The 138816-nt window shown below is 49.3% G+C and overlaps 8 protein-coding genes across 17 annotated transcripts; 5 read left to right on the top strand and 3 right to left on the bottom strand.

Annotated features, from left to right (window-relative positions):
• The first annotated feature begins 17661 nt into the window (after positions 1-17661).
• Positions 17662-21985, top strand: Bst2 (bone marrow stromal cell antigen 2). The gene is made up of 5 exons (XM_038327265.1): positions 17662-18315; positions 19283-19358; positions 19921-19960; positions 21494-21611; positions 21727-21985. The coding sequence occupies exons 1-4, from the start codon at positions 18016-18018 to the stop codon at positions 21591-21593; spliced, it is 516 nt and encodes a 171-aa protein (XP_038183193.1). The 5' UTR covers positions 17662-18015; the 3' UTR covers positions 21594-21611; positions 21727-21985.
• A 5489-nt stretch (positions 21986-27474) lies between these two features.
• On the top strand, positions 27475-31567 carry Ccdc194 (coiled-coil domain containing 194). Of its 2 annotated transcripts, XM_038328541.1 has the most exons (4): positions 27475-27801; positions 29223-29319; positions 30098-30230; positions 30733-31567. In XM_038328541.1, exons 1-4 carry the CDS (start codon positions 27475-27477, stop codon positions 30878-30880), a joined length of 705 nt encoding a protein of 234 aa, XP_038184469.1. In that variant the 3' UTR covers positions 30881-31567. The 2 variants fall into 2 exon arrangements, 1 of the variants encoding a protein (XP_038184469.1); XR_005285167.1 differs by lacking the exons at positions 27475-27801; positions 29223-29319; positions 30098-30230 and adding an exon at positions 30379-30420.
• A 16778-nt stretch (positions 31568-48345) lies between these two features.
• On the top strand, positions 48346-60114 carry LOC119812458 (plasmalemma vesicle associated protein). Its single transcript, XM_038327148.1, has 6 exons — positions 48346-48745; positions 52542-52638; positions 52741-53450; positions 53975-54032; positions 54121-54202; positions 59531-60114. The coding sequence occupies exons 1-6, from the start codon at positions 48380-48382 to the stop codon at positions 59535-59537; spliced, it is 1320 nt and encodes a 439-aa protein (XP_038183076.1). The 5' UTR covers positions 48346-48379; the 3' UTR covers positions 59538-60114.
• A 6159-nt stretch (positions 60115-66273) lies between these two features.
• Positions 66274-70716, bottom strand: Gtpbp3 (GTP binding protein 3, mitochondrial). 5 transcript variants are annotated; one of them, XM_038326306.1, is made up of 9 exons: positions 70127-70688; positions 69741-69988; positions 69549-69635; positions 68559-68761; positions 68327-68399; positions 68091-68234; positions 67824-67989; positions 67131-67415; positions 66274-66964 (listed from the first exon to the last, which is right to left on the bottom strand). In XM_038326306.1, the coding sequence occupies exons 1-9, from the start codon at positions 70177-70179 to the stop codon at positions 66739-66741; spliced, it is 1485 nt and encodes a 494-aa protein (XP_038182234.1). In that variant the 5' UTR covers positions 70180-70688; the 3' UTR covers positions 66274-66738. The 5 variants fall into 5 exon arrangements, 4 of the variants coding, with proteins under 4 accessions (XP_038182234.1, XP_038182233.1, XP_038182232.1 ...); XM_038326305.1 differs by having other exon boundaries at positions 69549-69988; positions 70127-70691; XM_038326304.1 differs by having other exon boundaries at positions 69741-70691.
• Positions 70717-71893: 1177 nt separating this feature from the next.
• Positions 71894-82994, top strand: Ano8 (anoctamin 8). Of its 3 annotated transcripts, XM_038326301.1 has the most exons (17): positions 71894-73260; positions 73920-74030; positions 74127-74259; positions 74413-74551; positions 74622-74718; positions 75437-75553; positions 75634-75761; positions 75859-76020; positions 76281-76433; positions 76532-76658; positions 76754-76809; positions 76912-76986; positions 77692-78489; positions 80456-80647; positions 80726-80857; positions 80943-81053; positions 82458-82994. In XM_038326301.1, exons 1-17 carry the CDS (start codon positions 73155-73157, stop codon positions 82992-82994), a joined length of 3174 nt encoding a protein of 1057 aa, XP_038182229.1. In that variant the 5' UTR covers positions 71894-73154. The 3 variants fall into 3 exon arrangements, 2 of the variants coding, with proteins under 2 accessions (XP_038182229.1, XP_038182230.1); XR_005285036.1 differs by having other exon boundaries at positions 76912-77322; positions 80726-81053; positions 82458-82517; XM_038326302.1 differs by lacking the exon at positions 82458-82994 and having other exon boundaries at positions 76912-77322; positions 80943-82446.
• A 269-nt stretch (positions 82995-83263) lies between these two features.
• On the bottom strand, positions 83264-90410 carry Dda1 (DET1 and DDB1 associated 1). 3 transcript variants are annotated; one of them, XM_038328804.2, is made up of 5 exons: positions 90185-90410; positions 87056-87132; positions 86858-86979; positions 85530-85591; positions 83264-84908 (listed from the first exon to the last, which is right to left on the bottom strand). In XM_038328804.2, exons 1-5 carry the CDS (start codon positions 90366-90368, stop codon positions 84742-84744), a joined length of 612 nt encoding a protein of 203 aa, XP_038184732.1. In that variant the 5' UTR covers positions 90369-90410; the 3' UTR covers positions 83264-84741. The 3 variants fall into 3 exon arrangements, with proteins under 3 accessions (XP_038184732.1, XP_038184734.1, XP_041910954.1); XM_038328806.2 differs by having other exon boundaries at positions 84286-84908; positions 86928-86979; XM_042055020.1 differs by having other exon boundaries at positions 84286-84908; positions 87056-87136; positions 90185-90322.
• Positions 90411-94116: 3706 nt separating this feature from the next.
• Mrpl34 (mitochondrial ribosomal protein L34) lies at positions 94117-94952 on the bottom strand. The gene is made up of 2 exons (XM_038328035.2): positions 94798-94952; positions 94117-94625 (listed from the first exon to the last, which is right to left on the bottom strand). The coding sequence occupies exons 1-2, from the start codon at positions 94860-94862 to the stop codon at positions 94421-94423; spliced, it is 270 nt and encodes an 89-aa protein (XP_038183963.1). The 5' UTR covers positions 94863-94952; the 3' UTR covers positions 94117-94420.
• A 1261-nt stretch (positions 94953-96213) lies between these two features.
• Abhd8 (abhydrolase domain containing 8) lies at positions 96214-103567 on the top strand. The gene is made up of 5 exons (XM_038326992.1): positions 96214-96400; positions 97897-98626; positions 101577-101747; positions 101854-102070; positions 102925-103567. Exons 2-5 carry the CDS (start codon positions 97905-97907, stop codon positions 103105-103107), a joined length of 1293 nt encoding a protein of 430 aa, XP_038182920.1. The 5' UTR covers positions 96214-96400; positions 97897-97904; the 3' UTR covers positions 103108-103567.
• Positions 103568-138816: the final 35249 nt, after the last annotated feature.

The raw sequence follows: 138816 nt of genomic DNA on the forward strand, positions 1-138816 counted from the left end.
TGTTTTTTTTTTATTTATTGTGTATACAGTGTTCTGTATGCCTGCAGGCTGGAAGAGGGCACCAGATCTCATCTTGGATGGTTGTGAGCCACCATGTGGTTGCTGGGAATTGAACTCAGGACCTTTGGAAGAGCAGCCAGCGCTCTTAACCTGTGAGCCATCTCTCCAGCCCTGTGATTGGTTTTATGTTGAGGTCTTTGATTCATTTAGATTTGAGTTTTGTGCATGGGGATAGATATGGGTCTGTTTGCATTCTTCTATGTTTTGACGTCCAGTTATACCAGCACCATTTGTTGAAGGTGCTTTCTTTTTTTCCATTTTATATTTTTAGCCTTTTTTGTCAAAAATCATGTGTTCATAGGTGTGTGAGTTAATATCAAGATCTTTGATTTGATTCATTGGTCTACCTGTCTGTATTTATGCCAATACCAAACTGTTTTCATTACTGTAGCTCTGTAATAGAGCTTGATGTCAGGGATGGTGATGCCTCCAGACGTTACTTTATTGTACAGAATTGTGCTGGGGTTGTGATGGGGATCGCATTGGATCTGTAGATTGCTTTTGGTAAGGTTGTTATTTTATTATGTTATTTCTACCTATCCAGGATCATGGCAGATCTTTCCATTTTCTGTTATCTTTTTTAATTTCATTCTTCAGAGATTTAAAGTTCTTGTCATACAAGTCTTTCACTTGTTTGGTTAGAATTACTCCAAGATATTTTATGTTGTTTGTGGCTATGGTGAAGGGTGATATTTTTCTGAGTTCTTTCTCAGCCATTTATCATTTATATATAGGAGGGCTACTGATTTTTTGAGTTGGGTTGTATCCTGCCACAATACTAAAGGTGTTTATCAGCTGTAGGGGTTCCCTGGAAGTTTTGGGGTCACTTGTGTATACTATCTTATCACCGGCAAGTCATGAAAGTTTCATGTGGACAGAGACTGTGCTTTGTTTCCCAGCCTCCCAGACCCAAGCAATCACACAGAAGCCACACTGATGACGGTGCTGTTTGGCAGACAGTTCAGGTGTTCCGAGATGGCTCTTATATCTTAAATTAACCCATTTCTATTCATCTGTGTATTGCCACGAGGCTGTGACCTACCGGGTAAGCTTTTGGCATCTTTCTCCTTTGGCAGCTCCATGGCTTCTGCCTGACTCCACCTTCTTTCCTCCTCTGTCTCTGCTTGGATTTCCTGCCTAGCTCTATCCCACCTTTTGGTCATAGGCCAAAGCCCCTGATTTATTAACCAATGGTAATAAAAACATATTCACAGCACTCAGAGGGGAATCCCACACCAGTTTGACTTCTTCCTTCCCAACTCGTATCCTCTTGCTCTCCTGCTCTAGCTAGGACTTTGAGTCCTATGTTGAATAGATGCAGAGAGTGGACAGCCTCGTCTTGTTCTTTATTTTCAGTGGAATCACTTTGAGTTTTTCTTCATTTAGTTTAATGTTAGCTGTTGGCTTTCTGTATAGTCTTTACTATGTTTAGGAATGTTCCTTTCAGACAATTGCTCTTTTAAAAAGATGTATTATGTATACAGTGTTCTGCCAGCATGTACACCTCCGCACCAGAAGAGGGCGCCAGATCTCATTGTAGATGGTTGTGAGCCACCATGTGGGTACTGGGAATTGAATTTAGGACCCCTAGAAGAGCAGCCAGTGCTCTTAACCTCTGAGCCATCTCTCCAGCCCATGACATTCTTCCTCTGGTTACTTTAGTTTTATGTTTTAGCTGGCATAAACATTATTTTGGTTAATATATTTGGACTGTGCTCAGGGTCACGGACAGCCCACAAAGTGTTGCCAAGGCAGGTGTGGTTGTGATTGGGTGACGGGCACAAATGGAGTCAGAACAAGATAGTGTAAGTCACATCCGTGTCCGTGAGTCTGAGGTCCTGGGATAAATGGGATACCACTTTAAATTAGAAATAAACAAAGAATACTTTAAAATACTGATGAGAAAAATTAACCAAAAAAGGAAAAAATAGAGGAGAAAGGAGAAGTTGAAGCACTTTCAGTTCTAGGACATTTGAGAAATGAACTCATTGTGGCCATGCAGCTGTTGACTTAAATAAGGAACAAGATGGACCTGTAGGCCTGTTCACAGGCAAAGTAAGTTTTTTCTTTTCTTGTGGTAGTGGTTGTTTTTTTATTTGTTTGTTTTGTTTTGAGGCAGAGTCTCTTTTGGGAGCCCTGGATGTCCTAGAATTTGCTCTGTAGACCAGGTTGGCATCAAACTCATAGAGATCCACTTGCCTCTGTCTCCTAAATGCTGAGACTAAAGGCATGCACCACCACTGCCCAGCTAAATTGTATGGTTCTTATAGAGCAAGGGATCCTTTCTGTGGTGCTACAGATGGAATGTAGAGCCTCAAGCATAACGGGCAACCATTCTGCCTCAAGCTCACCCAGAACCATTTGTTACCTTTGAAAGAGTTTATTTTGGGGGATGGAGAGGTGGCTCAGTGGCTAGGAGCACTGGCTGCTCTTGCAGAAGATCCAGGTACTGTTCCCAGTACCCACAGGGAGAATCACAATCATCTGTAATCCCCAGTTCTCCCGGGGACCCAATACCCTCTTTTGGCCTCCCACAAGCACTAGGTATGCATGTAGTACACAGACAAACTTATAGGCAAGATACTCATAGGTATGAAATAAAATAAATCTAAAATATTAAAGTATGTTTTGTGTGTGCATTGTTGTAGTCAGGAGAACACTTTGGGGGTCACTTCTCTCCCTCCACCTTGTAGGTTCTGGGCACGGAACCCAGGTTGTCTGATTTAGTGGCTGTGGGGTGTCCACCAGAGAAGACTGCTCAGACATGGGTTCACACCAACGCCAACAGACATTTTATTAGTCAGCCCATAACTGTCCTGGGTTTTCGGGATCCTAGTATAGCCCGGAGCCTTTCTCAGGGGAGCTTTTAAAACCAGAAACAGAGCGAGCTGAGCATTGGCTCAGCCTGTTAAGCTGCGAATCTCGAGGTCCTGAGTTTGATTCCCGAGTCCGATCACAGAGCGGTGTGGGCCTCCTGTCCCGAGTGTCTTCGCCCACGCCTCCTCGTGGCGTGGAAACAAAAAACCAGAAACAGAACTACAGAAGCCAAAAAGCATGTTAGTCATTTAGACCTCTTCAATGTGATGGCTACAGCGTAGATGGAAAGGTATCTGGCAGTCGGGAGCCAAGGAATATCACAAAGTCACATCACACAACAAGATTTATTGGGAAAGAAAACCCAGGAGGGCAGCTGTCTGTGCTCCTGAAATGCAGCAGAGACTGAGCAGAAGGCAGGGTTTGTAACAGGGGGTAGGGTGGGGCAGCAGAACGTCCCAGCATGGGGACTGGTGGGATTTCAAGTTAAGAACTTGGGTGGTTATTCTGGGACGGGGTGTGTTCTGTGTGTGGAGCCTAAATGTTGCAGGTCCTCAGGGAGGGGCTCCTAGCCATTTCTGCACAGAGGGGCTTACATCCCCCCCGCCTTGTGTTTATTATTGATAAACAATCAGGTTACTGCAGGAAAGGGGGTGATGCTATCTTTAGACTACTTCTGGTTGTGTGGTGACATTGAAGTCCTTGGGGCAAGCTTGACCTTCACTGGGAAGGTACATCTGGTGAGTCAGTAACCCTGTAAATGTCTGCTTAGGGTCTTTAGGATCTGTTGTTGAGGAAATCTAGACAAGAAGCTTATAATATAAGACAGGGTACAATTAGTAGGATTAGGAAAAGGAGGAGAAGGGGGTTAAGAAGGAAGCAATCCAGTTCCAAACCAGGCTGGCAGTGAGCCACCAGTCAGAGGCATTGAGATGTTCCTTATGGAGGTCTGTCTAGAGCTGTCCAATCTTGTCTTTAGTATATCTGACTGGTTGACACAGAAGCACCATTCCTCCCCGAGGAAGAGGCATAGCCCTCCTCTCTCTGCTGTTAGTAACTCTCATCCTTGCTGGCTTTGTAACCTGTGGTAGCCAGCGAGTCTATTTGGCCCTGGAGCATAAGGATGGTCTGTGCAACCCATCGGAGATCCTGGATGAACTGGGAAGAAAATGGATGGGAAATAGCTAGGGAAATAGTCAGTCCCACCGCTCCACTCGTGACAGCAGTGGTTGTACCCAGGATGCTAGAGAGAGTACCGTGTGGCTATAAACCCTGAGATGGAAAACAGCAAGCATTTTCCACCAGATACCACCCGGAGCTTTGGAAAAAGGAACACCAGGGCACAAGTCCCAGACCACCCAGCAGGAAGGCAGAGATAAATTTCAGTGTCATAGAGAAACAGGCGCTGTGGATGTTTGGGCACGGGGGCTGGGAATCCAGGGTGCCTGCAGAGTGTGTTCCTGGGGGGTTAAAGCAGTCTGGTACTGAGAGAGATGTGGGAGAGAAGAGGGGTGGTAGTGATATTTGGCTTAGAGCAATTAACAAAAGATAAAGAGTCTGATAAGACAATGGCAAGGCCACAGATGTCCCCCACTCCACACACAACCGCATTCTCCAAAGCAAGTATTCTCAAAGAGCATTGTTCAATAGCTGATACGCAGAGGTTAAGGTCCGAAACATGAGATGGTGTGACAGGGAGGTGGGATCAGTGTCATCAAAAAGGGGTGCTACTTGGGGCATGAGGACTGATGAGGAGCTTGGACACTTCTCCTACCTGTCTAAACCTAGGGCCTGAGAGGGTGTGGTGCAAACCCATGTACTGTGATCGTGCCAGATAGCGGCTGTGATAAACACTGGAGTAAAGTTTACCAGTGACCCCCATTTCCCATCTGGGGTGCCATGGGTCATTACTTAGAATATAAGATTGGTCATTTTGCATGCAAGGTAGAACTTCCTTACTCTACATCACATCTCCCTAAGTCTCTGCCCAGTGTGGACAGTAATCTCTGGTTTGATCACCTGCAGAGGAGACAGGTGTTTTAGAAGCCGGTTTAGCTGTAATAGGGACAAACATCTCCCTTGAGCAGCCTGCTGGTGAGCAGTTTTCAGGCCACTGTAGAGAGCCAAAGTCCTTGTGCACACAGCGAAGCCCTGGAGAAGCCTGGAGCAGCTGCTCTTCCGGGAGGGCTAGGAATGAGGTTTCACAGCCTGGCGATCCTTTGCTGTCTGATGAGACAGACTGTTTTATCTCCCAGAATTTGTTTTTACTGATCCAAGACCTTTAACCCTAAATCTTGAGCAATGCTTTAGGGCCATAAAAGCCATTCTTTGGAAAACACACTCTTTATGTGCTTTCCAACAACTTAAGTGACTTCTGTTATCTTAGAGCCAGGATAATCCTGACACCCAAGGTTTACCAGAGTCAAGCTCCCTGGACCCTAATAAATCTTGGGTACCATCCCTGAGACAACAGTTCCTAAGCTTGTGAAGGTAGCCAGCTGTACTTTGTAAAGAATCTCATTATAAACATGTCTTAAATCGTTGCCCACCTGGGATTAAGTTAATTGTTACTGAATACTTTTTTCAAAATTATGCTATGCTTAAATACGGCTCTAGAGGTTCTGGACCAGCAACATTGCAGTGAAATTGGGCTGAGCCAGGTTTTATTCTTGTCTCTTCATGGGCCATTTTTCCTGCTTGCTGTAAAGCCTGGAGGGAAATCACCACACCCCACCACAGGAGTGGTCTCTGTTGGGTCCCAAGGGCACACAAATAATAGGGTACAGAGCACTAAAGTCTAGGAACTAGAAGCAAACTTTATTTCTGTCACTGAAGGGAAAAAGAAAGAAAGGAAGGAAGGAACGAAGGAAGGAACGAAGAAAAAAAGAAAGAAAGAAAGAAAGAAAGAAAGAAAGAAAGAAAGAAAGAAAGAAAAAGGAAAGAAGACAAAGACAAACACACTCCAGCTTAGGGGCCACAGTAAGAGTTTGCAACAGTAGGAGCTGGTCTTGAGTCTCTTCTTAAAATAAAATCAAGCACCAGGTGTTGCTCAAAGATATTTTACACTCTTGAGGTCAGGCTTAAAGTCAAATTACATTTTGAGATTTACAACTTTTGATTATAGGATAATAACTTAAGATGTTTGTCTTTTGCTGTCCCTGAGAGAAAGCAAGGCAGGGAGTAGTGCCCCATAGGAGGACAGTTAGAAGTTAAAGGAATGCAAAGAAGGGAGTACCAAAGAAGCAACAGTTAGATGCTAACCTCTGCCCACCATAACTGAATAGCTGGAAGGCAGGGAAAAGTTGTTAAACATGCTCTTAATGCAGAAAGTAATTGTTTTTTTAATGTCAATCTTTTTTATACTTTTTAATCGATATTTATTGAGCTCTACATTTTTCTCTGCTCCCCTCCCTGCCTCCCCCCTCCCCCCTTCAACCCTCCCCCAAGGTCCCCATTCTCCTAATTTATTCAGGAGATCTTGTCTTTTTCTACTTTCTACTTCCCATGTAGATTAGCTCTATGTAAGTCTCTTTTAGTGTCCTCATTGTTGTCTAAGGTCTCTGGGATTGTGGTTTGTAGGCTGGCTTTGTAACAGCTGCTTGTCATCCCTGCATCCAGCTAGCTTACACTCAATAATCACACAGAAACTGTATTCATTTAAACACTGCCTGGTCCATTAGCTATAACTTCTTATTGGCTAATTCTTACATCTTAATTTAACCCATTTCTGTGAATCTGTGTATTCCCACGTGACTGTGGCTTACCAGCAAGATTCTAACCAGTGTCTGTCTCAGGCAGGAGATTTATGGCTTCTCTCCATCTGCCCTTCTTCCCAGCATTTAGTTCTGTCTTTTCCATGCCTACATACGTTCTGCCCTATCAAAAGGCCAAGGCAATTTCTTTATTCAACCAATGAAACACATAAACAGAAGGACCTCCTACACTATGGGTTTCTTTGCTTTATGTTTAAAAACCACCTATGAGTGAGTACATGTGATAATTGTCTTTCTGGGTCTGGGTTACCTCACTCAAAATAATGTTTTCTAGCTCCATCCATTTTCATGCAAAATTCAAGCCATCGTTATTTTTTTCTGTTGTGTAGTACTCCATTGTGTAAATGTACATTTTCCTTATCCATTCTTTGATCGAGGGGCATTTAGGTTGTTTCCAGGTTCTGCCTGTGACAAACAAAGCTGCTACGAACACGGTTGAGCACACGTCCTTGTGGCACCATTGAGCACCCTTTGGACATATACTCAAAAGTGGTATTACTGGGTCTTGAGGAAGGTTGTTTCCTAGTTTTCTGAGAAATCGCCACACTGACATCCAAAGGGGTTGTACCAGCTTGCATTCCCACCAGCAATGCAGAAGTGTTCCCCTTTCCCCACAATCTCTCCAGCATAAGTTGTCATCAGTGTTTCTGATCTTGGCTATTCTTTCAGGTGTAAGATGGAATCTCAGAGTTGTTTTGATTTGCATTTCTCTGATGACTAAGGATGTTGAACATTTCCTTAAGTGTCTTTCAGCCATTTTAGATTCCTCTGTTGAGAGTTCTCTGTTTAGGTCTGTACTCCATTTTTTTTTTATTGGATTATGTGTTCTTTTGGTGTTCAATTTCTTGAGTTCTTTGTATAAATTGGAGATGAGACCTCTGTCTGATGTGGGGTTAATGAAGATCTTTTCCCATTCTGTAGGCTGTTGTTTTGTCTTGTTGTCTGTGTCCTTTGCTTTACAGAAGCTTTTCAGTTTCAGGCGGTCCCATTTATTAATTGTTTCTCTCAGTGTCTGTGCTACTGGGGTTATATTTAGGAAGTGGTTCCCTGTGCCAATGTGTTCAAGGGTACTTCCCACTTTCTCTTCTATAAGGTTCAGTGTGGCTGGCTTTATGTTGAGGTCTTTGATCCATTTGGACTTGAGTTTTTGCATGGTGATAGATATGGGTAGGATTGTGTTTAGAGGAAAGATGGTGGGTACCATTCAGTTCATAGGCAGCAAAGAGCCAGAGAGGGGCCCGGAGTGCTCCTGTACCCTGCCACCTCAGCACTCAGGAGGACAGGAGTTCAAGGTCAGCCTCAGCTATGTGGTGAGTTCAAGTCAAATCACCAAGTGTTCCTCTTTTGGGAGTCTATTTAAATACTCTGTGGGAGTGGTCCTCACCCCCCCCACCCCACCCCCACCCCCCCCACCCCCCTCACCCCCCCCCACCCCCCACCCCCCCCCCACCCCACCCCCCACCCCGGTCAGGACCTGGCCTGCTGGGATTTTGAGTCCAGACCAATACAACTCTCAGGCCTGGGGGCTGGGATAAATGCGAGGGGCTGGGGTTTATGACCCTCAGTGCAACTGTGCTGGGTTTTCACCAATAGCCTCTCCTGGATCCCTTTAGGAATTTCAGTCCTGCCACACAGTGCTCTTAAGCCCGCTACTGGGAATCCCTAATGAAAGCACGGTGCCAGGCCTATTTTCCGACTTAAACGCAAGAGGGTCTTTGTTAGCTTAAGCTCAAACCACAAACCTCCAGCACAGCTATGCAGCGGACAAGAAGAGAATGCGGCCCGAGTTCTGACTACGACACGCTTTTAAAGCAGAAACGTCTCCAGTGAAGGGTATGCGTCTTGGCGTCTTGGGATTGGCTTAAGGAGGGTACAGACCCTGAAACCATTGGTCAGGTTTTGGGCATGAAACCATAAATTACTGACCAGGTATCTGCGAGGGTGGATGTCTTCAGAGACATCTGGACCTTGTTAACTTTTACCGTCTCACACCTTAACTGGCTGGCCAGTTGGCAGTCAGTTTCTTTATCACAGCTTGTTCCTGGAATTGAGGTCAATCCTAGGTTGTCCTGAAAGAAGCCCCACCTTTTAAGGTGGAGTCTGTGAAGTTGCATGTCAGTTAAATCTCAGGGTCTCACAGGGCCAAGGTGCTTTCCATGACCCCTTCGTGTCTTTTAAGCTAATACCACCTAAGGGACTCTTATCTTACACAGTTCGGCTGCCAGTGTGAGGTGCTCTCCTGTCTGAGTGCTGTGGAGGGGCACTCAGAAATTCCATCATAAACCCTGTTTCTGTGATTTTTGTCTTCAGCATAGTGGTACAATAGAGAAGATAGGCACGGGGTTCCCCAGTGAGGCGAGTGGACAGGGGAGTTATGGGGACTGGACTGCCTTTGGCAGCCTGAGAAGGAGCAATTTCCCAGACCCACTAGGACAGGCTGTTGGCTAGAGGTGGGGGTCTCCATGAATAAGAGTTACGGGGTATAGTTAGGAGGAACGGAGGAGGAGAGAGCAAGTTTAGAGATAAAAATTTTCCAGGCTTTTTGTGCAGAGGCAGAAGTTGCCACCATTGAAAGTCAAGCATGCCAGTTCAGCCATCCAGATGTACTGAGGATGGTTTTTTTTTTTTTTTTTTTTTGGTTTTTTGAGACAGGGTTTCTCTGTAGCTTTGGAGCCTGTCCTGGAACTAGCTCTATAGACCAGGCTGGCCTCGAACTCACAGAGATCCACCTGCCTCTGCCTCCCAAGTGCTGGGATTAAAGGCGTGCGCCACCACCGCCCAGCCTCAAATCTGTTCTCATGAGTGAGATCACCTGTGCTTTTCAACAGCCCACATGGGTTCTGTTTTCTTCGGGCCAGACCAACCCTGAAACCCACAGGCATTGTGTTGACCTAAGTCTTTGTCCCTAGAACTTCGTTTTGAGCATTGTTTCTAAGTAAACAAGAACCCATCCTACTATGTAATATAAACACGTCTTAAACTTTGTTGTATTTGTGGGGCTGAGTTCATTGCTATCTAGATACTTCCCCCCCACCCCCGAATCGGGCTCTGATTAAGTATGGCTAAACTACAATGATCTGGTCCAGACTCTAGAAGTCCTGGACCAGTAAAACCGGGTGGAGCCGAGTTTCATTCTTGCCTCACCCTGATTGGGTTTTCCCTGCCTGCTGTGGACACTGTCTTTGGCAGGGTCACAGGCTGTCTGTCAGACTGAAAGATGGTCACCCCAATAGATAAGCTCTGGTGGTTTCAGGGCCACAGCCCCTCCTTGCAGGGCACCCACATTCTCTTGGGGTGAGCAGCACTTCTCACTTCTCACTTCTTGGAGGCTGTGCAGCCATAAAGGGGCCTTCCAGGTAGAGGGGAGTGGGTCGCTGCCTCAGGTACCCCGTAGGCCTTATTGAAGATCCAGGGCCCCAACCTTGGCTCTATAAGGTAGTAAATATTTGGAAATGAGCCATCGAGTCAAATTTGTGTTGTAATCAGGGTGCGACTGGGAAATGTACACCCCCTTCAGAAACTGTCAGAGGGGTGCCTGCCACCAGGCATGTTCTTCCTCCCTGAGTCAGACAGACAGGAAGTCCCTTCCAACTCTCAACAAAAGGGCCTTTCTTCTGGTGTCTCCTTTTGGGTTTGGATTTGGATTTGGAGGTGTGGGAGGAGGCAGAGGATATGTCTAAGGCAGAGATTCATGCAGCCCCAGCTAGACTTGAACTCACCACATAGCTGAGGCTGACCTTGATCTCCTGTCCTCCTGAGTGCTGAGGTGGCAGTGTACAGGAGCACTCCGGGCCCCTCTCTGGCTCTTTGCTGCCTATGAACTGAATGGTACCCACCATCTTTCCTCTAAACACAATCCTACCCATATCTATCACCATGCAAAAACTCAAGTCCAAATGGATCAAAGACCTCAACATAAAGCCAGCCACACTGAACCTTATAGAAGAGAAAGTGGGAAGTACCCTTGAACACATTGGCACAGGGAACCACTTCCTAAATATAAGCCCAGCAGCACAGACACTGAGAGAAACAAATAGTGGGGCCTCCTGAAACTGAAAAGCTTCTGTAAAGCAAAGGACACAGACAACAAGACAAAACGACAGCCTACAGAATGGGAAAAGATCTTCATTAACCCCACATCAGACAGAGGTCTCATCTCCAATTTATACAAAGAACTCAAGAAATTGAACACCAAAAGAACACATAATCCAATAAAAAAATGGAGTACAGACCTAAACAGAGAACTCTCAACAGAGGAATCTAAAATGGCTGAAAGACACTTAAGGAAATGTTCAACATCCTTAGTCATCAGAGAAATGCAAATCAAAACAACTCTGAGATTCCATCTTACACCTGAAAGAATAGCCAAGATCAGAAACACTGATGACAACTCATGCTGGAGAGGTTGTGTGGTAAAAGGAACACTTCTGCATTGCTGGTGTGAATACAAGCTGGTACAACCCCTTTGGATGTCAGTGTGGCGATTTCTCAGAAAACTAGGAAACAACCTTCCTCAAGGCCCAGTAATACCACTTTTGAGTATATGTCCAAAGGATGCTCAATGGTGCCACAAGGACGTGTGCTCAACCGTGTTCGTAGCAGCTTTGTTTGTCACAGGCAGAACCTGGAAACAACCTAAATGCCCCTCGATCAAAGAATGGATAAGGAAAATGTACATTTACACAATGGAGTACTACACAACAGAAAAAAATAACGATGGCTTGAATTTTGCATGAAAATGGATGGAGCTAGAAAACATTATTTTGAGTGAGGTAACCCAGACCCAGAAAGACAATTATCACATGTACTCACTCAAGTGGTGTTTAAACATAAAGCAAAGAAAGCCAGCCTATAAACCACAATCCCAGAGAATTTAGACAACAATGAGGACACTAAGAGAGACTCACATAGAGCTAATCTACATGGGAAGTAGAAAAAACAAGATCTCCTGAGTAAATTAGGAGCATGGGGACCTTGGGGGAGGATTGAAGGGGGAGGGGAGAGGCAGGGAGGGGAGCAGAGAAAAATGTAGAGTTCAATAAATATTAATAAAACAAACAAAAACAACCAAAAAAAGAAAAAAATATTGTTGTAGAAAATCAAGCATTGTATCTCTGGGTATTGAATCAATATTAAAACACACACACACACACACACACACACATCCTAGGTCCCCATATCCTGGCCTTGTTTTATGGTAATCTGCAAGTCCACCTTCCCCCACCAGCCTCTGCAAGGCCCCCACTGAGTGCCTACCGCTATAGAAACACTTCTGTTTCCTTAGGTGATGGAGGCGGGTCTTCTATCAATCTGTTGATTTCATTGGTTAATTAATAAAGAAAACTGCTTGGCCTAATAGGTTAGAACATAGGTAGGTGGAGTAGACAGAACAGCAAGAAGAAAGTGAGGTAGATGGCTTAGTCAGATGCCACACCTCTCCTAAGTTAGTCAGATGCCACGCCTCTCCTAAGTGAGGCAGACTGCCTTGCCTCTCCTCAGAGAGAGACACAATGAAGCCAGCCACCAGGTCAGACATGCTGAATCTTTCCCGGTAAGACACCATTCGTGGTGTTACACAGATTATTAGATATGGGTTAGTCAAGATGTGAGTAAGAGGCTGAAACTAATGGGTCAGGCAGTGTTTAAAAGAATACAGTTTCCGTGTAATTATTTCGGGGGCATAAGCTAGCCGGTGGCCGGGAGCCAGGTGGCAGAGAGGAGGTAGCCAGGTGGCTGGAAGCCGGCCCACAGCTCCTCGCTACAGAATGGCATTCAACATGGATAACTGAATCCACAGAAAGCTTGAGAAAGCTTGGGAAAGAATAGAGTAAAGCATGGCTTATTGGTAGCAGCAATTTCTTGGGTCTGAACATGTGTTTTTCGGTTTTCAGCCATAGCAGGAAAAAAGCTGTGCCATTTTAAAATGCCAGATTTCTGGGCCATCCTGCCAGGGCAAACTCTGACTCTTTCAAGCAGGCGGTCCTGACTATGGAGCTTTTGATTGTTGTTTGACACTGTTGCAGCTTGCTTGCTGGCAGGGACCTTAAACCGCCACAGAGTTGTGGTGATAAACATGGCTACAGCCTGTACCTCAGCCACAAGGGTGGAATCGCAGAAAGCTGAGGAATGGGCTGGATCTAGCTGACAAAGCCACGGCTTTAATCCTACTTATATTGCTTGGTAAATTAAAGACTCGTGTGGTCAGAAAAAGAGAGAGATACACTAAAGAGAGTTTAAAAAACAAAGAAAACCTCTAAATGATTTACACTGTGTTAAAAATATATGCATGCAGCCGGGCGGTGGTGGCGCACGCCTTTAATCCCAGCACTCGGGAGGCAGAGGCAGGCGGATCTCTGTAAGTTCGAGACCAGCCTGGTCTACAAGAGCTAGTTCCAGGACAGGCTCCAAAGCCGCAGAGAAACCCTGTCTCGAAAAAACCAAAAAAAAAAAAATATATGCATGCTAAAGGTTAAAGTTCCTAGGGTAAAAAAGGAAGAAAGAAAGCAGTTGGGTGTGGTAGTACACACCTTTAATCCCAACACTTGGGAGGCAGAGGTAGATTGACCTCCGTGACTTCAAGGTGTGGCAGGACACACCTTTAATCCGGATGCCTGGGAGGCAGAGACAGACAGATCTCTGTGAGTTCAAGGTGTTGTAGAGCACACCTTTAATCCCAGCACTGGAGAGGCAGATGGATCTCTGTGAGTTCAAGGACAGCCTGGTCTAAAGAGTTATTTCAAGACAAAGATATATAGAGAACCTGTCTCAAAAAGTAAAAATAAAAATAAAAAAAAACAGAGGTTAAAATAAAGCCATGTAAAGATGGAAAATACACAGAGAATCTTGATACTGTATACTATTATGCTCTCTTTGAATTGTTTGAATGCTGAGGAAGTAGCAACAGCTACTAAAAGATATTTGTTTATAAATGCTGCTGAACTAATCCAACATAGATATTTTGAAAATACCTTGACTTCAGAATTTGGATCTAAGGATATGATACTTTGGAAAAGAGATTCTTCTTTTGTTTTTACAGAAAATGAAACCCTGTGGATTGCTTTTATCCCAATATGGTATGACAGACCACGCCCTCCTGAAAGGTTGCTGTGAACACCTTCAGAAAATTACTTCACCCAACTGATGACTGAGATGAACCTGGCACACAGGTTACACCATGAAAGATCTGATTAACAGCACCCCCATTCAGCAGAAAGCAGTTTGGAGAGAAATAACTGCGCCCATATTCCCAAATATTGTTTATAAATGTTCTTTTACATTTAAAGGGGGATAGGATATGGAGATGAATAATTTGCATTGATATGGATTTTGCTTTAGTGATTTAAATTTAAGGTAAATTTTGTTATATGTATGTATATTTCTGATACTGATTAATGTATTGTGATTGTGTAGTTCATTTAAAAATGTAATGTATATAGGTTGTTAATGGATAGTCAACAATAATAGTAAAATTTGTAGTCATGTTAGTTAGATTTTCTAAATATATAGAGATATATTTCAGTTAGATAGGCACTCTTCATATCTTCCAAAGACTACAGAATATGGCATTTTAAATGTTTTAATAACTTAGAGTTTTTCATGACAATGAGACATGTCTGCTCCTGGCAGCACCAATCTACTTCAAGAAGAAGATGGGCATCGAAGAGGATCCTTATGGAGTTTGATAGCCATTTGGGCAAGAAACTGCTCTTGTCTGGACTATTGCATAAACTGGACACAGAGAACCCTCAGAGAGAGGACTGCTGAACTTGCCTAAAGGTGAGATGATCTTTCGGGGTTCCTGATTTATAAAAGAGTCTGTGAGACATTCTGTAGGACACAGCAGAAAGTGATTGAACTATCTTTGAAATTTCCTGCTTCATGGAAAAGTCTGCTGGATAGTGTGGGCCTGAAGGCTGAAGATGGATGCACCAATGGTACAGAGGAACTTTGGGTGACTGTCCAGGCAGCAAGATGTCTCTGTGATTTCTAGAGTTTTGTAAGTTGCTTACTTCTCATTTACTTAGGTAATATTATATCCTTCTGGAGTCTTTGATGGAGTTGAAGAATAAATAGATAGTTATAGTTTTCCTTAGTTATGATAAAAGATAAAGTAGATATAAATATTGTAACTGTAATTCTTGCTTGATAACTGTTTTTGTTTTATGTAATTTTACTATGTTAAAGTTAAAGCCTTTCCTTTTTGTTTAAACAGAAAAAGGGGAAATGATGGAGGCGGGTCTTCTATCAATCTGTTGATTTCATTGGTTAATTAATAAAGAAAACTGCTTGGCCTAATAGGTTAGAACATAGGTGGGTGGAGTAGACAGAACAGCAAGAAGGAAGTGAGGTAGATGGCTCAGTTAGATGCCACTCCTCTCCTAAGTTAGACTGCCTTGCCTCTCCTCAGAGAGAGACACAATGAAGCCAGCCACCAGGTCAGACATGCTGAATCTTTCCCGGTAAGACACCATTCGTGGTGTTACACAGATTATTAGATATGGGTCAGTCAAGGCTGAAACTAATGGGTCAGGCAGTGTTTAAAAGAATACAGTTTCCGTGTAATTATTTCGGGGGCATAAGCTAGCCGGTGGCCGGGAGCCAGGTGGCCGAGAGCAGGTAGCCAGGTGGCTGGAAGCCGGCCCACAGCTCCACACTACACTTAGGGTCCCTCTAGAAAATATAGTCCTTCCCATTCCCATTTGAAGTACAATTAATACAAACTCAGAGATATTGGGATTCAACTTGAAGAAGAAAAGGTAAGCAACCAGCCACTGGCTTTTACCTTGACCTCAGTCCGAAAATGGTGGTTCTGTCTCCAGGAAACTTCAAAATGAGACTGAGAGCTGACTCCTCCCATTTTGTAATCCTCTCTAGTGCTGGGATTAAGGGCATGCACCTGGTTTCCATGGCAAGATAGTGTAGTTCCTGGGATTAAAGGTGTGTGTCATTGCTGCCTGGTCTGCAAGGCTGGCCGGTGTGGCTGCTTTACTTTTCTGATTTTCAGGCAAGCTTTATTTATTAAAATACAAATGAAACACCACTAAATCCATCCACAGAGCGCTTGCTGTCACCTGGGTGGCAGGTGTCCCTGGTGTCAGGACAATAGCCTGCCTTTTGACCAGGGCCAAATGAGGAGGTGCAGTATGGGCCTCCCCTGCCTGGACCATTTAAGTTTCTTTTGTTATATCCAGATCTGTGAAGTCCCCCAAAAACCAACAAGGAGACAAGAGTCCTGTATGTAAAAGCAAAGAGCCTTTATTCTACATAAGTTTGCAAATTCAGACTCTTCATGTGTCCAAGGTATTGGAATAATCAGAGAGCCCTCGAGTTCAGTCAGAGTTGGGTTTTTATAGTAGCAAAGGTGGGGGTGAGGGACTTCTAAGGTCCAGGATCCCTTATTGGCATTTATCTAGGGTGTTCTGGCGAGAGTGTGATAGCAGGTGATACTAGCTACAATGGTTAGAACACTAGGCATTTCCTTTGGTTGGTCTGTGTAAGACCCTCCTCCCTTTGTCTCTTTTTTTTCTCCCTTATTCTCAAAGGGACGAGAAGGAATTTCCTAGTAGAATGTTTTATTTTTTTTATTTATTTCTTTATTATGCATACAATATTCTGTCTGTGTGTATGTCTGCAGGCCTCATTACAGATGGTTGTGAGCCACCATGTGGTTGCCGGGAATTGAACTCAGGACCTTTGGAAGAGCAGGCAATGCTCTTAACCACTGAGCCATCTCTCCAGCCCCCTAGTAGAATGTTTTTTTTTTTGTTTTTTTTTTTTGTTTTTCGAGACAGGGTTTCCCTATAGTTTCTAGAGCCTGTCCTGGAACTAGCTCTTGTAGACCAGGCTGGCCTTGAACTCGGAGATCCGCCTGCCTCTGCCTCCCGAGTGCTGGGATTAAAGGCGTGCGCCACCACCGCCCGGCCGTAGAATGTTTTAAAATCAGAAACCCCAGACTAGCTTCTTGTTTTGAGAAAGATAGTGGCTTCCCGCGCCCCCACTGGGAAATTCCAAAGCACAAGGATGCTGATAAAGATGGCCTGACTCAGGGGCAGGGTGGCCTTGTTGCACCCGTGCCAAACCCCCCTGACTGCCCAGAAGGGCTGCTTGTGATTTTTGCCTTTAAAAAAGCTAACCCTACAGAGGGATTCGAGCTCCTCCCTGCCTCACTGTGTGGAGTGTGGAGAGGAGTCCTGAGCTAGCCTGTATTAAGCTAACAATAAACCTTGCTTATTGCAGTCTGGGCTTCTCTGGTTTCTGGTGGTCTCTCTGGGGGTCGTAATCTGGGCACAACAGTCTTCTTAGGTGGTGCTCAGGTAATCTTAGTTTATGGTCCTTCCTGTGAAAGACCCCTGGAGTTGGGAGACTCTCATTCAAGTCTCAGGATAACACGACCCACTAAGAACCCACTAAGAACTCACGAGAGACCATCCTTGCTGCAATCACAGGAGGTTTATTGACAGGAACCAGCGCACTGTGCCGAGACTCATATCCCATGCAGGGGTAGAGGATTTCGACCCCGAGTAGCTGGGAGAAGGGGTATTTAAAGGAAGAAACCACAACTCAAAGGGAGTAGGGAGGGCATCATTTGAAGATTCTGAAAATACCAGTGATAATAACTACCCGTTTCTCAAGATTATTCTCAAGATTATAATCTAACTTTGTGGTCAGCCAGTTCCTGGAACAGTGTCACTGAACCTGGCTAACCTAGATTTTTGGCTCTACTCTTCCTGCTAGGGGGTCTGGATTTATCCTGGTCTTTCTTCTGCAACCAGGTATTGTCTCAGGGTAAACTACTGAGACTCAGGAATCCATTAAGCTTATCATGGCTGGGCACTACACTGCCAGGCATCCTCGATCTCAGACTTCAAAGATCCATGGTCCTTCTGTGGATCAAGGGTTTACAAAGAACACCAGGGAGACCGCTGACCACAAACCCTGACCTTTGCCCTTCAGTTCACAACTCAACCTTGCCGCTTCAGTTTCCCTACCAGAAGACCAAACCAACAGCTACTCTGGTGAACCATGGTTCAGATGAGTGCCAAGCCCACAAGCGCCAGGTACCGTGCAACCGGACACCGAGGGCCAAGAATATGAGTTGAATTCCAGAAGTTTCTTTTTCTTCCAGGGGGATTCCGCAGCAAGCCTTCACTCACAAGGCCAAGAGGCATGCCTCCCTTTCCAGGAAAAAGAAACCGAAAGGCTGCCTTTCCCAGGACACTAGCAGGCAGTGCTCCAGCTGCTCTGGGACTGCCCCTAAGGACGCTGGAAATTGCTATTGGCCAGAAGCGGGACCTATGCTAAGGGAGGGGCGTGGCCCGGAGCGGGTTCCAGCGCCCCGCGAAGCTCCGAGCTAGAGGAACAAAACCACATGGCACCGACTTTCTACCACTATCCTTCGGTGCCCATGGAGAAGACGTGGGAGGAGCAGGGACCGGGCATCCGCCGGCGGTGGCTGGTGGCCGCGGTCCTGATGTTCCTGATCGATGTGGTCTTGGTCACCCTGCTCATCTACTTCGCCGTCAGGGCAAACAGCGAGGCCTGCAGGGACGGGCTGCGGGCTCAGGATGAGTGCCGCAACACCACGCACCTTCTGCAGCGCCAGCTCACCCGTGCCCAGGATAACCTGCTGCAGGCAGAGACGCAGGCAAACTCCTGCAACCGGACCCTGGTAAGACTGGAAACCGTCCCCTCCAAAGCCCCGAGTGACTGGGGAGGCGACTTTGAAACTAAGTCCCACTCCCACGCCGGCACGCCAGCGACTGAGGACCTTGAAATCCAGGGAGACCTTAAAACTTCCCACAGCTCCGAAATCAGGGGCCTCAGTGTCCTCCCTTCCAGGACTCGGAGGGGGTCTCCAAATTTTGTGGAGGGTGCTGAAGTTGAAAAGCTTGAAACTGACTTAGAGGACCAGCACAGGAGCTTCTCCTGGACTCCACTCAGCCCTGATGATTGAAACTTATTTATTTTTTGAGATGGAGTCTCACTGCATAGCTCAGGCTGTCCTGGAAGTCACCCTGCAGACCAGGCTGCCCTTGAATGCAAGAGATCCACTGCATCTGCCTTCCAAGTGCTGGGACTAAAGGTGTGCGCCACCACCAGCAAATTTTTGAAAATTTGAATGTGTCTTTCAGAGACCTTGGCTGGGAAGCTCCGTTGTTGTGTTTGGGAAGGATTTGCTAAATCAGTGGGAGCCGCAGAAAATCTGGAACTTTCTAGTAGGGTTTAGTCATGAAGAGCTTCCAAATTCCCGTGGCTGGGGTGGGGGTTGGGCTTAAAACTGCTATTTTGGAGTCAGGAGTTGATGGAGCATGCCTTTAATCCCAGCACTCCGGAGGCAGAGGCAAGCCTCTGTGAGTTCGAGGCCAGCCTGGTCTACAGGATGAGTTCCAGTACAGCTAGGGCTACACAGAGAAACCCTGTCCAGAAGGGAAAAAAAAACCAACAACAAAATACCCTGCCATTTTGGAGATGGCACGTTTATTGTTAGGACTGGGGGGGGCTATCGAGGGGGCTGGAGAGGAACCTGAAAGGGCCTTTGATTGGGTAAAAGGACCTATGAAGACTTGGCCTGTAAAGTTTCTAGGGACCAGGACAACAGACAGCCAATCTGTGTTTCTACTGCTTTTCTGACTCAGGTAACCCTTCAGGATTCCCTGAAGAAGAAGGAGTCCCAGGTCCTGGAGCAGCAGACTCACATCCAGGAGCTTGAGAGTGAGAAGGGGTGGGGTGGGGGAGTGCTGGAGACCGGGAGAAGGGATAGGGTGGGGAGTGCAGGGGAAGGGGTGGGGTGGGGGAGTGCAGGGGAAGGGGTGGGGTCAGGGAGTACAGGGGAAGGGGTGGGGGTATGGGTGTGCAGGAGACCAGGAAAAGGGGTGGGGGGTTAGAGGGGACTAAGAGGGAACAGGGCAGGCCTCCAGGGCAGGATTTGGGGGTGGTGGTGGCCCAGAGTGAGGGAACCTCAGGGCCATGTGCTCAGGAATCTGGTTTTTCCCAGGGCTTCAGGAGTGGAAATGGGTGCTTATGGGAGCAGAGGGCAGGTTAGCAGTGCCCTGTTAGGAGGGTGGGGGCTGCAGAGCTGGGGATGATCTAAAGGTCTCATTGGTCCCTCTACAGCTGTAGAAGGACCTCAGGCTGGCCCTTCATCTGGTCTCCCTCTCCCTTCACGCCCCCCCCCCAGGCCCTATTGTTGGCCTTGGTGTTAGATGCCTTCCAGGTGTTACTTTGGGGTGTTCTCCGATGTGGCCGATGCTGATTGGGCCCTCTATCATTGCAGGCAAGATCATGAAGTTGAACCAGGAGCTGGCGACACTGAGGTTAGAAACAGCTCTCCCTGCCCTCCCCCATCTCCTCCCCTGCCACTCTCTACTTCCTTCCTCAAGACTGGGACCCACTTGGCTCACACAATCCACAGCTCAAAGCTGAGCAGTGAAGAAGAATAGTGAGGAGAGCTTGGGACACACTAGCTCAAGGCCCTGAGTTCAAATCCCCAGCACCCGCTTAGAAACTGGCTGTAGTATAGTATGTCCGTAACTCTGGTACTGGGGAGCGGAATGTCCTCGAGCTCACTGGCCAGCCCATTTAGCCCAGACAGTAAGCTTCCTGTCCAGGGAGAGACCCTGTCTCAAAAATTAAGGAAGAGTGTATGCAGACATAATTGTAGCCTTTCCTATTGCAAAATAAAGTCCCGAAGTTCACTGTCAAAGTAGTAATGCCAATAACAATACAATTTATAAAAATAAGATGGAGCCAGGCACATGGCGCACGCCTTTAATTCTGTACTCCACAGGCAGAAGCTGGTGGAGCTCCGTGAGTTCTAGGCCAGCCAGGACTACATAGAGAAACCCTGTCTGGGAAAACAAAACAAAAGCCTCAGAAGGAAAACATATCCCAAGAGCCACAGCCATAGGTGACCAATCCCGGCCTGTTCCCTCAGCGATGTGGTGTGTGGGGCTGCCTAGAAGCCCGAGATCCCCTAGGAGAGGAGGAAAGAGGAGCCTGAGTCCAGCTCAACCTGAGCAACTGCGGGGTCTCCCGGACAGAGTCTCAGTGCTGAGGCACTGGCTTTCCTTGAAGAGGACCTGGTGCTGGTCCCAGCATCCAGGGCATTCTGTAGCTCACAACTGTTCATAGCGCCAGCTCCACAAGCTTTGTGCCTCTGGACTCTGAGGGCACTACACTCACACACACACACATACACACACACACACACACACACACACGCACACACACACACGCACGCACGCGCGGACACAACCTGAGTTTGAATACATGCCTCTGACTCCACGTGCACCACTGTTTATGAGTACTCATTCATACACATCATAATGCATATGTACACACACTAAATAAACTATAATACAATTTAAAAAAATAAAAACAAAATCTAAGGAAAGAAAATGTGAATTCGAAATACTAAGAACAGGGCTGAGAACCCGCTGGAGCCCTGAGAAGACTCCCCCAGTGAGGGGCTGGGGGCGTGGCTCGGGTGGAGCCCCTGCCTAGAATCCCCCAGTGAGGGGTTGGGGGTGTGGCTCGGGTGTAGCCCCTGCCTAGAATCCCCACCCCCCAGTTCCATGCCAGGACAGAAATATTTAAAAAGAAAGCCGATCGCTGAGTGGTGCCCTACGCCTTTAATCCCAGCACTCAGGAGGCAGAGGCTGATGGATCTCTATGAGGTTGAGCTCAGCCTGCTCTACAAAGTGAGTTCCAGGACAGCAGGACTGTTTGACAGAGAAGCCCTGTCTTGAAAAAAAATTGAAAGAAAGAAAGGAAGGAAAGAAAGAAAGAAAGAAGGAAGGAAGCAGATCATGAGATGACCTCTGCCTGAGTCATCCCTCTCCAAGCAGGACCAAGGAAGAAGCTTCTAGCACATCACAGAACTCTGCCAGCTCCTTGGTGGTCTCCAGCCTTTTGACGTTCATAGTGCCAGTGTTCCTGCTTTTCTGAGGACCCAATAGCTGGCAGGTGAGAGGACTGGGTCCAGGGGAGGTTGTGAGGAGCCCGCTCAGGGAGGAGGGCATGGTTCTGTGGTGGAAGGGGCGGAGTGTCCATTAACAGCTGAGTCTTTCCCTTTCTTTAGGCCACAGCCGGTTTTGATGAAGATGCGGTTGCACCTGTTTGAGGTCGTTGGGAGTCCAGGTGGCTCTGGAGGTCATGGCAGCCCCAAGGATGTAGAAGCCACTGAGTGGAGCTTAGATTGCACCTCCCTCCCTCCTTCCTTACAACTGGGGAGAGTGGAAAGGGCACCTCCATTTTTGTTTTTTTGGTTATATGGGCAGGGGTTCACTTATTTCTGATGTCTTTAAGCTTTGAAAAATAAAGTAATTTGGAAAGAAAAAGTTTGCTTCTAAGTTGCTAGTGTCCCTACGTCCGCTGTTTCTCCATCCTGACCATGGCCTTTGTCAGTGGGTGCAGAGGGTGGCCGGCTCTCAGTGGGGAAGAGGCTGAGGCCAGAATGGCTCCACTGTGCTCGTCTGTCTCCACGGTTATGGGCAGGGGTTTATGCTAGCCTTCTTCACAGCAGCAGGACTTACAGAGCGGAGAGAGATAGGCAGGCAGGCAGGCAAGTAGGTAGGTAGGTGGATGGGGCTCACAGTGGTCCAGCAAGTCCAACAATGGCTGTCTACTAGCAGGAGCCTTTCTTTCATTTGTTTGAGAATTTTTCTGCTTATACAAATGGAACAGAAGTTCAGTAGGCTTCTTGCCTATTCATGCCTGGAGCACCTCGTAGCCAGTACTAAAGGTCCATACGAGTCGTCTGTGCTGCCATTGCGGGTCTGGACATGATGGACGAGGCTTTGTCTATGCTGCCTTTGTGATAACGACAGTCACCCTGAAGTCACCTGGCCTCTGCTACCTCAGGGCCCAGTTAAACCAGCGGTGTCTCCAGCCCTGTGTCAGTTTACACAGAGAAGCCTGGAGCCACCAACCAGCACCAGCATTTCCCTTATTTTCTATAAATTGTCAAAAGTTTTGTTTTATAAGTTTTCGAGACAGGGTTTCTCTGTGTAGCCCTGGCTGTCCTGGAATTCCCTCTACAGACCAGGCTGGTCTCGAACTCACAGAGATCCACCAGCCTTTGCCTCCCCAGTGCTGGGATTAAAGGAGGGCACCACCATTGCCCAAGTCAGTTAAGCCTCCTCCCCCCCTCCTCTCCTCCCCCTCCTTCCCCCTCCCCTCCTCCTCCCCCTACTTCCCCTCCTCCCCCTTCCCTCCCCCTCCTTCCCCTCCCCCCTCCCCCTTCCCTCCCCCTCCTCCTCTTCCTCGTCCTTGTTTTGTTTTACTTGTGTTTTGTTTTTCAAGATGAGGTTTCTCAGTAGCTATGGAGTCAGTTACTAGAACTCTGCTCTGTAAGCCAGGCTGGCCTTGAACTCACAGGGATCTGCCTGCCTCTGCCTCCCGAGTACAGGGGTTAAAGGTGTGCACCCCCACTGCCTGGCCACTTAAGAGCCCATTTTCCACCTCCCAGATTCCTCTCAATCCCACAGTGCCTAGCTCTGCTGCCCACTCTGGTGCTCACTCCCTCTCCAGGATCTCACTGCTTCCCTCTGTTAACTTCCTTCCTCCACATCCTCCTGGAGCCGACTGATTGTTCTTCCCATTTCCTGCCTGTGACACTAAGGTTCACAGTCTTGTTCCCTTGACCCCACAGTACCCACTGGAGACAGTGTTTCCCTGGGGACCCCAGATGCCCCCTTACAGCACCCATAAATCCCTTTGTAGGCTTGATTCTTGTTAACCTCACATCAATGTCTTGGTACAAAACTGTTTCCAAGCCAAGCTGCTTCCGGCGTCGGGTGTTGGACCCTAGAGTCCAAACACCAAGGATGAGTCACCCCGCAGAGACCATCCCTTACAGCTGATGTAAAAGTATGAGGATTTTATTAATTCTGTCATGACAGGGTCCCTCAGCATTCGGGAAGCTGAGAGACCTTGAATAGCTGGTAGAGGCTACTTTTAAAGGAGAAGGCCACAGAAGCAAGGGGTGTGTCTGGGGGTTGTTCTTTGACTATTAAGATTGGCTTATTTGAAAGGGCTATTACCAATAATTGGCTGGAGAGCTGTTGCCAGATCAGAGGAGGTAAGAGGTCATTTTGACCCCGTTTCCCAGGGGACTGAATCAAAACATACGTGTATGGGTAATTGTTCAGGAACTGAGTATGTGCATGTGTAGCTGTTAGGTCCTTGGTTCCCAGAGGAGGAGGGGAAGCATTAAGGCACGGAGGCTGAGAGGGTTCAGAATTGTCAGAAATGCCTTCAGAATTGTCTTAAAGTTTTACACGGGCATATTGTGAAGACTCTTCTAAACCCTCAGGCCTGAGTTCTCATTCAATCCTGCTGCTGCTGTGTGTGTGTGTGTGTGTGCGCGCGCGCATGTGCGCGCGCTATGGGAAGTAAACCCAAGACCTGATCCCAGGCCATGCCCCAGCCCCTCACTGGAGGACCCTAAGCCGTGCTCTACCCCTGGGCTGGCCACTGGTCCCTCACTGAGAGTATTTCTCTGGTGGTCTTGGATAGAGGCCTGTCCTCCAATGGATGGCCCCACATGGCTTCATGGGTTCCGCTGTCCCTGTTTGCAAAGTACAATCCCAGCCGGCTTGTCTGCTGGTGACTTTGTCTTTAAGAGTAGGGGTGGAAAGGGCCATTATCTTTACTGGATGGGTCACCCCCACCTTACACCATAGATTTCTTGGGTGGATTTTGGAATGGTAGAAGTGGGAGATCAGGCTTCACAGGGTGAAGGTTCAGGCTGGACTGGCTTTCCTCACTGGCTGACACAGGGTGAAGGTTCAGGCGGGACTGGCTGTCCTCACTGGCTGACACAGGGTGAAGGTTCAGGCGGGACTGGCTGTCCTCACTGGCTGACACATGGTGGAGGTTCAGGTGGGACTGGCTGTCCTCACTGGCTGACACATGGTGGAGGTTCAGGTGGGACTGGCTGTCCTCACTGGCAGACACAGGGTGGAGGTTGGGGGGGGGGGCGACTGTCCTCACTGGCTGACACAGCGTGAAGGTTCAGGCAGAACCGACTGTCCTCACTGGTTGACACTCACAGGGTGGAGGTTCGGGTGGGGGGGGGACTAACTGTCCTCACTGGCTGACACTCAAAGGGTGGAGGTTCAGGCAGAACCGACTGTCCTCACTGGCTGACATTTGCCAGGGTCCCTGCTTTGTACCTAACACGTGGATGCAGCCTGCTGTCTTCTTCCTGGGTGTTTGCTGTGAAAATTTCTTTTCATGGCTTCGGCGGCTGATGAAGGCTGCTCACCAGTCTACACAGGACACACCCTATATGATATTTTATTTGTATTTTGATAAATAAAGCTTGTCTGAAGAACAGAATGCAAAACAGCCACACTGGTCATCCATACAGGCCAGGCAGTGGTGGTGCACGCCTTCAATCCCAGCAGCAGAGAGGACTGTAAAACAGGAGGAGACAGGAGGTTTGGCGAGCACTGAGGTCTGCTGAGGACAGGATCACCCCTTTGTCTGAGCCTTGGTAGTAGTTTGGCTGCTTTGCTTTTCTGATCTTCAGCTTGAACCCCAATATCTGTCTCTGGGCTTTTATTAATTGTGATACAAAACCCTGTCATTTTTTGCCTTTTACCCTGAGTCTGGGCCTTAAGGATGCGCACACTCAGCAGTCAGGGCTAGAGGTGGGGAATCGAGCTGTGTGCTGTGTTTCTGGCTTGTGGCGCAGCCTCTCTGAGTCTGACTTAGTTTTCTTCTCTTCTTTCTTTTCCTTCAGTTTTTTTCATTCTTTTCTGTTTCTTCCCATTTCCATCCTCCCTTGTTCCCTCTTTATTTAATCTTCCTCGCCTCTCTTTCTCTTTGACTCTCAAAGTTGTTGCTGTGATGTGAAGATTTGTTCAACCCAGGCAGAGGAGACCGAGGCCAAGACTCTCAGTCTGTCACTGATTGGACTGGAGAGCTCTGGCTTCCCCGTGGAGGCCACGAAGCAAAGGCAGTCACGTCCACGTGCTTGGTAAGCTGTGGAGTGATGGCCTTCCTCATTGCTCCGTCTGCAGGTGTCTTGCATTTGCTGCCGCTGTATTTAGAGAGTTCAGCACTTCCCACTTCTTTTTTTTAAAGATTTATTTATTTATTATGTATACAACATTCTGCCTCGATGTATGCCCACACGCCAGAGGAGGGCGCCAGATCTCAGTACAGATGGTTGTGAGCCACCATGTGGTTGCTGGGAATTGAACTCAGGACCTCCGGAAGAACAGCCAGTGCTCTTAACCTCTGAGCCATCTCTCCAGCCCCAGCACTTCCCACTTCTTGAGAATCCTGCGGTGCCCTGACCTGCCTAACCATCCAGGTGAAGCTGCTGGGGCTACCTGATGAGAAGCGATTTGAGTTGGGTCTGGGGCAGAGTCTTCTGGTTTAATTTCATTTCTATATAATTTAATAGATTTTTTGTCCTTTTTTTTGGAGGCAGGGTTTCTCTGTGTAACAGTCCTGGCTGTCCTGGAACTAGCTCTTGTATATCAGGTTGGCCTTGAACTCACAGAGATCAGCGTGCCTCTGCTTCCCCAGTGCTGGGATTAAAGGCGTGCACCACCACCACCAGGCTGTAATTTAATATCCTTTCTTCTTCGTACTGCGTGAGGAGGGGAGGAGGAGGAGGAGGCGGAGGAGGAGGAGGAGGAGGAGGCGGAGGACGGAAGAGAAGAAGAAGATAAGAAGGAGAAAAGGAACACCGAAACGAAACAAAGGAAGAAGCAGAAGAAGAAGAGAGAAAGAAGAGTTACAGTAGGAATGAAGAATTAGTAACAAGAAGAAAGAACTCCTCCTCCTCCTCCTCCTCCTCCTCCTCCTCCTCCTTCTTCTTCTTCTTCTTCTTCTTCTTCTTCTTCTTCTTCTTCTTCTTCTTCTTCTCAGACCAGGCTAGTCTCAAACTCATAGTGATCCACCTGCCTCTGCCTCTGAGTGCTGAGTGCTGGTGCCACCAACCCTGGTTTACAGCCTTTGAATTCAGTTTATTTTAAATGTATTCTATTTATATTCTATTATATTCTAATTAGGGTTAAACCCTCGGGTCTCACCCGTAGCCCAGGCTAGCCTTTCACTCCACCCACCTCTACTCTCTTTGGGCTGAGGGTGTGTGCAACTGTAAACAGCTTTCATTTCATGCACTGACTGAGGGGCACACACACCAAGAGTGGTCCTCAGCTCGTCCTGCGTGTGTACCTACTGTGTGCCCAGCCTGTGTGATCACAAAACGGGAGGCTTTGCTTGTTAGAGGCTCAGCTGGAATGTGGGAGGCAGTCAGGGACGGAGACTCCTGTAAAATGCAGGCAGGAACCTGGGTGTCTGACGACCTTTGGGTCCCGGACCTACACGCCGGGGAGACATGCTCTCCTGTGACCTGGAGAGACCCTACGTTCCTCCCGCGCACACACAAAATAAATAAAATGTAATAAAAAAATCAAGGAAAAACTTTTTATAAGGATCTTGAATCCCAGTCTCATGGAAAGATTGCTCACACGGGTCTGACTGAGCACAGCCAGTGTGGAGACCTTGCAGGACCCACTCGCGTCTACCCTCCCACCTTCTAGCCTCAGTTTCCCCATCAACAGAAAGGGCTCTCCAGTCACTGAGTTCAGGGGGAAACTGAGGCTCAGAAGGGTCTGGTGAAAGTGCCCCCAGTTTCTTCCTAGAGCGCTCAGAGCTTACTGGCCCCAGAGGAATTCCTGTGCACCCCTCCCCATCCCTCGGGAAGCCACTGCCAGGTGGGGTGGAGCGGGACCGTGGGTGTCCCCGGAATCCCAGGGTGCCAATTAAATGCTAGTGGCCCGTCTGGGGTCAGAGCCACGGCGGGATGGCAGAGCCGGGCCCGGAGCCGGGGCGCGCTTGGCGGCTGCTGGCCCTGTGCGGGGCTGCGGTATTTCTGGCGGCTGCCGCGGCCGGAGGGGCGCTGGTGGCTTGGAACCTGGCGGCCTCGACAGCCCGGGGTACCCGCTGCCCTGAGCCCGAGCAGGTGAACGCAACGGCGTGGCCCCCAGAGTCAGCGCCTGAGATCGAAGAACTTAGGCGGCGACTGGCCGAGGCTGAGCAGCGCCAGGAGAGCCTGGCCGGGTGGCTGCAGCGCGCCGAGGGCGACAGGCGGGAGCTGGAGGTGGCGCTCAAGGCCTGCAAGGACCGCCAGGTAGGGGCAGGGGAAAGCCAAAATGTTCTGCAAAGAGATCTTGCTTGCCTATCTCTAGGGCCTGGGTGTTCCCCAACTTTCCAAAGGGTGGAGAGAAAGTGCAGGACTATCGCAGTTTCTCCTGTTTTCTAAAACGCCAGTCTTCTTGGAGCCTAATTCTGATCCGTGATGCCACCTGTTCCTGCTGTTGGACACAAGGAAAAAGCCCGGACCCCGGAGCTTTGAGAGCCTGCGTCGACCCTCTGCGCCGCTCATTGCTACTCCAGGTTCCAGTAGTCCTATTTTAAGTGAGGGACATTATATCACCTGTAATTAGGAGACTAAAGTTGGCCTCTTGGGGAGGCACCAGCGGGACCTCCCTTTTCCGGGGACCGCCCTCTCAGAATCTCAACCCTCTTGACCCCACAGCCTCACAAAATGGAGTGCTCAAAACCCAGTCACTGACTGTATGGTGTCATACACTTGTCATCAAAGCAGAGAGGATCAGGAATTCAAATTCTTCCTTAGGAGCCTGGAGAGGTGAGGGCAGCCTGCGCGGCAGGAGACCCTATCACAAAAGGAAACACTCTCAGACCTAGCGTTTAAATGTATTAAACAATGGCTGTGAATTTTTCTGTGCCTGACCCAGCACAGTTTGTATATCTAGTTTTGGTGGACAATGAACTGTGTGGGAAACACAAGACTTAACGATTGCTAGGCTGGGGGGCTCCACCCCTGAGCCACGCCCCCAAACCCTCACTGGGAATCCTAGGTAGGCGCTCCACCATGAGCCATGCCCCCAGCCCCTCACGAGGGATCCTAGGCAGGGGCTCCACTCCGAGCCACGCCCCCAGCCCCTCACTGGGGATCCTAGGCAGAGGCTCCACCCCTGAGCCACGCCCCAGCCCCTCACGGGGGATCCTAGGCAGGGGCTTCTGTGCAACTCCCCAATCATCTTTTTACTTTTGATTTTGAGACAGGCTCTGCCCGAGATGCCCAGTATGTCCTGGAACTCAGGCTGTGGCTATGCCTGGCTGGACCTCCTGATCCTTCTGTCGCCATCTCCCAAGTGCTGGGATGACAGGAGTATCCTGCCAGGTACAGCTTCGAGACCAGCTTTAGGTGCAAAATATGAGGGCTCTAATCACGATACAGGAAAGTCAGAATGGCTCCTGCGCGCTCTCTGCCTTCCCAGATAGATGATCTATCTGAGGCAGGGAGGTCAAGACTGCCTGTCCCCACGTGTGAGCTAGGACTCTGCCCGACTTACTTAGCCAGTCTGTTCTGCAGTGGGGACTTGTCACCCATCAAATCTGCCTGAGCTGGTGGCAAGTCCTGGGCAGAGTTCACAGAACCAAGTATTTTCTACTACGTGGAGTTTAGGTGGGGTTCACCGAGTTCCTATTTTGTCCCTTTCTTCCGCCCCACACTGCTGTCTGCAGAGCCGGCTTCAGACCCAGCTGAAGACCCTGAGGATCGAGATGGATGAAGCCAAAGCCCAAGGCACGCAGATGGGGCTACAGAATGGACAACTGACAGGTGGGCTGGGGGAGGGGAGGCTGGAGGATGGAAAGGAGGGGGAGGGCCTGGAGGGGAAGGCAGGTCCCTAGAAATGACAGTGCACGGACCTGCAATCGCTGCAGAAAACCAGAAACGAGTCTGCCAAAGATGGGAAATAACACAGACCAGGCTGTGGCTGGGCAAGGCAGTTTGCCTAGCATGCTGGGCTCCACCCCCAGCACGCATGAACCAGGCCTGGGGGGTGCAACCCTAGTAGTGACCCCAGGACCCGGGAGGCTGACACAAGATGTTATCTGTGAATGAGTTTGAGGTCACCCCAGGGACACAGTAAGATGCGGTTTTAAGAGAAACAAACAACACAACAACAACAACAACAAAAGGTTGTGTGAGCCAGGTGTGATGGGACGCTTGTTATCCCAGCACTCGGGAGGTAGGAATTGGGAAGTTCAGAATCTGTCTCTAGTTTTGGTTTATATAGTAAATCTGAGGCTAGCCTGGGCTACATGAGACCTTGTCTCCAAAAGCAGTAATATTAAAGCGACAACGATGATGAAGATAGAAAGTCATACACATTTTATGTTTGTTTTGTTTTTTATTTTTCGAGACAGACAGCTCTGGCTGTCCTAGAACTCACTCTGTAGCCCAGGCTGGCTTTGAACTCACAGAGATCCTCCTGCCTTTGCCTCCCGAGTTCTGGGATTACAGGCGTGCGCCACCACCGCCCAGTGTAGTCAGGCACATTTCAATTCAAGCATGCACACGGCACGCAGACTCAAGTCCCTCTGTCCCCCCGTAGAAACCTTGGCGCGTTGGGAGGCAGCAGCCATTGAGTCCAAGCGACAGCTGGAGGCGGCCTTACAGCGCGCAGGCACAGCAGAGGCAGAAGGCGAAGCTTGCGTTGGCCGGGAGGTGGCGCTGAGGGAGCACGTGTGAGTTAAAGGGCCAGCCACGAGTGGGAAAGACGGACAGAGCCGCGGGCCAATGACTATGTAGAGTATAGTTCTTTAGGCCAATCTGTATCTAGGGGCGTGGCTTAGATAGTCTGGCTTCTGTAGGTAGGTAGGGAAGGGTAGCCGGGTGGACCCGACTTGGAGGTGTAGTCGGATTTAGCTCCACATGGTGAGGGGGGTAGGTTGTCTGGGGGTGGGAAATCGCAGGTTGAAGATGTCACTCGGGGAATCAGTGTGGGCTCCAGGGAGGAGCAGGGAGAAAATACAAGCTTGTAGGAAAAAGGAGTAGGTAATGAGAAGAGGAAGGGATTTGGAGAGGATCTTGCTGGGGAGAGCCCCGAGTCCCTGGGAAGGAGAGTCTAATATGTCAGAGTGTGGAAGGGAATCGGGACCTTGCAGGGTAGGGAGCCTTGAAGGCTGAGCTCCCCACACGGACACGGTGTCGGAGTGTCAGGCGCTCATAGTCCCCTCCCCTCTGCAGTTTCGCCCTGGAAGCCGAGTTAGCTGACCTGCGAAGACTATCGCGCCCCCGTCCCCGCTCAGGACCCAGGTCCAAACCCAGCACCCGCTCCCGCCCGAGGTCTGGATCCACTAAGAGCTGCCGTAGGCCACCTCGTGACCCCCAGTAGGACGGACGGGAGCCTTGGGCCAGGACTGACAGCGTGGGTGAGAGACGTGACCCACAGTGTCCACACGCAGCTTTCCACCCACGACTGCCTAGGTGGCAGCGCACAGAAAGACTCAGTCCTCCTCTCTAGGAGCACACAATGCTAGATCATCACCACATAGGGAACCTGAGGCTCATTTAATCAGGCCGCGATGGCCCTGGTAACCACGCTGCCACCTTCATCCCATGGTGAAGAGGCTCGCTCTGTAGGAACGCACAGAACTCCCGTGAGATTTCAACAGAGAACCGAGGCATACTTCAGTAAGGTTTACAAATTCTAAGAAGTCATAAGGATCAGGGCCAAGGTGAGGATGCCTGGGGCCTGGACAGTGACCCTGTTCTGGAGGAGATGCCTACATGACAAGAAAAGACAGTGCAGGAAGTGAGAAGGGGCGCTGTCTGGGTCACATGGAGGGAAGGGGCTCTCTCTGGGTCTCAAAAAAAATCATTGAAAGATCGGTAGTTCCCCTCCCACCTCCCTTCCTGATTCTCCCTCCCCTCCTTCCTCCCTTCTTTCTCTTTCCCTTTCAACTGGGTCTCATGTAGCCCAGGCTGACCTCAGACTAACTGTATAGCCTTGCTGCCCTGGACCTCCTGACACCGCCCCCCTCCCCGGGCTGGGATTAAAGGCCTGCATCACCATACTCTACTCAACAATCTCATGTGTGCTTAGTTTCGCGATATGATTCTTACAATTTATGTTTAACATATTTTTCTGAGACATCTTCCTATGTAGGTTGGCCTGAAACACACTGTACGGCCCCCGCTGTGAGTGTTAGCTCTATGGGGGCACTTTACCACACCTGGCTCGGTTTTCCTTTGAAACTGCTCGTCCACATTTGATGTGATTAATAGTGACGATTTCTGGATGTCTTCCATCCAGATTCCTTTCTTTGTCCTTGGTCTGTTTCCTTTTGTTCCATGGCGCTGGTGATCGCCCCAGTGTGGCACACACCTGTCAACATCTCCAGTCTCAAGTCTCAGATCTGTGGGTCCTGAGGCTTTGTTTGGGAGCTGGAGAGGAGGCTCAGCTCTTGTTGCCCTTGCAAAGGCTCTGGGTTGCTTCCTCAGCACCCAGGGGGTCATCTCACAAACACCCAGAACTCAGTCCCAGGGGATCCGGCGCCCTCCTCTGGCCGATTTGGGTACTGCACACATAGATGTGCGTGTTCATGCAGGGAAAGAGCAAAATAAATAAAAATAAACCATTTATTTATTTATTCACTTATCTATTTATTTGAGACAGGAGTTCTCTAAGTAGCCCTGGCTCTCCTAGAACTCATTCTGTAGACCAGGCTGGCCTCAGACTCACAGAGATCTGCCTGCCTGCCCCAGCCTCCCAAGTGCTGGGATTCAAGTCATGAACCACCAGGCCTGGCAAAACAAAACAAAACACCCACAAACACAGTGCACAGCATGGAAAGGGACCTATCAACTCTGTACTGGGAACAAGGACACTGAGATCCAGGTCCACTGTCTATCTCTTTAGTGAGGCTGAGTCTCAGACAAAAACAAAACAAGCCGGGCAGTAGTGGCGCATGCCTTTAATCCCAGCACTCAGGAGACAGAGGCAGGTGGAGCTCTGTGAGGCCAGCCTGGTCTATGAGAGCTAGGTCCAGGACAGCTAGGACTGCTACATGGAGAAACCCTGTCTTGAAAACCAAAAAAAAAAAAAAAAAAAAAAAACAAAACCCAAAAAACGAAACCCACAGTGTTTATAAATACATTATGTTAACTCTGCCATGCAGTTAAAACATGCCAGTTAAAAACCAACTGGCTACCATTCTGGAAGTCAGTGTGATGGTTTCTCAGAAAATTGGGAATCAACCTACCTCAAGACCCAGCGATATCACTCTGGGGCATATGTCCAAAGGAAGCACAATCATACCACAAGGACATGTGCTCAACTATATTCATAGCAGCATTATTTATCATAGCCAGTGATAGAGGAGGGTCTTCTATCAATCTGTTGATTTCATTGGTTAATTAATAAAGAAAATTGCTTGGCCTTATAGGTCAGAACATAGGTGGGTGGAGTAGACAGAACAGAATGCTGGGAAGAAGGGAAGTGAGTCAGATGCAATGAAGCTCCGACCCAAGATGGACGTAGGCTAGAATCTTCCTGGTAAGCCTCCCCTCATGGTGCTACACACATTACTAAGTATGGGTTAATCAAAATGTGAGAGTTAGCCAGTAAGAGGCTGAAGCTAATGGGCCAAGCAGTGTTTAAAAGAATACAATTTGTGTGTTGTTATTTCAGGGCATAAGCTAGCCAGGTGGCCGGGACCTGGGCAGCAGGAATACAGCCCGCTGCTCATCACTACAAGCCAGAACCTGGGAACAACCTAGATGCCCGTCAACTGAAGAAAAAAAGAAAAAAAGAAAGTGTGGCCCATTTACACAATGGAGTACTACTCAGCTGTTAGAAAACAATGACATCATGAAATTTGCAGATGAATAAATAGAACTAAAAAAACCATCTTGAGTGAAGTAACTCAGACCCAGAGAAAAAAACACGGTATGTACTCACTCATAAGCAGATAGAAGATGTAAAGCAAGGGATAACCAGACTACAATCCACAGCTCCCGAGAATTGGGAGGGTGGGGGTAGGAGGGACGGTGGAAAGGGAGAAGGGTGGGAGGAAGGAGAGGGGGGAAATGTATAGCTCAATAAAAACAATTTTTAAAAAGTTAAAGTAAGCCGGGCGGCGGTGGCGCACGCCTTTAATCCCAGCACTCGGGAGGCAGAGGCAGGCGGATCTCTGTGAGTTCGAGACTAGCCTGGTCTACAAGAGCTAGTTCCAGGACAGGCTCCAAAGCTACAGAGAAACCCTGTCTCGAAAAACCAAAAAAAAAAAAAAAAAAAAAAAAAAGTTAAAGTAAAAACAATACTGGCTGCTCATGCAGAGGACCCAAATTTGGTCCCGAGCACCCAAATTTGGTCCCGAGCACCCACAAATCCACAAATCCCTGGGCTCACAACCGCCAGTAGCTCCAGTTTTAGGGAGTACGACGCCCCCTTCTGGCTGCTGCTCTCGCAGCACTCGCTTGCTCATAACCACACACAGATACATAAAGTGTTGTGCCTGAGTCCTAGGACCCCCAAAGAAGACCACCACGGAGCCACACTTCCGAATGCAAAAGCAAGGTTTCATTTATTATAAGAACGGGCTGTGAAGAGGACCCGTGCTAGTCCTCTTAATAAACTTAATAAACTTAATAAACGAGACCTTGCTTTTGCATTCGGAAGTGTGGCTCCGTGGTGGTCTTCTTGGGGGGTCCTAGGTCTCAGGCACAACATTTGGGGACTCGTCCCAGATGACCCAAAATCCCCGGACCCCCACCCTGAAGGTTTCTGGTTCTGGACCACAGGTGAGTGACGTTGTCTGTCAGATGTTTGTAGCTGTGATTTGTGATTTCTGTCTGACCTCTGGTCCGTGTAAATCCGGTAGCCTGCTAGCAGGCAGTTCCTTTTCTCTCTAGCAAGAGGTTTCCCTTTGTTTGTGGGCTGATAATTTTCACACCGGTGTCAGTAGCGGCATGCAGTGTCTGAGCCTGTGAAGTGGTCCGATAAGGATCCATGTCTGGGACAGCTGACAGACGTGTCTGTAGGGCCGGGATCATGCGCATCCAAGATGACGTTCTGGAGCCCACTGGGGAATCAGGACCCCGTCTGAAGGAAACTGGGTCCTCTCGTAGTTCAGAGCCCTCTCAAGGAGCCTGGAGTCTGTGCAGAGTGGGGAAGCAGGTTCTGACCAGCTTCCTCCTTTGGAGGGCTTGCAGCCCCACCTGGAGGATATTAAGTCCTCAGTAATCTGGAGCCTCTACTGGGAGCCAGGGTCTCGTAGGATCTTGTACGGTTTTTGGAATCGTGGATGCACCCCCAAGCCAAAGGAGGTAGCCACAGTTTCAGACCCCTGACTGAGTTTGTGAGGCCTCACTCTTTCCTCCTGTGGCTTTCATCTGTTGTCTGATGGCTGTCTCTTTGTCGTGTTTGAGACTGGACCGAGGAGGACTGGGAAAGTGGGCCTTCTACCCGCTTGGAGCTCCGACTGGCACACGGGACGAGGTTAAGGCAACAGCTCACAACAGCAGTGCTGAGGTTAAAAAGGGAAGCTTAACATCTTTCGCGGCTCTGGATGGCCATCCTTCAATGTTGGACAGCCTGCGGAAGGATCCTTTGATACCAGCCTCGTAAATGCTGTGGAAAGCAGCGTGTTCCATTCTGGGAAGGGACATCCAGATCAGACACCATACATTGTCACCTGGCGGGGGCAGATAGAAAACCCCCCCATCTTGGCTAAAACATTTCTTGCCTCCACAGGTTAAGGTGCTAGTGGCCCAAACGCAGCCCCCTCGGAGGCCCCCCTCAGCTCCAATACTCCAGAGGGTTCACAAGAGGAAGATATTTTCCCCCACCCTACACTCCTCCTGAGCCCCAAGAGTTGCAGCTAGGGCTGCTGCAGGAGACCCAGTCCGGGAGGGGGAAATGGGCCCCACCCGAGCAACCGGCCCCAGGCAAGGGAACACTCCCCAACCATAGGTTATCGAGCCTCTGAGGCCCACTGGGCCACCAGATGGAGATGGGCACCAACCACACCATCACTGGCCTTTTCCCCACAAACGCCCCCTTCTCTGGCACTATAATTCAGCTCGAGATAAGGAGAGGCTCAAAGTCTATTGCCAGACCTTTTTGGCAGGTCCCAAAGCAGCTGCCAAATGGCCCACTAACATGTTAGACAGGAACCAGAGGAAAGCCCAGCAGCTTATCTTGAATGGTTGCAGGAGGCTTTCAGATGTTACACTCCGTATGATCCAGAAGCACCAAAGACAGAGGAAACTCTGATTTTTTTTGAGACAGGGTTTCCCTGTAGTTTCTAGAGCCTGTCCTGGATCTAGCTTTTGTAGACTAGGTTGGCCTTGAACTCAGAGATCTGCCTGCCTCTGCCTCCTGAGTGCTGGGATTATAATTTTTGTATCTGTAAACCAGGCAGCTTGTGATATTAGGAATAAACGTCTAAAGATAGATAGGCTAGGGGAAAGAAGTATTAGAGATTTAATGATGGTGGCTGAGAGGGTTTTCTATACAAGGAAGAGTGCAGAGGAGAAAGAGATTAAAAAGCAAAGACGACGGAGAAAAGCCTCGCTCCGGTGCTGGAGACTCAACAGGAGAGTCACTGCCAGAAATTGGCCAAATTCCTGGTTGCAGCAAACAGAAACCAGACTGCTCAGACGGGATAATGAAATGGACCACTGCCAGGTCCAAAGGTGGATAAAAACCAATGTGCCTTCTGTAGGGAGGGGGACATTGGGCCAGAGAATGCCCTAAAAAGCAACGGCAGGGCCGGGCGGTGGTGGCGCACGCCTTTAATCCCAGGCAGAGGCAGGCGGATCTCTGTGAGTTCGAGGCCAGCCTGGTCTACAAGAGCTAGTTCCAGGACAGGCTCTAAAAAAGCTGCAGAGAAACCCTGTCTCGAAAAACAAAAACAAAAACAAAAACAAAAAAAACAAAACAAAACAAAAAAAAGCAACGGCAGGCTACAGTACTGAAAACAGCCTGGTACTGGCATAAGAACAGACAGGAGGACCAATGGAACTGAATAGAAGATCCGGATATCTGGGGGTTGGAGAGATGGCTCAGAGGTTAACCTTAAGAGCACTCCCTGGCTGTTCTTCCAGAGGTCCTGAGTTCAATTCCCAGCAACCACATGGTGGCTCACAACCATCTGTAGTGATATCTGGCGCCCTCTTCTGGCATGAGGGCATACATGGAGGCAGAATGTTATATACATAATAAATAAATCTTTAAAAAAAGCTTCTGTAAAACAAAGAACACAGTCAACAAGACAAAATGACAGCCTACAGAATGGGAAAAGATCTTCACTAACCCCAGATCAGAGAGGTCTGATCTCCAAAATATACAAAGAACTTAAGAAATTGGACACCAAAAGAACACATAATCCAATAAAAACAATGGAGTACAGACCTAAACAGAGAACTCTCAACAGAGGAATCTAAAATGCCTGGAAGACACATAAGGAAATGTTCAACATCCTTAGTCATCAGAGAAATGTAAATCAAAACAACTCTGAGATTCCATTTTACACCTGTAAGAATAAGATCAAAAACACTGATGACAACTTATGCTGAGAGGTTGTGGGGAAAAGGGAACACTTCTGCATTGCTGATGGGAATGCAGGCTGGTATAACCCCTTTGGATGTCAGTATGGTGATTTCTCAGAAAATTAGGAAACAACCTCCCTCAAGACCCAGTAATACCACTTTTGGGTATATATCCAAAGGGTGCTCAATCGTGCCACAAGGACATGTGCTCAACTATGTTCATAGCAGCATTGTTTGTCATAGCCAGAACCTGGAAACAACCTAAATGCCCCTTGACCAAGGAGTGGATAAGGAAAATGTGGTACATTTACACAGTGGAGTACTACACAGCAGAAAAAAATAACAACAGCTTGAATTTTGCAGGAAAACCGATGGATCTAGAAAACATTATTTTGAGTGAGGTAACCCAGACCCAGAAAGACAATTATCACATGTACTCACTCATAGGTGGTTTTTAAACATAAAGTAAAGAAAGCCAGCCTACAAACCACAATCCCAGAGAACCTAGACAACAATGAGGACACTTACAGAGATCTAATCTACATGGGAAGTAGGAATCATAAAAAGACAAGATCTCCTGAGTAAATTGGGAGCATGGGGACCTTGGGCGAGGATTGAAGGGGGAGGGGAGAGGCAGGGAGGGGAGCAGAGAAAAATGTAGAGCTCAATAAATATCAATAAGAATGTATTTAAAAAGCAATGGCAACGTGCCTACTGTAAAGAAGGCCACTCGATCAGAGAATGCACTAGAAAAATTAAAAACCAGCCGGGCAGGCCAAGGTTCTGCAACTGGATGTGGACAGTGATTAGGAGGTCAGGGTTCGGCTCCCCTCCCCGCACCAGGGTAACCCTAGGACTGGAGGGGAAAGATCAACTTCATGGTTGACACTGGAGCAGAAAAGTCTGTTTTACTAAAGCCTGAAGGACCTTTGTCTGGTAAACAAACCTCGGTACAAGAGGTCATTGGGACTAAGCCATTTCCATGGACTGCCCAAGGAACAGTAGATTTGGGAATGGGACAGGTAACCCATTCATTTCTGGTGATACCAGCATGTCTCTATCCCCTCCTGGGCCGAGATGTACTCACAAAAATGAAACTTCAAATCCATTTCTCAGACAAGGGGGCTAAGCTGCATCAATAAGATAGGAAACCAGTCCAGATTTTTGTTACAAATGTCTTAACTGAGGAATACAGTCTCCACCAGGAACTGCCAGTAAAGGAACCACACACAAGTGATTACTGGCCAACACAGGACTTGAGAGAGGTAAACAGAAGGTGGTAGACATGTACCCCACAGTACCTAATTTTTACACCTTGCTTAGCACACTGCCCTTATATCGGCAATGGTATCCAGTCCTGGATCTAAAAGATGCATTTTTCAGTCTGCCTCTAGTTCCCCAAAACCACATGTATTTTGCCTCCCAATGGCAAGACCCAGAGACTGGGGTCAGAGGTCAACTGACTTGGACTTGGCTGACACAAGGCTTCAAAAACTCTTCTAAGGGCCGGGCGGTGGTGGCGCACGCCTTTAATCCCAGCACCTGGGAGGCAGGGGCAGGTGGATCTTTGTGAGGTCTACAAGAACTAGTTCCAGGACAGGCTCCAAAGCTACAGAGAAATCCTGTCTCGAAAAAACCAAAAAAAAAAAAAAAAAAAAAAAAAAACCTCTCCTACAATCTTTGATGAGACTCTACAGAACCCAAAATCCAGATGTAAGTCTGTTGCAGCAGTGGCTGGTCTGCTGGTAGCAGCTGCTGATAAGGAGGCTTGCCTGAGGGGGACAGAAAACCTGCTGTAACCCTTGGAAGCCTGGGTGACAGAGCTCCAGCAAAGAAGGCCCAGATCTGCCAACCAGTGGCTCTCAGACACCCGCTAGGAAACTGTGCTAAAGATCTCCTCCCGACTGGGGCACTGCTGGGTTCTGCTGCCTCTGGACTCCTGGGTTTGCTAAAATAGCTAAGCCCCTATATGATGAGGGATTCTCCTCTGTATGCTGTGAATACTATTGGTTAACAAAGAAACTCCTTTTTTTTTCGAGACAGGGTTCCCTGTGTAACAGTCCTAGCTGTCCTGGAACTAGCTCTTGTAGACCAGGCTGGCCTTGAACTCACAGGGATTCACCTGCCTCTGCCTCCCGGGTGCTGGGATTAAAGGTGTGTGCCACCTTTAAAAGAAACTGCTTTTAGCCTATAGCAGAGCAGGTCAGAAGAGAACTAGGCAGGGAAAACTCAACTGATTGCTGGGAGAAAGAAGGTGGAGTCAGGGAGAAGCCATGGAGCCACTGCCTGAGACAGATGCAAGCCACCAGCTGGAACCTTGCTGGTAGGCCATGATCCTCATGGTAAAATATAAAATAATGAAAATTGGTTAATTCTAGATGTAAGAGCTAGCTAGCAATATGATTAAGTGATTGGCCAAGAAGTGGTTTAAATAATATAGTTTCTGTGTGGTTATTTTGGGGCTGAACAGCCGGGAACAAACAAGCGGCCTTCATACAACAAATTGGCACCAATGTGGTCGACTAAAATCCTCTTAAAACCTGAGCGAGTTTGGGAAGGAATTCTAGGTGAAACAAACAAAAAACAACAAAAAATGGCTTTAATGCCACGGCTCCTTTAAGAGAGGTTTTCTCGATTCAGGGGCAGCAGAAAAGAAGCCGCATGGTTTTGAACCGGCAGCTTTCTGGGCCATGCTGCCAGCGCAAACTCTGGCTTTTTCAGGAGGCCGAGCATTTAAATGGGGTTTGTGGGCAGTGTGCTGCAAGTTACTTGGTGGCAGCATGGGCCAGCTGGTTACCAGAGTTGAGGTGGTAAGGAAATGAAGCAGCCTTCCTACAACACCTGTACAAGGCAACCAAAGACAAACTGGACTTTTTCTGGACAGAGGATAGGCAGGGGGCATTTGACATTCTAAAGCAGAGACTCTTGGAGGCCCCAGCACTTGGGCTGCTGGTGTGAGTAAGCCTTTTTACCTGTTCGTAGATGAGCTCAAGGGAATATCCAAAGGTGTGCTCACCCAGACTGTGGGGCCACGGAAGAGACCAGTGGCCTATATGTCCAAAAAGCTGGACCCGGAGGCTGCAGGATGGCCCCCTTGCCTCTGCTGGTTACAGATGCTGATAAACTGACTTTGGGACAAAAATCTGACTATCGCCACCCCACACGCACTGGACCGATGGCAGCCCTGCTCCTTAACCCCGCTAGAACAATGTTCCAGGTCCCGACAGCTCCGAAAGCAGCCATGTTGCTGCCAGACTCTGACCTTGAAGCGCTGCTCCAGACTGCTCTGGAATCTCGGCCCAAGCACACAGCACTCAGCCCAAAGGACACTCGGTTGCTAGATGCAGAAGCGACTTGGTTTAAGGATAAAAGCAGTTTCGTACAGAACAGACTAAGGTATGAGAGAGCCGCAGCGACCACAACAGATAAAGTAGCCTGGGCAGAGCCATTGCCAGCGGGAACCTCTACCCAGAGACCTGAGCTAACAGCACTAACCAAGGCTTTAAAGCTGGGACACGAAATCAAATTAACAATTATACAGGCACCGCTATGCCTTTGCAACAGCCCACACACATGAGGCTATATATAAAGAAAGGGGCCTCCAGACTGCAAAAGGAAAGACTATTAAAAATAAGACTGAGGAACTGGAGAGATGGCTCAGTGGTTAAGAGCATTGCCTGCTCTTCCAAAGGTCCTGAGTTCAATTCCCAGCAACCATATGGTGGCTGACAACCATCTGAAATGAGGACTGGTGCCCTCCTCTGGCCAGCAGGCATACACACAGATGGAATATTGTATACATAATAAATAAATAAATAAATAAATAAATAAGGAAGACTGAGATCTTGGACCTTCTAAGGGCCCTATGGGGGCCCCAAAAGATAGCTATTATACACTGCCCTGGCCATCCAACAGGAGATGGACTGATACAAAAAAGGAAACAATTTGGCTGACAGGGTGCCTAAAGAGGTGGTAATGACTCCCATCCTGACGCCAGTCCTGGAAGACCCCAGGCCACCAGCCTTGTCAAAGGAGCCAATGTACATGCAGTCTTCCTAAGGCACAACAGAAGTGAATTGTTTTGAAGTGTGATGCAGGAGTGGGACATGGTGGCTTATACCTTCAATCTGGAAGCAGAAGCAGGTGTAGCTCTGAGTTCGAGGTCAGCCTGGTCTACAGAGCGAGATACAGGACAGCTAGGGCTACACAGAGAAACCCTGTCTCCAGAGAAAAAAGAAAGACAGAAGGAAGGAAGGGAGGGAGGGAGGGAGGGAGGAGAGAGAGAGAGAGAGAGAGAGAGAGAGAGAGAGAGAGAGAGAGAGAGAGAGAGAGAAGGAAATGAGGGAGGAAGAGAGAGAGAGAGAGAGAGAGAGAGAGAGAGAGAGAGAGAGAGAGGAAAGACGTGTGGTATGGGGAGAGCCTGGGGTTGTGGGTATGGATCCCTAGACACAGTATCTTTAAAAAAAGAGTAAAGAAAAATAAAATGAAAGAAAAATGACATTTTTGGCTTCCTTTGGTAAGTTGGAAATCAGATTGGAGGGGTTTCTAGTTGCCATCCCGCTTCTTGCCAACAGGGGTCGCCGCAGCCTGCAGAACGACGAGGGTGGGTCTGAGCCCGGGTAAGGCAGCCCTGAGAGCAGGGAAACGCCTATTATGATGGGGCAGGTACTGGACGGGGTTAGGAGCTCAGGGTCAACCTTGAAAGCGTGAGACTAGCCTGAGCTACAGAGACTGCCACAAACAAATGTCATCTCAAGCAGTTGCTCCCACCTGTAATCTCAGCACTCTGGAGGCTGAGGCAGGATGATTATCAGGCTGGCTAACAGTAAGACAGACTGCGGTTGGGGGGGGGGGGTGCAGGGGGTTACAATCAGAAAATATCGTGTCTACACGTGGAGGGCAATAGGGAGCCAAGCGAGACTGTGGGAGAGGGCGCGAGGAGCCACAGGAATTCAAGGTGACTTGAAGTGAGGGCACACCCAGAGCTGAGTCATGTGACCTGCCTGCCCCTCCGCAGGCAGTGCCAAGCCTGCTTTTTTTTTTTTTGCCTCTGATTTTTTTTTAAAAATTTATTTATTATGTATATAGTGTTCTGGACACCAGATCTCATTATAGATGGGTGTGAGCCATCATGTGGTTGATGGGAATTAAACTCAGGACCTCCGGAACAACAGTCACTTCTTTTGACCTCCGAGCCATCTCTCCAGCCCCTACCTCTGATTGTTTTGAGACAGGGCTTCATTTAGCCCAGGCTGGCCTCCAATATGCTATATAGCTGAAGATAACCCAAATCCTGATCCTCCTGCCTCCATCTCCCCTGTGTTGGGGACAGGCAGGTACAGGGGACAGAGCCCAGGTCTTAACACATACTGGACTAAGCTATCTACAGCTCATGAGTCATCTTTGTTTGTTTGTTTGTTTACAGGGCTGAGGATAGAACCGCTGGCATAGCCAAGTGCACACACAGCAATCACTCCATCCTGAGTCAAGAGTCTCAAAACATTATTATATTTTTTATTATTGTACGATGCTGCTCATTCCGAGGTCAGAAGACCTTGCAAGGAGTGGGTTGTGGGAATCGAACAAGGGTCCTCAGGCTTGATGGGGGAACGCCTGTCATCTCTAGCCTTCTCTTCCACTAGTCTCTTACCTGTGTGTCTACTTCTGTCCCCAGCTCATGCCCCTGGACTACTGTCCCTACTGTCTGGTCTATGCCCACCCTGAGATCCCTCCTGAGAATACAGGAGTCGGGGTGGGGCTGGGAGCAGCAGCCCCAGAGTGACAATGACAGGCCTCCCTAAAACTCTTGCTCCAGAGTCCACACCCCAAGGGACGCCGAGTCCCAAGGAGCTGCCCCCAATCTCAACACAGTTCTGCTTCACTTTCTCCTAAAAGCAGAAAACATGGTTATGGAAAACTGAGAGGGAGGGTGTGTCCAACTGGAAGGAAAACCAGGTTTGGTGGCACACACCGTCAGTCACAGCACTTAGGATGCAGAGGCAGGAGGATCTCTGTAAATCAGAGGCCAGTCTAGTCTACATCAAGAGTTACAAGGCTAGCCAGGGCTATCTTTAAAAAATAAAATAAAAATGTAAGTAAAAAGCCATTTCTTCCTTTATAACCTCTCGGGTGGCACACTTCTGTCACCCAGCACGCTGGAAACTGAGGCAGGAGGATTGCTGTGAATTCGAGGCTAGTCTTCAAGTAGCCTCAGGCTACCTGGAGTACATAGTAACACCCTGTCTCAGAACAATAAAACAAAAAACAAACAGTAATTTTTTTTCTAACCAAGACAAAATGTTTTCAAACCTCCTGTCTCCACGAAGACTGAGCTGTTTAGCTGTGGCAAGTGCCGACTTCCTTCAGAAGGTTCCCACCTAAGCAAACAACTCAGGCTGAACTGATTGTTTTCCATTTCGAGAGGGGGGGTGGGGAGCGTCCGTCCGTGAGGATCCTGAGCCGGGCTGCCGAGGGACGAGGGATGAGGACACAGCATAAGCGAAGTTTCCTGTGACCATGACAGATTGTTCTCCGGAAAATCACAGAGCGGTCAGTCCCCCCGGGAATGAGGCTGACCTGGCAGGGTCTCTTCCCTCCTTGAGGGACAACCTGGCCAGGACCTCAGGCAGAAGGGCTGCATGTATACAGCTCTGCTGGGATCACCAGAGACACTGTGGCAGCTGTGGCAGTGAGAGACAGGAGGGTTGACTGGACAGATTGGTTTGTAGGTCTTTCCCCACTGAAAGAAAGTAAAGGAGGTGCTGCCAAGAGCCATGACTGCCACAAGGCTGAGAACCCACACAGAAAGGCAAAAGGTTCCGTGGACCTGGGAGGCAGGCCGAGCAGCTGAGTGGCAGTGGAGTCTGGGCTTCCATCCCCAGCCTCTGGATGACTTGAGTTCAGGCCTCAGGAGCCACGTGGTGGAAGCAGAGACTCAGTTCCTGAAAGTTGTCCTCTGAGCTCCATGCACTAAGTAAGGAAATGGAAGCATTGGGGTTTTTAAAACAGACAAGAAAGAAAAAAGAATCTTAAAGACATAAAACTAAGCAAAAATATTTAAAATTAATAAATTTAATATTTAATATCATTAATAAATTTAAATATTTATTTTTTTCCTACCTAAAGAAATAAATCTTGCAAGGCAGTGCTGGCGCACACCTTTAATCCCAGCACTGTGGAGACAGAAGCAGGTGGATCTCAGAGAGTTCAAGGCCAGCTGGTCTGCAGAGCTAGTTCCTGGACAGCCAGGGCTACACAGAAAAACCCTGTCTTGAAAAACCAATCAATCAATCAAACAAACAAACAAATCTAAGGAGGGGCTGGAGAGGTGGCTCAGCAATTAAGAGAACTGGCTGTTCCCACAGAGGACCCAGGGTATAGTCCCCAGCAATGTACCTTCCAGCCTCTGAGAGCATTGGACACGCATACACACACACACACACACACACACACACACACACGCACCTGTTACTGCAGTAGTCTCTTTTGAGAGGGCCAGGGAGCAGGACGAGAGCCATGACAGGTTTCTAACGCCCCCCCCCGCCAGGGACCAGGGGCAACCAATCTGAGGGTGCCCCACAGGTGGTGGCCAACAAACAATCAATCCTATAACAACCCCTAAACTGTCTAAAGCCATCAGTTCATCAGCCCCCAGACTAATCTCTCCTCCCTGGAATTCCCCTAGCCCAGTTTAAAAGGGGTTTAAAGGAGACTGGGTTTCTCTCAGGCCACCATGCGCCACGGCAATGTTGGAACTAATAAAAAGTTCTTGTTATTGCACACGTGACTGTTGGTCTTTTCTTGGGGGCTTCTCTCGAACCCTAACACCTATAGTAGCCTGTGATACATGAAGACTTGCTTCAAAAATGAATCAAAACTGTGAGATTGGATTATCAATGTGGAAGGAAAATAACATTTTGATCTTGATAGAAATGACGTTAGGAGCTTGGCGGTGGTGGCACATGCCTTTAATCTCAGCACTCGGGAGGCAGAGGCAGGCGAATCTCTGTGAGTTTGAGGCCAGCCTGGTCTACAAGAGCTAGTGCCAGGATAGGCTCCAAAGCTACAGAGAAACCCTGTCTCGAAAAAAACAAAAACAAACAAACAAACAAACAAAAAACAAAAAAGAAAAGAAACGAAGTTAGTATGTGTGTTTAAAATGTACCAATTGCCCAACGTGCCAACACATGGCCACCATCGGGGTCAAGGGTGGTTTTCTGATTTTCTGAGCATTTACAGTTTCCTTGCCTGACTTTATTTATTTTATTATTTTATGTGGATGGGTGTTTTGTCAGTATATGTATATCATCTCTGTATCACATGTGTTCAGAGCCTGTGGAAGCTAGAAGGTATTGGATCCCTTGGAACTGGAGTTACAGAAGGTTTTGAGCTGCCATCTGGGTGCTCGGTATCAAACCCAGGTCCTCTGCGAGAGCCAGGGCTCGTAACCAGGAGTCAGTTCTCCAGCCCTCAGCTCCATGTTTGTGGTGCTATCGCTGTTGCTTGTTTTTTTGAGACAAGGTTTCTCGGTGTAGTCCTGGCTGTCCTGGAACTCACTCTGTAGACCAGGCTGGCCTTGAACTCAGAGATCCACCTGCCTCTGCCTCCCGAGTGCTGGGATCAAAGGTGTGCACCACCACCATGAGGCACAACTCTATTTAACACATTTTATGTGTTTATTTGTGTATGGTGAGCGCTCACACACGCCACAGCACCCGTCTGGAGGCAGAGGACCACATGGTCCCGGGAGTAAAACTCATACTGTCAGGCTGGGCAGCAGGCACCTTTGCCACGGAGCCACCTCACTGGCCCTCAGCTGACTTTATCATAGTAAACGCACACACAGCAGCTCCCACACATCACACGACACTGGGAACTCTTCCAGAACCGAGCCTAGGCTGCCTGCTGCCTGAGCACTCGCAGGATCCTTGTTACACACATCCCACCCATCGTTGTCGCTGTCCTCTGTGCTTAGGGACAGTGCTTGCCATTGCCTCTCAGCCTGGCATCATGTGACAGCCAGAAGCCATATCATGAGCGTTTCACTCTCAGAGCCTACAAAAGTTCCACCACTTAGTGATTCTGAAATTCTTATCATTTGATTTCATGTGTCTGGGTATTTTGCCTGCATGTGTGATTGTGTACACATGTGTGCATGGTACCCTCAGAGGTCAGAGATAGACATCAGATCCCTGGGGACAAGAGGTTCGGATGGCGATGAGCCGTTGTGTGGGTGCTGGGATTCGAACCCAGGTCCTCTGAACTGATGCGGCACCCTCCAGCTGTCTCCCAGTTTATTAAGGCTGAATGTGCATCTGGCCCTGTAGGAAAGCCTTGGAAACTAGTTATGTCGGGTGCTGGGAAGATGGCTTTGTGGATGAAGAACCTGCAAGAAGGTGGAAGCAGAGAACTGACCGCACAGATTTGTCCTCAGTATTCACGCTGACTGGGGCACCCAAGACACATCATAGACAATAGCGATTAAAAAGAGACTAGATGTGCGGGGATCAGTTGGGAGTGTGCTCGGTTGGCGTGGGCAAGGCCCTGAGATCTATGTGCACCACCCATATATCAGGGGTGGTGCACACCCATCCTCCCAGCACCTGGGAGCTGGAGGCAGAAGGGTCAGGAGTTTCAGGCCATCCTGAGCTACAAAGCTGCTTGGAGGTCAGCCTAGGCTACATGAGACCCCTCTTAAAGGGAGCAAAAAACTGACCTCTGTAAACAGGATAAAAGCAGAATTTCAGGGGAGGAAGTAAGTTTTTTTGGGTCACATGACAGCCAGGTGGCAAGCCAGACTCCAACTTGACACCAAACTGTGGCCCCTGTCTGCCTGGCCAACCTGGAGCCATGACTGGTTGGGCCCCAGCTGCAGCCCCCAGTACCACTGGCCCCACCCCCATGGCTGGTCAGGAAGAATCAGGAATTACCGGGTGGCTGCAAAGGCCAAAGGTCACATAGGGTTTCCTGTCTACCCCTGGGAACTTCCTCCTTCCCAACCCCACACCCGCCTGCCAAGCTCCTTCCCTATCCCACCCCTTCCCAGGCTTCAGGACCCAGGCAACCTTCCCCCTGTTGGACCCCACAGCTACCACCTAGCCAGCTCCTTGTCCCTTGCCCCAACAGGTTAGGGCTGCCCTGAGGCAGGGACAGCAGGCAGTGGGGTAAGCAGGTAAAGATTTCAGAAAAGTCTCCCAGAGCTTTGAGGGGCACCCTCAAAGTCCTTTTCTCTGTGACCCTGAATTCTCATGTCTTTGTCTGGGAGTTGTCCCACAGAGACCCTAGACCCTCCTCATGGAACCCCATCTACCAACAAGGCTCCCCGCCACCTCCTGGGACCCTGAAATCACAGCAGGCCAGAAACATAAGAATACTCTAGTCAAAGAGGGGGAAACTGAGGCACAGATTGGAGCAACCCTTGTCAGAGTTCACAGAGGTCTCTCTCCCCGTTCCCCACTCCAAGATCCTGCTCTCCTACTTCGGATCCCACAGATATTTTTGGAGTGTTGGGGGGAGTCTAGGCAGGGCCTCCACCCCTGAGCCACGCCCCAGCCCCTCCATGTGGAAGTCTAGGCAGGAGTTCTAATGCTGGACCAAGTCCTATCCCTAGAGCACTCCGGGGACACCTATGTGTGCGTGCTGGCGGATGGCTGAGTATTTGTGGGAGGTGGTACCACTGTCCACCAAGAATCAGGCCTCTGTGAGGCTCCTCTGTGGAATAATTGAGCACCTACTGTTGCCCATAATGGAAACCGTCCCCGGGGCTCCTGGGTGGGAACTCACCCTTTGCCTTGGGTCCCAAACTCCTGGTGTGGGGGTGCCTGAGAGCTGCCCCATGGTTGACTGTTGTGATTCGTGGGACTTGACCCGGAGCACCTTGGTGACCAGGGCATGTTTGAACCCAGCCTGCCACAGATTAACGACTGGGCCACCGGGCCAGTCTCTTGTCACAGCTGTGCCTCAGCTTCCTCTTCCACGTAATGGGCCTAAGCACGGGCTATGACTGAGAAATAGTCCCAAGTGCAGAGTCCATCACCTGGCCGACCTAATTCGGGGTGTCGGTGGTGGAAACTGAGGCCGGGCCAGGCGGAGGAAGCCAGTCCAGCCACCCAGCAGGAGCCGCACCCCTCCATTTATCACCTCTGCCTAGACTATCAGTCCTCAACAGCCAGGGTGGGAGTGTTGTGATAACCCACAGCCCCCATTTCCTCCTGGCCAGGAAGGAGCCTGGCAGAGGAAGTATTAAGAGAAGTAATATAAACACTCCCCCTGCTTGGCGCAGCCCAGATCTGGCCAGGCAGGCGAGGGACAGGGAGCCCGCCCGACTGACGCTGCGCAAATGGGGCTCGCCATGGATCGCAGCCCATACTCCCGCACGGGGGACACGGCTCGCGGCTGCTGGTACTACCTGCGCTATTTCTTCCTCTTTGTGTCACTCATCCAGTTCCTCATCATCCTGGGCCTGGTCCTCTTCATGATCTACGGCAACGTGCACGCCACCACGGAGGCCAGCCTGAAGGCCACCGAGATGCGCGCTGACAGTCTGTACAGCCAGGTGGTGGAGCTGTCGGCCATGAAGGCTAACCTGACCAAACAGCTGAACATCAGTTTTCACGCCAAGGAAGCGGTCATGCAGATGCTGCTGAATGCCAGGCGTGAGCTGGAGCGCCTCAACGCCAGCTTCCGCCAGTGCCAAGGCGACCTGGTAAGAGGCGGCCTGTGTGCCCTGGGCCGCAGCACCGGGTGCCCCCAAATTCTAAATTGCACCCGAGAAAACTTAGATGGTCCTCCCCGTCCTTTGTTTCCAACATAGTCTTCTGTAGTTCAGGCTGTTCTAGAACTCGCTGTGCAACAAAGGATGTCCTTGAGCTCCCGACCCTCCTGCCTTTGGGATTACAGGCCAGTGTCGCCACGCCTGGTTCATGTGGTACACGCTACACCATAGAGCGACAGCCTTAATCTCTCCCTAACCCCAGCCCCAGATAGGGCCTCACTTTAGAGCCCCCCCCCAGGCTTGTTTAGATCCCATGGCAATTCTTCTGCCTCAGTCTCCTGAGTGCTGGAGTGACAGGGGTGCCTCACGGGCTGGTGAGGTTCTTTAACAGTGTGATTTTCACGATGGCAGACATCGCCTGCCAGAAAGGGTCTGCTGCAGGCAGCATGATTTGTAAAGTTAGGTTTATTTATTCCACATGTATGTTTGCCCACCCGCCATGTCCGTGTGTGGAGGTCAGAAAACGCTGTTCCACCGTGTGTGCCCCAGAGATTCTGCTCAGGTTGTCAGCTGAGCCGCCTTTACTGCTGAGCCACATTGAAGGCCTGGCTGCTCTATAACTCATTGTATAGAGCAGGCTTGCCTTGAGCTCACAGAGAACAGCCTGCCTCTGTCTCCTGAGTGCTGGGATTAAGGCCACCATACCCTACTCTCTGGTTGTTCAATTAATAATAAGACCTCTCCTGGGATAAACCAGAATTCATAATTTCATGGCTAGGCCCGTCCACTCCAGAGGCAGAATACCCTCTCAGGAAACTTTCTGGGTGAAAGTTGGGTGGGAGCAGGTGCAGACCCCAGCATTGTCGACCTGCAGTTGGGGTTTAGCTGGGGTCCTGCTCTTGCCAGTGTCTGCCCTGTGTCTGCTCATGACAGCTTCACAGAGCTGGGTAAATGGATTCTTCCTCAGTGTGACCTGGACGAACTGAGCCCAGGCGTGGCTCAGAGCTCAGCTCTTGCCCAGCATGCGTGAGGCCATTTTCCATCCCCAGCACCTAGCACACAACCAAAAGGAATGCCATCCTTGGGCGTGGTGGCACACACTTGTCACCCTAATGCATGGGAGCTGGAGCAGCAGGAGCTCCAGACAGCCTAGACTGCATAAGATACACACACGGGGTGGGGGCACTGAGAGGCAGAGAGGGAGAGAGGGAAAAAGAGGGGGGGAGAGAAACACTGAGAGACAGGGAGAGGGAGGGAGGGAGAAAGAGGGGGGAGAGAGAAACACTGAGGGAGAGAGACAAACACTGAGACAGAGGGAGAATATAATTCCATATTTTGAGAATAATATGTATAAGGATGTGTACTCACCTAATTATCTTCCCTCTACTCCTCTTAAACTCTTCCTTTCTCATTGGTGAAGCAACTCTGTTCTCTGAAAAGAGTTTTCAGGGAACTTCAGACCTGTGGACTGATTTAAATGCCAGCATCAGGATTCCTTTCTCACGTGTTTGCCCCCCAACACATACTCAGTTTTCCACCCCAAAATGAATGATCTCTTAACCAAGTAGAGTATGTCTAACCTCATTACAGCAGGGAAAGGCTTAACAAAAGGATTTTTTCTTTCTTTCTTTCTTTCTTTCTTTCTTTCTTTCTTTCTTTCTTTCTTTCTTTTTTAACCTTGATTCTTACCTCTCGATCTCCTTCTTCTCTGAGGTGTGGACACTGGGATGTGTTGCATGTCGATTCTAACAGGTTCCTGTGTGAAAGGCTTAGCTGCCTGCTGTTGGGCCTCTGAGAGGTGACCGGATCATAGGGGAGTGGGCTACTCAGGAGGTCCTGGTGGGATCTTGCGTCCCAGCACTCCCTAGGACCCCATCTTACCCTGTCTGCTTGCTGGCTGCCTTGGGGCAAGACTTCTCTACCATTTTTGCTGTAACATAAGCAGACAGAGACGGAGCCAACCTACCTCTGAAACTCCTAATCTCAACAGATACGTCATGCCTTAGCTGACTTTTGAAAGTAGTATAACAGGTTGTAACAATGAAATTGCCACTGAGCAAACCTGGTAAGGAAGCCTCGGTGATGTCCTCATTTGGATTAGGTCGGTGTGACACCTTAAAGCAAGTCAGAGCAAAAACAGTTCACTTGGCTTCCAGATTAGGCACACTCGGTCACTGAGGGAAGTCAGGACACTAGGTAGAGTGGAGACCATGCGGGAATGCTGCTTACTGACTTGGTCCCAGACTCACATCCAACTATCTTCCTTCTACCGCTCGGGCCTACCTGCCCAGGAATGACAACACGTATGTACATTAATGGCCTCCTACATTAATTAGTAATCAATAAAATACCCTCACAGAGACACCGAGTCTCACACTGAGAAACATAGAGGGGGAGGAGAGAGAGGGAGAGGGAGGAGAATGAGAGAGAAGAAAGAGAGAGAGAAAAGAGAGAGGGTGTTTTAGGCCTTTTCTCAGGTGGGGCTGAAGTCATTGCCTCCTGTGCCTGTCAGAGACCTGAGATCCTGGAGACAGAAGTTCCCACACAGACCCCAGAGTGTCAGACACAGCTGACCATGTTCACCCAACACCTCCCCACACCACAGTAAGACCAGGACGCTGCAGCCTAGGGAAGCTTCTGGTCCAATAACAGGGGTGCTGGCAGCCACCAAATTAGGAGTAAAGCAAAAGTTCCCCTGGAGAGGACAGGGTCCTATGGTGGCCCTGGATAGTGGTGGTCTCCTCTGAGACCAGTCTGACAGGGTGCACAGTGCCCTGACCACTTGGGTTTTCCAAGGCAGCTGCCACCCTGGGTCAGGATCATTGCCAACACCCACCTGGCACCCCACACTTCCTCACTGGAGAACACAGGGTCCAGGCTTCTGGGTTTTACTTTTCCCAGAGGCTCCTATTGCTAAGTGAGCACTCTGTCACCTTGTCATACCCCAGCCCTGATTCTACATTTTTAGGCTTTCCAGCCTGGGCTACATGACCTCCTGACTCAGGACACTGCGGTTCCTTGGCAAGCTGCCTTCCCTATGGTGGACAGGAGCCCAGTGGCCACCTGAAATACACCCTAGTGGTGTCTGTCTTGTCTCCCTTCCACAAAGTACAAAAAAGTGTGAATTTTCTGCCATGCGTCCTCTTCCTCTGCCTCCACCCCCTTTTGTGCCTTATCTCTGTCTTTGTTTTCAGATAAACTCTTACTACACAGCCCAAGATGACCTTGAATTCACGGTTTCCTCCTGTGTGGAATGACAGGCAAAAGCCACATCTTGCTTATGTGGTAGTGGGCACAAACCCCAGGGTTTTGTGTTTGCTACGCAGACACTGAGCCCCAATCTCAGCCTCTGTGTTTTAACCCTAGCACTTAGGAGGCACAGGCTGGAGGACCTCTGTGAGTGGAAGGCCAGCCTGGTTAATATAGGGAGTTCCAGGGCAGCCAAGACTCCAGACCCCATCTCAAACAAACAACGACGAACAAGACAGCCTTTCTCTGTGATCCAGGCTGGCCTCTAACTCCTGGGGGTTGTCCTACTTCATCCTCCCCAGTGCTGAGGTTACAGGTAAGAGCTGTCACACCTGGGGCTTGAACTCGGGGCTTTGTGCAAGTCCCTCACCAACTGAACGGGCTCCAAGCACTCAACCAATGAAGGCACTCCAGCCCAGCGCTAGTCAAACTTCTGGAGGTCACTCAGACCTACAACTCTCTAAGGGTGTGGAGGGGGCCACTGTGTGTGTGGCCCTGGAGATGGGTGCTCAGCCGTGTTGTGTGCCCACACCTGCAGCTCACCTACATAAACTACCAGCGGTTCATGGTCGCCATCATCCTGAGTGAGAAGCAGTGCTGGGAACAGGTGAAGGAGAACAACAAGACCTGCGAAGGTAAATGCGGGTCCTGGCGGGTGGGTGGGGAGTGGGGGTCGACGACGACCTCAAAGTTTAGGGGTCAGCCTGGGCTCACCTCTTCTCGCTCCCGCCCCGCAGCCTTGCTCTTCAAGCTGGGCGAGAAGACTAAGACGTTGGAGATGGAGGTAGTCAAGGAGAAGGCGGTGTGCGCCAAGGACAAGGACAGCATGTTGGCTGAAAAGCAGCGTGCGGAGGAGCAGCTGTCGGCCTGTGGCAAAGCGCGGGAGCGGCAGCAGCAGGAGCAGCAGGTGACCGAGGAGCAGCTGCGCAAGGTGCAGTCCCTGTGTCTCCCGCTGGATCAAGACAAGCTCCATGCGGATGCGCTGAGTATTTGGCGGGACTCGTTGATCCCGCGATCCCTGGATGGTCTGGCCTACCACTACTCTCCGTTGGTGCCCGACATCGCGTCCCTCCGCCGGATGTGCGAGCAACTGCCCACTATCTTGAGCAACAAGGTGGATGAGATGGCGCGCGGGCTGCGCAGGAGCATCGAGCGCGTGACCAGCGAGAACGCGGAGCTGCGGCGGCAGAAGCTGGAGGTGGAGCGCGGGGCTCAGAGCACGCAGGAGGCGCGGGCGCGGGGCGAGGCGGAGGCGAAGGCACGCGAGAGCCAGCTGCGGGCGGAGTGCGCGCGCCAGACGCAGCTGGCACTGGAGGAGAAAGCGTCGCTGCGCTCGCAGAAGGAAGGCCTGGAGCGTGAGCTGGAGGCGCGCAAGCGCGAGCTGGAGCAGCTGCGCACCGAAGTGGACGTGCGCATCAGCGCGCTGGACACCTGTGTCAAGGCCAAGGTAGGCCTGGTCTGCTGGGTGGAGACGGGAGCCCTGGGCGCAGTGGAGTCCCGGAAGGGTCAACCTGGGAGTGGGTGGGAGCTGAGGACGGAGAATGCCACTGAAGGAAGGAAGCTGGGTCAGGGTTAGGACCAGGTGAACTTAGCTCTGGCCAGATGGCGGGAACCAGCTTTGGAGTGGAGTTGAGCCCAATTGAAGGATCAGGGGTACGCTGGGGGTTGCAGGTGATGTCGGCCTTGTGGTGTCCTCGATTTCCCGCCTAAGTTAAGCTCCTCCCTGATGCCTCAGGATGGTCTGGGTTAAGATCTATGTTCCTTGAGCTGAGCATGGTCTCTAATCCCAGCACTCAGCATTCACAGGCAGAAGGACCTCTGTGAGTTCGAGGCTAGCCTGTTCTAAATAGTGAGTTCAAGGACAGCCACGCAAACCATCACCAACAAAAAAACCCACCCAACTAGGTTGCTTAGGCATTTGCAGGGCACAGAGGGCACCAACTCCTCCAACCTCTCCTTCTCTTTCTCCAGTCGCAGCCAGCCACCCCGCCAAGACTCTTCGGCCCACCCCCAAACCCTCCGCCCATAGGTGAGTGACAGCCAGAAGGGCCAGGAATCAGCCCCACCCCAGCTCTCCTCTCTGAGGCTGCTCACACGAACCCTCATTTTTCCTACAGATTCTGCTAGCCTGGAGGACTTCAAGAAAAAGATTCTGGAGTCCCAGCGTCTCCCGATGGTCAACCCTGCAGTCCCACCCAGGTGAGATACCCACCCGCTGAGATCCATCCCAGAATCATGGATAAAGAGGGAGGCAGAATTCACACTTGCTGCCTCTGTAATGGAGGGATGGCAGGTATACCAAGGCATAATGGAGTTCCTGCTGTATACTAGGGCATGGCAGGTATACCAAGGCATAATGGAGTGCCTGCTGTATACTAGGGCATGGCAGGTATACCAAGGCATAATGGAGTTCCTGCTGTATACTAGGGCATGGCAGGTATACCAAGGCATAATGGAGTGCCTGCTGTATACTAGGGCATGGCAGGTATACCAAGGCATAATGGAGTGCCTGCTGTATACTAGGGCATGGCAGGTATACCAAGGCATAATGGAGTACCTGCTGTATACTAGGGCATGGCAGGTATATCAAGGCATAATGGAGTGCCTGCTGTATACTAGGGCATGGCAGGTATGCCAAGGCAGGACTTTGGACTGTGAGCGGGAGGAAGGAAAGCAAAGGGCCTGGTGTCCTGGGCAGCTGGGCTGGGCGGAGAAGGTCTGAGGATAGACCGTGAGGCGTGCTCTGAGTGCCTTCCGTGTACTCTGTACCCTGTGTACCCTATGCGTGTCTGAACGCGCAAGCTGGAGCCCAACCCTGGCTACCGTTTCTCATCATCTTCCCTGTTCATTTATCTGTGTGTGGGCGAGCGCGCACCACGTGGATTGTGGGGATGGACTTCACTGGTCCACCATCTTGCCGGCATGGTTTTTGTCTTTCTCTTGAGACAGGGCCTCTATATTAGGCAGACTGGCCTGGAACCCACAGATCTGGTCCGCAGTGATGAGATTAAAGTCATGTGCCACCGTACCTAGCCACCAGGGTTTCTGGCCCAGGGTTTCTGACTGGCCTGGCTGACCTGGCGGACTCCACCCCCCAGTCCTGTACAAGTGTGCCCACCCACCACATGTGGTAGCCTTTTCTTTTTCTTCCTCCCTCTCTCTCTCTCTCTCTCTCTCTCTCTCTCTTTCTCTCTTTTTCTTTCGTTTGTTTGTTTTTGAGACAGGGTTTCTCTGTGTATCTCTGGCTATCCTGGAACTCACTCTGTAGATCAGGCTGACCACAAACTCACAGAGATCCGCCTGCCTCTGCCTCTCCAGTGCTGGGATTAAAAGCGTGCACCACCACTGCCCGGCCCACACACAGCTTTTTAACCTGTGTTCCAGGATTGAATTCAGGTCCTTCTGCCCCACAGCAAGGTTTCATGAAGCTCTCTCCCTGCCCCAGCGCCTCGCAGAGTGGAAGCTAGGTTGGTGACAGGTCAGTGGGTAGAGGAGCTTGCTGCTAAGCCTGGCAGCCCAAGTTCCATCCCCAGGACCACACATCAGGAGGAGAGAGTGGACTCCAGCCGTGGCATAGGCGCACCCCACGCATGAGAGCCTGTGTGGCGGCACACTGGGAAGCCTGGGGTCACAGCAGAAGGCAAGGTGAAGATTGTCAAATGGGAACTGTAAAGTGACGTCCACAGTCAGAGACAGGGGCCAGGGCTGTCCCTGGAGCATGCCTAGGGTATCTGGCCCAACACCCACACCACCTTAATGTGTCAGCAGCCCAGGGTTTCTCTGGGTAGCTCTGGCTATCCTGGAACTTACTCTGTAGCCCAGGCTGGCCTCAAACTCACAGATATCCACCTGCCTCTGCCTCCTGAGGGCTGGGATTAAAGGTGTGTGACACATCACCCTGCCCCAATGTGTAGCCCAGGCTGGCCTCAAACTCAACCTTCTACCTCCACATCTCTAGCATATCCTGCTGGCGCACACCACCACATCAGCCTTTTAATCTCTTCTTTGTGTGTGAGGGCCCTGGTGTCTGGTCCTCTGAAGGAGCAGAAGCCTTACTGCTGAGCTGTGATGTGTTTTGGAGGTGGTGTCTGATGTATGTAGCTTGGGTTGGCCTCCGGCTCTAGGTAAGGACAGGAAGAGTCAGCTTTCATGGCACAGGCTGTGAACCCAGAGCTTGGAAGGCTGAGGCAGGGGGATTGCAAGTTCAAGACTACATAATGAATACTTTTTTAAAAGAAGGAAAGTGGGAAGAGTAAAGAAAATATTGAACACGATGAAAAGAGACAAAGGAGTAGACCCCTCCCCGTCCAGGACACCATCCCACCCCGTCCTTCTTGGCTGGGAAATCTCTATCCTAATGTCCACTTTTCAGAGGAGGGGGCTGAGGACTCATCAGGGTCACGCACAGGCTGGGCTGCCCGCCCAAGACTGTCCTGTCTCAGCTGAGAACCGGGGGAAGTTTTTGACATTGTTTACCTTGAATGACGTCTGTGCTGAGGGACAATGCTCACTTAGGCCTGTATTGTCCCCACCAGCCCCCCCACTTCAGGATGCTAGGCCTTCCCCAGGGACTGGGGCTGTGCCTTCAAGGGGCTTCTTCCTCAGCGTCCAGAACCATCCTTCCCTCCCTCCCTGCTCTCACACTTGTGAGGCAGATGCACACTCCCTAACTGATTGTTTTATTTTGAGACACCATCTGGCTATACAGCCTTGCTGATCCCCAAACTCAGACCTTCCTTCACCAGCCTTGCAAGTCCAGGTGCCAGGTGGTGGTGGCACATGCCTTAAACCCCAGCACTCAGGAGGCAGAGGCAGGTGGGTCTTCCTGAATTTCAGGTCAACCTGGTCTACAGAGCCAGTTCCAGAACAGCCGGGGCTGCACAGAGAGACCCTGTCCTAAAAAGGAAAGAAAAGAAAAGAAAAAATAAGTGAGTCTGGGGTTGATGCCTGTCTCCACAGCCATGTAATTATTTAGTTTCGTTATTTTGAGACAGGATCTCATGGAGATCAGGAGACCAGGCCGGCCTCCAGCTTGTAGAGATTCCCCTGAGTGCTGGGACTAATGGGGTGCACCACCACCCCAGGTACCACACATTCCCGTTTTGTTCCTTAGTATTTATTTATCTGTTTATTTTTATTTTATGCATACGAATACAAGTGGTTGTGAGCTGCCATGTGGGTGCTGAGAACCAAAGCTGTGTCCTCTGCAAGAGCAGCCAGTGCTCTTGCCCACTGAACTCCAGCCTCCAGAACTAAGTTTTAAAAGAAAACACTTCAACATCCAAATGTCCTTGTGTATGGTGCATGACCTTTGTAGACCCCTGTGGAAACCAGAGGAAGACAATGGTGCCTTCTGCCTTTGTCCAGCAAATGCCCTTGAAACCAGGACTCTCACTGACCTTGGGGCTACTCGGGCCCCAGCCCCAGCCTCCTGTGACCCAGGCATTTGGGTCACAGCTGCTGGTGCAGAGACACCCAGATTTTTGTTGTCAGTTTTATTTATTTCTTTTTGTTTCTTTGAGACAAGGTCTCATTGTGTAGCCCAGGCTGACCTCAAACTTAGAGAGATCCTCCTGCTTCTGCCTTCAAGGCCTGGGGTTAAAGGTGTGAACCACTACACCTAGCCAGCACCTGGCTTTTTAATTGGAGCAAGTAAGGTTTCTTCCCCACTGAGCTGTCTCCTCCTGCTCTGTTTACACTGCAGACAGGAGTTGGGGGCAGGGAGGGGAACCCAAACATGGTTGCAAATATCAAACAATTGTTCCTCCTTTTGTTTAAAAATTACCATCGGATTTATTTGTCTGAGACTGTGAGAGCCACAGCATGCCAGCATCCTGTAGGGATCAGTTGTCTCCTTTACCCTGTGGGTCTCTGGGATTGAACTGATTGAACTCAGTTCATGGGGCAGGGCTCAGTGGCAGACGTCTGAACTGGTTCATTGACCTACTGTGCTTCTGGTCTGTTTACCGAGCCAATTCTTTTCAGTGCCTGAAGGTTCCATTTCTAAAGTTTGGTTTGGGATTATTTTGTTTGTTTGTTTTCTTTGAGGGGGAGTGTTGAGAAAAGGTCTCATGTAGCCCAGGCTTGCCTCAAACTCCCCACGTAGCTGAGGCTGGCCATGAACTCCTTATCTTCCTGCTTTTCTCTGCCGGTGTGAGTCCTGATACTCAGGTCTCACAGGCTGGAGGAGCTCAGAGTCAGGAGGGGACCATGTGAGGTCAGCTGAGGCAGGCTGCAGGAGTAGGCTGGGGGCCCCACATGGCCCATGCTCCTGCCTCCACCCCCCCCCCCCCAGTTGTCCTGCTGAGACATTCACTCTGGAACAGCCCATACCTGGAGACTTATTTGGACAAGTGTGATGACCTGTGTCTGTTTTCTTGGTACCTGGATCACAGAGGCAGGGGGATCTCTGGGTGTTTGAGGCCAGCCTGATCTACCCAGTGAGTCCCTGTCTCAAAAACAAAGGAAGACAGACCTGAATGTGCTAGCCAAGTATTCGGCGTGCGGAAACAGATGTATCTTGTGAGGTTTCTCACAGTTTCTCACTGATGGTGCATGTGCACATGTCAGAACATGTGTGGATGCCGGACCGCTTGTAGCAGCTGCTCTCTCCTTCCACCCTGTGGCTCCAGGGGACCGAATTCAGACTGTCAGGCTGGGCTGCAAGCACCTCCGCCTGCTGAGCCCTCTTGCTGGCCTATGATTTTATTATTTCTCCTTAACTTCTGACATTGTGGGAGACACAAACTCTACTGGAATCTTTCACAGGGGCAGCTAATTGAGGAAGGGACTTTAACCAGGGACCTAGACAAGGGAGGAGCCTGTGGGGATTCTGGGTAGCGTGTCTGGGAAGGAGTGACCAAGGGAAGAACAGTCCTTCTCATGGCTGTGGCAAGGAGTGGGGGGGGGGGGCAGAGTCTATGCGCAGTGCCTGGGCTTGGCCTACGTGGAGGGAGACTCACTGGTTCACTCTGGTTGATTTGGGGGAAGTGACCGGGACAAGAACAGAGGTCACCAGGCAGTCCTAGATGGGATCACAGCTGGAGCCAGGGAGGGGACCCAGAGCCAGCCAACACGTGAGACCTAGGGGCCCCAGGGAAGAATTGGGAAGGAAGGGAGGGGGAGAGGAAGTCAGACTTAGCTGCAGACTCCCCCTCCCCACCAGGAAATGCCTCAGCTTCACCTCTGACCCCACCGAGCTCCTCTACTAGGCAGGGTGGGGGAGAGGGGCATTCTAGACTGAGAGATGGTGGGGGGACGGAAGCCTCTCGGAATTGTTGGCACTTGGGTGGGGCTGGTGTCCCAGGCTGGAGGGATGGGGCCTTGGTGTCAACTTCTGAAGCTGTGGACTCTGCTAGTCCTGAGGGACATGGAGGGTGCGTGTGGGGGGCAGGCTCACTCAGACTGCCTCGGAATGACTAAAGAAAGGAAAGAAGGCACTGAGGCAGGAGGGCTGTGAGTCTGAAGCCAGCCACTGGCTCCTCGGCCTCTGTTGATTGCTGTGCTTTCTGCCTCTTCCTTCCCCAGTGGCTGAGGGAGCAGCTGTCGCGGGACCCTGGGCATGCGACTTGCCCACCTGTGGATGGGACCAGCCAGATGCCCACAGCATTGGACACCAGCTGTACCCCCATGGCCAGCAAACTCCATCCCCATGCCGCCCCTGCCCCCCCTCACTGCCCCCTGCTCTGCACCATCCCCGGACACTGGGTTTAAGGCATATACAGCTGTGGGGTGACCAGAATGGCACCCACTCGCCCACAAAGTACCAGTACCCACAGCTCAGCTGCCACTCTGGGCACCTCCTTCGGCTTCCTTATGACTCGCCTGACCCAGGAGGTGAGAACAGGAGGCCTGGCCTCAGCTCCCTTGGGACTTTCCAAGCTCCCCTTACAGGCCCTGGCTGTTTCCAGCCTCCCCTGGAGGGCTTCAACGCCCCAAGAAACACAAAACTTCATTAGATTTTAAACCCTTTTCCAGGCTCCTCTCCTCCCGACAGGCGAGGGTCCCCGTGGATCTCCCAGAGCCTGGAGGGATACTTCCCCACACTCTGCCCTTCTTGTATCCCTTACAGTTATTTGTGGCACACAATAAATATCACAGAGTTCTTTGAAGGCTGTCTCTATTCTTTTTCTTCTCTGTAGACTGGGTCTCACTGTATTCCTCTACCTTGGCCTCCTGAGGGGTGACTGGTGAGTGCCAATTGGAATTGGGGGCTACAGAGATGGCTCAGCAGTTTAGGACACTGCCTGTTCTCGGAGAGGACCCAAAGTTGGCTCCCGCACCCACATGGCGGTTCACACCTTCCTGCATCCAGGGGATCAGCTCCATCTCCTGGCCTCCCAGGGCCGCAGAGAAGCATATAGAGTAGAACAGTACATCTTTAAATCCATGGCCAGCCGTGGAGGCACCCTCCAGCCCGGTCCTGCGCCGCTGGGGTGGAGGAGGCACCCTTCAGCCCGGTCCTGCACGGCACGAGTGGCACCCCGGGCCCCATCTCCACAAGAACTGGGCGTGGTGGTGCACGTTTGCTGTGCCGGCACCGAGGAGGCTGAAGCAGGAGGATCAGGATTTCAAGGCCAGCCTGGGCTACAAAAGACTCTTCCAATTATCAAAAATAAATTAAAATGAAAGCTATCCTACCTACTGATGGTGCAGAGTTTGTAAGGAGCCAGACAAAGCAGAGCGTGGCCCATGTGGAAACCAGCCCGGCGAGAGGTAATAGAATTCAGCCGAGGACATGGAGCAGGCATGTCAGCACGAGTGGGGGTGCGGGGCTGAGGCAGGGGACTGAAGTGTGACAGCAGCCCCCCTAACCCTGAAGCTTGTTCCTAAGAATCGGGCCGCAAGCAGGAGCCATCGATGGAAAGCAGGCAAAACGTGCCCAGGAGAAAGAAGGCTGCTCCCCCAGCACTAGCCTGGGAGGGAGCCGGGGATGAATCACGCGGCCGGCAATGCCACACTCTGCCACTGCTCCTTGGGGACAAAGCTGCGATATTTCCTGGATCCGGAAACACGGGCGAGAGCCTGTCACTGCAGGAAACACTCGGCTGGGTCCTGGCCAACCGGGCCACCAGGGTCAGCCTGGGAGGCCGCCGGGACAGCCGGGCTGGAGGCCCCAAGGAACTGGGGATGTCCCTGGCCCTGAGCCTGAGCCCTGTGATGAAGCCGACATGGTGACCACAGCCTGATTAAGAGCTGATAGCCACAGTCCTGGGTGCGAATCTCACTCCAACTCGGCCTCTGTTTCCTCTACCCAAATCTGTAACCTCAGCTGCTCGGGAGACCGAGGCAGAAGGGAGATTGAGCCCAGGAGTTCCGGGCCAGCCCGGGCCACACAGAAACCCCACCTCCACCGACCACAGCAACAGTTCTGGAGTAGAAAGCGCTCAGGCACACAGTCCATTGCTGACCTGACACCCTACTAAAGAAAAGAAAAGACCTGTCGCCAGCCACTGCCTCAGTAGGGCCCTTTTTCCATCATGGAAAAGTCTGTTTCTGTCACACCCCCCCATGGCTCCCCATTACCCTACAAACAAGGTCTAGTTTCTTAGCCTCTTTGTCAGCTCAGACCTGGTGCAGCCCTAGCTGCTCTCTGAATTTCTGATTAGGCTCACTGGTTTATGTTTGAGACTAGAGTCTCACTATGTAGTCCAGGCTGGCCTCCAACTCAGAGATCCTCCTGCCTCTGCCTCACCAAGTGTTGGGGTGGAAGACATGTACCACCACACCTGGCTAGCCCCATTTTTTAAAAAAAGACTGTCCCAACATCTGTGGAGCTGACCTTTCGTAGCAAGCCTTCTGCCTCAGCCTCCACAATGTTGGTGCTGCGGGCCACTAACATGCTGGGCATTGCTTTTCCTTGCCTGAGAAACTTCTCTGTTCAAGACATGCCAGGGTGATGTCTCCACGGGTGAGAGTACTTGTTGCTCAAACTGGAGGAACTTAGACTCAGTTCCAGAACCCACATAAGCCGGGCGGTGGTGGCGCACGCCTTTAATCCCAGCACTCGGGAGGCAGAGGCAGGCGGATCTCTGTGAGTTCGAGACCAGCCTGGTCTACAAGAGCTAGTTCCAGGACAGGCTCCAAAGCCACAGAGAAACCCTGTCTCAAAAAACAAAAAAAAAAAAAAAAAAAACCAAAAACAACAACAAAAAAAACAGAACCCACATAAAGGCTAGGGTGACCGTATACCTTAAACCCAGCGCGCTGTGGGGAGAGACGGGAGGATGCTGAGCACCTAGACCTGACCTGTAAGGTCTCCCCATGTGCCCTCGTCTGGCCTGTATGTCCGCTTGGATCCGCACGCCCACAAGTGTGGACAGCGCCACACACACCAGCGAACAAGGGTCAGGGGCTTGGCTCAACTTTGTTTGACCCCTCCTCCAAGCAGCCTTCCTTGATTACAGAGGTATGGTCCTTGTCCCTTGGGGCCCCAGTCTCATCTGGCTCCCAGGCCCCATGCAGTGCTCCCTGTCGGAAAGGGGCCCAGTGCCCGGTCATAACCGCCTCCGCTGGGTGAGGCCCTGACTCTTTGGGGATTTCCTGCGTCCACTATAAATAACCCCCCCGCCGCTTCCCACAAACTCCTCACCCTTCTTGGAAAAAAGGGACAGCGGCCAAGGCCTCCACGCAGCTGTGTGCCAGCCCCAAGGCAGGCGGCCCGCAGTGGGCGAGCTGCCCAGAGGTCCGGCCCCACCCAGGGCGAGGCGCCACGGGACCCTTCCCCTGTTCAAGGCAGGATCTGGCTATACTTAGATATAAGTATATCTAAGTATACTTATATATACTGGGACAAACGCTGGAAGGACAGGCATCCTCATTGATGAGGATGCGGCTGGGAGTTAGGCGAAGGACGCTCGCCCTCTGCTGGCCGATTACCGCTACACCAGGCGACCCAGCCTCCCTGACGCCCCCTGGCGGCCTCAGCAGATACAGCACAGACGCCTCCTCTTTAGGGCCATGAAACTCAAGTGCTGTCCCTAGCACCTACAATGTTGCCTGTTACAGAGGCAGTGACAAAGTTCAATGTGTGGTGTAATTGACTGCTCAAACCATTTCCCTGAGCCTCCGTTTTCTGAACGGTAATTGGGAACATTTGTGCCAGGTCGGTGGTGCACTGGTGAGGATCCTGGTGACCGAGGTCAGCGCCATCTTCAAAGACTCAACCTCAGAAACTAAAATTAGGGGCTGGAGAGATAGCTCAGTGGTTAGGAGCTGACAGCTCACAACCGCCTGTAACTCCAAGATCTGACATCCTCACAGACATACATGCAGTCCAATGCACATAAAATAAAAATAATTTTTTAAAAAACTAAAAATAAATACAAATTGCGGTGTGGTGGTGGCACATGCCTTTAATCTCAGTCCTGATCTACAGGGTAAGTTCCAGGACCTGTCTCAAAAAAACAAACCAAGCAAACAAAAAATAGTTGAGAAGGGACTGGTGAGATGGCTCTGCAGATAAAGCATTTGCAGCTGAAGAGGATTTTATTTTTTGGTTTTTCAAGACAGGGTTTTACTGTGTAGCTTTGGAACCTGTCCTGGAACTTGCTCTGTAGCCCAGGCTGGCCTCAAACTTCCGAGTGCTGGGATTAAGGGTGTGCACCACTGCTCGGCAAATAATTTATTTTTATTTTATACTCATTGGTATTTTACCTGCATGCATGTCTGAGTAGGGGTATTGTGTCCCCTAGAGCTGAAGTTAGACAGTTGTGACCTGACATGTAGTTGCTAAGAACTGAACTCGGGTCCTCTGGAAGAACCAGTTAGTGATCTTAACCACTGAGCCGTCTCTCCAGCCCAAGGATTTTGCTTTCCAAGACAGGGTTCTCAGTAACTATGAAGCAAGTCCTGGAACTCACTCTGTACCAGGCTGGTTCAAACTTGAAGAGATCTGCCTGCCTCCGCCTCCCCAGTGCTGGGATTAAAGGTGTGTGCCACCACTGCCCAGCTCAAGAGGACTGGAGTTTGGTCCCCAGCAACCATGGTCTTCCAAGCTCGTGTCTCCAGGTCACAAACCCACACATCCCCCTCACCACACACACACACACACACACACACACACACACACACACAGGATTAAAAGTTGCTATCAGCCCTTGGGCCAGAGAGATGGCTTAGCGGTTAAGAGCAGCACTGGCTGCTCTTCCAGGGGTCCTGAGTTTAAGTCCCAGCAAACCATAAGGTGGCTCACAACCATTCATAATGATATCTAGTGCCCTCTTCTGGCGCGCAGGTAGACTTGCAGGCAAAACGCTGTATACATAATAAAATCTTTTTAAGTTAAAACTGTTTGGCCAATGGCCTAGGCATATTCCTAGCTAGTTCTTACATTATTTAAAGCTTTATTTATTTATTTTATTAAAACAGGGTTTCTTTGTAGCATTGGAGCCTGTCCTGGAACTAGCTCTTGTAGACCAGGCTGGCCTCGAACTTAGAGATCCGCCTGCCTCCACCTCCTAAGTGCGCTACCACTGCCTGGTTTTTATTTTATTTTATTTTTTAAAAGAAAACAAACTTTTTTTCATTTTACATACCAATCCTAGTTCCCATTCCCTCCCCTCCTATTCCTTCCACTTATCCCCCCACCCCCAATCCAATCCTCAGAGAGAGTAAGGCCCATTGTAGTAAATGAAGAGTGCAAGAATAAGAAAATAAAAATGTAGATTCCAGAAATAAGAATGTAGAAATAAAGAAACATAAAATTATAAGTCTAGGAGAACGAGAACAGACTGTCAGCAGCCTTCTCAGCAGATCAAGGATCAGTCATCCACAGTGAGCTATTTTCTCAGATGCTTAAGAAGCCTCCATCAGCCTAGGTCATTTAATTTTACAACTGGCTGTTCTGTTTACAAGGCCGGAGCTTCTCTCTGCAAACTAAGAGTAACATCCTGGCCATTCTTGATGAATGACAGATATGAACTGAGTTAACCTCTAGGAGACAGAAATACGTGATGTTAGGCATTGTCTCTGTTATGGGAAACTGGCACCATCAAAGGGGAGGCCTGGGGCTCCAGTATGCACTGCCTGGAGGAACCAGGAGAGACAGAGGACACGGTGGACATCTGGTTTGGTTAATGAGCTCTGATAATGGGGGTTGTAAAGTATGGCAGTCTGTAGCTGAGTTTTACCTTGAGATAGTGTGAAGAACTTTCTGCTGTCCTCTAAGTTCCCAGCCTAAGACCCAATTAATCCTAATTTGTTAACCTTCTGACATTACTAGCAGTCCCTTTTCTGATTAATTGCTAAAGACACCTGTTTTCTTGCAGTTAGTGACTTTCGCTGTAATCATGATAGCTGCCTAGTTACCCATGGACATTAGAACCCACTCCCCTCCTTAGGGTCTGTGTTGACTGACCTGGGAAAGATTGTGAAAACCCCTTTGTTCAGACCTAATGCTTGGTGCCCTAAATATAAAAAGTGGGTTCAGAAACTAACTTTTGGCCACAGCCTAACAAACACCATCTCTGGCTGTGGTTTCAGCTATCTGATAAGCTTCTGTGTCCCGCGGTGTTTTTTTATTTTTTTTATTTTTAAGTTTGCTTCTGGTTTATTAGACTTGGTGGTGTTCTCATCTTTGTGTAAGCCCCACCCACCCACCCAACAGTAAGGAGGGAGCAGCTTGTTCTTCCCAGCCATTGGCTATCTTAGCTCCGAAATAATCATAAAGAAACTGTATTAATTAAATCACTGCTTGGCCCATGAGCTCTAGATTCTTATTGAATAACTCTTACATATTAGTGTAACCCATCTCTATTACTCTGTGCGTCTGTGTATCTGATCAGATGCTGGTGGCCGTGGCCTACAGCAATGTTTCAGCACGTCTGTCTCCAGCGGACGCTCCATGACTTTTCTTTCCAACTCTGCCTTCTTCCTCCCAGCATTCAGTTTAGTTTTCTCCGCCTACCTAAGTTCTGCCCTATCAACAGGCTGAGGCAGTTTCTTTATTCATTAATGGCAGTCACAGCACACAGAGGGGACTCCCACATCAGCCCATTGCTTTGGGGAAGGTCCAAGGCTAAATAAATTCTATGTATGTATATGAACGGAACATTGTGCTGCCAAGCCCGAGGGCCTGAGCTCACTCCCTGAGAGCCCAGTCACCACTGCAGAGGATTCCTGAAGCTCCCTGACCTCTGACCTCACTGTCTGTGCTGTGCCCCTAAACGAACTTTAGGAAACAGAATGTTCAGTAGTCAGGTCTGACTGCAGCAATGGGTTCCAATTAGTCGCTTTTTGCGTTGGCCAGAGGCGATAATAAATAAATATAATTCATAATAAATAAATTTATAATAAATAAATATTGACATATGATGTCATAGAGAAAACATGTAGACAAACTTCTGGAAGGTAAGGCTGACTGATCCTCATGAACTGACATTTCTGGACCACCCAAACTCTTCATGCTCCTGCCGTAAAAACTATGAAGCCAGGGGCGTGGCTCAGGGTGGAGCCCCTGCCTAGAATCCCCAGTGAGAGGTTGGGGTGTGGCTCAGGGTTGGAGCCCCTGTGAGGAGCTGGGGCGTGGCAAGAATCATCTCCAGCACTATGTACACTTGGCATGGTGATGAAGGCCTTAATCTCAGCAGCCAAGTGGTAGCCATCCTGGGATCCCTGACCTGTCTCTACTGCTCACTGTGGAGGGAACACGATTGATGGCTGGGGACCCCAAGTGCTCTCCTACTCTTTGCTGCCATCAGTGGGAACTGAGGCCCCGGGTCCCACCCAGCTGAGCCTTACTTGCCCACACAGAAGTCCCGGAAGATGAGGTCCAGGACCTCTTCAGTGCCTCCTCCTCCTGTGAGGTGGTTCAGGTGCCTCCGAGCCCGACGCAGGGCCTCGGCTGCCAGGGCCAGGTCTGTGGTTGCCTGGTAGTGGCTCAGGGCATCCAGGCAGCTCTGGAGGTGATGGTGGTGCCTAGCCCGGGTCAGGAGCGGTGGCCCTGTGGATGGGTCCCCACACCTGCCAGAAACAAGACTTGGTGTTTCACTTGGCCTGTGCAGCCACCTTTTGAACAGGGCCCCCCACTGTACCCCTTTTGCAGAGAGAGATACCGAGCCCAAAGCCGGCAGCTCTGCCTGCACCTGAACTTGAGTTGGAGAGCAGAAGAAGGCCGAGGGAGACTCACACCGCCGACAGCTCGGTCTTTAGGGCCTGCAGGAGGCCGTCCAGCCCAGCTCCGGTGAGGCAGGACAACAGCAGGTGCGGTGTCTCTAATAAGGCAGTGTGGCTGGCCGGGGGACTAGTGGGAAGCAGGTCAGATTTGTTGAGCAGCAGCAGGAAACGCTGTCTGCTGCTGTTGGGGCTCTGTGCTACCAGTGGGGCCACCACAGTATCCAGGAAGCTGCAGCAGGAGGGGGAGGCCAGGTCGGAGGCATCCAGGACACCCAGGATGATGTCAGCCTGCTCTAACCTGGGAAGGAAGGAAGCCACGTTGTAGGGCACAGTCATGTAGGGCAGTCACGGAAGCCTAGGATGGCACTGTGGGTGATGAGCAGAGGAGGGGTGCACCTGAGGGAGGGATACGCACTGCAGGGTGGAGGCGAGGCAGGGGCTTGGCCAGGTCTGTTAGGGAGCATGAGCGGGGCACAGCAGAGGAACTGGAGGTCAGAGCCTCTGGTGAAGAAGGGTTTGAACGATGTAGGGGGGGCAGAGAGGGGGAGCGGAAGGGAAGCCAGCCAAGCTTGCATCTCAGTCAAATATGAGGGTCCCCCTACCACTGACTTTGAGGGAACTTAAAATCTTTTGTTTCAGGAATAATGAAATAGGCAAAAGGCGAGAAAAAGACCCCAGGTGGCTTTGTCCCCAGCCCTGCACCCACCGCTGGCGAGCCCTTCGCACTCCCTCCTGCTCAGCCACGCCCACGCCTTCCCGCAGCCCGGCAGTATCACTCAGCAGCACAGGGAAGCCAGCCAGGTCCACAGGCGTCTCCAGCACATCTCGGGTGGTCCCTGGCTCTGGGGACACGATGGACACGGGTTTCTGGCCTGAAGGGTAGGGAACGTGTGATGAAGGGCAGTAGGGTGAAGGTAAGAGGCCCCACCTTCCCACCACAGCCCTGCCCCGCCCTTGCCAGAACCCCACATACTGAGAAGATTCACCAGACTACTCTTGCCCGCATTGGGCGGTCCAGTGACCACAACGTGCGCCCCAGAGCGGAGCCTCTGACCTCGCCTGGCATCTCGCAAGTGGGAACCCAGTGCAGCCTCCAGGGTTCGAACGTCTCTGTCCACTGAGAGAGGGAGAAGTTAGGCTGAGGAGAGGCGATCAGGAGATCTCTGGGGTGCTGAGACGTCAGCTCCACCCTCTCAAAGGCAGACATACCCTGCTCCAACACTGCCTCTTCCAAACTGCCATCCTCTCCGAAGTCAATATAGGCTTCTACATGGGCCAGAGCCTGGAAGGAAGGCGAAGACGTCATGGGTGCTCCTGGGAACCCACGGTCCTCGCTCTAAACCCAGCTCCAGCTTGACCTAAGTGGCCAGGCTGGCATTTCACAGGCCCAGTCAGAGCTTTCTCTAAGGACGGGATGGACGGGTGAGCAAGCAGGCCTTGCCTTGGTGAGGGTCTTCGCCCAGCCTCGGCACAGTTGGCCCAGCTCCCCATCCAGCTGCCTCAGGGCCTGGCGCCGCTGGGCCTCAGTTTCTGCATGGATCAGATCGCCCAGTCCCTCCACTTCAGTTAGGCTCAGCTTTCCGTGGGCGAATGCCCTTCTGGTGAACTCCCCAGCCTCAGCTGGTCGCAGTCCTGGCACACTACCTGAAAACATCACAAAGTTCAGGCTCCTGATCCCCATCCAATGACAGGCTCCACACGGTTTCCAGGTTGGCCCCGCCCCCACTGTAAGGACCATCAGGAAGCTGGGTGGTTCCCAGAGCTGGACTCAGATGGGTATGACCCAGGTACCATGCCTGGGGGTTAGTTAGGAGATGTCTGTCAGAACCCAGGCCAGCTGCTGCTCAGGTCACCTGCAGCTGCCCCTTCCACACAGGCCTACACTGACAGACTAGAAACCATCAGTGGTCTCCTGTGGCAAACCGGTTTGTCAGACACACAGTTCCTTCCTGGAAAGGCAAGACCCTCCCTGCCTTCACCACCCAGCAATCACAGGCAGGCTGGCTGTAAGCTGGTACTGTGGGCCACTCAGTCAGCTCCCTGCATAGGATCTAGCCCTTCCTCAGAACAACTGCCACCAAACATACATCGTGCTCCCGAGTCAGCTGTCCTCGCAGGCCTCCCTATATACTACAGTCTGTCTATGGCATTAATCGTGTGTGTGTGTGTGTGTGTGTCCCCGTCCGACCGTCCGTCTGTCTGTCTGTCCGTCCAGGAAGTCAGAGGACAGCTTGCATAAATCAGTTTCACCACAGAGATCCCGGGATTGGAACTCAGCTCAGGCTTGGCAACCATCACCTCATCTGGCTGAGTCAGCAATCTAGGACCACGTTAATGATAAACCTCTTCCCACAAATGACACTCTGTCATGCAACCTACACCAGAGATCTTTCAGTTTCCCCAGGAACAGTGTCACAAAACAGAGCCTCACCCAACGCCTGTAGGACGCCGCTGACCACCGCGGGACCTCCGTGCACGTGAAACTCCACGCAATCCTCACCCGTGAAACTCCGGGGGCCTTGTACGGCAAAGAGCAGAGTCAGAAGATGGGCACGGCCCGGGCTCCCGGAGGGGACTGAGACCCGGTCACTAGTGCTGTGGGATCCTGGATCGAGCCCCTCACCTGGAAACCAGAGGACGAGCGCGCGGTCCAGGGGCTCCCCGGAGCGCGGGTGGCGGAGAAGGTGCAGGCAGGCGCTGCGGGCCGGAGGTGGCTCCCGGGACGCCGTGAGGCTGCGGAGCGCGATCCCACTGGCAGGGCCGCTGGTGCGGATCACGGCGATGGCGCAGCGGCCCTGGCCGGAGCTGAGCGCGAAGATGGTGCTCTCAGGGGTCCAGGACCCGGCGCCGCTGCTCCGGCGTGCGCACAGCCTGGGGGCCGGGAAGTAGCCGAGTAAGCACACCCCGGACGCCGAGCCTCGGAGTGAAGGACCGACGGAACGTCGCCCGGGGATGTCCCGGGGCCTAGAGCAGCGCCCCCCACCGTGACAGCGGGTCTGTCCCACCCACCTGCGGGGCGCCCGCGCCGCCCGGGTCGCCAGGGCATTCAGCCCGCGCCACATGGATTTCCAACCAGCCAGCACCTTGCCCGACCTTCCTGCGCGGCTTCAAGTTCCGGGAGGAAGTCCCGCCCCTTCGTGGCGTAACTGGCAGTGCGCCCAGCGACTCTCTACTACCACTGACTGGCCTGCAGACCGTGGTTTTCTATTGGTTCACACAAGGGAAACCAAGAGGGTGTGCGCAGCGCAAGAGTGTCCCCCGGAAATATGAGACCCAAGTTTTCGGTTCTTAGAGCGGCTGGGAGCAGAGACAGTGGAAGAAATCCCAGGCTGTCACAGGGCGAAGGCTCGCGTCTCGTTCTTCCCTTGTGATCATAGCTTTAGAGCGCCAAGAAGCTACGTGTGCAGTGTCACTTCTAGAAGAGGGCAGCTCAGCTGGCAAAGGCCTGAGAACCAGAGTTCGAGCCCCAGGACCCCGCTTAGTGAAGGATGGCCGACTTGTGCAAGTTGTTCTCAGACCTCCACACGTGCACGAGAGAGAGAGAGAGAGAGAGAGAGAGAGAGAGAGAGAGAGAGAGAGAGAGAGAGAGAGAGGAGAGGGAGGGAGGGAGGGAGGGAGGGAGGGAGGGAGGGAGAGAGAGACAGAGAGAGAAGAGAGAGAGAGAGAGAGAGAGAGAGAGAGAGAGAGAGAGAGAGAGAGAGAGAGAGAGAGACAGAGAGTCTTCAGAGCATCTTAATAAGTGCATGGGATGAGTTCCTGGGAAAGTCACGCCCTAGATTAGGGAAAAAATCTGGTCCAAACTTTTTGGGAAGTGTCTTCCTGGCCTTTCTTGGGTCTCTCCGCTGCCCCCTTCCCAAGCTTTGCCAGCAGCAGCTCCTAGGCGAGCATTTTCAGGCCTGGTTCCTCCTCCAGGCGGCTCTACTCCAGCCCTGTCTTCCCCGCCCTCTCCTAGGACTCGGTTGGTCGCAGGTCCGATGTGTCTCGGTGGCTCCCGGAAAGGCTCCCTGGGTTACCTTCAGGTTAACCCGGGGCAGCGCTGAATTGCGGGGTGAAGGCGGAGGCTCGAATTCCAGGCACCGGGCGGGCGGGGCCTCGGGAGCGCCCTCGCACGGCTAATTCTCCGGTTCTGGACCCGTGCGGGCGGGCGCTCTTTAAGAACACGCTGCGGGGCAGGCTAATGTCGCAAAGCCCTCAGGTCCTCAACTGCCCTACTTTTCAGTCTGTGAAACAGGAACGGTGACGTTGTCCTTCTCCCGTGGTTCCGTCTTAACACGTTTACAACAAATGCCCATTACATCCTGGGCACCGAGAAGCAAACTGGGCTCACAAGACTGGGAGAAATTGGGAGGCCGGAGCCTGAGAGGTGGCTCAGTGGGTTAGGCGCTTGCCGCTAAACCTGATGACATGAGTTCAATTCCCCCACTCACGTGGTGGAGGGAGAAAATCAGTTCTCAAGTTGTCCCTTGATCTTCACACACTCGTCAGAACCTCAGACACAAACATTTTTCTTTTTTAAAGTCAGTGCCTCAGAAAAAAGGGAGCACACCTAAAGCCAGAGGCTTGACCTCTGCAAGAGCGAGCATTTCCCCAGCATGCAGGGCTTTGTTGGACTCCCCCCTCCCCAGCACCCCCTCACTCATGCAAGTTTCAGATAAGCAGCCTTTCTTTCCCTTCCTTCCTTCCTTTCTTCCTCCCTCCCTCCCTCCCTTCCTTCTTTCCTTTCTTAGACAGGCTTCTCTGTGTAACATCCTGAAACTCCCTCGGTAGACCAGGCTGGCCTTGAACTCAGAGATCTGCCTGCCTCTGCCTCCCGAATGCTGGGATTAAAAGTGTGTCACCATCCAGCCAGTGGACTTATTTTTTAAGATCTAGTTTTTATTTTTATTTATGAATGTGTACTCTCTGTGTCAGGTTTATTCAGAGGCCAGAAGAGGTTGTCATAGCTCCTGGTACCGGTGTTACAGGGTGTGGGACCCGAACTCTGGTCCTCTGGAAGAGCTCAAGTGCGCGGCCATCTCTCCAGCTTGGTCCACTCTTATCGGACTCAGGGTCTAGTATAGCTCAGAGTGGCCATGAACTTGCTATGTAGTTGAGGATCGCTTTGAAATACGGATCTTTCTGCTTCCTACGTGCAGGATTGGGAGATCTGTGCCAGGCAGGCCAGGGCTATACCGACCGTGCCACCCTGCAGTCTCCACCCGCCACTCTGGAGACTGAAGGCAAAGTTTTGTGCGGGTTAGGCCAGTCTCTGCTGCAGGTTGACACCTCAGCCCTCAGCCTGACTATATATTGCATTATCTCTGTGTGAGGTGGCGTGCGCCTTGCCGGGGGTGCTCTTGTGGGTGTAGGCTCTCCACCATTGGGATCAGGGACCCGAACTCGGGTCCTCAACACCTTGATGAACGGAGCCGTTCTGCCGGCTCGGGACCATGTTTATTTGGCAAACTCGGCCCCTGTATCCTGATCCCTTTGTGGAGGCTGACGTGGGTGCAGAGGGTGACAAGCACATTTTAGGCAGGTGAACTCTACTGCAAAGGCCCTGGGGCAGGCTGAACCGGCTGCCATCACCCACACTCCTGTTGTGGTAGTTGAAGTATTGTTCTGAGAAATGCCACTCAACAAGATCCTCCTGCTCCCACATCCTGCAGTAAGGAAATCACGGCCAGCTCAGCTTCCACACCACGTGAACTCTGTGGGTGGGTAAACGGAGGCTGTGAAAGTGAGTGCGGGAGGGAACAAGCACCAGAGATCCAAGTGGTCGGGTGGGAAGGAAGCTCAGAAAAGAACACGGGCGGAGACTGGAAGCAGAGGCCAGGAGGGACTCAGAGTGACGCGCGGGCTGGGAAGAAGAATCGAGGTTTGGCTCGGGCGGGGACGACAATCAAGTGAAGCGCAGGGACGGCAGGCGGTGCGGGCGGGCGAGAGAGGCCTTTGTCTCCTCCTCCCGCGCGCTCGGTGGTGCCACTCCGGTCCCCATGAGCCCGCGGCCCCCCGGCGCCCGGGCGTCCTGCAGCCCCTGACCTGCCCTGTCCTCGCCATGGCCGAGGCAGCCTCGGGCGCCGGGGGCGCGACCCTGGAGGGGGAGCGAGGGAAGAGGCCCCCGCCGGAGGGCGAGCCTGCAGCGCCTGCGTCTGGAGTCCTGGGTACGTGAGCTGCGGGTGGCACCGGGACAGGTGCACGGGTGCGCCCCGGGGCTGCAGGGGACGCCGATAGGGGTCACACATCCAAAGCCTGGCATGTGGCCCAGGGGCCGCTCCTCGTGGCGCTGCGGCTGCGGCGCAGCGCGCGAGGTTGGGGCAGAGCGTTTGTATTGAGGGGTCCCCGCTGCGGGGACGTGGACACGCCCCTTTGACAGCCCCAGCCTGGCTGGTGTGAGCCTTGCCATCCGGAGACTCCCAGCACAGGGAAACAGGGTAATATGGACAGTCCTGGGTTCGAATCCCACCTCGGTTAGGTGACCTTGAGCGTCTGGGTACACTCTGGGCCTCAGTTTGGTGACCTGTGAAATGGGGGTAAGAACTTCACTCTGTTAGAGCAGCTGTTTTAAGGACCGCGCTGTCTTACCAAGAAGCGCACAAGGCTGCTTGCGGGCACCCCATTGATTGCGGTTTGGGAGGCGGAGCTGGGCCTCAACCATAAGATTTTAAGGCAGGACCTAGGGGGAAGGGCCTGGCTGGTACAGGAGATGTGGAGAGAGGAGAGCAGCCCAGGCTGAGGATGCTCCGCCCTCGAGAGCTCTGATGAGGGCGGTCAGTCCATGGAGAGGCCCGATCTTAGCCGGACCTGCCACGCTGCCCCATAGATAAACTATTTGGGAAGAGGCTCCTGCAGGCTGGCCGCTACCTGGTATCCCACAAGGCATGGATGAAGACGGTACCCACCGAGGACTGTGACGTGCTCATGACCTTCCCAGGTATGCACACATGCCTGCCCTGGGCCCTGATGCAGCCTCTGCCACTTTGGCTGGAATGTGAAGTGGGCACTTGTGGGTCCCTGTGCTCCTTGGCAGACACCACCGACGACCACACGCTGCTGTGGCTGCTGAATCACATCCGAGTGGGCATCCCTGAGCTGATTGTGCAAGTTCGCCACCACCGCCACACGCGTGCCTATGCCTTCTTTGTCACAGCCACATATGAGAGGCGAGTCCCCTGCCTCCACCTCCCTCTGGCCTTGCCACCTGGCTTCCCTGCCCTTCTGAGGGTCAACTGTGCCCACTATTTGTCCTAAGATATGGCTCGCGAATCGTCCTTAGCTTGGTGATGCGAACCCTCTATGCCCTGTCCTGCCCACAGCTTGCTCCGGGGGGCCGATGAGCTGGGTCTGCGCAAGGCAGTGAAGGCCGAGTTTGGCGGGGGCACCCGCAGCTTCTCCTGCGAAGAGGACTTTATCTACGAGAATGTGGAGAGCGAGCTGCGCTTTTTTACATCGCAGGTGACCGCCCTGTGCCCGCGTCTCTGCACCCACGGCTCTCCGTGCCGAGCTCACACCCGTCTCCCCACAGGAGCGGCAGAGCATCATCCGCTTCTGGTTGCAGAACCTACGGGCCAAGCAGGGAGAGGCGCTGCACAACGTGCGCTTCTTGGAGGACCAGCCAATCAGTGAGCAGGGCGAGCGGCCTTCCAATTACCTACGGAGAGCTGGGCGTGTCTGTTAGAAGATAGGTGTAGGAGGGCGGAGCTTACGGGCAACTAATCAGAGGCTAGGAAGAAGTTGGGCACCCAAAGAGTCCAATGGGCGTGACCTCCGCCGGGCACCTAGTGCAAGGATGGGAGAGGCGGTCCAGGTGAGGCTTTTCAGTCGGTCCCTGAGAAGGTGCGAGCAGGACCACGGACAGCACCTATGTGCTAGGTGGTGAGGCCTACTGGGAAACCAGTTCTCAGAGGTTCACGTTTCTACACCAGCCTGTCATTTCTTAGACATTCAGGGCCAGAAATGGGGGTTAAATCCTAAAATACACTTGACGCGCACGGTGAGGCATGCATGCCTGTGTCCCAGGCCCTGGGAGGCTGAGGCAGAGAGCTTGTTAGTTCAAGATCAACCTGGACTTTGTAGTGGGATTTGAAACCCTCCTGGTTCCCGGTCATCCCGGCCCCACTTTCCCAGTGTATTGGTCACCACACCCAGCTTATGCCGTGCTGGGGATGGAACCCAGGCCTTTGTGTATGCTAGGCAAGCGCTCTACCAACTAAGCCACATTCCTAGCCTTCTATAGGCTTCAGAACAGGCCAAACTATGACTTGGTTCCAGCCAAGGTGGGCTGCCCAGGCTGTCCATACGGTGCAGAGGCAGGGATCATTTTCTCTCCTCCTCCCGCAGTCCCGGAGCTGGCTGCTCGAGGCATCGTACAGCAGGTGTTTCCGGTGCACGAGCAGCGCATTCTGAATCGTCTCATGAAGTCCTGGGTGCAGGCCGTGTGTGAGAACCAGCCTTTAGGTGTGCATTCATGGCTGAGGAGCGGATTGGGGTCCCAGGAGACTCTTGGAGGTGACCCAGCCTTTCTTGTCCCCTGGCAGATGACATTTGTGACTACTTTGGGGTGAAGATAGCCATGTATTTTGCCTGGCTGGGCTTCTACACGTCGGCAATGGTTTACCCTGCTGTCTTTGGTTCCGTTTTGTATACATTTACTGAAGCCGATCAGGTACTGGGAGGTGCTGGGCAGGACTGGGGGTGGCCTAGGAGGCCTTCCTCCATAGGCTGGCTATGTCATTGACTTGACTTTCCTCTGTCACCTGCAGACAAGCCGGGATGTTTCCTGTGTTGTCTTTGCTCTCTTCAACGTGATCTGGTCGACACTGTTCTTGGAGGAGTGGAAACGGAGGGGTGCAGAGTTAGCCTACAAGTGGGGGACTTTAGATTCACCCGGGGAAGCTGTGGAGGAGCCACGACCCCAGTTCAGGGTCAGTCTGGGGCTGAGGCTCAACATTCAGACAAGGCTGTAAAGGCGAGAAATGTGCAGAAGAAGGGCACTGGTGTGTGTGACGGGCGCCATCAGGGTAGAGTGTGTGCCTGAAGGGGTTGGATTTGAGCTTTGAGAAGGCTGCAGAGAAGAGTTGTCTCTTGTGAGAGAAATGGCTTGGCAAAGGGAAATGGGGCTCCTAGGATCTGGAGGTGGGTGTGGCCCCTGGTCTCACACACTGCCCCTTCTGCTGGTTGTCAGGGTGTCCGACGTATCAGCCCCATCACTCGGGCTGAGGAGTTCTACTACCCGCCCTGGAAGCGGCTGCTCTTCCAGCTGCTCGTCAGCCTGCCTCTGTGCCTGGCCTGCCTTGTCTGTGTCTTTGTGCTGATGCTTGGCTGCTTCCAGTTGCAGGTAAGCCCACAGCCCCACCCGTCCCCTACCCTCTGCCCACTGAGCTCCAGGCCTAGCTTCACTCGGTTGAGCCCCCTGCCTTGTCCTGTTCCTTTTAGGAGCTGGTCCTGAGCGTGAAGGGTCTACCCCGCCTGGTTCGCTTCCTGCCCAAGGTCATGCTGGCCCTGCTGGTCAGTGTGAGCGCTGAGGGCTACAAGAAGTTGGCTGTGTGGCTCAATGACATGGGTATGTGCGGGCAGGGGAGGTCTCCACTGTCCTGGGGATCCGCATAGCTCTCGGGAGGGGCAGGGTGTCCCCTCATTCACATCCTTGGCCCCTAGAGAACTACCGGCTAGAGAGCACCTACGAGAGGCACCTTATCATCAAAGTCGTCTTGGTGAGTGAACACGCATGTCCAAAGAGGCTAGGAGGATGGGCGAGGGGTTTGGAGGACCCGCAAGGCGGGGCTGCAGGATGACCCAGGCCGCCTGCCTCCCAGTTCCAGTTTGTCAACTCGTACTTGAGTCTGTTCTACATCGGCTTCTACCTCAAAGACATGGACCGCCTGAAAGAGGTGAGGGCCTGCCCACCGCCTCAGACGCAGCACTCTGACCCCCTGGGGACGGACCTGTGTAAGGGGTCCAGGGCTCTCCAGCCCCTCCCTCCCCTCCTCCATCCTTCTCTCCTTTTTGTCCGTCTGTCCGTGCGTCCTCTCTTTTTTACCCGTCGTTCTCCTCTCCCATCTGTCCGTCCACCTGTCCCATTGGTCCCTCCACAGCTCCTGCTACTACTGTCCCTGACCCAGAGCCTCGAGCGGCAGCTGCGGGCGGCGCTGGTCCCGCTCGTGGCCCTGCGGTTCCGCCTGCTCCTCCTGTCCCTCCGGGGTTTCCTGCTCGTGGCCCAGGCCAAAGTACGGGCAGGTGGCGAGCCTTCCCACGGTGTGGGCAGCGTGGCTGTGCTGCGGGTGGGGCACGGCGAGCATAGGGTGCATGCGCAAAAGGGTCTCCCGTGTAGGCTGAGGAAGGTCCACCAAGGTGTCCAGGGCCCAAGGCAATGCCTGGGCAGGGTGGAGATAGATGAGCTGAGACTCCTGACCAGTCCGCTGGTTGGCTGTGTTGTGCACTGCGCAACTGCAGTTGCTCTGGGGCTGAGCTGCGGTCTCAAGTCCGGGATTGTCCAAGGGCTACAGGAGCCACCTGGAAGGGCATACGCGTCTTCGAGGGTGTGACCCTACAGTGCCCGGCTCCGCCCGCCCCACGCGGCCTCTTTCCATCCTCAGATGCTGGCCACTCTGCTCATCACCCGGCAGCTGCTGCAGAATGTGCGCGAGGTGCTGCAACCGCACCTGTACCGCAGGCTGGGCCGCGGGGAGCTGGGTCTGCGTGCCATCAGGGAACTGGCCCGGGCCCTGCTGGGCCTGCTGAACCCCTTGCGCCCGGACCCCCGAGGGCACCTGGAGACCCAGGCAGATGAGGGAGGAGCAGGGAGCCACAGGTGTTTGGGTGGAGGCTGTGGGGCGCCGGAGGAAGAGGAAGAGACGGCGGTGGAGCGGAGGCCGGCAGGGGAAGGCGGAGAGGTCCCAGATGGGCCTCGGGGTGGCAAGGAGGAGGAGGAGGACGAGGAAGACGAGGAGGACGAGGAGGAAGAGGAGGACGAGGGCGAGGAAGGCGGCCTCCTGGACTGCGGGCTGCGCCTTAAGAAGGTCAGCTTTGTGGAGCGGGGCTCAGGGCGACGCAGGCCAGGCCCGGGTCCCGACGGCCTCCTGGAAGAGGGGAGCCCCACCATGGTGGAGAAAGGGCTGGAGCCTGGTGTGTTTACTCTGGCCGAGGAAGACGATGAGCCAGAGGGGCCTCCCGGCAGCCCTGGGCCAGAGCCCCCGACCATCTTGCTCCGTCGCGCTAGCGGCGAGGGCCGCGACCAGGGTCCTGATGGAGGTGGAGACCCGGAGACCAGCTCCGGGGATACAGCTGGGAGACAGAGGAGGAACAACAGGTCCTCATGGATCGACCCACCAGAGGAGGAGCATTCGCCACAGCTCACGCAAGCAGAGCTGGAGAGCTGCATGAAGAAGTATGAGGTGAGAGGCCAGAGCCTCCGCCACCCTGGCTCCTGGGAGGTGAAGGCATGAAGGCTGGGAGTTAGAGGACAGCCTGCTCAACAAGAAACTCGAAAGAGAAGCAAACAGGGCTGTGTTGATAGTTTAGTTGGTAGAGTGCTTGTCTAGCATGCATGAAGCCCTGGGCTCCATCCCCAGCACCACATAAACCGGGCATGATGGCACATGCTGGTCATCCCAGCATTGGGAGTTGAAGGCAGGGGGTCGAGAAGGTCAAGGTCCTTCTCTGATGTGTACTAAGTGCTGGACAATCCTGGGCTACAGGAGACCCTCCCTTAGAAAAATAAACAGGAGGTGGGCAGTGTTGGCACAAGCTTTTCACTTAGGAGGCAGAGGCAGGTGGATCTCTGTGAGTTTGAGATCAGCCTGGCTACAAGAGCGAGTTGCAGGACAGCCGGAGCTAGGACTGGAGTTCTGGCTCAGCAGGGAAAAGGGCTGCTTGTCTCAGCCGCTCAGAAAAGCTGCTTGCTCCAGCTCCAAGCGACCCAACATGGCTTTTAGCCTCTGGACACCTGCACACACACAGACACACAGGAATCTGCACACACATAAATAAAATACATTTTTTTTGTTTTTGTTTTTTGTTTTTTGTTTTTCAAGTCAGGGTTTCTCTGCAGCTTTTTTAGAGCCTGTCCTGGAACTAGCTCTTGTAGACCAGGCTGGCCTCGAACTCACAGAGATCCACCTGCCTCTGCCTCCCAAGTGCTGGGATTAAAGGCGTGCGCCACCACCGCCCGGCGAATAAAATACATTTTTAAATAAATAAAAAGAAAATAAGGACTAAGTTGGTAAAGGCACTTGCCACGAAGCTGTGGCGACCTCAGTTCCACCCATGGGACCCCATGGGGAAGGAGAGAATGGACTGGCAAAGTTGTGTTTTCATATCCATGTGTTCTGAACCGCACTCAGAACGACAAAGCTATCTGCAGCTAAGCCCTGGCCTCCACACACGCTCTCACGCACGCCCTGCCTACACACATGCACCCGAGGAAACCATGCAAAGAAGCACACTGCCCCCGCCCCCTGGCTGCTGACAGCAAAAGCATGTGGTCATGAGAGCATTGTTGTTGGTTGGTTTTACTCTTTGGGGGCCAGCAACTCAGCTTCCAAATAAGTCACACACGAAGACTTAATTCTTACTTATAAATGTGTGGCCTTAGCTTGGCTTCTTTCTAGACAGTTTTTCTTAATTTAAATTTTCCCACCTACCTTTTACCTCTGGACTGTTATCTTTCTCTATTCCTGTAAATATTTTAATATTTTCTTTCCTTTTAATTCCATGTCTGGCTGTATGACTGGCCCCTTCTTTTTTGTTTCTCCTTCCTTTTCTTGTTCCTTGGTCTTCCTTCTCCCAGATTTTTGCTTCTATTTATTCTCACTGTCTGCCAGCTCCACCTGTCTTGCTCCTGCCTCTCTTTATTTATTTATTTATTTGTTTGTTTGTTTGTTTATTGGTTGCTCAGCTCTTTATTAGACCAATCAGGTGTTTTAGACAGGCAAAGAATCACAGCTTCACAGAGCTAAACAAATGCAACACAGTTGGGTGGTGGTGGTGGTGCGTGCCTTTAATCCCAGCACTCAGGAGACAGATGCAGGCAGATCTCTGTGAGTTTGAGGTCAGCCTGGTCTACAAGAGCTAGTTCAAAGACAGCTATGGCTGTGACACAGAGAAACCCTGCACATCTGTGCATCATTAGCAAGTGTTCCCCAGCATAAACAAATGTAACACATCGTAAACCAGTGTTTCACACCAGTGCCCTTGAAGGTGGAAGCAGGCTCGCAGGCAGATGTGTCAGGGTGATCACGGGACTCTTGGTGTGGTAAGCGAGAGAGCCCGCTAGTGGCCCTTGGACTTGTGCAGGCAGAGTCTGCAAATAGGGAGCGAGCCTGGGCCTAGTGCCGAGCCTGACGGGAGCCCTGTCCTCAGGACACATTCCAGGACTACCAGGAGATGTTTGTGCAGTTCGGCTACGTAGTGTTCTTCTCTTCCGCCTTCCCCCTGGCCGCCCTGTGCGCCCTTGTCAACAACCTAATTGAGATCCGGAGCGATGCCTTCAAGCTATGCAGCGGCCTACAGCGGCCCTTTGGACAGCGAGTGGAGAGCATTGGCCAGTGGCAGGTGGGCCAATGGGCGAGGCCCAGAGGGGATGGCAGCCCCTGTCTGGACCTCTCCCTGAACCTCCTGCCTCCTCTGCAGAAGGTCATGGAGGTGATGGGCGTGCTGGCAATCGTGGTGAACTGCTACCTCATTGGCCAGTGTGGCCAGCTGCAGCGCCTGTTTCCCTGGCTGAGCCCAGAGGCCGCTATCGTGTCTGTGGTGGTGCTAGAGGTGCGGCTGGTGGTCCCCGGGGTGGGAGCTGGGCGGAGGAGTCAGGCATCCTTGAGCCCGCAGCCCCCGTGTCTGTCCCCTACAGCACTTGGCTCTGCTGGTCAAGTACCTCATCCACGCAACCATCCCTGACATCCCTGGCTGGGTGGCTGAAGAGATGGCCAAACTGGAGTACCAGCGACGAGAAGCCTTCAAGGTACAGGCCCGGGGTCCGGCTGACACGGTGTCAGGAGGGAATAAATTTTAGGCTGAGTCCCTAGTAAAAAACCGTAGGCTGCAGAGGGGGTATCCCAGCCCCCCACCTTCAGGTTCTGCACCCAAAGATTCCATCAACTTGGATGGAAAGTCCCAGTATTAGTAGAGTGTGGAGGTGCACAGCTGTCAGGCCCGCACCTAGGGGTGGGCAGGTGGACAGGAGCTCAAGGCCAGCTGGGCTATGTTGTGCTCTCTGAGAAAACACAGCAGGATTTACATGTGTACCGGTGCACAGACTGCTGCATTTTCCTTCTTGTTTTAAGACTTAGCCCATCCTGGCTTCAAATTTGCAATGCCTATGTTAGTCTTCTGGGAACATGTTCTGTCACACCTAGTTTTTTTTTTTAATTATGCATGCCGTTAGTGGGTCTTGTTGTGCAGGCCAGGCTTGGGGCTCCATCCCAGCCTCTCAGTTAGCTGGGATTACAGTGCCCCTCAAAATAACTGTTCATACAGCATTCCCACTCAATCACCTAGAGACTTTCTTTTTTAGATTTATTTTACTTTATCTGTTGCGGATGATTTGCCTGCATGTGTATGTCCACCTTGTGCATGCAGTGCCCTTGGGAACCAGTAGGGGGCGTCAGAAGTTACAAATAGTTGTGAGCTACATTCAGGGTGCAGGGAACTGAACTGGGGTCCTTTGCAAGAGCAATCTGTGCTCTTTACCACTGAACTGTCTCTCCAGCCCCATCTAGGGACATTTCAAGTCTATAGGAAGGGGTGAGCAGATAGCAAGCAGGGTGCCACTGTAGAAGGGACCAGAGCATCCGTTGTACCATACTTATGGGTCCTGGAGCCAATCCCTCGTGGGTGCTTACATTGGCGGGTGTTGTCTAGATTCTTGATGGCATAAGCTCCAAGCTCTCAAGAATGCTCATTCTTCAGACTGCCCGTCTGCCTCTTCCAAACCCCTCTGCAAACTGCATGAAGAGCCAAGGAGCTGCACCTTGTAGGGAAGATTTACCTAGAGTTCCAACCGGGAGCCAGGATTCTAGATTATCCCTCTACCCGAGCCACGCCCCCAGCCCCTCACTGGGGGATTCTAGGCTGGGGCTCTACTACTGATCCTCAACAGTTCCAAACTGAATTTTAATTGACGGGCCCTGAGTGGTGGCTTATTCCTGTGATCCCACCCCTGGGAAGTTGAGGCTGGAAGATTCTGAACTCTAAATTCCAGCTACACAGTGAAACCCTGTATCAAAAACATACAAAGAAAAGGAAAAGGGAGGAAGCAGTTCCTTTGAGAAGGCCCGGGGTGGAGGTCTACAGCCTCCCCACATGCCCTGCTCTCTGAGCACCGCATGGTCAGGGGTTGGGGCGCTCAGGCTGTGTCTCCCCACAGCGGCACGAGCGGCAGGCGCAGCAGCGCTTCCAGCAGCAGCAGCGGCGCCGGCGCGAGGAGGAGGAGCGGCAGCGGCACGCGGAGCAGCAGGCGCGGCGGGAGCGCGACGCGGGCGGCCGCGAGGAGGCGCGCGCGGAGGCCCCGGGTCCCGACCCCGCGGCGGAGCGCGGCGCGGCCAAGGCCAAGGGCGGAGAGCGGCCCCGACGGCCCGGAGCGCTGCTGCCGCCCGGCCCGGTGCTGAGGCTGAAGCAGATAATCCCGCTGCAGGCCCGGCCGCCCGCGCCCGCCGGGTGCGCGCCCCCGCCGCGCTCGCCCGCGGATACGCGCCTGCCCGCCTTCCTCAGCCTGCGCTTCCTCAAGGCGCCCGAGCGCGGCCCGTCCCCGCCGCGGCCGGGAAAGCTGTTCGCCTTCGCGGCGCGCGAGCCCGCGGCCAACGGGGCTCCCGGGGGCGGCGCGCGCGCGCACAGAAGCGCCGGGGACGAGCCCGCGGCCGCCGAGCCGGAGTCGCGGCCCGAGGACGCAGGTCACAGGCCTTAACCGGGGCGCGCGTCGCGAGGGCCGTGGGCACCGTGGGGCCCCGCGAACCGCGCTCTCCCTCCGCAGGGCTCGCCTCGCCGCCCGCCGGCTGCTGGCGCTGGGACGTGCCCTGGGGCTGCGGCGGCGACAACCCGCCCCGGGTCCCCGGCCCCTCGCAGCCCGCCTGCTGGCCCGCAGCCCGCCACTAGCCCCGCCGCGCCCCTGCCGTTTCGTCGACCAGGATGGGGGCCACGAGCGGAACCCCACAGAACAGAAAAGTACACAGGATGGGCGGTTATTTATTTGTTTTTAATTTATTTTGTCATATTTTTGTAAAACGGCAGAAATGCAATAAAAAGTTTATTTCAACAGTGCTCGAGGTCAGAGCGGTGGAGAGACCTCGGGGGATCCGTAGCCCGTGGCTGGGCACCCGGTTCTCCCAGGATGAGGCCTCTAGAGGGCCTAGGGAACCCATCAGGGTGGCGATTTCGGGCCTGGGTCCAGATGCACTTACGTGGCACCCTACGCCAGATGGGACTTAGGAATGGTGCACTTGTGAGGGTGCCCAGAACAGAGGATCCACACCAGTAACAGCCCACTGTGACTTGATCCAGAGGACATCCTGGCCAGCCTGCAGGGACCTGGGAGCTCAAGTGGCGCTCCCGAGGCTGCACAGCCGTGCACAGCAAAGGCAGAGGGAGACAGAACTCCAGTGTGTGTATGAGTGGATGCCACCTGAGACAGGGCGCAGGAGGAAGGGCATTGCCGGGTGCTTGGGTAGGGACGCACAAGGGTTAATAGGGCTGCCAGGATCCAGTCACTGTGTGAGTCTGAGGTGCTACTGGGGTCAGAACAGGCCCGGGTAGGTGGGGTCACAGTGGGGGGATAGCTCTTAGGGAACGTGGATGCCTTGGGCCTTGCCCACAGCAGGGACCCCAGAAGCCCTTACCTGCGGCGTGTACCATGCCACAGCTGAGGGTGCACAACCACTCCAGTCCAGGGAAGTTTCCTTCCCTACCCTCAGGACAGTGGGGCCACCTCAACCCCAGCAGTGTTCCCCAGCTTAAGGCTACTGGGCCCAGCTTGGCTGGTGCAGGGGCCTCCAGTGGCCAGAGACTAGTGCTGGCAGGCGGGCCTCCCACATGATGCCCACGATGGGTGGCTGTCAGCCCTGTGCCGCTGTCCTGGGCTCTGTCTCCCAGGGAAATGTGAACCCAAGGACCCCTGGGAAAGGAGGTGCGGCAGTCAGCCCTATGCCAGTCACTCCGGTTCCAGTGGCTCCAGCTGAGGTGTGCGGACCAAAGACGCTGGGTGAAGTAGGAAAGATCCTTTTATTGGGATGGAGGAGGAGCACGGGCTAGTCCATGATAAAATGACTTAAGAGAAAGATCCAGAGGGCCGGCTCTCTCCTGCCCTGGCGTGGGCTCAGAGTAAGGGCTGGCATGGAAGGGCCCCGGGAGGTTCCAAGGACCGAGACCTGGCCGGCCTGTGGGTGGGAACGGGAAGGAGAACGCGAAGGCAGGTCGCTTGTTGGGAGACCAGGCCGCCCCGGACTTTGGACCCTGGCGTCGTCTCTGGCGGGTGGTTGGGTGGGGGACACCACTGTGCTTTAAAAAAAGCATCTACTGACACCTCACGGCGCTGGGCCTGACGTCCCTTTAACCAATGCTTGACACGAGTTACAGCATAAATAAAAACTCAAGGAAAATAAATACATGGGTCCTATGAGGTTGGAGGGCGCAGGCTGGGTGTAGGAGGCAGGCTGCGCTTACACACGCGGGCAGGAACGGACAGAGCAGACAGACGCGGGGCGCTGTGTGGGGCCTAGGTGTCCTCGGGCATGTCGGGGCTGTCGGTCCGGGCCACCTTGCGGGGTGGCGCTGAGCTCTCGCCCTCTGCCTCCACCTGTTCTTGGTCTCTCTTCTTGGCAGCGTTCTGGAGGGGTGGAGAGGGAGAGGCTGGAGTGAGGACAGCATGGGAGAACCAATAACATGGTTCTTTTTCCCTCGCTCCCCCATCCCACCCCACCCCATAGGGTCTCTACATAGCTCTGGCCGTTGCTGTTCTGAAACTATGTAGCCCAGGCTGGCCTCAAACACAGAGATCCTCATGCCCCTGCCTCATCACTATGCCCAGCCCATGGGGACACCCTGCAAGGTAACTCGGGCAGGCTGAATGGGTGTGCTATTTTACATACTATCTAAACGGCTGAGGTAGCACAGGCCTGCTTGGGAGTCGAGGCAGGCGGATCACTGTATGAGACCACCCTGGACTCACAATGCATGGTCTCATGTACCTCATGCTGGCCCTGAGCACCCTCAGCTTCCTGAATGCTGGGGGTGACAGGCACATACGTCACAAATACATTTTACCATTACAGTAAAATGTCAGAAACAAGAGACTTAGTCTGACGACTAGGCACTAGCTGTGCAATGAACAACGCCCCAAGTTCACCCCCTCTCCCAAGTGCCAGGACCCCACGAGCACACACCCCTGGAACACTTTTCCCCAGGACTGGTCTCAAGGCCCCACTCACACCCCTGCCAAGCAGCTTGCCTTTCTGTCCCATTGTTGGTGCAGGTAGCGCAGGAGGATGTTCGTCTTCTCGGTCACAATGACTGGGAAGCAGAAGAGAGCGTGAGAAAGATGGAGGTGCTATGGCCTCCACCTTGGCCTCCGGGTCTGCCTCACTTTTCTGGGGTGCAAACTCAGCACCCTTTATCAGAAGTAAGAGAAGACTGCTGCATCCCTTCTCAACACACAGCTGAGCCACAGCCTCAGGCACTGCTGCCCTGGGCAGCTCGCTTTGGAACACCCTTGGGTTTTGTCCTGGTTTTGGTGCCAAGGATGGAGCCAAGGTTCTGGAACTCAGGCCAGCACCCTGCTGCGGAGCCCTCCCGTCTCCTGAGACAACACCAGAGGAAGTACCCACGTCAGGCTACAGCGAGGTTGGGTGCTCAGGACGAACCCATAGCCTCACCCATGCCAGGGAACTGCCAGGGAACTGCACTGCCCATGAGCCTTGTTCCTTTCCTGGAAGGATCTGTTTTTTAAGGATTTACTTGTATTATTTTAAATCTCTGTGGGGTGTGTGTGTGTGTCCGTCCGACGAGGCTACAAGAGGGCTCCAGTCCCCTGCAGCACAGCTAACCTGAGAGTCTGTGTAGCCCCTTGCATGGTTTTTAGCTTGTGCTGGGTGGGTGCATGTTTTGGTCAGAGGACAATGGTGGGAGCCAGTTCTCTCCCCCTACCATATGGATTATAGGGACTGTGTCAGATTCTCAGGCCTGGTAGCCATCTCGTGGAAATCAGCATTTCTGGATTATTTTTTAAGACAGGGCCTTACTATATAACTCTGACCTGGACCTCGCTCTATAGACCAGGCTGGCATCTCTGCTTTCTGAGTGCTTGAATTAGAGGTGTGTGCCACCATATCTGGCTTCCAGATTGACAGTCAAGCACTAGTCCCTTGCTCTCCTATGCCACAGAGACCATGGCCTGGACACCGCTGCCCACAGGCCCAGTATGGTCACTGCTTCCCCCACTTCCACACCCACAGAGACTCTGACTTGTGGTCTCTGTGGGCATGTGGGTACACACCGGCCTCGGCACTGGCCCTCACCTTCCCTTTGTTTGCTGGGCTCTCTTGGGCTCTCTTGTTCTTTGTACCAGGCTGGCGGGTCCTAGGTTGCCCAGTGGAGCGGACTCCAATTACAGACCCCTGCCAAGGCGCCTGACTTTCACATGGGTTCCAGGGATCGATAGTCAGATTTAAACTTCCGCTTCCCCTGCCTCAGCCTCCAGAGCGCTGGGACAGGTGTGCTCAGCTTGCCCATTTCAAGATGGAACCCAGGGCTCTATCTCCCAGCTCGGTCCCAGCTTACAGTCTGATACGCAGATGGCAGGGGTGGCCCCTCCTGGCCTGCAGGGAGGACGAAGCGCTGCAGTACTCACTCTGTTCTGACGGGTACTCTCGGGTCGGCAGGTACACTGAGGGACGGCGGTTCTGTGAATGGGGAGGGAGGGTTAGCTGGCAACCCTTGCCCTCAAGACAGGGATGCCACTCCCAGCCCCACACTCACCGAGGCCTTGCACACGGAGTCCGCGTGGAACCTGCTGAAGTTGCTCTTGTTGTAGACGGGCAAGCCTTTCAGAAAGTCTGCCTGGAGACAGGGGTGGGCGTGAGGCCTCTGATCCAGTCTAAGAACACACCTGGGCTGCCACCCTCCTGGTCCTCCACTGCTTGAGAGGCAAGGGGCTCTCCTAGGGGTCTCCCATGACCTGTGACCAGCCAGAGAGAACCTGATGCTGGCCGCTTATGAAATACTTTTCTACGTGTATTCACTGTGCTCTGTATGTTTGTGTGGGGAGGGTAATGCGTGCCACCATGTGTGCACTCACTTCTCCTTCCACCAAGTGGGTTCTGCCATCAGGCCTGCCCAGCCATCTCCACCAGAGCTGTTTAATGTGGCACTTCCTCTGGGCACAGTAGTGCGTGCCTGCCATCTCCACTCCATGAGGCTAGAGCAGGGCCCTTCTCAAAACAACAACCAAAGCAATAATGAAGCCAGGCAGTGTGAAGCAGGCCTTTAATCTCAGCCCTCGGGAGGTAGAGGCAGGATCTCTAAGTTTGAAGTCAGCCTGGTCTATATAGCAAGTTCCAGGGTAGCCAGGGCTCTGCAGAGAAACCCTGTCTCGAAAAATCAAAAACAAACCAAAAAAGCAAAAGAATATTTCAGAAGATGGTTCGGTGGTGCACACCCACTGTCCCAGCACTCGGGTGGGGGTGGGACAGAGGCTGCCTGGCCTGGGGGCTAGCTGCCGGGCAGGTAACCCTGCCTTGAGCCCATCTAGCTCAGGGAGCCAATCAGGATGTTTGCTCATTCTCCAAATGTCACTCGGGTCTGGGGAGGGGTAGTGGATGAAGGTGCACTAGTCTGTGACCCCGGTGTGATGCCTGGAAGATGTCACTGTGTATGTCCCGGTACAGATGGCCACAGGGCCCATGTTACTGCTTCCCTGTGACATTCCTAAAACTCAGGTCTGGCCACCTGGCTGACCTTATGGTGAAGCAGAGGTGCCTGCCCCGCCCCCCACCACTCTGCTGGCCTGGAATGTGGCCAGGCAACCTCAGTGTACCTGCTCTGTTTTGTGACCAAGAGCTGCTCCTGACCAACCCAGGGTGCAGGCTCCAGTGCCCCCCCCCACACCCCTAGGGTGTCCTGGCCAGGCCATTAGTACACACTTGAGGGATGAGGGTGGGACTCCAGAGCAGAACTGAGGTGTTTGGGGCCATTAGCCCAGCAGGTGCTGTGTGTGGCCTAGTGGCAGAGCAAGGCTAGTCTGGGCTCAGGGAGCTTCCCTGGGGCACTCACATAGAAGGGAGCCTGCCCTGCTTATGTCCTCACAGCTGCCATCTTACTCCAGCTCCACAGGGACACCCAGTCTCAAAATAACAAATAAGCAATCTCGACTCTTCACACCGGCACTGACTGGCTGGCCCGATCTCTCTGGCTTGTAACACGGTGTGCCACCATCTGGGACACACCCTACAACTCTCCCACTATCTCAAAGCACTTGCCTGAGCTGTCCCATACTGCAGTGCAAGTCTGGAGTGTAGCTCTGCTTCCCTAAGGCCTTGGGCTGGGCCCTGGCAGAGCTCGGGAGGACCCAATGACACCACACCAAATCCAGGCCTGCTGCGAGCTAAGTGACCCCCCCCCCCCACCATGCAGTTCACTGCCACCTCCAAGCACAGCTCAGATTGGCAGTCAAGACAGTCAGGGCAGAAAGTGGGAACAGAGGTCCCTCAGGGCAGGGCAGGGCAGGGCCATGTTATCGGTCTGCACTTCTAAAAAGATGGGGCCTCCTCAAGAAAGCTGGCAAACAAGGCCTAAAGACAAGGGGCAAGCTCTCTCGTGGGCTTTTGGGGTCAATGGAATCTGTGCTCCTGGAGGCCAGGTGCTATGGTGGAGGCGAAGCTGGTGCAAAGGTCCTGGGGCAGCAGGAACTTGGGAGCCAGGGAAGAGAAAACAAGGCAGTGTGGCTTGCTGAGCAGCTGGGGATGAGGTCACAAAGGGCACTGCCCCTGAATGGAAGCCAGGAGCAGACTCACCACTGGGAGCCCCGAGGATGCTACATGAGCTACAAAGTGTACAAAATGATGTTTTTGAAAACCCCTGATTCTAGGTGAATTAAAGATGACCAAAGGGTTGGGATGGGAAGGGGTAGGGAGGAGGCTGGAACAGGCCTCTGAGTGAGAAGTGGCAGGCTCAGGGTGGGTGCCCTGGGGAGAGTCTTGGTACAGGGAATAAGGCTGCAGAGGTGAAACGGGGACCCCCACAGCCATGTTTACCCCTTCCAGGACCTCTTCTATATGATTCATTACTATTCTTCAGGGTGTGGGCTGGGATTTGGCCTCTCCTCTGCTCAAGTCTGAGGTATGGCTTCACCCTGGGTCAGAGAGAAGCCCTCATCCCAAAGAACCACGGGAACCACGACCCCTGAGGAGGTCAGGAGCGCCCATCAGGCCACAGGGATCTTGAAGATTGGGGTGCAGCGAGGGGAGGACGTCCCCCAGCTCACCTATGGGCGGGCGCCTGTGCTAGCCCCTGCTGGTGCCTCCCTCATTCCAAGGGGTGGGCACCCTCATTTTGCAAACAGGGGAGACAAAGCTGTTCCCTCGTTAAGAACAAGTGTGGGTTCGACAGAAAGGGGTGGGGACCAGGGAAACGGGTCTGGCGCGATGTCGCACTTCCTTTGGTGACAAAGCCCTGCATGACATGGTGACAAGCCCCCTCGCAGCCGGGCTGCCCAGACCCGCCCCTCAAACGCCCGGAACCCGAGGAGCCTCGTCGAGGAACAGTCCGGAGCGGGGGAGGGTCTCGAGGGACCCCACCCCACCCCAAGCAATTTCCGGGGCGGGAGGGAGGACGGACACACACACACACACACACACACACAGACACAAGAGACAATCGCGACCCGGAAATGAAAGAGTTATCAGAGCCTTAAAGCCTAAGTAGGGTCAGGGGTAGCAGAAAGAGCCGGGGTAGGGTGGACGGGCAGCCCGCGGAGGGGTCGGAGGTCATAGGTCAGCGCGAGGGGCGGGACCGAGACTATGAGGGGGGTCGGGAGCGGGGTCTCGGGGACAGTGGAGGGACCCGCGACGCCATGCCGGGCGGAAGGGGAGGCCGCACGGCCGCGCTCACCATCGTCCGTGTCCTCCGCCGTCCCGGCCGCCGCCGCCACCGCCGCCGCCGCAGCCTCCTTCCCAGTCGCGGCCGCACAGCCACTTCCAGTCGCCGCGCAGCTCACGCCGATGGCGACAGCGCCGCGCGTCATTGGCCTGCGTGTGGCCCCGCCCTTCGCGCCCGGCGCGCTCCCATTGGCCATCCCGTACGCACGCGCGTTGCCATTGGTCTTTACACCTCCGCCTTCGTCGTCGAGTTCGGTTGAATGAGCAAACCTCGCCCGGGACTTGAAATACATAGGGCTTGCGATCCGGAAGTGGGCGGAGACTGCGCGCGACGTCGCCTGGGAGTTGTAGTTCTCATTCTCGTTCGTGGTCCCGCAGGTCTCCTCTCCTTTTGGCGGCTGGCTTGACATCCCTGGATGGCCTCTCTGTAAAAAGGCCATCGAACTCTCGACCTTCTCTGCTGAGTCTCAACCTACAGATTCTTTTATTTGTTTATTTATTTAGTTTTGAGTTCACGCCATAATACAGGCTGACTTTGAGCGTGCAACAATCCTCCTGCCTCAGCTTCCCAAATTTCCTGGGATGGCAGGTGTGGTTTGTTTTTTGTTTTTGTTTGTTTGTTTGTTGTTGTTGTTGCTTTAGGTAGAGCTAACAACTCTACCTAAACTCTGGATTTAAGAAAATCTAAAAAATTGGGCGGTTTGAAAGCCAGGTGAACGTGGCACACGCCTTTAACCTCATCTCTTGGATGCCCTGTTAGTGACAGAACTTGCAGTAGATGGCAACTTTTTCCGTTTAGAAATCTAACAGCCTAGCCGGGCGGAGTTGGTGCACGCCTTTAATCCCAGTACTCGGGAGGCAGAGGCAGGCGGATCTCTCTGAGTTCGAGACCAGCCTGGTCTACAAGAGCTAGTTCCAGGACAGGCTCCAAAGCTACAGAGAAACCTTGTCTCGAAAAATCAAAACAAACAAAACAAACAAAAAAGAAATCTAACAGCCTGCCAGGTGAAAAATCAAAACAAACAAAACAAAACAAACAAAAAAGAAATCTAACAGCCTGCCAGGTGGTGGAGGCAGTTCTTGGAGTTTGTGACCAGCCTGGTCTACAAAGCGAGTTCCAGGACAGCCACGCAGAGAAACCCTGTCTCATTAAAACCAAAAGAAAAAAAAATTGAGACTAGGAGGGGCTTTGAGGGAGAAATACTTGTTTCTAAAACATTGTTATATAAAACTTTTAAATTTACGGTCCTCATGTAGAGGACAGCTTTCAAGAGCCGGTCCCACCCTATGTGTTCCAGGGTTTAAACTCAGGTCAGTAGGCTTGGTGATGCGAGCTCTGACTAGGTTAGCTGTCTGGCCAGCCTACTTTTACGTAGTTTTTTTGATCCAGGGCTTCTCTGTGTAGCTCTGGCTTTCCTTGGAACTCGTGCTGCAGACCAGGCTGACCTCGAACTCAGAGATCCACCTGCCTCTGCTTCCCAAGTGCTGCGATGAAAGACTTGCTTTCAGACTTGGATTTTCATGCATAGTCTCTGAACTAGCAACTGATTTTGAACTGACAGATCACACTATAGCAAAAAAATGACCCCCCCAAAAAGCAAAACCAAACAGAAAAAACTTGTGCTTTTGTGCTGTGTGTGTGTGTGTGTGTGTGTGTGTGTGTGTACAAGTACAGGTGTGGAGGCAAGACTTGGCACTGTGTCTTCGCGGCTCTCCAGCTCACTTCTTAATCTGGTCTTGTGTGCACGATTAGCGTGTGGAGGGCAGAGGACAGCTGTACCCTAAGATCAGGCTGTACCCTAAGATCAGGCTGTACCCTAGCCACCTTCATATGGGCTCCAGAATCAGCTCAGGTCCTCAGCTTGACCAGTGAGTGCGGCCTCATGTAGCCCAGGCTGGCCTTGAACTCCAAGATCTGCCTGTTTTTGCCTCCTGAGTGCTGGAATTAAAAGCATTTGCTACTTCTGCCCAGCTGTTTTCTTAGTGATTGATGGGAGATCCAGCCTACCGTGGGAAGTGACTTCCCTGTGCTGGAGATCCTGGGTATTTAAGAAAGCAGGCTGAGCAAGCCATGAAGAGCAAACCAGTAAGCACACCCTCTATGACCGCTGCATCAGCTCCCACCTGCAGGTTCCTGCCCTGTGAGCTCCTGTCCTGACTTCCTTCAGTGATGAACAGTGCTGTGGAAGTGTGAGCCGGACAAACCCTCTCCTCCACAACTTGCTTATGGTCATGGTGTTCCTCACAGCAATAGTGACCCTTAACCAAGACAAAGCCTCCCGCCACTTTTTTTTTTAAAGAGACAGGGTTTCAGGGATGTAGAGACCCTTCAGTGGTTTATAGTACTTGGTACCCTTCCAGATGACCCAAGGTTACAATCTCAGCAACCACATGGCCTGTGGGGATTTTATTGATTGCTGATTGATGGGAAGGGCTCAGTCCATGGTGGGTAGATCCATCCCTGGGCTGGTGTGTTGGGAGCTATAGATCCCTGCCCCCTTGATTTTCCCTGCCTCAGACCATTTGCCTGCTGGAGTGAACTGAGCAAAACAACTTGTTTTCGCCAGGCAGTGGTGGCGCACGCCTTTAATCCCAGCACTCGGGAGGCAGAGGCAGGCGCATCTCTGTGAGTTCGAGGCCAGCCTGGTCTACAAGAGCTAGTTCCAGGACAGGCTCCAAACCTATAGGGAAACCCTGTATTGAAAAACAAAAAACAAACAAAAAAACCCCCACCCAATTTGTTTCCCTCTGCTCTGAGCAAGCTGCAGCTGCTCTGAGCACGAGACCCTGACGGCAGGCTGGTGGGTCTGCAGCTGAAAGATCCTGAGAGCTGGGGTGTGGCCAGAGCACTATATAAGCTTCCCCTGAGCACTATAAATTTGGCATTCTTGTATCAAGAGAGACCATGTCTCTGTCTCTCTCTGTCTCTGTGTACGCGTATGTTTTTAAGTCTCCTTGTTCCTGGCATGGGAGCAACAGGCGTAACGCTGTATAGCACGTAGTATAGATGTCAGGGTCTAACACTGGTGATCCTGGGTTCTCTAGTGAAGCAGGCTGATCAAGTCAGTAAGCAGCTCCCCTCCATGACCTCTGCATCAGCTTCTGCCTCCGTGATCCTGCCTGATATTCTTCAGCCATGGACCATGAGCTGAGGTGAAATAAACCTTTTCTTCCACCAGCTGCTTTTGGTAGAAATCAAACTAAGTCATGAGTGAAACATATACACAAAATAAAAATAAGTAAATCTAAAATTAAAAAATGTGGGAGTGGGTGGTCTTGAACTTGCTGCATGGATGAGGATGGCCTTGAACTTCTCACCCTCCTGCCCCCATCGCATGCTTGCTGGGACAGGCGAGCAGCATCAGATCTAGCTCAATCTGGCTCCAATACCTGCTGCAGTTCCCCAGTGACCCAAGGTTTTAGGTATACCTCAGGAGCCCAAATTCCAGATCCCTCTGCTGTCTTCCACAGATGTGGCTACTCACCCCAACCAATCCCTTCTGCAGACTCAGCCCCTTCCTCCAGGAAGCCTTACCTGACTGCTCTGTTGTCAAGAGCCAAGCCAGGCACGCATCCTCTTTCAGCGTCCTTTGTCCCTATGATTCCACTTTCAGATCTGTTCCCCGTGTTTCTCAACTGCCCGGTTCTAAATACACATCATCTACTAGAGTCCCTTCATGACAAGCATGGGGGTGGGGGCTGGTGACATGGCTCAGCAGGTAAAGGCATTTGTGGAATGCCTGTGTTCAATCGCAGGAATGCACACCGTAAAAGGACAATCACTTGCTAACTACAAGATGGGGGTATCAGGCCAAACAGAAGTCAGTCAGCACTTTGTGTGGGACTTGAGTCTTGGGGCTAAGGCCTTGCCCACCTCACAGCAGGGGCCCCGATCCCTGACCCCTCCTCCCCACAACATGTACGTTAGCATACATGCAGCGCGCCTAGAAACGGGAAGGTTTATTAGAGAGCCGGTAATATTTCCGAGTGGCTGGAACCACCAGGGGTGGTGTGATATTTTAAGGAGCCAAGCTTACAAAGATGCCTTCAGAAACATGTACAGAAACTGCAGAGATAACGCAGGAGGGGGAGCCACCGCTGTGGGCTTGGGGACGCGGGGACCTAGGGGCTCTGCAAGTTTTGAATTCTTCATACTCCAAAAGCCTAGGAAGGGACGGCCCCCAAATTCTTGCTCTCGGCCAGTTCTACCGGCGTCTGAGTCTGTTCCCGCAGGCGCGGGCGCCGTTCCTCAGTGGCTCAGGGACTTGCGGCCCTTCAGCATGCGGCGGAGGATGACCTGCACGCCGCTCGGGGTGCTCAGCCGGCGGATCCAACCGTGTTTGTGCTTGCGCTTGATGTTGCTGGGCTGGTACTCGTTCCCGCGCGTGCGGCCGCGGGCCTGCTGCTGCACGGAGGGGAGCCCCCAAACGTCCGGGACTCGGGGTTGGAGCCACCTGTGGGACCAGAGAAATGGCTAGAATGGTTGCTGTGTGACCCCGGCGCGTTGATCAGCCTGAGCCTCAACTTCGTAACGCGCAGGGCAAACCAAACAGCGTGTATGCAAAAGATGCTCCGAAGTGCTCGTGGTAGTTGAGATCTGGAGCAAGGTACCCCCTCAGCACTTACCTGCCACCCAACTGGGCCACCGATCTGCAGGCGGGGTACCCAAAAGTTCTGGCTAGGAAAGCCATGTCCAGCGGCAGGTCACTCTGTCCCGGCCGCCGCCAGTTCCTAGATGTGGGCTCATCGACAATGCCTCTGGGAACTGTAGTTCCATGTGTTGCCGCGTGGCACTCCGGGAGTTGTAGTTCTACGCCTGCGCATGATAACAAACGGGAGGTGTGGTCCTAAGTGGCATGTAGTTCTACGAAACGACCAGCAGATGGCGAGCGAGTGTCGACTCCTCAATCTGTGCGTGCGTACGACAATCTGTCTTCGTCTTCTGGGAGCTGTAGTTCTTCGCTTGGGACACTGGTAGAGGGCGCTCCAGGGTGGCGGTGACGCCGCTGGCTTCAGCTGGGGGAAGTGGCTGCTGGCCTTTTCAGTCGCCCTCACTGGGGACAGGCAGCTGGCACGCAGCCGGCTGGCGGCTTCTGCGCTACCGCAGCCAAGGCTTCTCCTCTTGGCGCTCAGCCCGGATGTCCTCGAGTCCTAGCTCCTCGCTATCTGGAAAACTCGTGCGTTGTGAATTTGCCCTGGCTAGTTTAATCCCTTAGGCTGGCCTAGATGAATTTTCTCCCCGCAGCTCAGATCTGGACTCCTGCTCACACATTCTTCATGGCTCCCCATTGCTCTAAGGTGCCCAGCCTGCCTGCAGCCACGCGAAGCCTGTACATGAGCATCTCTGAAGTTGTCACTATGCTGTGGTTCCTACCCACCCTCTAAAACGGCCACTTGTGCCTGTAAATAATCGGTGGACTTACTGTGTTTAAAAAAGGGATGCTGGCGAGTGTTTGGGCTGCACCTTGAGCCCTGGGCCTGGAAGGAAGGAGGCTCAGCCTTGGCTTCCTGGCTTCCGGCTCTCCTAGAACTCAGTCTTGGTGTGGCTGAAACCCCACTGCAGGGATATAATTCCCATTCGCTAGCTCCCACGCTCCGACACTTCTGTTTCATTCCTAGGACTCTGGACTGACACAGCCTCTTGTTCAAATGCCAGCCTTGACCTTTTTTGAGTCTCGGTTTCCCCATCTGGAAGTCTGTTTGCAGAACGGGAAGGTCAGCAGAGAGGGGGCACACGGCCCGGCGGGAGGTAGAAGCTGGCAGAGACCCTGTCCCAGACAGAACACATCCCCTGCCTCCCATGCCACCTCTGGGCCGCAAGCCCTTCTTAATCCTGGCGCCCGCCCATCCCACCCACCCCTCGCCCCCACGTCCCCACGTCCCCAAACCCTTCACAGGGGCGGGGCTGCTGCTCGCAGAGCTCGAGCAAATCTTTGAAGCGCAGCCTCTGGTTGGACGGTTATCTAGGCCAGGTTGGCTTGAGGCGACAATAGGTCGAGATGCCCGTCCATCGGCTCGAGGCCCCGCCCACACTAGGTGGGACTTACGGGGCCAGTTTGCTGCGCGGCTGCGGGATGCCCCTGCGCTGACCGCCCCGGGCCTGCGCCTGCCCGCGCTAATGCGGCCGACCCCGCACCACCATGTAAGCGGCACCTGCAGGTGGATGCTGGCTTTTCCGCCCGGGACCCCTGAGCCCTGCCTCGGGCCCCGGGCCCCTCTACAACCTCAGGTGAGCTGGATCTGTTCCCTTAGAAGCCACCAGGCTGCTGGGCCTCCACTTGGGACAGGAGAAAACTGCCAGCCTCTGCTTTCGCGCTGCTAGGATGCTGCGGAACACCAGTGGCCTTGATCCCACTGCGGGGATGACTAGCGCCCGGGAAAAGCGGGTCGGGGTCTGGGAAGCAGGGCTGGCGCTGCGCTTTAGAAAGGCCTCCGCAGTCGGGGTTGCAGGGTCCTAAAGGTGGGATGCACGGCCTGCTTTTCCTTTAATGCATCCAGGCCACCACAAGTCGGGTATTTAATGAGCATCATCCCAGCGGTGCTCAGGCCGTGAAGGAAGAATGAATCTGGCCCCATCCCCATGCCTCAGACAATAGGGGTGCGCTGCGCTGGTGTCCCTTGGAGTTATGTAACCGCCTGTGGTTGTCATGGACACGGGGGGGGGGCTGGCCAATGGAACCGGATGGAGGCCCAGAGGCCCTCACTCAGGTCCTGCCTTCATCCTCCTGGCTGCCACTAGGGGTTGTGTTGCCACCCGTCAACACAGGGTACTAGGGTACTGAGGACAGCCTCTTCCAACCGTGCCCGTTGCTCTGGTTAGCTCAAGCTCCCTCTCTCCTGGACCTGGGACTGGATAAAACCTCTGAGTCCCCATGGCCAACATCTGCCCTGGGCCTCATCTTTGACGGGTCAGATTTGCAACCTGAGGCCTGAACTGGAAACTTTGACCCTTCAGGACAGAAGCCAAACTTGGTGGTCTGTCATCTCAGTATCCAGGAGGGCACAAGGTTGAGGCCAGCCTGGGCTTCAAAATGAAACCCATGTAAAAAGTATGGCGGTGATGGGGGTTCACACCAGTTATGTGAACTGGGAGAGGCAGAGGCAGAAGGTTTGCAAAGAGTGAGGCCAGTGTCTGGCCAAAGACTACAGACCAGGGCTGTTGTGTTCATGCATGCCTGTCACCCCAGAGCTTAGGGACGTAGAGGTGGGAGGGTTGCATAGAGTTTGAGGTTCCCTGGCCTTTGGAGGCATTTGAGATATGGAGCTAAAGCAAGCACACATGCCGATCCTGCTACAGCTCCAGAGGTGACATCCAGAGCAAAGGCAGTCTGGGCAGCACAGGGATTTCCAAGCCAGCCTGGGCTTTGTGAGCTCCTTTCTCAAAACCAAGCAAGCAAATCAGCTTGCATGTATGCTTGCATAATTCAGTTTGTGAATAGATGAATACAAGCATGCTTGCTTGCATGCATGAATGAATGATTGCATGCAAAGGCATGGATTGATTTGTGAATAAATGAATGAATAAACAGCGGATAGGATAAACTCCAGCTGGTAGGGTAAGGATGTCCTCAGGAATGGGCATTTGCTTTAGCGTCCTCTCCTTCTGGAAGCTCCCCCCCCACAATGCAGTATCAGTGGACCTCCTAGAGGAGCCTTCAGGTCCTGCTTACCTGATGCATGAGCAGAGCCCTGAGCAAGCCGCTGTCCCTTCCTCTCCGGCTCCAGGACACACCATGCTGACCGGGGTGACAGATGGTTTCTTCTGCTGCCTACTGGGGACACCCCCCAACGCAGTGCGGCCACTGGAGAGTGTTGAATCCAGCGACGGCTATACGTTTGTGGAAGTCAAGCCGGGCCGGGTGCTCCGGGTGAAGCATGCTGGTCCCGCGCTGATCCCCACACCGCCACCACCGCCGCCACCCGAAGGCGATCCTGGGGTCAAGACCGGCCTCGTGCGTTGCCAGCGCCGCATCACGGTGTACCGCAATGGGAGGCTGGTGGTGGAGAATCTGGGTCGCGCGCCACGCGCAGACCTGCAAGGGCGCAGTGGCTCTGGGGACCCGCCCGCTGCTCTCGAGGTAGAACTGGCAGAGCCCGCAGGGGGCGACGCCCGGGCCACCCCAGGCAGCGGACGACGAAGGCGCCCCCGGCGTCCCAAGAGGACCATTCACATCGACTGCGAGCAGCGCATCACCAGCTGCAAGGGCGCACAGGCTGACGTGGTGCTGTTCTTCATCCACGGTGTGGGAGGCTCACTTGCCATCTGGAAAGAACAGCTGGACTTCTTTGTGCGACTTGGCTATGAGGTGGTGGCACCTGACCTGGCGGGTCACGGGGCCAGCTCTGCGCCGCAGGTGGCAGCTGCCTACACATTTTACGCACTTGCGGAGGACATGCGGGCCATCTTCATGCGCTACGCCAAGAAGCGCAATGTGCTCATTGGCCACTCTTACGGGTAAGACCTAGGTAGGGTGGGCTGCTCACAAAACATTCCCTTCCCCCTGGGTGTAGGCTGAGAAAGGGCCACCTGTAGTCCAGGCTAGCCTTAAAAGTCATTATGTAGCTGAGGCTGACCTTGAATACCTGATATACCCCTAGGACTACAATGAAAGACTTCTATGCTACCCGACCCAACTTGCAAAATGTGATTGGGCTGGGATTGTGGCTCAGGGCTAGAGCACCCATCCAGAATCCTCCAGTGAGGAGAAGGGGGCGTGGTTCAGTGACAGAACCCCTGCCTAGAACCCCTCAGTGAAGAGGTAGGGGCGTGGCTCAGGAGTGGAGCCCCTGCCTAGGATCCCCAGTGAGGGGCTGGGGGCGTGGCTCAGGGGTGAGCCCCTGTCTAGAATCCCCAGGTGAAGGGCTGGGAATAGCTTGACACTATGATCTCTGACCTAGCTAATAATGTTTGTCATTAGTATCTGCCAGTGTGTGGCAGATGTGCATCGTCTCTATACTCAGGAGCTGATGTTGGCAGATAGCTAAAAATTTGAGGCCAGCCTGGGCTACAAAGTTATTTCCAACCCAGTAGCAAAAACCTGTGTTAAAGCCTGTTTTGATGGTGCACACTTTTAATCTCAGCACTTGGGAGGCAGGCAGATCTCTGAGTTCAAGGCCCACCTGGTCTACAGAGTGAGGTCCAGGTCAGCCAGAGCTACACAGAGAAAACCTGTCTTGAAAAATGAAAAAAAAAGAGAGGGTGGTGGTTTGGGCATATACTCACCCCTCTTACCCCAGAACTTCCAAGACCAAGGCAGGAGGATTGCTATGAATTCAAGACCAGCCAGGGATACAGGGTGAGACTTTTTTCCCTTCTTTTAATTTTTTTTTATTACTTTATAAATAATTCCACTTCCTCTCCTCCTCCCACTTCCCTCCTGCTCCTACACACCCTCCCCCCACCCCCTTCAGTCCTAAGAGAGGGCAAGGTACCCTGCCCTGTGGGAAGTCCAAGGCCCTCCCCCGTACATTCAGGCTTAGGAAGGTGTGCATCCAAAGAGAATAGGATCCCAAAAAGCCAGGACATGCAGTAGAGACAAATCCCAGTGCCATTATCATTGGCCCCCAGTCTGCCCCAATTGTCAGCCACATTCACAGGGTGAGACTTTGTCTCAAAAATAACAACATACATTGAAAGCACTTGGGAGGTGGAGACAGAATCAGAATGTCATGGTCACTCTCAGCAACACAGCTCCCAGGCCAGCTTAACATACATGAGACCTGACATAATCAGGCGAATGTACTTCCCTCAACAAAACCAAGCTTGGAGTGGTTCGGGTAGATACTGGGTGTGCACAAGGCCATAGGTTCAATCCCTAGCATCTCCAGAAAGAAAGAGAGTTAATAAATATGACATTTATATTTGTAAACATTTATATCCCTAAAATTATGTCCTTAAACAATTAAAAACTGATTTTTTTTTGAGGCAGGGACTGTCTACATAGCCGAGGCTGTCCTAGAACTCACCATGTAGACCAGGCTGGCCTCAAATTCACAGAGATCCACTTGCCTCTGCCTCCTGGGTGATTAAAGGTATGGGCTACCATACCTAACCTAAAAATTAATTTTTAAAAGCTGGCATAAGCCAATCAGTGGTGGTGCATGCCTTTAATTCCAGCACTTGGGAGGCAGAGGCAGGTGAATCCCTGTGAGTTCGAGGCCAGCCTCGTCTACAAGAGCTAGTTCCAGGACAACTAGGACTGTTACACAGGGAAACCCTGTCTTGAAAAAACCAAAACAAACAAACAAGTGGTGGGTACGCAAATCACTCCTACACTAAAAAATGAATAAATAAAAGCTGGGCATAGTGGGTCATGCCTGTAATCTGAGACAGGGACATTGCTATGGTCTCAAAAATGTCTTTTTTTTTTTAAGTCAACATGTAATAATTGCCCTCGTGTATGGGTAACTGTGGGCCAGCATAGTGTGTGTGTCCTAATAGGCCCATTCCTGCATCTGTCCCTTCTGTCTGGAGCCTTCAAGGTATTAGCTGGCTGGACACAGTGATGAAGGCTGAGCAGGCGCAAGCCTTTGATCCTAGGAGTTCAAGTTCAGCTTGGGCAATAGAGAATTGGTATCTTAAGAAGAGCAAAAGAGAGAGCCATGGGATGGAGCTGCCTGTAGCCCCAGCGCTTCAAGGCTGCGGCAGGAGGATTGCCATGACCTCCGTGGTAGCCTGGGCTATACGATTAGGCTGTCTGGCAGAGGGTCGGAGATCTGTGAGTAGTGCCGTCATTTGGTACCCAGTGATTCATCCTGCGCAGAGCTGTGGCGTCAGTGCCTTTGGGTTTGTCCAAGGCATCTTCAGATGCTGAACAGAAAGACTGAAGGACCGCTGAGGGGGTTCCAGAATCCAGCTGCAGCTAATCGCACTCCCCTAAGTACTGTTTGGAAAGGTGTGGCCCACCGAAAGTCAGTCACTCAGACGGAATGCTGCCGCGAGCCTTTTAGCAAGCAAGGCCCCAGGAGGCACATTCCCAGCTGGGGTAACCAGAGTAAGATACAGCCGAGGTCACTGTGTTCGTGATCACAGACAACCATGCCGATTATACAGGAGCTTGCCTGGGAGGCAGGCACATCTCTGAGCGTTCTGGGCCAGCCTAGTCTACACAGCCAGAAAAAGCTACATAGTGAAACCCTGTCTCAAACAAGAAATACCCCAAAACTTACAGGGGTGCATGCTGTAGTCCCAGCTCCAGGAGGGTGCAGATAAGCCCTGACACTGTAGGCTGTGTGCGACTTCCCGAGGACTTGCTTCGAGAACCCAGGGGCTAAACCCAGAGTGCAAAAGCCCTGACTCCCATGGCCAGCTCTGTATATGAGCAGATCATGGAGGGGCACCGCCTAAGTCGGCCAGGCGGGCCTGCCTAGTGTCTGCTAACGGGCTCTCCCCTTCTTGCCCCCAGTGTCTCCTTCTGTACTTTCCTGGCCCACGAGTACCCAGATCTTGTGCACAAAGTGATAATGATCAACGGCGGGGGCCCTACAGCGCTGGAGCCCAGCCTCTGCTCCATTTTCAACATGCCCACGTGCGTCCTGCACTGCCTGTCGCCCTGCCTGGCCTGGAGTTTCCTCAAGTGAGTGGGATCCGGGAGAGGGAGGGGTTCCTGATCTCAGGGCTGACTGGGATCGGTAGCATTGATCCTGCGCGGTCAGGCTCCAAGGACGTCTTTGCACCCTCAGGGCCGGCTTTGCTCGCCAAGGGGCTAAAGAGAAGCAGTTGCTGAAGGAGGGCAACGCATTCAATGTGTCCTCCTTCGTGTTACGGGCCATGATGAGTGGCCAGTACTGGCCGGAGGGCGATGAGGTCTACCATGCGGAGCTGACGGTGCCCGTGCTGCTGGTGCACGGCATGCACGACAAGTTCGTGCCGGTGGAGGAGGACCAACGCATGGCTGAGGTAGGACCTGCAGTCCCGGACCACACGTGCCCGGGCGCTACCCCAACTGTGTAGAGGATCCAGGGTTGCGTCCCTGGCGTGGCTTAGGGGGTGAGTGTGGTCCCAAGACTCACATCCTGTTAGGGTTCTGAGTAGGCTTGACCTTTGGGAAATTTGGCTTTTTAAAAGGGCGTGGCTGAGTGGGTGTGGACTCCCTAGAAGGGAGTGGCTTTCTGACAGCTGGGGTGGGCGAGGTCTCTGGATAAGGGTTTGGTTTATGAGTGGATGTGGCTTCCATTGGTTAAAGTATCTGAATGCTGTGGCCTTTGGAAGGATGTGGCCTCTAGACAGGTGTGTTTTTAGGTGGGCGTGGATAATGCATGAATGTGGTCCTGGGTGGGCTTGATTTTGTAGTGGGTGGATGTGGTCACAGGTGGGAGGCCCCTGCTTCTGGGCTGAGCCTGAAGAGAACAAAGATGACGGAACTTCTCTGGCAGGCCCCCAATGCTGGAAGAGTGGAGATAGGGGTTGGAGTACAGGACTTAGGGCTGCTCAGGATGGGTATGTGGGAGGAACCGAGGAGGACCCTCACCCAGACCTGGTCTGTCGTCAAGATCCATTTGTGGACAGGGGAGGAGGGCAGAGTTTCCTTGGCATCCCCGGGTTGGGGGAGTCCAAGGAGGCTGCCCAGCACCCTACAACACACGATGTCCCCACAGCAACGACCCAACCCCAAGTGTCAGCAGAGCCAAGATTGAGAAGTCCTACCCCAGGCATACTGTAGGTGCTTAATAGGTGTTGATTGAGCGAATGAATGCCTGGTGAGGTTCCAGCAGGGTGAGGCTAAAGGGTTGGACTTCCCTATGTGCCTGCAGATCCTGCTGTTGGCCTTTCTCAAGCTCATCGAGGAAGGCAGTCACATGGTGATGCTGGAGTGTCCTGAGACAGTGAACACGCTGCTGCATGAGTTCCTGTTGTGGGAGCCGGAGCCAGAGGCTGAGCCACAGCCCGAGCCACAGCCATTGCAACCAGAGCCGACCAGCGGCAGCGAGAAGTGACCAGCGGCTGCAGGCCTCCTGAATCTTGTGTAGCTAAGGTTCCCTTGAACGGGGCATGGGCTGGATGGGTGGGGCCTCACGCCAATGGGCGGGGCCTATATAGCCACGCCCCAGGGCAGGCCGGACATAGCCAGAGTTGGAGACTCAGTGCCCAGTGCAGCCACGCGTGGCTACAGGGCGTGACCTTGTACAGAGCCCCCTCTCTGCCTTCCCAAGTCCCTGATGCTGCAGCGGGTGGGCTGCCACCCGACTTGATCTTTCCCTCCTGTGCTCCACTCCGCACCTGGAAGCCACTGAGGGGAACTCTGGGGAGGGGTTCCCGTTCAGTCCCGGGAGACCTGCTGCATTGCCTGCATTCCTTGGGACTGGGAGCTGGCACCCAAGGAGGGAGGGGCCCGAGCCACAAAATACCCGCACATGGCAACTTGTAAGTCAATTAAAAAAAAAGTGACAATCCAAAGTGGCCTCCAATTCGTGATTCTGCCTCAGCATCTCGAGGGCTGAGATGATGTGTAAGCAAAGTAGCTTTCTCTCTCTCTCTCTCTCTCTCTCTCTCTCTCTCTCTCTCTCTCTCTCTCTCTCTCTCTCTCCCTCCCTCCCTCCCTCCCTCCCTCCCTCCCTCTCTCCCTCCCTTTCTCTTTCTCTTGCCCCCTCCCCCTTCCTCTCTCCATGCTTGCTCTCCTGGGACGACCATACCTTGTGAGACAAGGTTTCTCTGAGTAGACCTAGCTGTCCTGAAACTCGCTCTGTAGAGCAGGCTGGCCTTGAATTCAAAGAGATCTGCCTGCTTCTGTCTCCTGAGTGCTGAGATCAAAGGTGTGTGCCACCACTGCCCAGCTCAATGATATCTTTTAGTGGGCTGAGAATGATTATAAGTAGGCACTATGAAGGCAGTTTTTCCCTCTATCCTGTTCTTGTAACCATATTGTGAAGAAACAGTCTTTTAAATCAATCAGTATAATAGATCGTCCTTTTGGTAATAGAGAACCCAATGGCTGAATTACTTTATTTATAGCTCTTGGATATTTCTCCATTTTCCAGATTTGTTCTTAATAACAAATAAAGGAGAATTCTAAGGACTTGCCAATTCTTCAATACATTGAACATTTAGCTGCTCCTGTACCAACAGTTCTAAGACTGTAGTTTCTCTGATGTCACAGACCATTGTTCCCCCAAAACAGGTCAGTTAACCCTTTAAAGGTAGGGCTGTTGATACCTTTGAAAGGCCAGCAGCTGTTGTGACCTGTTTATGTACCAACTGACCAGTCAGTGACTTCTTTATAGTGCTTTTTAATATTTTCCCAAGAAAGGTATGTTAGTTTAGGGTTTGTTTCTGAGACTGGGGGAATATTAATCTGAGTATTTCATTGCTGTGACAAATAATGTCCCCATAAATTCTTTGCTATGTTAGCCACATATGGCTTTAATTTTCCTCTCTTTCATTCTGGCCCTATACATTCAACCCATGTTTTACCTGAGATGAAGTTCCAAACCCTAAAAGCTGAATGTCTACCTCCTGAAGAGGCCAATCTGATGCCATGATTCTGGGGTAATTATAGCCTATGTCTATAAGACAATGTTATTTATTTATACTTTTAACTTTGGTCTTTGATCATTTATAGAAGTTTGTCAAAATATTTACTTTATAGTTTATTTTCTCCTAGTTTTTTCTTTTTTATTACTTTATAAATAATACCATTCAAAATTTCCACTTCCTCCCCTCCTCCTACTTCCCTTCCACTCCCCACTCACCCTTCCCCCCTCCAGTCCTAAGAGAGGGCAGGATACCCTGCCCTGTGGGAAATCCAAGGCCCTCCCCTCTCCATCCAGGCTTAAGAAGGTATGCATCCAAATAGACTAGGATCCCAAAAGGCCAGTACATGCAGTAGAAACGAGTCCCAGTGCCATTATCATTGGGCAGACTTCTCAATCTGCCCCAATTGTCAGCCACATTCAGAGGGTCCAGTTTGATCCCATGCTTGTTCAGTCCCAGTCCAGCTGGATTTGGTGAGCTCCCATTAGATCAGGCACACTGTCTCAGTGGGTGGACCAACCCCTTGCGGTCCTGACTTTCTTGCTCATCTTCTCCCTCCTGCTGACCTTGGGAGCTCAGTCCACTGTTCTGATGTGGGTCTCTGTCTCTATCTCCATCTGTCGCCGTATGGAGGTTCTATGGTAATATTCATGATAGTCACCTTCTAAAGCTGTTCTATCATTCAAGCAGTATGGGTATTTTTTTTTTTTTACAGTAGGCATTAGGTCCTTTAATTTTTCTGGGGAGGAGTTTCCCCCACAGTGAATGGTTGAACCAAATTTGACATAGGGGCCTGCGAGAGGCCTCCCATGGCATTTCCCAATGGCAGAGGGTCACCTTGTCTGTCCCTTGTTGATCTGCACTCATTGGTACAGTATTGGCCTTTGCTGTACCTTCTGCATACTCCAAAATGCCTTTCATTAGGAATATCTCTAGAAAAAAACATTATTTCTAGGAATGTCCTGCCCACAATCCCTTTTTAGATGACCTTGTTTACCACAATTAAAACATGACATTTTAATTTTTCATCAAGCCTTTTTGGAAATCAACTCTCATATCCAAGCATCATCATGGTTATGAGAGTCAATATTGACTGCATATTATATCCATTCCTATATGGGGTTATACTATCTTTAAAGACCTAATTACCCTTTTGCATTGTGAATTAGCATTTTTAAAGCCAATGATTCAATTAATATTCATCTGACTTTTGGATCTGATATTGTTCAATTTACAGCTGAAGTCAATCTTTGCAAAAATTTACTGAAAATTTCTTTTGGGCTTTCTATAATTTTAGTAAATGGTTCATTCCTCTTTCCTGATTTTTGAATCTTGTCCCAAGCATTCAAAGCTGTTGTACCGCATATGAACGAGGTATGATCATCAAATGTAACCTGTCTTTGCACATCAGCATGATGGCCCTCACCAAGGACTGATCTTCAGAAATCTCATAACTTCTAACCCTACCCCATGCTGTTCAATAGCCCTAGCTTCATCTCTCCGCCAAGTGTTTTAATGTAGCTGAGGACTATATTCCAATACTGCTGTAACTAGCTATTTCCAGACTTGAGGAATGAGGTGAATGCATGCCATAGGAAACTATTACTTTCTTAAATCTCTTCAAATCTAACATTTCTATAGATTCCCAGTTAACTTCTGCATAGCCTTGCGATACCTACCATCTGATGGCCATTCTTGAATGGTAACTGGATAAACTAAGGTTGGTTTTCTAATAACCTTGGGTCATTTCCCTTCAGTTTATAATGCCATGGTGTGGTGACTTCTGCTCTAAACGCCTCTGTGTGTGAACATTTTTTTTAGTTTTATTAGTTTGTCTTCCTGAGGATTTTTTTTGTCAGTCAATTCTTTTTTTTTTTTTTTTTTTTTTTTTTGTATTTGGCACTGACAGCAAACAACTTTTTTTGGAATAAAATAAGAATTATCAAATTGATAACTGACATCATATCAATCCCAGCTAAGTTGATTATCCCTTAATTGTTCCATTTTCAAACCATCCATTGTAGAACTATACAGAGAACTATCTCCCTGTGTTATAATGTTTTCCTTTTTTTTTTGGATTTATTTATTACATATACAGTGTTCTGCTTGCATGTATACTTGCAGGCCAGAAGAGGGCACCAGATCTCATTACAGATGGTTGTGAGCCACCATATGGTTGCTGGGAATTGAACTCAGGACCTTTGGAAGAGCAGGCAATGCTCTTAACCTCTGAGCCATCTCTCCAGTCCCCATGTTTTCCATTTTTAATATGGGCAAAAAAAAATCACTCTTCAATCTCCTTTCCCTTTTTAAAAATCTAATTCCCTTCTTTAAGAAATCCCAGTAGTCTTACCAGATCTGCTGATGATGACAGCAACATGTGAGGCTGGCTGTCACTGCGTAGCACATCTGGACTGGGAACACAGGCGGTGCACAGCCTGGTGAAGACACCTGCTACTGATCTCATACCAGAAGCCTGAGGAGGGGCCCAGGGAAAGTCCACAACCAACAGGGAAAAGGAGCCAAAGAGTCAGCCATCTGAAAGGAGGAGACAGGGAACAGCAAGAGCAGCATGCGTGATGACAGGGCAGGAAGTGAAAGCCCAGAACTGCTTAAAGGCAGAGCTGGCTAGTGGTGAGGGCTAACTCCTGCGGCATTAGGAGCCCAGGCTCCTGTGGAGTTTGGTACTTGTGGAGACTGCCCTAGAGAGGTCACAACAGGGAAATCCCAGACTCTCTCAGAGGACTTGGGGGATAAAAGGAGAAGCCAGTCCATGTTGTGATGACTTTGTTGGGTGCAGTTCCTGTGTGTAGCTCTAGTGGGTGCCAGAGACTGCAAAGGCATGGACAAGAGGCTATCTGGTGAGTTCATGCCCCAGGTGGATGTCAGGTGAAGTGTTAATTTAATTAGTCATATCAATAAAAAACCAGGAGTCAGATATCAGGTTAAAAACCTGAAAGATCAGAGAAACAGGGGAGCAGCCACAGTCACTGCCTACTGCTGTGGGACAATGCTCTTGTACCCTGTAAAGATTTGTCACTTGTATTGGTTTAATAAAATGTCAATTGGCCAGTAGCCAGGCAGGAAGTATAGGTGGAGCAACCAGGATAGAAGAATTCTGGGAAGAGGTGAGACTCAGTCTGCAGTCATTACCCAGATGCAGAGGACCCAGGATGAGAATGCCTCACTGATAAAGGGCACCAAACCATGTGGCTAACACAGACAAGAATTATTGGTTAATGTAAGAGTTAATTAACAAGAAGCCTGAGCTAATAGACAACAAGTTTATAATTAATGTAGGCCTCTGTGTGTTTCTTTGGGACTGAACGACTGTGGGACCAGGCAGGACAGAAACCTCTGTCAACATCCTACCTCTCTGGTTTCTCCATCCAAAAGGGCCGAGGTCCTCTCTCTACCTCGCCCTCCTACTTCCTATCTCCTCCCAGTCTACAGTATTCCAAATCTCTATGGTCAATTTTGGTCAGCTAGTGGCTGACCCTGACCTCTGACTCCAAGCAAGCTTTATTTGTCAGAGAACAGTCAAAATATGACACAACAGATCATGGCAACTCTTAAAAGGGACACATTTAATTGGGGTAGCTGGCTTACATTTCGGAGATTTAGTTCATTATCATCATGATGGGAAGAAAAGCAGCATGCAGGAAGATATGATATTGGAGAAGGAGCTGAAAGTTCTTACATCTTGACTCACAGGCAACGGGAAGTATTCTGAGACATTGTGTGTGACCTGAGCATATATGAGGCCTCAAGGCCCACCTCCACAGTAACAAACTCCCTCCAACAAGACCACATCTCCATTTGGAGGCCATTTTTATTCTAACTACTGCATTCCACTCCATGGCCCCCCAAAGGCTTGTAGCCATAACATAATGCAAACATACATTCACTCCTGCTTCAAAAGTTCCCAGTCACAAGAACATTTTAAAGTCTAAAGTCAAAAGTCTCTTCTAAGATTCATGCAATCTCTTGATTGCAATCACCTCAAAAATTAAAATAAAAAACCCAGATCACTCACTTCCAACATGCAATGGCACAGGATATACATCACCATTCCAAAACACAAGGTAGGGAGCATAGTGAGAAAATACTGGATGAAAGCAAGACCAAAAAACAGCTGGGCAAACTCTGCATCACCATATCTGATGTCAAAGAACTCTTCAGATCTCCAATTCCTTTCAGTTTTGTTGACTGCAACACACTTCTTTCTCTTGGTCTGGTTTTGCTTCTTGTTAGCAAATATATCATGATTCTGGCATCTCCAAGGTAATCCAGGCTTCACCTTCACAGCTTCATGCAATGGCCTCTCTAGGTCTCTATGAAGGGACACCCTAACACATGCCTGGCCTCAGTGGCTTTCCTTATTTGTGGAGACAAATTCCATTGCCCATTTCTTCTATTCTTAACTCCAGAACTATGTGGCAGGAAATGCCAAGTTCTGCTGCTCACTGGGGTTGAAACACAGGCCCTTGTTCAATTCCATCTTCACCAAATTTCTTTTTTCTTTTTTTGATAATTTTCTTCACTGCCTAACCTTGGCTGTTCTAAAACTTGCTCTTACAGACCAGGCTGACCTCAGACTCAGAGATCCTCCAGTCCCTGCTTTCTGAGTGCTAGAATTAAAGCCACCACACCTGGCTCTAAGCCTTTACTTTCTTTTCACAGTTGGATGTGTAGTTGAGTGGGATCTTGCCCCCCCCCCCCCGGTCACCACTCCTTTTGTTTCAGTTCTTCATCTGTTTATCTCCTTCAACACAGAACTTAGCTCCCTTCCACTTCCTGGTGACCCTTTCCTCAGACTGCACATTATGCATTTTTATTTGCTTAGCTTGCTCCTTTTCATTATAAATCTTCATCAGAGTTAACACTAATTACCACACAACAGAGTCTATACTAGGCTCTTTTCAACTATGTTCATAGCAGCACTATTTGTAATAGCCAGAACCTGGAAACAACCTATGTGCCCCTCAATAGAAGAATGGATAAAGAAGGTGTGGCACATATACACTTAGGAGTTCTACTCAGTGGTAAAAAACAATGACATCTTGAATTTTGCATGCAAATAGATGGAAATAGAAAACACTTTACTGAGTGAGATAACCCAGACCCAAAAAGAGGAATATGGTATGTACTCACTCATATGTGGATTCTAGCTATAAACAAAGGACACTGAGCCTATAATTCATGATCCTAGAGGAGCTAAATAAGAAGGTGAACCCAAAGAAAAACATATCCTCCTGGATATTGGAAGTAGACAAGATTGCCAGGCTAAAGTTGGGAGCACAGGGGTGGGTGTGAGTTGGGGGGAAGGGGAGATGGGGAGAGAGAAGGCAGAAGGGGAGGATTGGGGAGAGCTTGGGTGAATGGGATGGTTGGGATATAAGAAGGGTGGATATGGGAGCAGGGAAGTAGATATCTTAATTAAGGGAGCCATTTTAGGGTTGGCAAGAGACTTGACTCTAGAGGGGTTCCCAGGTGTCCAAGGGGATTTCACCAGCTAGTTCCATGGGCAGCAGAGGAGAGGGCGCCTGAAATGGCTCTATCCTATAGCCACACTGATGAATATCTTGTATATCACCATAGAACCTTCATGTGGCGATGGATGGAGATAGAGACAGAGACCCATATTGGAGCACTGGGACTGAGCTCCCAAGGTCCAGATGAAGATCAGAAGGAGGGAGAACATGAGCAAAGAAGTTAGGACTGCGAGGAGTGCGCCCACCCATGGAAATGGTGGAACTGATCTAATGGGAGCTCACCAAGGCCAGCTGGACTGGGACTGAACGAGCATGTGATCAAACCAGACTCTCTGAATGTGGCTGACAATGAGGGCTGACTGAGAAGCCAAGGACAATGGCACTGGGTTTTGATCCTACTGCATGTACTGGCTTTGTGGGAACCTAGTCTGTTTGGATGCTCACCTTCCTAGACCTGGATGGAGGGGGGAGGTCCTTGGACTTCCTACAGGGCAGGAAACCCTGACTGCTCTTAGGACTGGAGAAGGAGAGGAAGGGGGAGTGGGGACAGTGGGAGGGAAATGGGAGGAGGTGGAAATTTTTAATAAATAAAAATAAAAAATAAATAAAATATAATTTATTTATTTTAATTTATATGCACTGATGTTTTGCCTGTGTGTGTCTGTGTGAAGTTGCTGGATCCTCAGTTCATCTGTGAACTGCAATGTGGGCACTGGGAATTGAACCTGGATCCTCCGGAAGAGCAGTCACTGCTCTTATCTACTGAGCCATTTCTGCAGCCCTACTAGAAGGATTTCCACTACCAAAGGAATTTATCCAAAACTATCCACTTTAGCCTCAGGCAGACCTTTTAGACACGGCAAAAAGCAGCCACATTCTTCAGCAAAATAGCACAAAACTGGTCTGTAGGCCACACACTGCCACTCTCCTTCATGGGAACCACTTGAGCGAGCAGCCACAGTCCACGTCAGTCAGGACTACCGTCTTCTACGCTCCTGCTCTGAGTGCTGCCCTTTAAACAGCACTGACATTGTTCCACCACTTTCCCCACCCAAATCCCCAATTTCTCTAAACAGAAGTATAATGAGGCTATCGCAGCAATACCCTAGGCCCTCGTGTCCCCTCTGTTCCAGTCAGGGTCTCTATTGCTGTGAAGAGACACCATGACCATGGCAACTCCTAGAAAGGAAAACATTCAATTGGGGCTGGCTTACAGTTGAGAATCTCAGTCCATTATCATCATGGTGGCATGCAGACATGTAGTGCTGAGGAAGGAGTTGAGAGTTCTTACATCTTGACTCACAGGCAACAGAAAGTGGTCTGGGAGACTGGGTGTAGCTTAAGTGTATTGGAGACCGCAGAGCCTGCCTCTACAGTGACGCATCGCCTCCAACAAAGCCGTAACTCTCAATATTGCCACTCCTTTTAAGGGCCATTTTCTTTCAAACCACCCCAGTGTGGAAGTAGAGGCAAGAACTGAATATTGGTACAGGTGTTGAATATGAGAACAGGAAGTGGGTATAGGTACTGATGGTGGGAATTGTATTATTTATGAATACAGGTATTGAATAAAGGTATATGTATTGAGGTATGAGAATAGGAATTAGATGTGTATACAGGCATTGCTAATCAGTACAGGTAGTGTAAAAAGGCACAGGTATCCAATATGACAACAGGTATTAGGTACAGGGACAAGAAGTAGGGACATGCATTGTGTTTGAGAATAGGTATTGGAACTGGGTTCTATCTATTTAGCATATCTCTGTTTGACCTTGAAAACATACCTAATGTGATTCTAAGTTTGATCATTATAGATGACTATTAACCTGTATTTCTTTTTTATATTTATCTATCTATCATGTATACAATATTCTGTCTGTGTGTATGCCTGAAGGTTAGAAGAGGGCACTAGACTCCATTACAGATGGTTGTGAGCCACCATGTGGTTGCTGGGAATTGAACTCAAGACCTTTGGAAGAGCAGGCAATGCTCTTAACCTCTGAGCCATCTCTCCAGCCCCTTAACCTGTATTTCTTTATTATTCTAAATAGCTTTCAAGGATTAAAATTTTACATTTTTACATGAGCTGCATAGGTACAATACCTTGAACAAGAGTAGGAATAGATATACAGTATAAAAAAAACTTACATTTGAATCAATATGCAAAAATCCACAACAACACAAAATATTTGAGACTAGTGGTTGTTCAAAAGTGGACTCAACAATCCACGTTTTATCCCATCATTTCTATACTATGCCCCCTTTCCCTCAGAACAAGATCCCTGAATCTACTCTCCTTTGTTTAGCTTTTGTGAGCATTACCAATAACAACTTGTAGCCCACCCCCTAAATTATGACCAACCCATTGAACGAACAAAAACTACCCATCTCACCTCTCGGGAACGTGGGCATCATGTTCTCCAGACTGTTTTCTACTGTCTGGGGTGATGGATCTTTAGGAGACCCTGAGAAAACTTAGATAAAAGTCAAGTGCTGGAAGGGGTGGCTGTATCTTTTCTTTAGAATCCGTGTGATGGGAAAGTGTAGAGCTCATATGAAGTCCTGGCTGGAGTCATGTGTAAGGCTGGACCATCTCAGCTAGCAGCTTTAAAGTTGTTCTGAATGTAGAATTTTGAGGAAACAAACATTCTAAGAGGTTGGATCACCTGGGCTACTGTCTTTTTTCGTGTTTGGTCCTCCCCCCCCAAATCTGCATTAATACAAGTATGGAATGTACAGTGTGCACATTAAGTTAAAGTTTTTTTGTTCTATGTTTGAGCAGGTAAAAGGCATCTGTTAACTTTATAAGTCTGTTTGAACTGTATAACTGAACCTCTATCCACGTCATGTGAAAAGATGGCATGAAATAAGTCATGAGGATTATGTTGCCAGCAAGATCTATCATGTCTCACCCAGTCTCAGAGCTGTTCTCATGTTAAGGGATCAGCATATATGTCATCTATCCTGCAGTCTTTCTTGGTGTCTTTCTCATGTCTGTAGCCGAGACTTTCAGGTCTCCCCCAGCCAAATGTGATCTTCATTAATTTTGAAGAGAACCATAACTTTTTGTTTTCTGTGCAAACAAAGGCACAACCTCTCTCCCAATGCAACATGTTTTGACTTCCATTCTGAAGTTAAGGAAAGGTGGGGGAAGTGAGAGGAGGGGAGGGAGAGGAAACTGTTATTGATATGTAAAATAAAAAAGATTGTTTAAAAATGTTTATGTTGGCTTAATTTAACAGTTTCCAAAAACCAATGTCTCTCAGCAGCTGTTGTTTTATATAAATCAGCATGTAAAATTCAAAGTCAGCAAAACATCATACATGATTTGGACGCCCTGTGTATGTGGCTTATTCTTTTTATATTACTTTATTTTTTAAAGTCTTTTAAAAATATTTATTTATTTATTTATTTATTTATTTATTATATAATATTCTGTCTGTGTGTATGCCTGCAGGCAAGAAGAGGGCACCAGACCTCATTACATATGGTTGTGAGCCACCATGTGGTTGCTGGGAATTGAAATCAGGACCTCTGGAAGAGCAGGCAATGCTCTTAACCGCCGAGCCATCTCTCCAGCCCTTTAAAGCCTTTTAATTATTTTTAAACTATTTTTTCCTCTGGCTGTCTATACCCAATTTTTATTGTACCTTTTAAAGTTTTTTTCAGTATATACTGCTTTACTTTACACCTGCAGCCTTCTTTGACCTCATGAGCAAGGTCTTCAACATGACATAAGGGGAGAGGTAAGTATCTGGCTTGCTGGGGGGCCCTACTCTCTGGGCCATAGTCCCCAGAGGCACAATTCATGCCCCCCCACCAGAGCCCAGGAGACCTGGAAGCAGCCTCCCCGCACCCCAAGCACCCTCCATGGTATCTGTGACCGCCATAGTCTTGGCTCTGCCTCTACCTGGAGGAGCTTCAGAGCCACATCAGAAACCACCAGAGGCACAAACCTGCTTGCACCTGGAGGAAGAGTGACCTCCTAAGCCACAGGCTCTACCTGCACCAATTGGAGAAAGATGGACCCCCAGATGCATGGACCCACATTCACCTTCCCCTGCTGGAAGAAGAAATGGGCAGATGGCGGTGTAAGAACACGTTCAATAGCCTTTTTGTCTATGAAGTCCTTGGAACCCTGCAAGAACCCTGCTTCCATGATGAGGGGAACTGGAGAGATGAGTAAGTGGCCACACGGCTGGACAGCTTGAAGTGCCACTCTCTGGGACAGTCCCAGGGTGACTGAATCCAGGCCCTCTCCAATTCCCTAAGCTTTTCTGGCCATCCAGCGGTGTGTGTTCCTGCTGCTGGCTTTCTTTACCCCATTCTACCCTGCCTCCAAGACCATCTTTTCATCTGCGAGATCCTTGGAACCCCCAACACAGCTTGCTTCAGGGCTGAGGGGACTGAGAGCCAGCAGGGAGTGTTCCTGCCGCTGGGCCTTCTTTCTACCCTCCAACCCTGCCCACAAGCCTGCCTTTTAGTCTGCGAGGTCCTTAGATCCCCCCAACACAGCCAATACAGGGTGGAGGGAATCTGAGATCCTGCTCCAGTGCTGAGGGGACCTAAGAGAGGGCAGACCAAGAAAAACTACCCAGTACACAGTCAGCTACAGCAAAGATTGGATCAAGACGCCAAGACTCTGCTGGCCTCATTTGGAGGAAGAAATGGGTAAGTGCCAATGCAAGAATTCCTCCAACATCCTGAAAAGCAACATGGTAACACCAGAATCCAGCAAGCACACAACAGGAAGACTCGAACATCCTAACCCAGAAGAAGTAGAAAAAACAACTTTAAATGTAACCTTATAAAAATGATGGAGACCTTTAAATAGGAAGTGAAAAACTCCCTAAAAGAAATGGAAGAGAAGACAAACAAAAAGTTAGGAGAAATTAATAAATCCCACAAAGATACCCAAGAAAAAGGAAACAAACAGGTAAAGGAAACAGTTAGGACTTGAAGACCGAAATGGAGGTAATAAAATGCAAACCAGGGGATGGCTGGATATGGAAAATCTGGGTAAACAAACAGGAACTACAGAGACAAGTATAACCAACAGAATACAAGAGACAGAAGAAAGAATCCCAAGCACTGAAGATACTATAAAGGAAATAGATGCATTGATAAAAAAAAAACCCAGCAAATCCAACAAATTCTTAAAACATCCAGGAAATCTGGAACACCATGAAAAGACCAAACCTAAGAATAACAGGGGAAGAAGAAGGAGAAGAACTCCAGCTCAAAGGCCCAGAAAATATATTCAACAAAATTATAGAAAAAAACTTTCCTAACCTAAAGAGGGATATCTCTACAAAAGTACAAGAAGCTTACAGAACACCAAATGGACGGGATAAAAAAAATCCCCTCGCCATACAATAATCAAAACACAAAACATACAGAATAAAGAAAAAAATATTAAGAGCTGCAAAGGAAAAAGGTCAAGTAACATATAAAGGTAAACCTATCAGAATTACACCTGATTTCTCAATGGAAACAATTAATAAATGGGACCTCCTGAAACTGAAAAGCTTCTATAAAACAAAGGACAAGGTCAACAAGACAAAACGACAGCCTACAGAATGGGAAAAGATATTCAACAACCCCACATCAGACAGAGGTCTGATCACCAAAATATACAAAGAACTTAAGAAATTGGACACCAAAAGAACACTGTGGGAGCCTTCTCAGCTTGGTCGATCACCTTCCTGGACCTGGGGGGAGTTGGGAGGACCTTGGTCTTAGCATAGAGTGGGGAACCCTGATGGCTCCTTGGCCTTGAGAGGGAGGGAGGGGAGGTATGGGTGGAGGGGAGGGGAGGGAAGGGGGAGAAGGAGGGGAGAGAAAGGGGAGAAGGAGGGGAGGGAGGGGGGAGGAGGAGGGAAGGAGATGGAAATTTTTAATATAAAAAAAAATAAACCATGAGAAAAAAAAAAAAAAAAAAAAAAAAAAAAGAAAAAATGGAGTACAGACCTAAACAAAGAACTCTCAGCAGAGGAATCTAAAATGGCTGAAAGACACTTAAGGAAATGTTCAACATCCTTAGTAATCAGAGAAATGCAAATCGAAACAACTCTGAGATTCCATCTTACACCTGAAAGAATGGCCAAGATCAAAAACACTAATGACAACTTATCCTGCAGAGGTTGTGGGGAAAGGGAATACTTCTGCATTGCTGGTGGGAACGCAAGCTGGTACAACCCTTTTGGATGTCAGTGTGGTGATTTCTCAGAAAATTAGGAAACAACCTTCCTCAAGACCCAGTAATACCACTTTTGGGTATATATCCAAAGGATGCTCAATCATTCCAGAAAGGCATGTGCTCAACTATGTTCATAGCTTTGTTTGTCATATCCAGAATCTGGAAACAACCTAAATGCCCCTTGACAGAAGAATGGATAAGGGAAATATGGTACATTTACACAATGGAGTACTACACAGCAGAAAAAAAAATAATGACATCTTGAATTTTGAAGGCAAATGGATGGAGCTAGAAAACATCATTTTGTGTGAGGTTAACCAGACCCAGAAAGACAAATATCATATGTACTCATTTATAAGTGGTTTCTGAACATAAAGCAAGGAAAACAAGCCCACAAATCTTAGAGAGAACCTAGACAACAATGAGCATCCTAAGCAAGATGTACATAGATCTAATTTACATGGGAACTAGAAGAAGACAAAATCTCCTTAGTAAATTTAATAGCATGGGGACCTTGGGATAAAGTTGAAAGGGAAGGGAGAGGCAGGAAGGGGAGCAGAGAAAAAGGTAGAGCTCAATAAAAATCAATTAAAATGACTTGGTTGAGATTTATATAATGTCAATTTTAATTACTATAGTTTGGTAATTAATATTTTATCATTAAAAAAGTGGTTTGAACACTGTGCCAAATATAATTTGACTGATCAGATACTTACTATTGATAAGATACAAACTTTAGAAAGACCCACTTTAGAAAGAAAATAAGAAAAAAATACTCATACACAGACAGAGTAATTTAAAGCAAAACCTACCACACTGCATTATGAAACTGAAGGGAGCTGACTAAAGTTATTAGAACACCAACCTTAATTTATCCAGTTGCCATACAAGAACAACCACGAGATGATAGGCACTCCCAAGGCTATGCAGACTATAATTGGAATCCCATAGAAATGTTAGATTTGAAGAAATTTAAGGAAGCAGTTGTTTCATATGATATGCATTCACCCTTGGTGAAACAGATGTCATATTCATAGGCAAGTAGACTGGAAATATTTAGTGACAGAAGTATTGGAAGCTGGTCATCAGTTACAATGGAGAACCTAGTGGAGAGAGGAAACCAGGGCCATAGAACAATGAGGTAGAGTTAGAGGTAATGAGGTTTCCCAAGACCAGCTACTCACTGAGGGCCAGTATGCTGATATACAAAGACAATCTCTCTTTGATGATAACACCTTGATTCTATGCCATATAGCAGCTTTGGATGTGTGGCACAGAGTTGAAGAATCAGGAAAGAGAACTAAGGCATTTATTAAAATTATACAAACCCACAAAGAAGCCATCACTGAATCTTTTTTTTTTACAAAGATAAACTTCAGCTGTAAATAGAATGTTATCAGATCCACAAGTTAGAATATTTGGCTCTTGAAAATGCCAAGTCAGAATGTCAAAGAAAGATTAGGCCATTAAGGGCAAGATCAACACCCAAGATGAATGGATTAGAAATCCAGCTGATGTTGGATCTCACACTTATCTCACACATACTTGGCTAGAGAGGTAATTTCTAAAAGTTTTAAGAACAATCAAAAGATAAGATGTTTAAATTATGGTAAGCTAGGTCATCTGAAAAGGGATTGTAGGTAAGGTATTCCTAGAAACAATTTTTTTTCTAGAGATAATCCCAGTAGAAGTGCTTCTGGGATATACAGAGGTGTGGCAAAGGCTGGCATTGGTCTAATGAATGCAGATTAACATGAGACAGGCAAGGTAATCCTTTTATATGGGGAAATAACTTAGGGGGTCTCTCTTGCAGGCTTAAATGTCAAATTTGGTTTGATATTTCCCCATCAGCATTGAGGAAACCCTCCACAGAGCAATTATAAGACTTAATGCCTATTGTTAAAAACCATACTGCTCTGGATGACAGAACAGCTTCATTAGATAAAATTTTCAGGAGAAACCATGGAACAGGTGTTTTGGCAAACTTCTATAAATGATTATAAATAGAAGCTTCTGTCCCACCCAATTCCACAGCCATTCATGTCATGCAAGTCTTCAACTTATTTGCTCAGAGTTACTCTGAGATATTTTATGCTATTTGTGGCTATTGTGAAGGGTGTTGATTCTCTGATTTCTTCCTCAGCCCTTTTATCATCTGTGTACAGGAGGGCTACTGATTTTTTTGAGTTAATATTGTATCCTGTTACATTGTCAAAGTGTTTATGAGTTGTAGAAGTTCCTTGGTAGAGTTTTTGGGATCACTTATGTAAAGTATCATATCATCAGTAAACAGTGAGAGTTTGACTTCTTCTTTTCTGATTTGTATTCTCTTGATCTCCCTTTGGTGTCTTATTGCTCTAGCTAGGACCTCAAGAACTATATTGAATAGATATGGAGAGAGTGGACAACCTTGTCTTGATCCTCAGGCTGTTGGCTTGCTGTATATTGCCTTAATTATGTTTAGGTATATTCCTTGTATCACTGCTCTCCCCAAGACCTTTATCATTAAGGGATGTTGTATTTTGTCAAATGCATTTTCAGCATCTAATGAGATGATCATGTGACTTTTATTTTTCAGCTTGTTTTTATGGTGGATTACGTTGACAGATTTTTGTATATTGAACCATCCCTGCATCTCTAGGATGAAGCTGACTTGGTCATGGTGGATGATGGTTCTGATGTGTTCTTGGATTTGATTTGCTAGTATTTTATTTAGTATTTTTGCATCAATGTTCATGAGTGAGATTGGTCTGTAATGCTCTTTCATTTATTTATTTATTTATTTATTTATTTATTTATTTATTATGTATACAATATTCTGTCTGTGTGCATACCTGCAGGCCAGAAGAGGGCACCAGACCCCATTACAGATGGTTGTGAACCACCATGTGGTTACTGGGAATTGAACTCAGGACCTTTGGAAGAGCAGACAATTATCTTAACCTCTGAGCCATCTCTCCAGCCCCTGTAATGCTCTTTCTTAGTATTGTCTTTCTGTGGTTTGGGTATCAGGGTAATTGTAGCCTCATAAAAAGAGTTTGGCAATGTTCCCTCTGTTTCTATTGGGTAGAATAATTTGAGGAGTATTGGTATTAGTTCCTCTTTGAAAGCTTTGTAGAATTCTGAGCTGAAGCCATCTTGTCCTGGGCTTTTTTTGGTTGGGAGACTTTTTATGACTGTTTCTATTTCTTCAGCAGTTATAGGTCTGTTTAATTTGTTTATCTGGTCTTGATTTAATTTTGGTAAGTGATATTTATCCAGAAAGTTGTCCATTTCCTTTAAGTTTTCCAATTTTGTGGGATACAGGCTTTCAAAATATGACCTAATGATCCTCTGTATTTCCTCCATGTCTGTTGTTATGTCCCCCTTTTCATTTCTGATTTTGTCAATTTGGATATTCTCTCTCTCTGCCTCTTGGTTAGTTTGGATAAAGGTTTGTCTATTTTCTTGATTTTCTCAAAGAACCAACTCTTTGTCTCATTGATTCTTCGTATTGTTTTCTTTGTTTCTATTTTTATTTCAGCTCTCAATTTGATTATTTCCTGCTGTCTAGTTCTCTTAGGTGAGTTTGCTTCTTTTTGTTCTAAAGTTTTCAAATGTTCTGTTAATTCACTAGTGTGGGATTTCCCAGCTTCTTTATGTAGGCATTTAGTGCTATGAACTTGGCTCTTAACACTGCTTTCATTGTGTCTCATAAATTTGGGTATGTTGTGTGGTCATTTTCATTGAATTTTAGGAAGTCTTTAATTTCCCATTTATTTCTTCCTTGCCCCATTGATGATTCAGGTGAGCATTGTTTAATTTCCATGTTTGTAGGTTTTCTGGAATTGGTATTGCTGTTGACTTCTAGTTTTAAAGCATGGTGATCTGATAAGGTACATTGGGTTATTCCAATTTTTTTGCATCTGTTGAGGCTTGTTTTGTTACTGAGTATGTGGTAAATTTTTGAGATGATTCTATGAGGTGCTGAGAAGAAGGTATATTATTTTCTGTTTGGATGGATCTATAGATGTCTGTTAAGTCCATTTGGGTAATAACATCGGTTAGTTCTCTTATTTCTCTGTTCACTTTTTGTCTGATTGACCTGTCCAGTGGTGAGAGGGGAGTGTTGAAGTCTCCCACTATTAGTATGTGGGTTTAACATATTATTTAAGCTTTAGAAGTGTTTCTTTGACATATGAGGGTGCCCTTGTATTTGGGGCATAGATGTTCAGTATTGAAATTTTCTCTTGATGGTTTTTTTCCTGTGATTAATATGAAATGACCTTATTTGTCTCTTTTGACTGATTTTAGTTTGAAGTCTATTTTGTTAGATATTAGGATAGCTACACCCAATTGTTTCTTAGGTCCATTTGATTGGTATATTTTTCCCAACCTTTTACTCTGAGATGATGTCTGTCTTTGAGGTTGAGATGCATTTCATGTATGCAGAAGAATGATAGATTCTGTTTTTGTATCCAGTCTGTTAGGGTGTACCTTTTTATGGGTGAGTTGAGTCCATTTACATTAACTGCTATTAATGATCAGTGGTTGCTATCTCCTCTTAATTTAGTTTTCATAGTTGGTGATGTTAATTTGTGCCTTCTTTGGGATTTACTATAATGAGATCTTCAATTGTCTGTGTTTTTGTTGGTGTAGCCATCTTTCTTGGGTTGGAGTTTTCCTTTTAGTATTTTGTGTAGGGCTGGGTTTGTGGCCAGGTATTGATAAAATATAGATTTGTCATGGAATATCTTGTTTTGTCCTTCTATGGTGATCCACAGTTTTGCCAGGTATAGTAGTTTGGGCTGGCATCCGTGGTCTCTTAATGTCTGCATAATGCTTGACCATGACCTTCTGGCTTTCATTGTCTCTAATGAGAAGTCAGATGTAATTCTGATAGGTCTACCTTTATATGTTACTTGGCCTTTTTCCTTTGCAGCTCTTAATATTCTTTCTTTACTCTGTATGTTTAGCGTTTTATTATGTCACAAGAGGACTTTTTTTTTGATCCAGTCTATTTGGTGTTCTGTAAGCTTCTTGTATCTTCATAGGCATATCTTTCTTTAGGTAGGGAAAGTTTTCTTCTATGGTTTTGGTAAATAAATTTTCTGTGCTTTTGAGTTGAACTTCTCCTTCTTCTATACCTATTATTCTAAGATTTGGCCTTCTTATGGTTTCCCATATTTCATGGATATTTTGGGTTAAGCTTTTGTTAAATTTAATGTTTTCTTTAGCTGATGAGTCTATTTCTTCTATTTTATCTTCAGCGCTTGAGATTCTCTCTTCTATTTCTTGTATTCTGTTGTTTGTACTTGCAGTTGTGGTTCCTGTTCTTTTCCCCATGATTTCTGTTTCTGTAATTCCTTCAGCTTGTGTTTTCTTTATTTTTTTCTCTCTCAGTTTTCAAGTCCTGAATAGTTTCTGTTATATGTTTGAGTTCTTTTTTTTGTTTGTTTGTTTTCTTTAAGTGATTTGCTCTATCTTCCAATTTTTTGGTTTTTTTCCTCCATTTCTTTAAGGTGATTTCTCATTTCATCTTTAAGAATTTCAAACATTCTCTTGAGGTTTTTTTGCTCATTTTCTTCTGGTTCATCCATATTTGGTTGTTCAGGTCTTACTTTTGTAGGGTCTTTAGGTTTTACTGGTGTTGTGTTGCTCTTTGCTGTGTAGCATGTGATCTTACCTTTTCTACTCATCTTTTCCTCTTAATAGGTGTGGTTGGGGCTGTCTGAGATTCTGTTGAATAATCTTCTAGTGAATTTGGATTTCAGTGAATCCAAAGCTCAGATGGTTGTTCCTCATGGTATAGTCAGTGTCACAGTTCTAGTTACCCTGTTGGCTACTCTTGTTCCTGGAGATAGCTCAGTGCTCCTGTGCTTTGTTCTGTTCTGTTGAAGTTTGCTGTCTCAGGCCTACTTTGGCCTAGGCTGCTGGCTTTGACCTGCTTCTGTAAGTCTTGGTCTGGATCTCCTCCTGCAGAAGTCCCTGGTTTGGAGTTAGATCTGTTCTGGTGGTGATCGCTGACTCTGAATCTGCTCGCTGGGTCAATACTGATCTGCTCGTGTCCCAGGACTGGGTTTGCTCTTGGTTTCTGCTCCTGATGGGGCTTTTTCTCTCTGTCTTAGGTAACTGGTTCAGTCCCACTCCTGTTCCAGTGGAGGTCGAAGACTCTGAGTCAGGTCTTTGGCTCAATCCTGGACTGCCATTGTCCCAGGACTGGGTTTGCTCCCAGGGCTGGATTTGCTCCTGGCTTCTGCTCCAGTGGAGCTTGTTTCTTCTGGCTCTCTCTGTCCTAGGAGTCTCGTTCAATTCCACACCTGTGAAATTTGTTGCCCAAGGTGGAGTTCCTTGCCTCAGGACAGTTTTGGTTTAGGTTATCGGCTTTGACCTGTGTCTGTAAATCCTGGTCTGGATTCCTTCCTGCAGAAGTCCCTGGGTTGGAGTTGGACTTGGAAAGATTTCTGGTTCCGGTCTGCTTCCTGGGAGGTTCTAGGCTCGGGTGTACCCAAACCCGCAGAGGACCTGCTTACTTCCTCAGAGGTCTCAGACTTGTGCTGGGACCCAGAGGGGTTCCAAATTCCTGCCTATCCCCTTTGATGTCCCAACCAAGGCCTGAACCCACAGAGGACCTGGCTCAGGTCTACTCTCTCTGAGGTCCCAGACTCATGCCTGCTACCACCATCTCTGGTTCCTACCTATTCCCTCGGAGGACCCAGGTTCACTCACACCCAGGCTGGCAGAGGTCCTGGCTTCGGTCTAGTTTCTGGGAGGTCCTAGACTCTCACCAAGACCCACCAGGGTGTTGGCTTAGGTCTACTCCCTTGAAGGTCTCAGATTCACGTCTGGACCCTCAGCAGTCTCTGGTTCACTCGCTCAGGGGTTACTCCCTTTTACCTGTTCCGATGGAGATCATTGGCTCTGGATCTGGTCGTTGATCCAGCTCTGCTCATGTCCCTGAACTGGGTTTGGTCTTGGCTTCTGCTCCTGGTGGGACCTTTTCTCTCTGTGTCTTAGGTAACTGGTTCAGTCCCACTCTGGTTCCAGTGGAGGTCGCAGATTCTGAGTCAGGTCGTTGGCTCAGTCCTGGTCTGCCAGTGTCCCAGGACTGAGTTGGCTCCCAGGGCTGGATTTGCTCCTGGCTTCTGCTCCTGGTGGAGCTTGTTTCCCAGCACAGTTGTTCTTAATGAAAACCCAGAGTCAGATACTAGGGACAAAAGCTGAGAGATCAGAGAAGCAAAGCATCCAGCCACTAGAGAGACCTTTACCTCTTCCGATGCTCAGATGGAAAGCTCAGACTGCACCTCAGACTGGATCCTCCTACAGATGTAGATGTAAAAGTCATTTTCCCAAAATCTTTGTATCCAGATTGCCTTTTCAGCTTCTAGGGATTGAAACCTTATCTTGGGTAAAACAAGGCACAAGATAGGTCAAATGTATAGGGCCAGAAGAACAGACAGGAAAATTAAAACCATATGTGGCTAACACACTAATGAATTTAAGGGGATGTGATTTGTTGCAGCAATGGGAAACACAGATTAATGTTTCTCCAATCTCAGAAACAAGCCATAAATGAACACATGCTTCTGAGAAAAACATTGAAAGGAGCATACACTAGTCACCAACTGTGCATATTCAGGTTGTACATAATGAGCAGGGCACAACAACTGCTGATCTTTCCCAGGTTCCAATAGCCCTACCTTCAAAATGGCTAACTGTGTGCCTAGAAACATTAGCCTTTGACATAAAATAAATGAAAAAGTGCTATTTAAGTAAATTTAAAAAATTATAGGCCCTAGAACAGCTGAATGCTCAGCATATTGAAGAATCAACCAGTCCTTGGAATTCTCCTGTACTTGTCATTAAAAGAGACCTGGAAAACGGAGGGTGGTAGCAGATTTTAGAGCAACGCATAAGGTGATTCAGTCAATGGGCTCTCCACAGTCTTGAGTTGCCTTGACCTTCTCTATTACCTAAAGAATGGTCTGTTATAGTGATTGATTTAAAGGACTGCTTTTTAACAAACTATAACTTGGCAAGAACAGGATAGAGAAAAAATTGCCTTCACAGTTCCTTCTTATAAAATTCCCAGCCTGTCAAAAGACATCAGTGGAAAATTCTCCCACAAGGAATGTTAAACAGACCTACCTTGTGTCAATATTTTATACAACCACCATTGGAAATAATTTGTAATTAATTTTCTCAATCTATAATTTACCATTATATGGATGATATCTTACTAGCTGATTCAAATATAGATATCTTACAGAAAATGTTCGAAGAAGTAAAGAAAATATTGTCTAGCTGGGGATTACAAATTGCTCCTGAAAATGCAAAGAGAAGAATCTTTTTATTAATATTTATTTTATAAAGGGTTTTCCCTCTCCTCTCTTACTATCCCTTCTCCACTGAATTCCCTTTGTCCCTCAACCACTCCTTCTCTTTTTCTATTCAGAAAGGTGCAGGCCTCCCATAGGTGTCAACAAAGCATGACATATCAAGTTGAGGTGGGACTCAGTATTAGGAATGAAAGGCCAGAAAAGATTACATTTCTGTGTTGAGCCCTTTTGGGATTTTTGAACTATACCCTAGCCCCCAGGACAAGCAGAAGGCTGCAGAAGAGCTGAAGGTCAACCTCCACCCCAGCCCCCAGGATAAACTGAAGGCCATAGGACCCCTCTTTAGGGGAAGTATTAGCTAATGAAGAAACCTAAGTTACATAAAGTTTCTGACTGCAGCCCATTCCCCCACCCCGTTTTCCCTATCAGTTGGGCAATATTTCAAGCAGACCCTGCAGTTAGCACAGGGTCAGCAGATGTCTGGAGGACATAACCGGGGGGGGGGGAGAGAGCTGTTGCTATCTCCTTCAATACTAATAGCCTATCAAGATCAGCTGAACTTTACTTAATCTTTAGCCAGTTATGATTCAGGATACATAATTTTGTATTTTGATACTGATACTTGTGACTGTTTTATGCTTTTTGTCTTTATAAACCCCTTAAAATAGTAAATGGGGTCCTTCTCCCTCCATCTGCTGTTTCAGACTGCGAGGCAGAGGACCCATGCTAGCCCATACTTAATAAACAAAACCTTGCTTTTGCATTCAGAAGTGTGGCTCTGCAGTGGTCTTTTGGGGGTCCTAGGACTCAGGCATAATGAGGAATACATTCCCAACAGCTAGCTCAAGCTTTAGGGACAGGCTCTGATCTCACTGTGAGGAGTCTCACAAGTGGATAAATCTGTACAACTACCACACACGTAGATGGCCTAGGTCGATCCTGTGCAGGATCGCTAGCCATTGGTACAGACTATGAGCGGCTATTACTCAGGTTAGTTGTTTCTGTGGGCTCCCTTATGATGACCTTGACCCCACCTGACTTACAAAATACTTCCTTCCTTTGTTCAAGAGGACTCCCAGATCTTGGCCCAGTGCCAGAAAATGGAAGGATCTCCCTTGCTCTTGGATAGGTAGGATCAACATAGTAAAAATGGCAATCCTACCAAAAGCAATCTATAAATTCAATGCAATCCCCATCAAAATCCCAACACATTTCTTCACAGACCTTGAGAGAACAATAATCAACTTTATATGGAAAAACAAAAAAACCCCAGGATAGCCAAAACAATCCTGTACAATAAAGGAACTTCTGAAGGCATCACCATCCCTGACATTAAGCTCTATTACAGAGCTACAGTAATGAAAACATCTTGGTAGTGGCATAAAAACAGAGAGATTGACCAATGAAATTGAATAAAAAACCAGGATATTAATCCACACACCTATTTTTTTACAAAGAAGCTAAAATTGTACAATGAAAAAAAGTATCATCAACAAATAGGACTTGGGAATTTTTATAAAATGTTGGAAATGGTACAGGATGTGGGGATGGGTACAGGATGTGGGAATAGGTACAGGATGTGGGAATGGGTATAGGATGTGGGAATGGGCACAAATGTGAGATTGGTTACAGGTTATGGGAACAGGTAATAGGATTGTAAATGGATAAAGGCACTTAGAATGGGTACAGGTTGTGGGAATGGTTACAGGATGAGAGAATGGTTAGAGACTGTGAGAATGGGTAATGGGAGATGGAATGGTTAAAGGATTATAAAAGGGTACAGGCAGTGAGAATTGGTACAGGATGTGGGAATGGGTACAGGAAGTGGAATGGATAAAGGATGTGGTACATTTACACAATGGAGTATTACACAGCAGAAAAAAATAATGACATCTTGAATTTTGCAAGAAAATGAATGGATCTAGAAAACATTATTTTGGGTGAGGTAACCCAGACACAGAAAGATAATTATCACATGTACTCACTCATAAATGGATTTTAAATATAAAGCAAAGAAAACCAGCCTACAAATCACAACCCCAGAGAACTTAAACAACGAGGACACTAAGAGAGACTTACGTAGACCTAATCTACATGGGAAGTGGAAAAAGACAAGATCTCCTGGGTAAATTAGGAGCATGGGGACCTTGCAGGGAGGATTGAAGGGGGAGGGGAGAGGCAGAAAGGGGAGCAGAGAAAAATGTAGAGCTCAATAAAAATCAATTAAAAAATAAAAATAAAAACAAAGTCTTTAAAGAGACAGAGTACAGACAGTCATATATTAAAGAAATAAAGAGGGCTGGAGAGATGGCTCAGTGGTTAAGAGCATTGCCTGCTCTTCTAAAGGTCCTGAGTTCAATTCCTGGCAACCACATAGAGGCTCACAACCATCTGTAATGAGGTCTGATGCCTTCTTCTGGCCTGCAGACATATAGACAGACAGAATATTGTATACATAACAAATAAATAAATATTTAAAAAGACCTATATTTAATTCTTCACTTTAAAAAAAGAAATAAAGCCGGGCGATGGTGGCGCACGCCTTTAATCCCAGCACTCGGGAGGCAGAGGCAGGCGGATCTCTGTGAGTTCGAGACCAGCCTGGTCTACAAGAGCTAGTTCCAGGACAGGCTCTAAAGCCACAGAGAAACCCTGTCTCGAAAAACAAAACAAAAAAAAAACCCAAAAAATAAAAATAAAAATAAAAAAAGAAATAAAGAATAAAAAGCCACATAAAGATGGAAAATACACAAAGATCTGAATTATGTATACTATTGTGTTTTCTTTTGACTGTAAAGGAGCTAAGTAATCAACATAAATACTTTAAAGGTATCATGTCTTCAGAATTTGGGTCTAAGGATTTGTTGCTTTGGAAAAGAGGTTCTTTTTTCACAGAAGATGAGAATGTATGGAATCCTTCTAGACTAATGTGGTTTGATAGACCAAGATCCCCTCAAAAGGTTGCTTTAAACACCTTCAAAGAATTACTTTGCCCAACAAAAAGCAGGAAGCAGTTTGGAGAGAACTATGTCCATATTCCCAAATATTGTTTATGTTTGTTTACATTTAAAGGGGGATATTCTATAGATGTTTGCATTGGTATGGATCTTGGTTTATTGATACAAATTTAAGGCCAATTTATATATATATATATAAGAACTGTAGTTCTTAATTGATACCCATTTTGTTATATGTAATTTTACTTGTTTTTGTTTTTCGATACAAGATTTTGCTATAGTTTTAGAGCCTGGCCTGGAACTAGCTCTTGTAGACCAGGCTGGCATCGAACTCACAGAGATCCACCTGCCTCTGCCTCCTGAGTGCTGGGATTAAAGGTGTATGCCACCACGACCCAGCTATATGTAATTTTACTATGTTAAAGTTAAAACCCTTTTTTTTTCTCATGGTTTATTTTTTTTATATTTAAAAATTTCCATCTCCTTCCCTCCTCCTCCCCCCTCCCTCCCCTCCTCCTCCCCCTTCCCTCCCCTCCTTCTCCCCCTTCCCTCCCCTCCCCTCCACCCATACCTCCCCTCCCTCCCTCTCAAGGCCAAGGAGCCATCAGGGTTCCCCACTCTATGCTAAGACCAAGGTCCTCCCAACTCCCCCCAGGTCCAGGAAGGTGATCGACCAAGCTGAGAAGGCTCCCACAGAGCCCGTCCATGAAGAACAATCAGAGCCCAGAGCCATTGTCCTTTGCTTCTCAGTCAGCCCCCGCTGTTGGCCACACTCAGAGAGACGGGTTTGGTCGCATGATCCATCAGTCCCATTCCAACTGGAGTTGGTGATCTCCCATTAGTTCTGTCCCACCGTTACCATTCTTCTGCAGGTTGACATCCAGTTATTCCAGCACCATTTGTTGAAGATGCTCTCTTTCTTCCATTGTGTACTTTTAGCTCCTTTATCAAAAATCAGGTGTTCATAGGTTTGTGGGTTAAGCTCCAGGTCTTCTATTCAATTCCATTGGTCAACTTCTCTATTTTTATGCCAATACCAAGTTGTTTTCAATACTGTAGCTCTGTAATAGAGTTTGAAGTCAGGGATGGTAATGCCTCCAGAAGTTCCTTTATTGTATAAGATTGTTTTGGCTATCCTGGGTTTCTTGTTTTTTTCCATACAAAGTTGATTATTGTCCCCTCAAGATCTGTGAAGAATTTTGATGGGACCTTGATGGGGATTGCATTGAATCTATAGATTGCTTTTGGTAGAATTGCCATTTTTACTATGTTGATCCTCCCAATCCACGAGCAAGGGAGATCCATTTTCTGGTATCCTCTTCAATTTCTTTCTTCAAAGACTTAATGTTCTTGTCAAATAGATTCTTCACTTCCTTGGTTAGAGTTACCCCAAGATATTTTATGCTATTTGTGGCTATCGTGAAAGGTGATACTTCTCTGATTTCTCTCTCTGCTTCCTTATCCTTTGTATATAGGAGGGCAAATGATTTTTTGGAGTTGATCTTGTATCCTGCCATGTTACTGAAGGAGTTTATCAGCTGTAGGAGTTCTTTGGTGGAGTTTTTGGGGTCGTTTATGTACACTATCATATCATATGCAAATAACGAAAGTTTAACTTCTTCCTTTCCGATTCAAATCCCCTTGATCCCCTTATGTTGTCTTATTGCTATTGCTAGAACTTCAAGCACTATATTGAAGAGATAAGGAGAGAGTGGACAGCCTTGTCGTGTTCCTGAATTTAGTGGGATGGCCTTGAGTTTCTCTCCATTTAATTTGATGTTAACTGTCGGCTTGCTGTAAATAGCCTTTATTATATTTGGGAATGACCCTTGTATCCCAAATCTCTCCAAGACCTTTATCATAAAGGGGTGTTGAATTTTGTCAAATGCTTTTTCAGCACCTAATGAGATGATCATATGGTTTTTTTCTTCACTTTATTTATATGATGGATTACATTGATAGATTTTCGTATGTTGAACCAGCCCTGCATCTCTGGGATGAATCCTACTTGATCATAGTGAATAATTTTTCTAATGTGTTCTTGGGCACGGTCTCTTATACTATAAATGCAGCTGCACTTACTCTCTTTCTTCCCGCTCTCACTTCCAGCCATTAAAGTCTGTTCCTGTTCCCTGTTTTTGCAGAGGATTGTGATCTAGTACAGTAATCTGTAAGTCTTCCCTCAATAAATAACTCTTTATTATATGTAATTCTGAACTAGTGTGGCATTATTTTGTATCTTCTGCCATCATCTCATGCCCAGCATGGTGCTCAGTCCACATTTTTTGTGATCTGTCTGCCAGCAGCGTGGCACCTTGGGCTTTAGCTGGCCCTCAGAAGCAGCAGGCTGCTGCTCAGTGCTCCCCAGCTCAGCACTCATACACCAGTCCACACACTGCTGCCTGTGATCCCCATGGTACACACAGTCTGCAACTCACACTGATGGAAAACTTTGGGTTTTCTCTTTATCCTGGGCCCCAACTCTCAGAATCATTTGATTGCCTTCATAACTGTTCTTAATTTGTTAAACAAAACATATTTTCAGAACTTAAGTAAGTAGCACACATTGTTTGCTGTTCTAGTGTCTTTCAGCCACATGGGTGACACTTCAACACCTGCTGGCTGATAACAATTACACCTCCTTCATTTCATTGTAATTGCCTTACAACAGGTAAGATCTGAAAAACTACAAAAATGACTGATAACATCCAGGAGTTCAATAATTATTTTGCTTATATTATAGAAGTATTGTGCAAGACATGCTATTTTCCTTCCTTTTATTTGATTCTAGGAATTAGCTTTGTTTTCAATATTATCTCATTAAAAATTGTTCAATACTAAGGAGAGGGATAACACCAACTTGACAAAGTTATCCAAAAGAATTCATTCTGTTGAATCTAACTATTGTAATCTATTTTTAAAAGTTGTGGTATGTTAAAGGATGAGACATTACAGGATATTCAAACTTTAAAAAAGGAAGCAGTAAAAGGTTTGAAAAGATTGAGGAATTTATTGAAATTGATGAACAGGGACAGAAGGTACAAAGTCAGGATTTAGCCTTATCAGCCTCATGCCAGAACCCAGGATAACTTACACAGAGTTTCAACTGCATATTCACTAATTTCTTCTGAAAATCCATCTGGCACAAAGTACTTTAAGATAGTTAAAGAAAATGCATGGTAACCAATACATATGAGCAACCCAAAAGAAATAAAACAAGCAATAGTTTCTTATGGGCTACATTCACCATTTGTCAGGAAAATGGTGAAAACGTGGGCTTCAAGCACTAAGGCTACCCCACACAATCAGCTTCAATTAATCTCAATGGACCTAGAAAACAGACCTCAGCTGCTTTGGAAGTGTTATGAGAGAGAAGAAGCAAACATTTTTAGAGCACCGGGGAAAAGCCAAAGGATTTGAGACTTCCCAAGATCAAATTCTTGGTAAGGATCATTACTCTGATCCATAGGAACAGGCTCACTATGACAAATGTACCTTGTCTCTATGTAACACAGCAGCTTTAAATGCTTGGGACAGGATTTAGGAAAGAGGACTGAGTCATATATTAGGGTTAAACATGGCCAGAGAGAACCCTTTACTGACTTTTTACAAAGATTAACTAAGGCTGTGCAATTAGGAGTAACAGACCCTAAAGCTAGACATATACTAATTGAATACTTGGCTTTTGAAAATGCCAATTTAGAATATAATAAGATCTTTGTGCTTTTATAGGTTAGGTCAGCATCCATAGATGAATGGATCTTCATACGATGAGTGTTGAAACAATTGATTCTAGTACTGAAGCTTGGGTAGGAGAAGGAATTTCCAATGGTATGAGGAGATACCAAATGTTTTAATTGTCATAGAATAAGACCTCATTATTCATACAGGTTCAAGATATAATCAGGAATAGGCTTTGTCCCATATACATAACACACATCTGATCCCATACTCGTTTGTCAGGTCCTCTAGTACAAGGTAATGCAGAAATTGGTCGATTATTGATTGGAAGTGTACCAAAGGCCTCAGAATTTCATAAGAAACATCATGTCATTAGCCAAGGTTTAAAGAAAGAGTTTTCTATTACATGGCAACAAGCTAAGGAGATTATAAAGAGGTGTCCTACTTGCTGTTTCTATAACCAAACACCATTACCAGAAGGGAGTAACCTAAAGGGTACTCAAAGGAATGAGATCTGGCAGATGGATGTGTTCCACTTTATAGATTTTGGAAAACTGAAAAATGTTTTAACACTTATTCACCACAGCATTAACACTTATTCAGGTTTTCAATGGGCAACTACCTTGAGCTCAGAACAGGCTGATTCAGTAATCACACATTTATTAGAAGTTATGGCCCTCATGGGTAAACCTGCACAAATAAGACAGATAATAGTACAGCATATGTGCTTAAGAAAATGAAACAGGATTTTTGCTTATTATAATATAAAGCATATTACAGGTATACCAAACAATCCTACAGGTCAGGCAGTTATAGAAAGATCAATTCGAACTATAAAGGATATGATAAACAAACAGAAAGGGATGGAAAATACCTCCAGAAATAGATTGGAACAATAGCAGCAGAAAAAAATACCTCCAGAAATAGAAAGGAACAATAGCAGCAGAGAGACATTGGATAATAGAAAAAAACTTCTGGATTAAATCAGCCAGTATATTGCAAGGATGTGCTGACCTCACAATGGAAGCCAGGAGATGTGCTATGTTGGGGAAGGGGTTTTGATCTTGTTTCCACAGGAGAAGAAAAGCTATGGATAGCATCAAAATTGATAAATATTCAGTTTGAAAGAGAGAAACCTCTTGAGAAAGAGAAATGATGGCTCACCCATAGAGGAAACAATCATACAGGTGGTAAGAAAACCTCATCTTCAAAGAGTGGAGAGATCTTGGACATTTAGATGCCTAAAGATAAAAAGATAGCTATCCAGAAAGAATCAACAAGCAAAGAGAAATCTGCCTTATGATGCTGTATTATCTGCGTGGTAAAATTAGATTATTTGGACACATATACATCTCGACTTAAAAATAAGAGCTGACGTTCCATCAGTCCCAATCCAACTGGAGTTGGTGATCTCCCGTTAGTTCTGTCCCACCATCTCCATGGGTGAATGCACCCCTCACGGTCCTGACTTTCTTTCTCATGTTCTCTCTCCTTCTGCTCCTCATCAGGACCTTGGGAGCTCAGTCCAGTGCTCCAATGTGGGGCTCTGTCATTTTCTTCATCTATCGCCAGGTGGAGGTTCTATGGTGACCAAACCAGACTCTCTGCATGTGGCTGACGGTGGAGGCTGACTGAGAAGCCAAGGACAAAGGTGCTGAGCTTTGACTCTTCTGCATGGACAGGCTCTGTGGGAGCCTTCTCAGCTTGGTTGATCACCTTCCTGGACCTGGGGGGAGTTGGGAGGACCTTGGTCTTAACATAGAGTAGGGAACCCCGATGGCTCCTTGGCCTGAAGAGAGAGGGAGGGGGGTATCAGTGGAGGGAAGGCGAGGAAAGGGAGAGGAAGAGGGGAGGAGATGGAAATTTTTAAATATAAAAAAAAACCAAAAAAAAAAAATAAGAGCTGACTTTGGAGTTGAACAATGGCTATTCTTCTTTAAATCCAAGCATGTTGTTAAAATTTCTGTATCATGGCAGGAGCCATCTGGTATGGGACAGAAAGAAGATAGATTTTAAGAAAATATTTTACTTTTATCCATGCCTATTTTGTTTATATCATATCTTTCATTGAATATATGTCCATATGAATAATGCTTAAGTTTTCCACAATGAAGCATAGATTTTCCTGCAGTAATCTTTGAAGCTTCCAGAAAGAAGGTGGGACCCCACAACAATGACTCCATCTGATTGATATGATGTCGTGATGTTGATAGCGCTACTATGAGACTGGTGTTTGGGTACCAGCTGTGGCAATGGTGCACCTTTTACAATGTTCTGGCCAGAACTCCAAATAAGAACTTCAAAACAAATAAACAAAAAGACCCTATTGACTGACTACTCAGAGACCATTTGTTATTATACAAAACAGCAATCTTGAAACTTAGCCATTATTTTTATTTTACAGGATCCCATAGAAAAAACATCACTACCATGACAGAAGGAAGCAATTCTAGAAAGCAATGTTCTTTCTCCCAACAAAGTCTGTCCTTATGGATACATATACTATTTAGGGGCTGATTGTTACTTGCATAGGGTTGGGGGTTGGAGTGGAAATTATGTAGGCCTAGAGATCTCAAAAAAGGGAAGATTGAATGGGATAAGAGGTAATTTAGTATGAACTTATTCACATTAGTAATAATAGTGTGTAATAGTGTGAATACTTGTGAGCTATTATTTATGGACAATTTATACTAGTATAGTTTATTATATATTGATACAAGTTAAAATTATATTTGTTATTTTTGTTTACAATATTTGTACACCCATGCAAAAATATTTTGTAATATTGTATGCATGCATGTTTGTACCTCTGTTTAAGACATTTTATGTATCGATACAATTTTAGGATAAATTTATAATATTACATTATATATTTATACCTCTTATTACGATATTTAGACATTGTTTACATTTTGATGTCATTGTCCTTCTTTACTGCACAGTTGTTTAAAAATTGTTTAATATTCTGATATAGTCTTAATCTTTAAGTTATATTTGTAATAAGTATTATAGATCAATGGTTATTTTGTTATACTTTGTTCAGACTAATTGGGTTCTTTAGGTACACAGAGATTGTATTTTGCATAGATAGGTAACCTTCAACTACTTCAAAGATTTGTAGAACATAGCATTTAAATAACTTAGAATTGTTTTGACATGAGACATGATTGCTTTTGGCAGCACTGATCTATTCCATAGAGAATGTTGAACACCAAAGACACTCCACTTGGAGTTTGTATTCTTCTTGGCACAACTGGCCTTTGGGCAAGAAGCTGCCCATGCCTCAACCACTGACAAAGTGCATGGTGTCCAGACTGGACAAGCAAGATAAAAGAAAAAAATGTCAAATCTTGCCAAGAAAGGGTAGAGAGTTTTAAAAAAATTCCTACCTCTGAAAATGTCTGTCAGTTACTCTAGGCCTTAGCCAAAGTTGGTTGCTTCAACACTGCAAATGAAAATTTGGGTAATTGCTCTGGCAGCCAGTTGTCTCTGTCATCTACTGCACATTTTGGAATTTGCACTTCCTGTCTACACAAGTAATATCTCCCTTCCCAGACCTTTAATGGGGTTGAAGATTAGATAGTTTTAGTTACCATCCTTTTAAGATCTAGCCAAGCTATTTCCAACACAAGGCTTAGACTTCTTAAGATAGAATACATTTTTTTTTATTTTGTATTAATCTCTACATTTTTCTCTGCTACTCTCCATGTCTCTTTCCTCCCCTTCAACCCTCCCCAAGGTCCCCCTGCTCCCAACTTACTCAGGAGATCTTGTCTTTTTCTGCTTCCCATGTAGATTAGATCTATGTAAGTCTCTCTTAGTGTCATTATTGTTGTCTAGGTTCTCTGGGATTGTGGTTTGTAGGCTGGCTTTCTTTGCTTTAGGTTTGAAAACCACCTATGAGTGAGTACATGTGATAACTGTCTTTCTGTGTCTGGGTTACCTCACTCAAAATAATGTTGTCTACCTCCACCCATTTTCCTACAAAATTCAAGATGTCATTTTTTTCTGTTGTGTAGTACTCCATTGTGTAAATGTATCATATTTTCCTTATTCATTCTTCATTTGAAGGGTATTTAGGTTGTTTCCAGGTTCTGGCTATGACAAACAATGCTGCTGAACATCCTTGAACACATATCCTTCTGGAATGATTGAGCATCCTTTGGATATATACCCAAAACTGGTCTTGAGGAAGGTTGTATCCTAATTTTCTGAGAAATCACCACATTGACATCCAAAGGGGTTGTACCAGTTTGCACTCCCACCAGCAATGCAGAAGTGTTCCCTTTTCTCCACAACCTCTCCAGCATAAGTTGTCATCAGTGTCTCTCTGTCCTAGGTACCTGGTTCCATCCCACTCCAGTTGGTGGAGATTGCAGACCCTAAGTAAGGACCTTGGCTCAGTCCTGGTCTTCCAGTGTCCCAGGACTGGGTTTGCTCCTGGCTTCTGCTCCCGGTGGAACTTGTTTCCTCAGGCCCTCTCTGTCCTAGGTGGTCAATCTTGGCCATTCTTACAGGTGTAAGATGGAATCTCAGAGTTGTTTTGATTTGCATTTCTCTGATGACTAAGGATGTTGAACATTTCCTTAAGTGTCTTTCAGCCATTTTAGATTCCTCTGTTGAGAGTTCTCTGTTTAGGCCTGTACTCCATTTTTAATTGAATTATGTGTTCTTTTGGTGTCCAATTTCTTGAGTTCTTTGTATATTTTGGAGATCAGACCTCTGTCTGATGTGGGGTTGTTGAAGATCTTTTCCCATTCTGTAGGCTGTCATTTTGTCTTGTTGACCTTGTCCTTTGTTTTATAGAAGCTTTTCAGTTTCAGGAGGTCCCATTTATTAATTGTTTCTCTCAGTGTCTGTGGTGCTAGGGTTATATTTAGGAAGTGGTTCCCTGTGCCAAAACATTCAAGTGTACTTCCCACTTTCTCTTCTATGAGGTTCAGTGTGGCTGCCTTTATGTTGAGGTCTCCAATCTATTTGGACTGGAGTTTTGTGCATGGTGATAGATATGGGTCTATTTTCATTCTTCTACATATTGCTATCCAGTTATGCCACCACCATTTCTTAAATATGCTTTCTTTTTTCCATTTGATATTTTTTGCTTCTTTTTCAAAGATCAGGTGTTTGAAGATGTTGAATTGATATCTGGGTCTTCTATTCAGTTCCATTGGTCCTCCTGTCTGTTCTTATGCCAATACGAGGCTGTTTTCAATACTGTAGCTCTGTAGTAGAGTTTGAAGTCAGGGATTGTGATGCCTCAAGAAGTTCTTTTATTGTACAGGATTGTTTTGGCTATCCTGGTTTTTTTACTTTTCCATATGAAGTTAAGTACCATTCTTTCCAGGTCTGTGAAGAATTTTGCTGGGATTTTGATGGGCATTGCATTGAATCTGTAGATTGCTTTTGGTAAGATTGCCCTTTTTACTATGTTCACTCTGCCTACCCAAGAGTATGAGAGATCTTTCCACTTTCTAGTGTCTTCAATTTCTTTCTTCAAAGATTTAAAGTTCTTGTCATACAAGTCTCCCATTTGTTTGCATAGAGTTACTCCAAGATATTTTATGTTATTTGTGGCTATTGGGAAGGGTGTTGATTCTCTGATTTCTTCCCCAGCCCTTTTATCATCTGTGTACAGGAGGGTTACTGGTTTTTTTTGAGTTAATCTTGTATCCTGCTACATTGCTGAAAGTGTTTATGAGTTTTAGAAGTTTCTTGGTAGAATTTTTGGGATTGCTTATGTAAACTATCATAGCATCACCAAACAGTGAGAGTTTGACTTCTTCTTTTCTGATTTGTATTCTCTTGATCTCCTTTTGGTGTCTTATTGCTCTAGCTAGGACCTCAAGAACTATATTGAATAGATATGGAGAGAGTGGACAACCTTCTCTTGTTGTTGATTTCAGTGGACTCGCTGGGAGTTTCTCTCCATTTAGTTTAATGTTGGCTGTTGGCTTGCTGTATATTGCCTTAATTATGTTTAGGTATGTTCCTTGTATCGCTGATACAAGATCTTCATCATTAAGGGATGTTGTATTTTGTCAAATGCTTTTTCAGCATCTAATGAGATGATCATGTGGTTTTTATTTTTCAGCTTGTTTTTATGGTGAATTACATTGACAGATTTTTGTATGTTGAACCATCCCTGCATCTCTGGGATGAAGCTGACTTGATCATGGTGGATGATGGTTCTGATGTGTTCTTGGATTTGATTTGCTAGTATTTTATTGAGTATTTTTGCATCAATGTTCATGAGTGAGATTGGTCTGTAATTCTCTATCTGAGTAATGTCTTTCTGTGGTTTGGGTATCAGGGTAAATGTAGCTTAATACAAAGTGTTTAGCAAAGTTTCTTCTGTTTCTATTGTGTGGAATAATTTGAGGAGTATTGGTATTAGTTCAAAGTCTTGTAGAATTCTGAACTGAAATTATCTGGTCCTGTGCTTTTTTTGGTTGGGAGACTTTTGATGACTGTTTCTATTTCTTCAGCAGTTCTAGGACTGTTTAATTTGTTTATCTGGTCTTGATTTAACTTTGGGAAGTGATATTTATCCAGAAAGTTTTCCATTTCCTTTAATTTTTCCAATTTTGTAGAGTACAGGTTTTTGAAATATGACCTGATTATTTTCTGTATTTCCTTCATGTCTGTTGTTATGTTCCCCCTTTCATTTCTGATTTTGTTAATTTGGATATTCTCTCTCTGCCTTTTGGTTAGTTTGGATAAAGTTTCGTCTATTTTGTTGATTTTCTCGAAGAACCAACTCTTTGTGTCATTGATTCTTTGTATTGTTTTCTTTGTTTCTATTTTGTTGATTCAGCTCTCAATTTGATTATGATTCTGCCATCTAGTTCTCTTAGATGAGTTTGCTTCTTTTTGTTCTAAAGTTTTCAAATGTTAATTCACTAGTGTGGGATTTTTCCAGCTTCTTTATATAAGCATTTAGTGCTATGAACTTGCCTCTTAATACTGCTTTCATTGTGTCCCATAAATCTGGGTATGTTGTATGGTCATTTTCATTGAATCTTAGGAAGTCTTTAATTTCTCCCTTTATTTCTTCCTTGATCCATTGATGATTCGGGTGAGCATTGTTTAATTTCCATGTGTTTGTTGGGTTTTGGGATTAGTATTGCTGTTGACTTCTAGTCTTAAACCATGGTGATCTGATAAGGTACATTGAGTTAATATGTAAGAGTTAACCAATAAGAAGCTAGAGCTAATAGGCCAAGCAGTGATTTAATTAATACAGTTTCTGTGTGATTATTTCGGTTCTGGGCAGCAGGGACAAATAAGCAGCACAATGCAACATGGGTATAAAAAATGATGAGGGTTCAGGAAGCTGGGAGGGGTAAAGAAAGTTGGAATGGGTACGTGATGTAGACATGTGTTTGGGATGTTGTAATGGGTACAGGAGTGGGCAAGTGTAAAAGACAATGGAATAGGTACAGGAAGTTGGAATGTGTAAGGATTTGGGAATGGTTACGGGATGTGGGAAAGAGTACAGGATGTTAAAATAGCTACAGGATGTAAG

The sequence above is a fragment of the Arvicola amphibius genome, chromosome 4 (assembly GCF_903992535.2).
Source record: "Arvicola amphibius chromosome 4, mArvAmp1.2, whole genome shotgun sequence".
Lineage (NCBI taxonomy): Eukaryota > Metazoa > Chordata > Mammalia > Rodentia > Cricetidae > Arvicola > Arvicola amphibius.

Excerpts from the sequence above, each read along its gene's own strand:
- Bst2 (XM_038327265.1), top strand. The coding sequence starts at position 18,016 with ATGGCACCGACTTTCTACCACTATCCTTCGGTGCCCATGGAGAAGACG. Across the intron at positions 18,316-19,282 it reads ACTCCTGCAACCGGACCCTG|GTAACCCTTCAGGATTCCCT; the intron begins GTAAGACTGGAA and ends TTTCTGACTCAG. Across the intron at positions 19,961-21,493 it reads CAGGAGCTGGCGACACTGAG|GACCAAGGAAGAAGCTTCTA; the intron begins GTTAGAAACAGC and ends CTCTCCAAGCAG.
- Ccdc194 (XM_038328541.1), top strand. The coding sequence starts at position 27,475 with ATGGCAGAGCCGGGCCCGGAGCCGGGGCGCGCTTGGCGGCTGCTGGCC. Across the intron at positions 27,802-29,222 it reads AGGCCTGCAAGGACCGCCAG|AGCCGGCTTCAGACCCAGCT; the intron begins GTAGGGGCAGGG and ends TGCTGTCTGCAG. Across the intron at positions 30,231-30,732 it reads GTGGCGCTGAGGGAGCACGT|TTTCGCCCTGGAAGCCGAGT; the intron begins GTGAGTTAAAGG and ends TCCCCTCTGCAG.
- LOC119812458 (XM_038327148.1), top strand. The coding sequence starts at position 48,380 with ATGGGGCTCGCCATGGATCGCAGCCCATACTCCCGCACGGGGGACACG. Across the intron at positions 52,639-52,740 it reads GAACAACAAGACCTGCGAAG|CCTTGCTCTTCAAGCTGGGC; the intron begins GTAAATGCGGGT and ends CCCGCCCCGCAG. Across the intron at positions 53,451-53,974 it reads ACACCTGTGTCAAGGCCAAG|TCGCAGCCAGCCACCCCGCC; the intron begins GTAGGCCTGGTC and ends CTCTTTCTCCAG.
- Gtpbp3 (XM_038326303.1), bottom strand. The coding sequence starts at position 70,179 with ATGTGGCGCGGGCTGAATGCCCTGGCGACCCGGGCGGCGCGGGCGCCC. Across the intron at positions 67,990-68,090 it reads TAGTCTGGTGAATCTTCTCA|GCCAGAAACCCGTGTCCATC; the intron begins GTATGTGGGGTT and ends CCTACCCTTCAG. Across the intron at positions 66,965-67,130 it reads AAGACCGAGCTGTCGGCGGT|GTGTGGGGACCCATCCACAG; the intron begins GTGAGTCTCCCT and ends TGTTTCTGGCAG.
- Ano8 (XM_038326301.1), top strand. The coding sequence starts at position 73,155 with ATGGCCGAGGCAGCCTCGGGCGCCGGGGGCGCGACCCTGGAGGGGGAG. Across the intron at positions 74,552-74,621 it reads TGCGCTTTTTTACATCGCAG|GAGCGGCAGAGCATCATCCG; the intron begins GTGACCGCCCTG and ends GTCTCCCCACAG. Across the intron at positions 78,490-80,455 it reads GCTGCATGAAGAAGTATGAG|GACACATTCCAGGACTACCA; the intron begins GTGAGAGGCCAG and ends CCCTGTCCTCAG.
- Dda1 (XM_038328804.2), bottom strand. The coding sequence starts at position 90,368 with ATGGCCAATGGGAGCGCGCCGGGCGCGAAGGGCGGGGCCACACGCAGG. Across the intron at positions 86,980-87,055 it reads ACTCCGTGTGCAAGGCCTCG|AACCGCCGTCCCTCAGTGTA; the intron begins GTGAGTGTGGGG and ends CCCCATTCACAG. Across the intron at positions 85,592-86,857 it reads TGCCATCTGCGTATCAGACT|TCATTGTGACCGAGAAGACG; the intron begins GTAAGCTGGGAC and ends TCTGCTTCCCAG.
- Mrpl34 (XM_038328035.2), bottom strand. The coding sequence starts at position 94,862 with ATGGCTTTCCTAGCCAGAACTTTTGGGTACCCCGCCTGCAGATCGGTG. Across the intron at positions 94,626-94,797 it reads GTGGCCCAGTTGGGTGGCAG|GTGGCTCCAACCCCGAGTCC; the intron begins GTAAGTGCTGAG and ends CTGGTCCCACAG.
- Abhd8 (XM_038326992.1), top strand. The coding sequence starts at position 97,905 with ATGCTGACCGGGGTGACAGATGGTTTCTTCTGCTGCCTACTGGGGACA. Across the intron at positions 101,748-101,853 it reads CTGGCCTGGAGTTTCCTCAA|GGCCGGCTTTGCTCGCCAAG; the intron begins GTGAGTGGGATC and ends TTGCACCCTCAG. Across the intron at positions 102,071-102,924 it reads AGGACCAACGCATGGCTGAG|ATCCTGCTGTTGGCCTTTCT; the intron begins GTAGGACCTGCA and ends ATGTGCCTGCAG.